The 144,179-nt window shown below is 41.8% G+C and overlaps 5 protein-coding genes and 1 long non-coding RNA gene across 29 annotated transcripts; 3 read left to right on the top strand and 3 right to left on the bottom strand.

The window, feature by feature from the left end:
• The first annotated feature begins 32,620 nt into the window (after positions 1-32,620).
• On the top strand, positions 32,621-81,480 carry LOC143371622 (uncharacterized). 9 transcript variants are annotated; one of them, XM_076817001.1, is made up of 11 exons: positions 32,621-34,794; positions 35,650-35,887; positions 57,731-57,821; positions 61,084-61,179; positions 61,518-61,655; positions 65,029-65,114; positions 65,215-65,345; positions 68,058-68,217; positions 70,404-70,473; positions 72,701-72,941; positions 75,489-75,628. In XM_076817001.1, exons 1-10 carry the CDS (start codon positions 32,695-32,697, stop codon positions 72,891-72,893), a joined length of 3,303 nt encoding a protein of 1,100 aa, XP_076673116.1. In that variant the 5' UTR covers positions 32,621-32,694; the 3' UTR covers positions 72,894-72,941; positions 75,489-75,628. The 9 variants fall into 9 exon arrangements, 6 of the variants coding, with proteins under 6 accessions (XP_076673116.1, XP_076673115.1, XP_076673114.1 ...); XM_076817000.1 differs by lacking the exon at positions 68,058-68,217 and adding an exon at positions 66,276-66,441; XR_013086076.1 differs by lacking the exons at positions 72,701-72,941; positions 75,489-75,628 and adding an exon at positions 66,276-66,441.
• A 435-nt stretch (positions 81,481-81,915) lies between these two features.
• LOC143371178 (uncharacterized) lies at positions 81,916-87,408 on the bottom strand. The gene has a single exon (XM_076816125.1). It carries the CDS (start codon positions 87,406-87,408, stop codon positions 82,009-82,011), a length of 5,400 nt encoding a protein of 1,799 aa, XP_076672240.1. The 3' UTR covers positions 81,916-82,008.
• Positions 87,409-90,055: 2,647 nt separating this feature from the next.
• Positions 90,056-136,546, bottom strand: LOC143371646 (phosphatidylcholine:ceramide cholinephosphotransferase 2). 14 transcript variants are annotated; one of them, XM_076817078.1, is made up of 7 exons: positions 133,342-134,006; positions 104,812-104,903; positions 103,057-103,433; positions 97,988-98,198; positions 95,895-96,169; positions 95,612-95,787; positions 90,056-95,044 (listed from the first exon to the last, which is right to left on the bottom strand). In XM_076817078.1, exons 2-7 carry the CDS (start codon positions 104,898-104,900, stop codon positions 94,889-94,891), a joined length of 1,284 nt encoding a protein of 427 aa, XP_076673193.1. In that variant the 5' UTR covers positions 104,901-104,903; positions 133,342-134,006; the 3' UTR covers positions 90,056-94,888. The 14 variants fall into 14 exon arrangements, with proteins under 14 accessions (XP_076673193.1, XP_076673194.1, XP_076673190.1 ...); XM_076817079.1 differs by having other exon boundaries at positions 133,601-134,006; XM_076817075.1 differs by lacking the exon at positions 133,342-134,006 and adding an exon at positions 129,321-129,344.
• LOC143371697 (uncharacterized) lies at positions 99,043-140,821 on the top strand. Of its 2 annotated transcripts, none has more exons than XR_013086095.1 (2): positions 99,043-99,588; positions 140,234-140,821. It is a non-coding gene; the product is annotated as an uncharacterized LOC143371697 (long non-coding RNA). The 2 variants fall into 2 exon arrangements; XR_013086096.1 differs by lacking the exon at positions 99,043-99,588 and adding an exon at positions 120,065-120,092.
• On the top strand, positions 137,308-138,507 carry Elob (transcription elongation factor elongin B). Of its 2 annotated transcripts, none has more exons than XM_076817160.1 (3): positions 137,308-137,592; positions 137,674-137,778; positions 137,941-138,507. In XM_076817160.1, exons 2-3 carry the CDS (start codon positions 137,697-137,699, stop codon positions 138,195-138,197), a joined length of 339 nt encoding a protein of 112 aa, XP_076673275.1. In that variant the 5' UTR covers positions 137,308-137,592; positions 137,674-137,696; the 3' UTR covers positions 138,198-138,507. The 2 variants fall into 2 exon arrangements, with proteins under 2 accessions (XP_076673275.1, XP_076673274.1); XM_076817159.1 differs by having other exon boundaries at positions 137,319-137,592; positions 137,685-137,778.
• Positions 140,822-141,743: 922 nt separating the features above from the next.
• On the bottom strand, positions 141,744-143,313 carry LOC143371678 (esterase AGAP003155). The gene is made up of 5 exons (XM_076817142.1): positions 142,800-143,313; positions 142,574-142,733; positions 142,247-142,441; positions 142,035-142,175; positions 141,744-141,966 (listed from the first exon to the last, which is right to left on the bottom strand). Exons 1-5 carry the CDS (start codon positions 142,824-142,826, stop codon positions 141,824-141,826), a joined length of 666 nt encoding a protein of 221 aa, XP_076673257.1. The 5' UTR covers positions 142,827-143,313; the 3' UTR covers positions 141,744-141,823.
• Between the last annotated feature and the right edge of the window lie 866 nt (positions 143,314-144,179).

The following is a 144,179-nucleotide window of genomic DNA, read 5'->3' as shown; positions in this document are numbered from 1 at the left end:
TTCGAATACATATCGTCAGTCACGGTGGACCGCGTAAACTGGACATCTGATTCGGGTCCTCGGTATCCTAGGATTAAATGCAAAGAAGTATCATTTCCTTCAAGTACTTGAATTTCCTTTATTGCACAGACTAAGGATAAACTTCAGTAACAATGAAAATCAGCGAAAGTCTTTGAAAATTTGAAGAATGAATGTTTTTGCAACAGTAAAATCCTCGCAAAATTTTGGAAAAATTGATTCGGTAGTATTTTGGCACACTTTTCACTGTTTTTCATGTGAGTAAAAAGGAAAATTATAGTATGATTATTTCAATTTTAGCAGTTGCACTTCAGGTACATTCAAATAAACAAGTTTATGATACAAGATCAAATCTTAATATATAAAGCAGAAAGCTTTTGTTTGTGTGTTTGTTTGTTGCCTAAAAACTATTGAACGATAAACTCTAGGATCACGAAATGAGCCTCAGCTCATTATGTCTTACTAATCCAGACAAATGGGATTATTTTCACAAAAAAAAAATTATTTTTATAAAATCAGAATCTAAATTTCGGGCGAAGCTGAGTAGTAAAGCTAGTATTCAATAAATTGACGAAGTAAAATAAACGGTAAGAGCGAATTCAACTGAATTTGCGATAGAAAAACACCATTGCCATTTCTGACTGATTTTCATTACAGGAAAAAGCCTTATTAATGTCTTGGAAGTTGATTAACTTTTGGCTAAGTTGTCACTGAAATTCATCCTTGCGTTATATTGAATTTTTGTTTCATCGTTTTTATTATCTAATTGCTATTTACTTATTGTTATGATACCGATATTTCGAAGCAGCTGCAATTTTCACGGTAGAATTATTCCTTCTTAAGGGGAGGTTCCGATCTAATAATCGATTTTTTTTATTTCATTTTTTTTCGAATGTTCAAACTTTTAGGAATACGTATTTAAAAGGATTTGTTGAAATTCGTAAAATTCCCGAAGTTATAGGCATTTGAGTAGGCCACCCGGTGCCCACGTAAAACTTTAAACGCGATTTTCTCGAAACAGAGTTCTCGAAACGGTGGGACCTGTATCTCCAAATGTTATTATCCGATTCGACTGAAACTTTTTTTAATTTGAAGAATATACTTCTGGCTAGGGAATACCAGAAAATATTACAAAAATTTGAAAATTTGTAATTTTCATAGGCGTTGAAAGGATGAAAACTATAGGGAAAAAGTGATTTCACACTTCAAGTGTCGTTGTTTTCTAAAATAATTGTCATTTTTGTAATTTTTCTGGTTCCCTCCTAGCCAGAAGAATAATCTTCAAAATAAAAAAGGTTTCAGTCGAATCGGATAATAACTTTTGGAGATACAGGTCCCACCGATTTGGATGAATTTTTTGACACCTTGACTTTAACGACTCCCCAGTGGCGTCTGAAATGATTAATTATTAAACAAAAAATATATGTCTATAACTTAAGACATCCTTAATACAATGCAAGAAGTCCCATTAAATTATACATAGTAGTTTTCCTTTAATTAATTCCTAAATATCACGTATTTTTTGGGGCTCTAGACCGGAACCTCCCCTTAACGCGCGCCGCGCCCCGAACGCGCGCCGAACCCCGAACCAGCAAAAAATCGGTGCGCGCCCGTTGCACATTCGGGGGGAATGCACAGGTGAATACACTGCTTTATCATCATCGTATAATTTCTCTTTCTTTCCTTGATTCTGTTCTTGGTTTTCATTTTCTCTGTTATCTTCTTCTCCACTTTGTTTATTCAACTCATTGTCAATACTCCTTGTTATTCCTCGCCCCCACATTTTTCCTCAAAAGTTTCTAATTCCCCCGAAAAATTTTCCTGTTTTCTTGGATGCCATACAACGTCTCTCTTTTACAAAAAGATTTCCCCCTGTTTTCATTTACTCTTCTTCTTATCAGCCGGATGCGTCGGAAAAAACGGAGTCCTTATCGCTGTGCTTTTTTATTTTGTTTGCTTTACGTGTGAGAACTTCCAACGAAGGATGAAAAAAAAACTCGGACATATACTTCTCTGAATTTCCATTTTTTTGTTCAACTCTTGCTCCCGTTTTTCGGAGGAAGATACAAAGATACGTTTTTGTCCACGAAGGATAGAAACAAGGTTGCAGGACTAGTTTTTGTTCACTGGCGTCAGGCAGACGATGAGGGAAGGAAAGGGCAGGGGGGTGGAGAAAATGGATGCGGCTCAGGGTGTGTGCGTGGTCTTTGATGCCAGTCTTCCTCATCTCCTTTATTCCTGCAAATAGGTTTTTCACATGTAATAAACTATTTGCACCCTCGAAGTTTGCCGACTTTTTCCCAAACGCTTACTAAAGTGGAACAAGTCACTGCAGCCAATAGCGAATTAAAAGATTACCTGGGTTTCAAACTGCACGATCCTCTTCTCTTATTTAAATTCCGACACTTTTTAAAATGCGCACGATGTAGAAGCTAAAACGATATTGATACATGGCATGTCATTAAAACTACTCAGCGAATTCGAAAACTACTAAATACCAATAATTAACGTTTTTAATGGTTTTCAGAGCAACTCCTTTTGCTTTTTCCGCGGAGCAAATTAGGGACAAGTAACGCCACGCGAAATTATTGGGTTCCATGAGTGACAGTTTTAATTACCATCCAGTTGGTGCGGAACCAAATATTTTTAACGAACCTAATTACGTACGTCCACCTGTGATCGTGTAAGCTCAATTTCCCCGTGCATTAAACCACTAAGCAACTACATGCGCTGAGAGTAGTATGCACTACGTGTATAAAATTGCTGAAAGTCGGGGTAGCGAAGGGTTGGCAAGAACGTAAAGCGAGGTGAAAGTGGAAAGTATTTCGCACACCGTAACTTCGCGGGGTGGTCGAGAAATATAATTTCAGGTACAGAAACTCCAATTGTCATTCGCGGTATGCTGTGCCGGACAGTCAGTTGAAGCATTACAGAATTCGGGCGAATTAAAGAATTAGGTGTAATTGTAAATTCATAAGTGGAATTCGCCACCCGGACTGGCGGTCTTTTAACGAAATTAAACTGAAGTTGAGAATTTCTGGCCAGTCTTGTTTATAAAAAACATTTGTGTTCCTTTACTTTCACTAGAATCGAAGTCCTTTCAAGCCACCGTGGTAGTCGGATGTCTCTCTTGAGTACGCGTCACTTTGCGTTTTATATAGAGATAATCGAATTACAGAATTCTCAGGTCAGTCTATATACAGTCTGTCCCACAAGAGCGTGTTCCTTGTAGCCACGGCCTTGTAGTTTAAGAAGGAGTGGGTCCTTGAGAATTCGGAGGAGAAAAGTGTCTTCTGCAGTATTTCCTCGTTACGGGCTCGGTTTGGTGTACACGATACGGACTTATCGCTATCCCCACCACTTCTGTCTCACTCTTGTCCGGCGAAGGCGAGAGCGAGATGGAACGAGAGCGAGCGAGAGGCACTGAAAGCGAGCGAAGACGGTAGGAGACAGACGACGCGTTGACGTTTTATCTCTCTCCGTCTTTCGGACACCTGACACTCTGCCCTTTGCGTGCGCGATGGTCGCAAGCGCTTACCGTGAGTTGGGCCAGCGTCAAGATTTCGCGAACCGGTTTTCGTGTTCACGGTAAGCGCTTGCGACCATCGCGCACGCTCGCCGCGCACGCAGTGTTCCATCTCGCTCCCCCCTTCGGCCAGAAAGAAGCGAGAAACGAACACTCGGAATTACGGCTCTGTTCACGATAAGGGCTCAACGCCGGTCCCGACCAGCGAGCCGTTAACGAGGAGATACTGTATTACGCTGATTAAAGGTGGAATCAGACCGCGCGTGAATCGGCGATCTTCGCCCGCGAATCGCCGATTCGCGGTGCCGTGAGATCGCTCATGGCTCGTCGACTCGCGCTCGCCAAGCCGAATCGCCGAACCTGGGCGAGCCGAGCAAGCTCGCCAATCTCGCACCGTGGAACTTCACCTTTAGGGCCTAAGGCACACTACTAGAGTTTTCTCTGTCCGTGACATGCCCGCCGCTTCATTGACTTCGAGCACCCCCTTCCACGCAGCACGTAGAAGACGCTATGGATGCTAGCGTCCTCGGACCGCCCACCTGGACTTCGCTGCTCTAGGCAGGGTGCTCCAGTACCTCCCATTTAAAGTGTTCAAGTGCTCATTGCGTTGAATGAAACTTGATACAGGTACACAATGTTATAATATTCTTTAAATTTGTGTACCTCGTCTTATGAACTTTAAGGGGTGATTTCACCCTCTAAATATGCAAACGGGCCAAAATAAAAATCAAGTAGGTATTTGTTATGTTTCGACGAAAACCAAAGCAATCGGAGGCGGACACCTGAATCATTTGAGAATATAGAAAATGTATTCATATAGTAGTTATTTTGGAGGGGGGAGGGGGCAATATAGTAAAAAGGTAAATATAGTGTCGATATGGGACTTTTTGTTGAATTATTACTTTGCATGGCAATGAAGTAGGTATTTATTGAACGAGATACTTTGCGGCACTGTAATAACAATAATAGGTACTAACTTCATTAAAGGCAGGAACATACTATTGAAACGCCACGCCACCCGACGCGTCCACACACGATGCGAACTGTGCACACATGTAACTTACACATGTAAGTGTAAGTTACACATGTAACTTAAACATGTAAGTGTAAGTTACACATGTAACTTAAACATGTAAGTGTAAGTTACACATGTATCTTAAACATGTAAGTGTAAGTTACACATGTAACTTAAACATGTAAGTGTAAGTTACACATGTAACTTAAACATGTAACTTACATATGTTCACAGTTCGCATCGTTTGTGGACGCGTCGGGTGGCATAGCGTCAATAGTATGTTCCCGCCTTAATAAAATTAAATATAATGAATACCACGAGAAAAGGAAAATGTAATATTATAGTTCTGCAAACTATATTCGTCGGCCGAATTTCTAGCCAACGATTTGGAGACGGAGCACGAAAGATTACGTTTCCCTTTGCATTTTCACGGAATACATAATTACGTAATACCAGTCTGAGATGATTTAGGGGAAGGAGCTCTTTCGTAAGGGGGTTGGTGGACACTCCCTCTTCGACGCACGCGCAGTAGCCGCGCATTATGCCTCTTCGTAACCCTAAAGATTACGTAATAACCTCTCACTGGCAGAAAAGTTAATTCTAAAATCCACCGAGTCTAAAAAAGTCTGATTGATGTCGAAAACTAACATGACACTTCCGTAACTATATATCGACCATAGGGAAACAATATTTCCTCGCTTCGGAACGTGCACCGCTTTGTTATTACTGTAATTTCTGTATTACTCGGTGTAAACAAACAGCGATCATTTTCCTAAATTGCACACAGCTATACAATTGTTCGCGTTACCTACTGTAGGGCCTGAAAGCAAGAGACTCCGGAGAAATCGAGATTCTCCTGTCCCCTCAATTGAGCACGTTTCAAACAGGCGGCCACAATTTAGAAGTACTTATCCCGCAGCCTCTCGGTGAATGACTTCTTTTGTAGTTCACGTTCGAAAAGTGGCCGCAAAGTACGAGAAGAAGAGCAGCCTGAAAAGCGGCAGCGAGAAGAAGCAACAGCTAGTTGCTGCCGGCGCATTTGGTTTTAAGTTTGTCACAGTTATACTCGCGGCCCCGTCTCGGAAGTGGGTTAAACGAAGTTCCATGATACTTTGCGATAGCACGGTTCGCCGAACAGCCACTGATGCAGCTGCTGCCGCGAGTAAGAGATCACAGGAGCCGCCCTCTCCGCAACTGCGGATAGAGGATCTTCGATTACCTAAAGATGGAATCGCGCCACCCATTTAGCCGCCGGCAGGCAAACATTCGCCGAGACATTCCTCGGAAGTATTACTATTACTATGCGACAACCCACTGAAGAATGTTTCAATGGACAATTCTCCCGCGCCAGTTAGAACGGATCCACTTTAAGCCGCAGTGCTTAGAAGGACCGGGGTTGGGAGACAGGGAGGCAGAAAGTAAAACAGTTTTACGGAAAAGGTAGAGAGAAGCGGAAACGAAAAGCGAACACCTTTGGCGGGCAAAGTTTAGGCTGAATCGGGTTGCGCGAAGCTTGAATAAATTTCAGAAGTATTCCTTCAGCCGGAAGGGGTGCTCTTCCCGGAGCACGTGGAAAAGAGGAGCTTGACGCTTCTAAGTGGCGTGCAAACACGGCGAAGATATGATAACTTTATTTGCGCAGCTTTATGCGGCGGGTGTCTCGAAAAATGACTTTTAAATTGAACGCTGTGTGCGTCGTTTCCCCGTGGCTTAATTCAGACGCCGCCTGGGTTTTCCAGGTAACACTCGCAATAAAAAGTGGGTTAAAGGAAGAAAAGGGAGGAGTTTCATGGACTCTCGACTACCCCTTTGGCGATGCGGGAACAAAGAGAAAGTGAGAGGGGTGTGGGTGGAGGGCGAGGGTGGGCGAGAAGAAGAGAGCCAGGAAAACAGAAGAAGAGGGGGATGGTTATAAAGAGACAAAGATAAATCGTATTAACGCCTATCTCCTGGAATACGCGCACACAGGCGCGCACACACAGCTGCGCACGTGCGCGGGGGATACAGGCAATTTCGTTTACATAGGGGACACATAAGTGGCTACCTATACAGATGTAAGTACACTCGGAGATCCGAGCACATACATCAATCCTCCCGTATGTATTGATATTTGCACATTCCATAAGTGCGCAAACACGCGAGCGCGCGCGCGCGCGCGCGGGTGATATATTTAAATACATAAAGGGGGCGCTTGCATGTTCGCCGCCGCCGCGCAGGGTTCTGTAGCACGTTTGTGTACGGAACGTCTGTATGCAAGCCGGTGGACGCAGGCGCCGGTAGCCATGGCGACGATTCCTTCGGATTGGCCGCAGCTTCCACTTGAATCCCCGGCGTCGACCCCCGCAGCCGGCCTCCGGCTCTGACGTACTATCCACCACCATCGATAACCCCTCTGGTTCGTAGCTCTCGTCCACCCCCGTTGCCAACCCCGTCTACGGTTCACCCTCTCGCCTTCTCTCCCCCGTTCCTCGGTGTCTCCCGCGCTCCCTCCTCGCCATCACCTTCTTCAGTTTCTCCATTTCTCTCGCCTCTCCTCCCTTCCCCCATCTATCCCCACAGAACGTACGCAACCTTTTTCTATTTTAATTTCCAGCATATACCTGGTCTTTCTTCCCTCGATTTTGCCGATCTGAAGACCTCCCCTTTTCCTCCAGCCCTCGCACACTTCACCCCTTTCAAAATGTTTTAAACCACCTTTAGACGTGATCGATGACACTGCGACAGCGATTACGCGCAACAGGCGGAACAGTTTTAACGCAAATTTTACGTTACAGTATAACTGCGTGCGGGGTGCAGTCGTGGCTGAGGCAGGGGGTTGAAAATGGAAGAGCGCTGCAAGACGCCACGTGGTTCCTCGCGTTAAATGGCAGGCTAATTGGTTCGAGCGGCGTTTTGCCTAGCCGCAAGCCCGCGCTTCCGAGTGCGTGGTGTGCACGCGCACGCAGAAGCGGTCAGGCTCTTCTATGGTCGCGTCGCGAGTACAACGCTGCATAATGCACTGGGGTTAATTAATCGCGGACATGGTACCTTGGCTTTTTATTTTTTACTTTGATCTTAAGAGCGATAATGATCTCCTTTATGTCGTCTTCGAGGGAGTCTACTTTGAGTTCGCTCAAGGTAATGCATGGTAGCTAAAATTATAGAAATAACATTCCTAAAGTGACGATTGTAGCTAGTTGTTCCATCAAATACACAGCTACTTTTGAGAACGGCGACCTTTCCTCGCCCTAGCGGAGAGCCGTTCGAGATCGACGTGGAGGGGCCAACCGTGGCCCGGGCAGCTAGTCCAGGGGGCTACCACTCTCGTTTGCGATTTTGGAACAGTGTTTCAACTGCCACCTAGGTAGTCCCAATTTTTCCGAACTAAAATTCAATATGGCCGTGGTCACGTGTTCGTGATTCATCTGTAAAGGCTGGAACAGACACATCAATCCTATCAACAATCCTATCGAAAAATAAGTTTTATAAAATCAGTTTGACAGTAACAGGTATGTATATAGTTGAATATATATTTTTGATGTAGTACGTGCCGTGACATAGCTTTATAAAAAAATAATTTAAAAGGATATTCTACATATACTACATTAAAAATATATATTCAACTATATACATACCTGTTACTGTCAAACTGATTTTATAAAACTTATTTTTCGGTAGGATTGTTTGGGTTTCGTACGGTACTAGCTCGCATCAATCGACAATTCACAAATGCTATGCAATGTATATTAATGGCGTACACAGTAAAGGCTGGAACAGACACGTCCACTAATTTAGTCGAGTAGCGAGTAATTTAGTAATTTACCATTGTTTTATTAAACTACTCACCTAAATTTTAGTGTCCATCCACGGTAAATTACTTGCTACTCGACTAAAACACTGGACGTGTCTGGACCAGCATGAACACGTGATCACGACCATATTGAATTTTAGTTCGAAAAAGTTGGAACTGCCTAGGTGGCAGTTGAAACACTGTTGCAAAATCGCAAATGAGAGTGGCAGCCCCCTGAGCTAATCTCACGACGATACCACAACGTTATTCCAAATAAATATATAGTTTTTACCACCAAGCACGCACCATTATTTCTACCGTACCGGTAACTCTATATTCGTGGTCAAGCATATTTCGCTAAAGATAATGGCTAGCCAATGAAATATATATTTTGAAGAATATCGGCCCTAAACGGTTTTGAATCAAGATTGTGCAAGGTCGAGGGATATTTGACTAGATTCTGAACGGCTGAATGCCCGCTGGGAAAAAATTTTCGAGAGCGGTGGGGAAAGAGCGTCGTAAGCGCTAAACCACGCCTTCATGAGCAACAGTGCCGTGGTGGGGAGTGTTCGCGAGGAGTCCGAGGCCCATTAAAGCTAGCAACCAGCTTTGCTCAGATGTATGATGTGTAGCGAGAAACTCGAAGTGTACAGAAATTTGTTTTGCTATTTCCTGAACGTTTTTTAACTTCCTCAATATATTTACAGAGCCACTGATACAGGTTTAAAAAATATTGACATACACCACGTATAGAATTATTATTTGGTAATATTTTTTTAAAGAAAGGACTACATAGGGGTAATAATTATGTATAATAAACATATATCATACTGGGAATTTCAGCAATAAGTTAAATGTTTTTCCTTTCATTACAGGCTAATTTAGTTGTACAGCTCACGAAAAATGTGAAAAGTTACGTCCGTATTGTAAACCCTAATCCATATTACATGTATACAAATGCGACAAAATGCTGTTGTTTCCTTGTAACGGTAGGACATCTAAAAATTACAATACTTTTCAAAAGAGAAAGCTGTCGACGTCTCAGTGACTCGTTGCATTTCACCCCATTTCTGTTCAGCTGAACGTCAGCAACCCACCTTACAGTTTACACCAGGGGTGTCGAACAAGCGGCTCACGAGCCGCAGTGGCTCCTTCTCCTCTTCGCCTGCTCCGTGGAGCCGTAGGAGAACGGCCCCCTCCACACCTACTTCACTCTGACGAATTTCTCCTCCATACGCCGCACTCTCTCCCTGCCGGGTCTCGTGCAGCTCCTGGAGAAAAATAAGTGGGGGAACCGGCTGACCGGGGGCCTGACTCGTGCGGCTCTCGGAGTGGGGAGGTTCGACACTCCTGGTTTGCACGCACACTGCGGCAGCTAGTGGCCATAGGGTGGGGGAACTGCTCACGGCGTCGCTCTTCGCTTTGCTCACGAGCAATCGAGAGCGCTCTTGCTCGCCACAGCCTAGCTGTGCAGGCCTGCTAGAACATACTGAATGAAAACAGTCATGAATCATTTAAATGGCTGCAGTATTTTGACTGTACAAAGGTAGCATAATAATTTGTCTTTTTATTGAAGGCTTGTATGAACGAGTTGTTGAAATATTTACTGTCTCTGATTTAAATTGTTAATTTAAATTCTAAGTAAAAATGCTTAGATTTTTGTATGGGACAAGAAGACCCTATAGAATTTTATAATCTATTTTTAATTAATATTTATATATAAATATAAATTATTTTGTTGGGAGGATGTTTAAATTTATGAAACTTTACAAATTTTAGGTCCACTCTCGCCTACTCCTCACATACACTTCAAAACTTGTTTGGCGTCTCAATTTGGAAATGTTACTGCTTTAATCTTTAATAAAATAATGCGAACGCGTTTGGAAATTCCGTACAAGATATCACACGGTGGCTGTAAAGTTAATGAGCTTTGCCTCGCGCAAATACCAGTGATATTACACGCGTGTGCATCGAAGGATCGCGCGCGCTGCGACAGCAGTTTGCATACTTGACGCCAGTGGCGGGATTAGCGCAAGAGAAAGGGGAGATAAGGAATAGTACATCGGGGAAGAACTTGGGTGCGTAAGACATTTGATAATAATTTTGTATCGTGAAGAAATATTTCTTCCTTCCCTGATTATGTCAGTTCAGATTGAACTGTGGAGCTTGAAAGACATTTGCTCGTGGAGTGTTCTTGTCTGCGACGTGCCGCGCTACTGCTATCAATATTAAATTAAATACTTTTATATTTTCGGATTTTGCAAATTGCTCGTCAAGAATGTCGATGTTTCAATCCACAGCGAAGCGACTGTTTCCGGTTACTCCGTGATTTCATGTTTACGACTGCTATTAACGCACCATTGCGTCAGGGATCTCAAAAGTTCTGTTCGAATGGCGTGACATTAATAGAATCACTCTGTTATGCTAATTTTAATAATCTCAATATGCAAATCCTTATATTCGTAAATCAGTGCTGCATGCGACGATTCCCTGCCACCAAGAATTTTTTTCTATTTCATTTTATCCACCTAAATACGATATTAATTTTAAAATACTAGAATCACCGTATCAATTAATTGATTTTAACACCGCTAAATATTTGCTTACCGGAGATACAATTTGTCGAGTGAATTATCGTTTAACAAAATGTATGTATTTAAATAGCTATCGGACGCGTGAAATGCGAATAGTAATACGAGAATTTATAAGAGAAAATTGAATGTGAAACGGAGATTATTCGCAGTGACTTATGGTATAACGGATAACTCGTCTCGTTGTTACGATGCTGGGAAATACTCGTGTCTTAACTAACAAGGGAAGTTCGGCAACTCGAGAATTCAAGAAACTCTGATACTTCGCAGAAATGTAGCTCAAGTAATGCTAATAACATTTATTCTTTGCTTCAGCAATAAAGCATTCCAAAAGTCAAAACACCCCCTCAAAGAAATCGTGAGTTTTCGTATTATCGTAAATATCTGCGAAGCCGTAAAAGATATCGAAGAAAAAATCCAATGGAAAGTTTTATGGCTTTCGATATCCTTCAATATGGTGATAAAGAATTGTCGAATAAAGGATGGTGAGGCTAAATTTGGGGAAAAAATAGTTTTCCGCCGCTCTGGAGGTCATAAAAACCATAGAACTTTGAATTTAACATCTTTTTGATATATTTTACGGTTTCATAATTATTCACGATAATCTGAAAACTTAACCACTTTTTTCGAGGGGGTGTTTTCAGCCCTAGTTATTAGCATCACTTGAACTACATTTCTTTGAATTTTCGAGTGGCCGAACTTCCCTTTTAAGTAACAAATTTTAATTTTCATTATGAGACACGCTGTAAAACACGTGTAAAAATAATTTGTGATGTAGTAACGCCGAAAGTCGGGATCTAAGTGTCCTGTAGGGTTTATCGGGGCCTTATATACAGTAGAGGTCAATAAAATTGCACCACTTCCTAAAAAACAGTTTGTCGAATATGTATCTACATTGCAGACGTGGTGGCCACACTAAATTCTTTTAGCGTGGTCTTTTAACAGTTTTACATAACCCGATACAGTAGGTAGAGTTGCATCAAAGTACCTACTAAAATACAAAGAACCAAAAGTACTAAATCAGCACAGAGTATAGAAAAATTAAAAGTAACATTTACCGCTCAAGTTTTTGTTCATTAACAATAGCTAACAATGTTTAAAGCCGGACACCTTTATTCCAGTGTATGTATCCGCGATCTAGATTAGTCCAAAGTGTGCACATTTATTTCGAGGTCTTTACTGTAAATCAAACGTTCAATGTCTAATAACACAGATGGTCACTGATGGTGCGAGAGTTAAACCAGAAACATTGATATTTTCAAGGTGCTGCAATTTCTACGGCCCCTACTGTATACGCCTGGATGTTGGCTCCGCGTGCACTAGGAACTTCTAAATGTAATGGATCCATGTGCACAGGAAGTTTCTAGAAATACATATTGCATCTGGCGCCTCCGGAAGTGCTTCTTCTTAATATTATTATAATTCTCCTACGTTGACCAGCAGATAAGTTTACTCGAGGAAGGAACACTTGGAGGTGTTCAACCCCTTTTGGGGGTAAGGCCAGTAGTCGTGGGATTCCTACATAACACTATCTGTGGCCATTTAAATCAACTTGTGATAGAAACAGCGGCGCAACTTAAGATTTAATCTTGGGGGGGGGGGAGTGGAACGCATAAAAATATTTTTAATGCAAATTCAATAAATTTCATCAGGTGATTATAACAATTTGTTTAAGGAATAAAATCCAGTTTTCTTTTCTTTATACAAAGCCACTTTTGGGGGGTTGCCAGGGTCCCTTGCTCCCTTGCGCTATTGGACTCGCCCAAGTATATCCGTATAAGGAGCTATCGAATGTACCTGCGCATCATTCATAATCGCTGTACGCAACAATGTTTTTTACCAGAGGTAAAAATGTGGTTAAATAGTCGCCCACTTCCGTGCTGACGTAATAATGCGAATGCTATTGTTAATTAAGTGTGTTGGAACTTCATTGGCAAAAATAAAATAAAAATCATGAAATTTTCGTTTTTCCTTCGTAGAACATATTCATCTTTGCGCGCAAGTTAGGTAGTACTTAGTAAATTGGTCGTTCACCCCATTGTAGCTCATACAATTGGGGGGGAGGATAGCGGGGACTTACGATTAAGATTTCGCGGGCAACCTAACAGCGAAGTGTTCCTACAGTAGTCGCTCGAAAAAGTTGTTTCGCTATCCCCTCCACTCCTTCCGTTGTTGCCGCGGCGAATGAGATAGACTGCGTATAACCGAAAAGCGCAGCTCTCGCAGTCTCTCTCGCTCTACGCGATAAGGCAATAAAGGCGAGTTTAAAAGACTCCCCGTCGCGAAGGAATGCGAGGTTCAGCCTGAACCGTCACCTTCTTTCGCGACAATTCTGTAAGTATTATCGTATTCGGGAACATATGCCGAACACCCGAGCGTGTCCCACTGTGCACTCAACCCATACACTGTTGTTCCTCAACTGGAGACAGGGGGAAACTAAAATGGAGGCGGAAAAGTAGATGGAGCAGAAGGCAGATTTCACCGGGTCAGCTAGGAAGCGACAGTTACCTGTTTGACAGCAGAGACACGGGAACCTAAATACTCGGCAGATACAGAACTCGGCTGCGCACTGTGTCTTTACTTGCATAGAGGTTGCGTGCACGCCGCATAAACAGATGAGAAATGCAGCGAGGTTAATTACTGTGTTCGCTTTCGAGCCGCATTCTCCGCAAGATCTCGACTAGATGATTTCGGCGTGCAGCTTATTTGCTTACGTTCACCTCGCCTGTTATGCCGAACTGCCGAAATTGTCTACGGTGTCTCCGTCGTGCGCGCGGACCCGGCAATTTGCGGCCGGCCGTGTTGCCCGATGAATCAGAACAAAGAAACGCGCAAAAGGGGCACGTCGGCGCGGTAAACGTTTCGATGGCGACCAACGCCGTCCGTTAATGAACACACGAGGCCGATAATTTAAAGGAGGGAAGCAAAATAGGTTGAAAGCGCGGGCTCTTCACCCTATGCCGAAAATCAAACCCCTGCTCCCCGCGACGAAGAAGAGAGCTGTTGAAACTGACAAAATTCAGTTACACAGATGAATTACAATTTCGCGAATTATTTACGACTCCTCTGCTACTTTAATTACTACTACAATTTACTTGTCAAGTAGGTAAACAAATATTTTCTGAAGTAGATAATTTTGACAGTTTGGGGAACATTTACAGAAAATTCTTTCTCATCCGAAAGAACAGTGTGCATTGTGCACTTTAATTTGTCTTGAAATTTTTTTGTAATCTGTACATTGTCTTATTTACCACCCAAGAATCAAAGACTCACCCCCGTACATACGCAAACCACAAACAGACACTCTCGCAGTTCTCTTTTAACCATTCCAAACAACAGAGCGACACTCGTGCTTGAAAAACTCACTCATATTATTTGTACGCATACTGTGCAGGTATATCTTGCTTTGGTTTTATACGTGAACACGTTGAGTGCCGCAGTGGAACTTACAGTCCACCGGTAGGACTTTGAAAACATAGCCCCCTTCAGTTATAGGAAGCCAGCGTTACTACTCGGCGGCGCCCGAAATTTAGATTCTGATTTTACAAAAGAAAGAATTTTTTTTCTGAAAATAGTCACATTAATCTGGATTAGCCAGGCATAATGAGCTGAGGTACGTTTCATGACCCCGGAGTTTAGGTATCGTTCGAAAGTTTTTAGGCGACAGACAAACACACAAACACTTTCTACTTTATAGTATAAGATTTAAAGTTTCGTTAAATTCTGCATAGACTCTATTTCCCCCCCCCCCCTCTGTTTTATTTCAATATCGAATGGAAAGATATGCTTGCCCGTTTGATAAAAGTTTCACCTACTTCCGAAATCGGGAGCAACTAGTAACCATCGTGACACGGAACGTTTTAAAGAGTATATACTAGCATGTTAATAATAATACACATAAATAACTGTCGCCTTTGTGTATAAATGATGCTATTATATTTTGACAATTGTTCCTGATGATGCTTAGCTATTTCTGACAACTGTGTAATAACTCTAAATGATCCTTAACACTGTCAATAGGAGTTCGAGCATCGATCAGATTAAAAAGTTTTTTTTTTCACGTCAGGTGTAATTTACAGTAATTCACACTTGACAGCAGACTTCGTTCCTCTTAAGTTTCTAAAACCAGTGTGTCAAGCCGATTGTCCGAAATGTAAGCAAAAGGAATTTGCGAAGCAGGGAACATTGGACTTAGAAAATAAATATATTCGATGGCCATGCTAGATTACTTGATCCAATGTCGACAAGGCAGGAGGAGAGATTGTTGTATACCAACGTCATTTAAATCTATATAAAGTATTAGTCAGCGCGTTAGTTTCTCCAGATAGCAATAGTAAGCATCCTGAAGTCCTTCTTTTATGACCTTATCCGTACCCTATTACTCATCCTTGAACCTCGATCTCTATGCCTCATCCCTTAACGACCGTTAAACTCAGGACAACCCCCACTTTTCAGCTTACCGAAAACCGTACATATATATATATATATATTACACGCAATTCTTCCAGTCAGAAGCACTTGAGCACTTCAGTCCGAATAGTCTGGACACGAGAATCTAGTTCTGAATCTATAATCTAGTATTTATCTGTAATCGTCTTAGTTTCCGTTATTTGTATAAAGTTATTTAATAAAATAAAAGTAATACGAAAAATACGGAATACAACAAGATAATGAAAGAAGAGGGAGATGAATCGCCAGATAGACGCGCGAATGCATACACATACACTAGGCGTCGAAAAACGGCTTCCCTTCGGAAATGTGGCAACGTTGCATGTCACTAGGCATGACTCAGCGGTTCTAGTGACATGCAACGTTGTCACTAGGCATAACTCAGCTGTTCTAGTGACATGCAACGTTGTCACTAGGCATAACTCAGCGGTTCTAGTGACATGCAACGTTGCCAAATTTCCGAAGGGAAGCCGAGTCTGGCGCCTACTATACAAGGAGAGATATACGTGGGTGGGTGTGCAAGTGGGCAGATGTAAATGGATGGCCTGCGTAGTCGAATACCTCGACAAATATGTGGGCCACAACTAGGAACCTGATAGTTCTGACTTTGAAAAGAAAAAGCACTAGTAGCAGTGTAAACTATGCAGATTAGATACGGTTATGTACATACGTTATTCTCCATTAAAATCTACCCACATGCTTCATTATTCTGAAGAATGAAGGTCATACCAACAGTGGTCAAAAACAGAAATATCAAAATTCTCAAAGCTGACGCAGAATTTTACAAAAAAATCGTCTGCTCTCCTTATCGCAAGCTTCCACAACAGTTATGCTGACTCAAGATTATGTAGACTATCTTATTCCTTCACCTTCCATGTTCCAACATGTTCTGGAGGCATTGTTTACATCTATGCTTTACGCTAAAAATATTAAAAAATACCACTTAACACAGCTAGAAAAAAAATTAGGGAAAATGTTAATTTTACCGCTTCAATATTCAATGTTACAATAAGTTCCGATTTACGGGCCAAGAAATACTGTCATATAACAGATATGGACCTAGGAAAACGATAAATACACAGCTGCTCCAATGAAATGCTCAACACCTACCATATTTAATTCTTTGCAGGTTTATGTCACAGAAATATATTTTCAGCTTGTTGGTTTTCAGACGTCAGTCTCCAGTAATCCTTGTTCCACCAAAAAACTTTGCTGTTAAAACAAGGGAATCTCTATAAAAAATAGAAGCAGATATAAACGATCTCGCGCTCCTCTTGCACTGTGAGTTTCTTGAAGGCACATAGGCGAGCTCGCGGTAAAAATTCAGGTGTTCCGCGCGCACATGTGCAATGGCAAATTAGCAGACAAATATAAATATGATATGGAAAATTAGAGTATAGCGAGGTCACAGGTAGACGTAGGGAATAATCCCTTTTGGGTAACCGGTTTCATGGCGAAACCAGGAATTACCTTTGTTCCCATAGTTCTTTGTTCCCGCTCTCTTTTTGGCGTTAGCCGAGTCGATATTGGAAGGGAAATCACTGCGGGAAGTGCGCGCTCGTTGTTGATTTTACAAAAGGGGAGGAGGCCTTTCGTTCCTAGAGGGTAGCAACGGGGAAAATAGGAGCGCACCGTTGAATTTTCGAAGCGTGTGCCGCTGCTAATGATTTATTTTCCTGTATTTAAAACCGACTGCATTTTCGCCGGAATTTATTAAAGGGTTGCGCCCGGAAACTGCGCCGCACTGCGCGGTTAATCGAAACGGCTACACGCGCGCCAGTGAATTCAGCGTCAAATAACAATTCTTGTGTTTCTCAACTCGGCTGCAAGTAGGTACGTAATTTCGGGGAACGCAGTTACCCTGAATATTTGTAAGAACGCGCCGCGAATTTATAGTCCCATCGTTACGACTTTGGATCCCGAAAGTTTGCGTGCGTGTTCCGCGCCGCTGAAAGTTGCGAACATCGCGTGGGGGGATGGTTAATCGAAAACACCAGAGAGACACAGACGTGCCACAGGTTCGGCGCCGGAGCGGGCAGCGGCCTAGTGCGCGGACGACAAGTAGGTGGCGCCCCAACAGTGGAATTAGCTTGGCGAAGAGTTACCGTCGGCTCTGAGTAGCGCAATGGTTATATATAGAGGTAGCCAGTCGCCCGTTGAGCGGGGGAGATCCACGTTTTAGTCCCGATCGAGGGAATCCGGTCAGTCGCGATCCTGTTTCTGATATTACAAGAACTGCAATTATTATTAGAACCAAGATCTATGCATCCGCCCGCTCCTAACAAGGAATTCATTAGAGCCTCCACGTTTGCCCGTGTTTTCGCAAGTAACAATGGAAATAAATACCTGAAGGGTACACAGCAGTGAAGAGACATACACGCGAATAATTGGGATGCAAACAAAGCGGTCAGTGCAGAGTATAGAGGCAGCAAGATCCGCTGGTCGTTCGCCGCGGACGGTCCCTCCGCATCTCCGACGATTCTTCTGCCCCCACTATCGACACATCCACCCCCGACCATGCTGCTCACCAGGAACCCTCTCCTCCGCAGCTCTCGTAGCATGGCCCTGGTCGACCGAACGAACGAGGGAACCCTTCCTCCCTGCCCCCAGAGCGCCTACGCCTCCCGCGTTGCCTCGGCAACCCCAGCTTGGGGTTGGCCTCCGCCTCCTCCGTGCACCGCGACTCCATTCACGGCATCCCCCTCCTTCTCGCCCTGCTTCTCTTCAGCGTCTCCTCGTTCTCCGGCCCCGCGGGTCGTTCCTCTTCTATCCCGTGACCGTCTCCCTGCGCCGCTGCCCTCCGCGGCCACCCTCGCGCGCGCGCGCGCGTTCTTCGCTCCTTCTGCTACCCCTGCTTCGACCTGGCTTCGACTCAATCTCTCGCGGAAGAAACGAGAGGAGGAGAGAGACGCGCGCGCGATACGACCGCCTGCCGCGATCGGCGGCGTACGTAAGGCGGGTTGAGAGGGAAATAGAAATGCCGCGGGAAGAGAGTTGCGAAAGGGGAGAAGGAGGAAGGTCGAGGGAGGATTTCGGTTGCTCTGGAAGCCAACCGGATTAATGTATCTCGAATAATTCATGCATACTCCGTGGGTTAGGTACGGTGTGAGCTGGAACGGAGCGTTCTATGCCCAGCCGAGTTTTCAACCCTGTCGCGCGGTGCTGATTCTATGGCGACAGGCCAGCGGCGAAGACACGCGCTGTCCGCTCAATATCGACATTATCGAGTCACCCGTGGCGGGGCATGTTCGCGCTGTATTGAGAAAATAATATCGACCCCCGTGGTAGTAGGTGAATACCAGCACCGGCGGGACGCCTGGGCGGGCAGGTGGGGAGCTAAGGGTTGGAATTCTCACATGGTTGCTGTTTCTCTCGCGTTGCTGCGACAATATGCGTCTTCAAGACGAACGCAGGTATGCTTCGGAGACTCGGATAACAATCGGACAACGTCGAAACGGCGAATTGTAATTGCTGTTGTGTTAGAAAAATTTCTCGTGTCGCAAGGTTGTGAAAAGGTACTCAAGGAATCGGGCCAAGTTGTGCAGAAAGCTACCGACCCCCAAGCATCTGAAATTCAGTAAAAGCTTGAAGATTTTAATTGTTCAAGGCAAGTAACTTTAATTCTATTGGGTATATTTTATTTCTTGCTATTGTTTTGCAATGTTTTTTATTGCGCTATTTAATAGTGTACTGTAATTAATATTATCTTCAATTTTCTATAGTTTTGTTTTCCAAGCTTAATATGGAACTGTGGCTTGGTGGTTTTAATAATTGTATAATGTAAGAATTGTTCTACGGGGTGGTAACTTTTTACAGAATACAGATCACAAAATTATGTGACACGTACTGTGTTTAACTATTTTTTTTTTGTCATTTTGAGGATTGCTAAGTTTCTGCTTAGCTTGGCCCAATTGTACACCTGTTTTGGTACCTGCTTGACATTTTGCAGGCAATAATTATTTCAACTTGACCGTTGAAGAAGTTCCCACAGAACTTCTACACTTTTTACAACGTGCTTCACTGATCAATCATTACATTTCGTATTTACAGAAATGATTGCGCTTTTATAATCTAGCTTCCATTAAAGGTGTTTCAAGAACGAATGTTGACGTAAAATTCCGTGTCGTTTTCTTCTTCGAAAAATACGCCTTCGTTCTAAATATACATCCACAGAGGTTATCGGCAATATTTATGACATAATACATGTAATACGTCTGAATTTTCCCTCGCTATATACGTGTAATAGTCCTTGATATACCTACTGTGGGTGCATCCAAGCGAATCGAATTTCCACGCACGTCAACTGCAGAAGAAAAGAGGGCGCGTTTCTCCCCCCATGTCAGCCATTACCCCGAAAAGCGACAACCCTCTCAACATCGCCGTGGAGTCTTACGATGTTATACGACTGCTCCGGCGCCAGTGGAAGGGTGGAAGCGAGATCCGCCGCTGCTTTTTCTATCCCGGAATAGGGTGAATCGAATTGACGCCACGTAAGAGGCTGAACGACGTTCAGATTCGATCTTCCGGATGGAGGAGGAGGAGTCGCGCGTAGTCGTTTGCGAGCGCGTCGCACGAAAGGGAAACATTGTCTCTGCCTTGAAGGGGGTTAAATCAATGGTGAACTCTCGCCCGTCCGCGGCAACAACGGCATGGAAGAAGAAGGGACCTCTGTTGCCCGTGCCTCAAAACTCTGAATTCGAGCCCACCTACTTCCACGCCGTAATTCGATAACACCCCACTGGTCGCTTTGCACACGCCGAGTTATAATCGATAATACCTGTATCCCCGGAATACTCTGACGGTGTCATTTCCTCCGCGCAGAAATTCCTGTCGTATTCTGTTTTTCAGACGTTGCCCGCCTGGATTCGTTGCCTTCTTATTCTGATTCTAGGAGAGTGAATTCTCGGCGTGTATGATATTTGAGAGTATAAATTGTCTTAGAAATTACATTCGTTAACGTCTCGGTTTTAGAATTTTAATATTCCTTACTGTAAATATTACAAAGTTTTATATCCTTCCTCTATCTAGTGTTTACAAAGTTTATTGCGATTGCACTTAAATATTTCTGGTGCATTGTGTAAATAATTTCTCCATGTCAGATAAGATTGAGTTTTTTTTTATTATTATGGTGTAATGCTATTTTCGTTCTGCACCAGTTGGGTGAAAAGCTTTCGTGTTTCATTTGTTTAACTAACAAGGAGAGGTTCCCAGGTGTCCGCCTCCGATTGCTTTGGTTTTTGGATATGTTTTAGAGGGCCGGAAAATAAGATATACGTGTTTTTTTATAGCGGCCAATTTTCATATTTACGGGGTGAAACTACCCCCCAAGTTTATAGATTTTCAGGTGCTCGTCTCCGATTGCTTCGGTTTTTGGATATGTTTTAGAGGACCAAAAAATAAGAAATACGTGTCTTTTTATTTTGGCCTGCTTAAATGTTTAAAGGGGTGCAACCACCCTCCAAAGTTCATAAGAATAGTTGGTGCCCGCCTCCTATTGCTTTGGTTTTTGGATATGTTTTAGAGGACCGAAAAATAAGAAACAGGTGTCTTTTTATTTTGGCCCATTTTCATATGTAGGGGGTTAAACCACCCCTCATAACCCATAAGCAGAGGTGGTGGTCACCTCCAATTGCTTTGGTTTCTGGGTATGTTTTAGAGGACTGAGAAATAAGAAACAGGTGTCTTTTTATTTTGGCCCATTTTCATATGTAGGGGGTTAAACCACCCCTCATAACCCATAAGCAGAGGTGGTGGCCACCTCCGATTGCTTTGGTTTCTGAGTATGTTTTAGAGGACTGAAAAATAAGAAACAGGTGTCTTTTTATTTTGGCTCATTTTTATATTTAGGGGGTTAAACCACCCCTGAAATCCCATAAGAATAGGTAGTGGTCGCCTCCAATTGCTTTGGTTTCTGGGTATGTTTTAGAGGACCGAAAAATAAGAAGCAACTGTCTTTTTATTTTGGCCCATTTTCATATTTAGGGGGTTAAACCACCCCTCATATCTCATAAGAATAGGTGGTGGTCGCCTCCGATTGCTTTGGTTTTTGGATATATTTTTTCATATGAAATGTTACTCAACACAATTGTGTACCCCTTATGAACTTTGAGGGATGATTTCACCCCCTAAAGATTCAAGCAGGCCCAAATGAAAAAGCCGCGTATTTCGTATTTTTTGGTCCTCTGAAACATATCCAAAAACCAAAGCAATCGAAGCCGAACACCTGAAAATCTTATAACTTTTGGGGGAGGGTAGTTTCACCCCCCAAATATGAAAATGGGCCGCTATAAAAAAACACGTATATCTTATTTTTCGGTCCTCTAAAACATATTCAAGAACCAAAGCACTCTGAGACGGTCACCTGGGAACCTCTCCTTATAAGTAACTCTGTATGCAACTCGCAGTGTTCACATATGTTTATAAAAGTATAATCCTAGAACATAGAAGACATCCTTCACTCATGGTAGACTAATTCTTAATCATCGTTCTACGCATTCTCTAAAACCCTCGCCACTTTGCAAAATTCATACACATTCCTGTGAGGACTGAAGATATTGTTTAGACCGCGTCGAAGAAAACCGTTGCAGCTCTCTTCATTTTCTACCCTAAGCATCGTCGACTACATTCTACGATACCGTTTCATTGCTACTAGCACAATGCGGTATCTCCATCGAAGAGTCTTGTTATTAATTTTCCTCTGTCGATACGCCGTTGTCACAATGGACAGAATGGAAAAAGGCCTCGATTGCGAGCGGGTGCGCGCAGTGTTACGCGATTACCGACTTTAAAACATTTTCATTCGGGTCACTGACAGTACACGGAAAAGCTCTATATCAAGGCTATAACCGCAGGTATTGACGGCATTCCGGGACAGATAACCCAATTAAAAGTTACACGGCCGCAAAACTGCATACACCTGGGCGGGGAAAGAAAACGTGGCTAACACGTCATTCGGACAGAACGTTTCCTGTTCAGTACTTTCCCCGACTGAATATCGTTAGTCAGAAACGAGTACGGCCAGTTTCCTTCTCAGGCTACGGCCACGAGCGGGGTACAGGGCCTTCCAACTATTTTTTCCTCCCCGCTGGTTTTTTCCTTTTAGCGGTGGTGCACTTTCCTTTTGGATGTGGCTAATCATGTGTGAAACGATAAAATTGTTATGTATCGTTTTGATAGACCAGCTATAATTAGCATACAGATATTCGCGTCGTTATAGGTGGTAGCCGTTGGCAGACGGTAAATAAATTTTGACTTCCGACCGGTTATTTGAAGTAGAAGTTGGTGAAAGTGTGAGTGCGAAAAATTCAAGTAAACTTATAACATCGGGACGCAATCTCTCTTATGCACGAGTAGAGAGATAAGCAGAAAGAAGGAATGCAATCTTCGTAAATCTGTATTCATGAAATGCTCTCAGCTCGTCAAGAATTATATTGTACGCCCCCTAAGTCGTTTTAGTTTACTTAGTATTAACACTTTGGGGCGCGGCTTTGACCTGTTGCCACAACGATATTTTATTTCTCATCGATAATTGAATTTTCATGAAAATGTTTTCAGGTTTTGATGAAAATCAATACAAACTCGACAGTATTCGCACTATTTTTCATCATACATAATATAATGTTCGTTGTTCAAATTCGAATTATGTGTAATTGGAAGTAGTTCGAGTGAGGTTGTATTTGACCCACTTGCATCTGAAAAATCTCACCTATCTGGTACATACTAGTACGTAGAAACTACTCCCATGAAAATCACTATAAACTAAATATTACGAATGAGAAAAACTAATGCAATATAGGGTAAACCAACCAGTGATTGACCGAATTGTTGAATCTATGGACCTTTGAGATTAATACTTGAATACATTTATGTATAACAACAAAACAGCAGTTGAAATTGCATTTAAATTTATTTTTCTTGAAATTTCCATAAAAATAATTACTTATTCTTATCGTAATATAAAAAAAAATTATAAAATGCAAAACGTGTAGAAGCCCAGTAAATGACTGCATACCTTTAAGAATTGTACTTATTAATGTTTGCTTAATTCGCGTAACTAAAAATATAGTATATTAAAAGTGCGACTACACTCCATTTATAAACATATAATAATGTTTAAATTTATAATTGACATTTATTTGGCTAATGGTCATTCACTGGTATGTTTACCCTCCCTGAAAACTATATTTTGTGATTTGATACGTTTAAATGAAAGCATGTATGATTTTTCAGTATCAAGATAGGATTTTATAATCGTTATTTCAACAAAGTATTTACAGAAATGTATTAAAGACATAGTGGCATAGAAACACATGATAAAGAGTAAACGTATGGAATATGAAACACCAGATTTCAAAAGCTTGCCAAAATTAGGGTAATGTGTTTTTTCAATAAAAACTAATAGCAACTAATGCATAATCATATTTATATAGTCAAACGCATAAAATTCAAATATTTCAAAACTATAATAAAAAAATTAAAAAGAGTGAAAATCAGCAGTTAAACAGTACCTATCTAATGTGGAACCCTTAGGAAATTTGCAAAGAAAACTGAAAAAGCTACATGGTGAAAAACTGAAGGTGTTACAAATATTTCTGAAATCGAACGAGGCATTAAACACTGATTTTCCAGCGATTGCTTGGTATCAAAGGCTGTGTTCCGTCTTACGCGAGAAAAGCGGGATCAGAGCGGAGCGAAAATTCATTTGCCGTTTACAGCCGGCTATTTGATATTCTTCGAAGCGAAATTCATTCGTTCGTTTACAACCAGGCAATTACTCGTTTCCGAAGCTTTGGTCCGGAAACATTTTTCCGCCAGAGGTCGAAGAGGGGTCGTGCTTCAGGGATTCCGACTTTCTTCGCGCCGAGTTAATCCGTGAACCTGCGGGACAATAAGGTCATAAACCGCCACCCTGGCGAGAGACAATGACTTAAATTATTCTTAAAACTTCACGTAACAAGAAAATGCAAAGAAAAAAAATCGTGTTTTCAAAACTTTCAGGGTGGCGTACCCCTTAAGCTATTTTACTTAAAATAACAAATAAATAAACTATAATATATAATCTATAGTATAGAGTATAGGTTGAATTACACATAATTCTTTTTGTGTACGACTTCACAAGTTTATTTGTTCGTTATTTTAAGTAAAACAGCTTAAGGTGACAGTAATTGGTTAGGTGTCAGTAATTGGGTCCTTTACCCTGGGTACGGAAAACCCAAGGCGACGCGAGCCTAGAAGTTGCGCCGAGCCTATCTGTAAGTTCCAGTACTTTGCTCAAGACTGTAGCAGCAACTGTGCGAACACCTGAACATTTTGAACAGTGGATTAAAAGTAACATAGCACTGGCTTACTGCACTATGAAACAGTATATTCCTGTTATTCTGTCTATAATGTGTTTTGCACGCATTTTTATGCAGGGTCAGTGTAGCTCTGTATCGTTGTAAGCATTAAAAATTGTAACCAGCATCTCCCAGACCATAGACATATATAGACAGCACAGAAGCTGGGACTATAGGCGAGGGGACCGTTGAGCTTGGAGGGGAAAAGGCAGAGGTCAGATACAGGCACGTCGGGTTAGCTTCGGAAGCATTCGGCACGCATAACCGCTGCGTTACCCGATTTGCCTGCACCCCTCCCCTTACCGCGAATCTTACACCCCCCTCTGCTTACGCTCCGTCTATATATGTCTATGTCCCAGACGCACTGAACACTAAACCATTAACCCCTCAGCGCGGTATGACGAGCAGAACTCGTCATAGGAACGAAGCGGAGGCGTAGCGAGGTAGGGCTTGGGCCCAAGGTCTATTGGACACCCGAATTAGAGACGTGCTGTGCTCTTCTCATATACATTCGCCTTGGGAAGGAGATATTGGCGTGAAGAGGGCCTCTTCAAGAGGGTGGCCGTTTAGGAGGGGTGCAAGTCCGATTGGTTAGATTAGGAGGTGTGCCAATACTTCTTCAGGTCTGCTATGCAGTAACGCCTTAACAGCAGGGGTTAACCCTTAACTGGTGTACTGTTTTTTCAAACGTAACTGTTATCTTGGGGTCGTGGCAGACCCCAAATAAAAAAGGACACAGATATTTGTAAATTCGACATTAGATCAACCCCTATGAATACCTATTTTGTTCGTAGGTAATGTATAAAATAATAGAAACCTCGAAACTTAAACTATTATGATCAAATTAATTAGAAATTCAGTTTACAAACTTAGACAACCAAATATTTTGCAGCGAACCTTGCGTGCTTGGGGTCATGACTGACCCCAGGATACCAGTTAAGGGTTAAGGTTTCGACCAATGCAATTCATCCCACAGCTAGCTACTGTTCTGGGCAGAAAGCCTCCACGCTGAAGGGTTAACAGTTTGCTTGGTTAAAGCAGCTGCTAGGCAAGGATTCGAATTCAAGTACCGGTCCAGCAATGTCAGCGAGCGGTTCGTTTCCTCCTCCATAAATTTAAAAATCGCTCGTGTAGACATTGGCTCTCTCGCCTGCGCGTGTCAGGCCCAGCAAAAGACCTGGCGTATGCACGGGCCTTTAGATCGAATGGCGGCGTGGCCCGCCGGCATGCGAGCCTAGAATTCCGGACGTGGAGGAGACAACGCGTACCGGAAAGTAATCACGCATATGGTACCGGCTACAGAGGCCGATCGATTAGCCTGTATCCGCGATACATACATGCCTGCTGCCGCGCACCGCAACTACGTGACAAATATTATCGCGATCGACCGACCAGCTGCGTTTGATGTGGACGCGTTTATGAAATGCCGACACGCCGATAATCATGCGCGACCAGCGCCCAAGGCTAAATCCGATTTGCAATATTAAGCGGCCCCCGCCACGCCGCCGTGTAAACTAGTCGACATTTTTCGCCTCTCTCTCCTAATTGCTTCGCGGGATTGATCCGTCTTGAAGGGTCGGGTATTATCGTTGGCCAAGCAACATATGGAAGTTCGAGGCTCGTTGTTCTGGTTGCCTTCGGTACCTGAAAGAATGTAAGATGGTTACTTGTTACTTCATGTGTTGGAGATCCGTTTGGTTCTTGTCAAAGAGCACGCTCTCTAACACTTCACCCTGTCTTTCTTCAATAACCATTAGAAAGCGTGAGGCTGACTTCGACCTTCGTTGCCCAAACCCAAGGCGAGTCGATGGGGGGCTCGAAGTGTCTTTTCGGTTTTTCCGCAAGGGCTACCTGCTTGTAGGACCCTTGAGGGCAGTTGGATTCATAGCTTCAGACAGTACACAGCGTCTTAGCAGTTACAAAGCTAAAATTATATTCTCCGTAAACTCCATGTACTGGAAGAGTTTTTACTTTTAAATAAAGTATCGTTTTAAGTTTTTGGGACGAGTGTTTAATCTCCTGGTACACAACACATGCTTCGGATAATTAAGCTGGGTTAAGCGTGAATGGGGTTAGGGGTGGTGAGAGTTCGGAGAGAAATGTTGTATTCCGTAAATTAACATTTCAATTTATTTTATGCTATAATATTTCAATACAATTGACGGAAACTTAGACCAATACAGATTACTTATAATAGACTCAGAACTAGATTATGGCGTCAAGACTGTTCGGACTAAAAGTGTTTATATGTATGTAGGTTAGTAAGGTAAGTTGTATATATGTATACAGTAGGGGGCAAAAAAGTTACAACTTTTTCGATCCACTGTACCTCTATTATTTTTTAACATCAACTCAAAACTGCAGCTTGTGCCCAATATACATACTCTGATAGATAATTGAAAACTGTATAAAACCCAGTTAAAGTTGAATTTATTTAACTAATAAATAAAATCCTTAGATAACATTAAACATGACAACACCCTTTTAAAGCTGTTAAAAAGTTACCACTTTTGGAAAGTAATATAAAAGCTGATGTTTCGTGAGGGCACCTTCTGATTTTAGGACGGCCTAAAAGAATATCAAAGGTCCCGTTCAAGGTCATAAATTTGTTTGTTAGTTACATAAATTCAGTTTTAAATGGGTGTTATACAGCTTTCAATTATCCATCAGAATATGTATGTTATACACATAGCACAGTTCCAAGTTGATGTTAAAAAATAACAAAAATAAAGCAAATCGAAAAAGTGGGAACTATTTTGTCCGCTACTGTAGGTGGTTATGGTAGTTCAGAGAGTGGGGGTTGAAAGGGATGAGGCATGGAGCTGTCAAGGTTCAAGGATGAGTAATAAGGAACGGATGAAATCACAGAAGGAGGAATTTAGGATATTTACTATTGCTATCTGTAGAAGTAAGCGAATGACTAAAACTAGAGAAAAAGAAATTTGAGTGGCGTTGTTTTGCAGGAAAAAATCGCGTAATTTTTGCAGGAAAAAATCAGGATTTCAACTTTAAATAGCTGCCATTTTGTTTTAACTTACTATTTCGGAAAATTCTCTCCGTCAACCTGAGGATACATTAATATACTAACGAAATCTTTTTTGTCTTTTGATTTTAGATAATCTGATTCCGAATAGCAATGCTCACCGCAAAACCAAATTTTTAAAAATGCTTCTTGGATGTCGCTTGTTATTTTATTATAAACTTAAATATTTTTCTACGAAAAAATTACCAAATGTTCTTTAAATGTTGCTCTTTGAAACGCAAAAAGTTTTGTAAAATTATACGCTTCCGCTTCTTCAAAAAAAAATCACAAATATTCGCCTCTTTTCGGCCGCCTGACTAGGTATAACCCCTTAAGGACGGCCCCTAAGGTATCTTGCTGATCAACCTAACCTCTCGAGTTCGGCCGCTCTCCCCCACTTTGTCTGCGTAATGTGCGCAGGAACATTAGTTGATATTGTGTTGCGTATGCGCGCTCGCGCAACACGCGACAGATAGTACAGTAGTGGCTTCCATGATGTATGTACTCAACGCAATGTACGGGAGTGTTAGATACATGTTTTCCACCCAGGGTCGGTTTCGTCTTATCTCGATCTTGGAATGAGCCTCAGAATGCGACGTACGTGCGAGCGAGATTTAAATGGCCCCAAGCCGTCGTATGTTCATAACCCCTTCGACACTCGGGGCAATAGAGAGATGATTTATTCAATAACAGGAATTTAAATTATTATATTTCTTGTAATTTTTTTTTTAAACACGTCTCACGTATTGGCGAAGTTTTTTCATAGAAAATGAAACCGAGCACAATTTACGTTTAATTGTCTTCAATTTCTGGACGTGACCTCTAGCGACTTCGACTCGAAATAATGCGAGTTAAGTCATGCTTGGTCTTATTTTCATCGAAAATAGTTCACCACTTCGTTATAGGCATTTCCATAAACAATTAATAAAAAGTGAAGGAATATAAACGTTAGTTGATCACTTTCCATTCTTTTTTTAAACTGCGCAGGTTGTACATAACCTCAAAAGATGTGTCGTGCAATTTTTCATTCGCGCCTATTTTCGGTTCATCAGCATGAAAACACACCTTAAAGGTTAATCTGTGATTTCCTACTTTCCTATATATCTTAAAAACCATAGTGGATATAAAAGAATTATTCCAATGAAAATTAACGGCCTTTTATGCTCTATGAAAATCGAATTGTTTAAAATTTGTAATCAGCAACGATTGTTTATTTATACTACAAATTTTAAACAATTCGATTGCATGGATGTATAAAGCATTAAAAGTCTTTAAGTTTTCATTGTAATAATTTTATATATCTATTATACTTTTCAAGATACACTGGAAAGTCGGATATCGCAATTCTCATTACTAAATGCTCCATCGGAGAGTCGACTGCTGCACGGCAATACTTTCGATGCATTCTACCTAAAACCGGCGTGAAAAATATGCCAAAACTGGGTGCAAATCCCTCGGCGCGAAAACACGTCGACGCCGCGCGATGTGTCAAAGAAAGATTCCGAACAGTTTTAACAATTGGTGGGGGTCAGTGGCGCACCAAGCGGCCCTGGCACCCCCAAAGAAAAAGGAGATTAATGTAACCACGACTGACGTAATTCAAGAGCTTTGCAAAAGAAAAGAAAGCCAGGTTTTATTCTTTAAATAAATTTTTATTATCACCTAATGAATCTTATTTAATTGGCATTAAAAATACTTCTATCCGTTCCGCTGAGGGCGCCACTGTTGGGGATACAAAGACACAATACGGGAATCCCAAAAGTCCCGCACTATGAGGGCCAGTACCGTAGTGGAAAACGTAACGAGCCCCATCCGTAAATAGCCCCGGTCTAAACGTTGATCCTTACTGTTTTTGTGGGCAGCCGTCCGTCAGCCGTCTGTCAACATGAAATCTTTGAAGTATTTTTCGAAAATCTCCAGTCGCTTTCTGTCATTGACGTGTTTTCACGTCGATATTTTCCGGAAAGCGTCGAAAGTGTTGCCTGAGAGTCCCCGAATGTTTGCTTTGAAAACAAAGCGAGCAGCTCGGAGATCGTTTTATACTTCGCCATCTCAAGGATCCTTCCTACAGTCGGCAGTCGCTCGGCAGTCGACCCCGGCACGAGTCATTTACTAGGGAGAATTTAAGTTTTTATATTCACTGTCAGATCTTCGTACGAATTTTAACAATGGATTGGCAAAGTTTTTCTCACAAAAATGACTCTAAACTCGACTATACTCGGACTAGGTTTAATAATAATTGGTCTACCGAATTCAGAAGTGATTACAATTACATTTAATTCCAAATAGTCCGGGAGAGGGTGAGATTGGATTTCTTTTTGCCAGCAAATCCTTGCCAATTTATTAGTTAATAGGTACTCTCAGAAAGATATAAATAATAGGGAATATGCAATTTTAAATTTTCATTAGTGACGGCATGACAAAGCTCCACCAGTAGAAGCAGCTGCTCGAAAAAGCTTGACCGATTTAGAACGGTGTATCGCCAAGCCTTGCATCAGTTAAAGTGTTAAAATGAGACATCCTGTGTACACTATAATAAAGATGAAACACACACAGTTACAAGGGAATATCTCGAAAACTATTGGAACTATCGGAAAATGTTATTTGTGTTGGAGAATAAATTGCTTATATTTTTTTACATGAATGAATGAAGAATCTTTCAAGGTCGCCAAGTCTTCTTTAAGCGGGACCATATATTTTTTCGTTTGTGATCATGATTAATCTAGATGAGTAAAATTATTGCTGTTAACAAAAATATTTAAATATTGCCCAATAATATTTTTTTACATCAATTTTTACATTAATTTTTGTATTTACTTCTGTACAAAATTTACGCATTACTAATATATCCGTTAATGAATTTATTTATAACGAAAATCTTTTCTTTGCATTTCGACGGTTTAGTAGAAATTAAAAACCACGCGATTTGCTAGTAACGCGAATAATAAATTATAACAATTTCTCTGTCATTTCTGTTAGGAGTATGGAAATATTTAAATGAGATGTAACGTGTATTTATACCATTTACATATATACCATTACTCCTGTTAGCTTCGCGTAATTGTTAGCCGAAGGTAAAACCCGAAAAGGTCACCATTTTGCGCATTAATTACAAATCACAACGTAGAGCCTGCCTCGTCGCGAGACAGCATCCAGCAGACGAATATCTTAGCACACACATTCTTGCATCATCAGCACCATTCGCCAGACGAATCACGTTGTTTCGATTTAGTCACGTGCGGGCTTCATTTATGCTCGGCTACTTTACCTTTTCTCCTTTACAACGATCGAGAAACCGGTGTTTCAAGAAACACCTGTACTCAGAGTATTCGAACTCTTATTCCGATTAGGAAGAAAGCCGCGCAAAACTATATACGTCCCTCTTATGTGCAAAGTAGCAGCGAAGAAAGAATGTGCCTTTCTCGATCAATCTCTTCCTGTTTCGGCAACAGTATTCAACGAAATAAAGCGCATTCCCCTTCATCCAGAGGACAAAGATCGTTAGCGTTTGAACAGCGTGACTAATACTTCGTTCAGCAACAGATAACGTTTACGACTTCGTTCTTGTTTAATTTTTTCCCTTATCTCTATCACCATATACGGGGTGTCCCGGGAAACTGGCTCTACGAAGCCGAAGTGTGGTGATTCTACGTGAAAAAATAAGTCGAAAATGTAGAATAAATTTTTTAAATATCGCGCTCCGTTTTCAAGAAAATCAACTTTGAATTTCAGTCGAGTGCGTCTGTACCGTAGCATGTACTGTACAGTTTTAGGCGCCTGAGAGGGGCACGCTGACGTAGCGGGACCCGCCTACGGAGCAGCACGACGCGTTTTATTTTTACGGGACACACTGCGTACCCGTAATGTTTGCTTGTGACTAATCGCCAACGCGAGTGGGTTAGGTCGATACGCTAGAAGCTCGATATCTCTTCCAGAAGAAGCCTGTTGGAGCTATGAAAATACACTTTGTAGTAAATGTTGTGGCGCTCTTCGTAATCTTCTTTGCAGACTTCGGTACTGTTCCCAAGGTCGCATTCACCCGGTGTTTACTTAGGCTTGGATCACAAACATAAACATGACCCAACTAATCAAACAACGTTCCCATGTTCGCGGTGTTATTGGTACGCTGAAGTGTCGTCGAAACAGGTCATCGATTACTCCGTACAGTGTACACCAGGCCACAACTTCAGAGATAAATATTCCTCCTCGAAGCGAAAGTCCGAAGATTCAGGTGTTCGCATCAGCGTGAATCGCCTAGCCGGGCTGGAACGAGGATCTACTCACGCAGCTCGCGTGAGAGACAAAAGCGCCGCATGTAGACGTTCTTGAACTCGAATGAGGTGACTGTATAGTTAGTGGAACAGCTACAGTAAAGGCCGAAGGCGGTGGCATACTTGCCGGGAGTCAGCATCGCCAGCCCAGGGACGCAGGCAGCATAGTTTTCGGAGACTGGTGGTTCCCAAAGCAGTGTGCACAGAAGGGACCGTAGGACTTTGGAGTCTAGGACCCGTAGCGAATAAGAAGAAACACGTTTGGCGGCTTATATCCTCGAAAGTTATCGCTTTATGCAGCACTTATGTGTGGCCCACATATGCCGCTACATGTATTCCACGCACTGTACATACGTACGATGCTAGATTGTGCCTCTGTAGTCTGTGTCCCGTGCGTTCACGAGTCCTCTCTTTTTCCCGCGTCTCTCTCCTCGTCCTCGGCCGTCTGTCTCTGGTCCCGTCTCTCTCGCACCCCGCAGTGCCGAGGCGCGCGTTCGCCCGTGTTCCCGTTCTCTCGCTCTATCCGCCCCCACCGCCGCCCCCGTGGCATGCCAACCAACGAGCCGGGGCCGCTTTCGCTTTGTGCGCGCCGGGGCGGCGGTACATCAAAGCCTTCTAGTTGCCGCTCCGGCCTTTGACGGCTGCGTCGTGGCCGCTCGCTCAGTCATCGCTCGGTAGGCGAAGCCGGCACGCCGTGGATGAGCGATCGCGCGCACGCGAAGGCTCGCCGAATCCGTGAGATTCGCTGGCTCGGGCTGACCGGGAGGTTGCTACGTGGCGGGATCCATTTCAGCCGATTTCCAAGGACAATGTCTCCTCGTGGCAGCAAGTGCACGCGTGTCAACAAAGTGGCTGCTAAGGAGAGACCTGTGCGCGGCCATCATCATCGACCGGGCTCGGATGAGGCCGCGAGCGCCGTGCAAGAACCGCCGGCCACCGCCACTAGTCCGTCCGGCAGGGCGGCAACGAGAACGATGACAACGGCAACAAAGATAGCGACGACCGCGACGGCTACGACGAGAACGAGTAAGTCTGCGGTGGCAGCGTGCGAGGGTCGATCGTCGTGGGCGTCGCGCATGCGCGAGCCCCTGGAGAGTGGCCTCGAGCCCCGTGAAAACGGTACCCTGGTGCAACGATGGCCGGCGAAACAACGGCGCCGCGATCGGATTAACGCGGCCAGCAGGGATCGGCCCGCCGATGTCAGCCAAGGAGACGGTACAGTATCCTCTTCGACGTCGTTATCTTCGCCAGCTCACTCCTCGGCGTCTTCCACTGACGTGTCCTTTCGAAGCTCGACCTCCCCTCCACCGACCGTCTCGTCGCCCGCATACTCGACCTCGTCCACTTCCACGTCCGCGATCTCGCAGGAAAAACTCGCGGAGGAGAATGTTCAGCCGGCTGGCGAGAAAAAGGACCCGTACTCGTGCCGGTACACCGGCGACCAGGACAGGATCAGGAAGCGGAAGCAGGAAAGACAGTGCTCCATCAGGGCGCGCGATGCCAAAGACCCAGTACCGGAGGCACTATCGATTGTGACAGCGGTAGCGGCATCGACAACCTGTGCGTCCACTTCTTCCACGTTATCCTCACCCTCGCCGTTCTCCTCTTCCGCGTCCACAACCTCGGAGAAGGTGAAGGAACAGCCGGCCCCTTCGAACGTTGCCAATTGCCCGACCGTGCCGCACACATCCGCTATCGAGAACTTGAGGAGCGCCCTGGAGAGCTACGATCGCAGCAGAATTTACCTCGCACATGTGTCTTTCTTGGATTGGCGGGACCTGCCAGGACGATGGCGCGCCACTACCGCTACTGCTGGCGACGCGGAGAAGGTCTGGGTGGTGGGGGCTGCTGATCACGAGGGCCACCATCGGACGCGGCTGCTGGTAACCGGTCGTCATTGGCGACCGCGCTGCTTGAGACGAGTCAATATGCTGAATCAACCGGTCATCTACGCTGGTGGCGGTAGGGGTTCCCTGACCGTGGAGCTTTTTCTGTGGTGGTTCCACCGGGAGTTCGCAATGACAGCGATGGCCATGCATCCGGACGGTGCCGTGCTGGTGGCGGAGAGCGCCGACTACCTGCCGGCCGAGGCTGACTGCGTTGCCGCGGACGGCCTGGTCAGACTGTTCGTGGTGCCCAAAGATTGCCTGGAAATGAGAATCGTCAGCAGGGAACTGAGAGTGCGACTCGCCACTGGAGTTCTCTCCAGGGCTTCGTACGGTGTCTATCGTCAGATTTCGAACACCGTCACGGAGACTGATTACCTGAACGAGTATCTGAGGAAGTTCACCCTGAAGGAGGCTTTCGCTGACCTCCATCGAGCCTGGCTGAGCGTCAGGTCGGAGACCTTCGCCAGGAGTTGGATATTGTCGCGGGACTGCGAAGAGGCGGCGATAGGATGTAGCGTTCCAACCCTGTCCTCGCGGCTCCACGCGTCATTCGATCAGGAGGAGGACAGAATGCTGCTGATCGAGCTCCAAAACCTGGCCAGGGAAGTAGGTTTAGAGGTCGGCGACGAAGAGCTGAGCAAGTGGATACTTGACGAGGAGAGCGATCTGGCGCGTTGCGTAAGGAAGCAGGAGCTCGAAGAGGATCATTGCCGCGTGAAGATCGAGGCGGAAGAGAAGTGGGCCGATTACGAAAGCGGCGAGGAGGAGCAGGAGGAGGAAGAAGACGAGCCCACCGCGGAGGAAACCGTTGGTCTGCTGTCGAGGGTGCTGACTTGGATGGAAAGAGAGCCTCTTGATCCAGGACTATTACTTGCTGTCAGATCGATGCGCGATACCGCCGCACTCATGGTAAGCACCGACTGATAAGAGACAACCACTCGAGCTATCGATCGCCGCCGTGCGTCGCGAATCCTGGAGAGAGAGAGAGGGGCCCCGACCTTGCAAGCTTTGCGGCCAGATTGAACTAATTCCATCGACTGTCACTCGATGGGAAGGAGAGAAGGGTCGAAGAGAGACGCGACGAGTTGCGCGAGAACGCTGGAGAGCCACTTGAATTCGGCGATACGTCGTCGAGCCGGCGGGCGAAAAAGCCGAACGGAAACCCCTCGAACGTTCGAAGAGCGCGGGCGCCGTCTTTGCAAATTAATGCTCGAGCTCGAGCTCGTCCTCGATAACCGCTCCCCTTCGAGGGTTTATTGAATTGTATATTATATTCCCTCCGAGGGCTTTTTACCTCGACGATCCCACTTTTTCTTGCCCTCTGTCGTCGTCCGAGACGGACGGATGGAAATGAGGCTAATGTTTATGTTAAATAGGGAGGGACAGCAGTGGTACTCGACGCGATCAAAGAATCGAAAGCTGATACTTTATTAGATCGTTAAACCCGTTATTTATGTATGCGCCAATGAACAGCGACGAGTACTTCCTACATTACATCTTGCATTTCGGAAACTCCATCGCTGAAACATGGGGAACATAATTAGAAGTAGACGGTCTATACAAACACACCATTAATAAATATTAATGCCGTTTAGAAGTTTGCTGTGATTCGGAGTACCTGTTAACTGATACGCTCCATCAACTACTAATTACTAATAACCCTGCACGCAAGGCTATACCGTTTCAATTCAGAGCTAGATGTCTATACACGTTGTGGCCTCAGCGCGGTGTATTGTTAACCATACGTTTGCGTTTGATTTACAGGCAAGCAAAATGGGCCTAGCGGGGACGCATCCAAGCGGCTTGCCCTTCTTCTGTCCCAACGGGGACCACCTGACCCAACCGCCACCTGCCCATATGGGAATACCACCGTATGGGACGCTGGATGCGGGTAAAGCGGCCGCGGCGGCCGGTGAGTACTGGTCATCCACCACCCCTGGACAACCACCACCCAACCACCCCGAACATTGGAAACGTCTTCTCACTGCAGCAGCCTCCACAGGTTAGCTCCTCTCCGTGCGTCCGCACTAGGTCCTTAATCCTGTGGTACCTTGTCCCTTGAAAGCTCCATTCTTCGTTGAGCCACGCGATTAAACCACGTAGTCTGAAATTCGCGAGATATATACCTGGATAAGTGACTTGTGCCCTTTAATAACGAGGACTAGTTTCCTCTGCTGTTGCGTGCTAGCAATTGACGATGATGTATATGTTTTTATATATGTATGCTGTGTTATAGCTTTTATTAGGAATACCGAGTTTCTGGCTCAACAAACGATGGCTCAACAAATGTACCTAGCTGAGGTGGAGGTTGCTCTCACGTTTTCTCTGTCGAGTTGCATTTGGTCAGTGTAATATCGCGAAGTAAATCTGCATAAAGTTATTATTGCGATATGCTGTTCGTACAAACGTATCTTATTCGGCTGGCCACAGATCTCTGCTCGAGTTATCACAGTATTTTTGAGACGGACAGAGTGTATTGCAATAATTACTTTTCAGTTGCTTCCATAAGTTTACCGTGCGATTTCAACCTTAAAGATATTACATCTATCACGAAGGAAGCCCGCAGGTACGACTCGTATTCTTAGTAAGGGTAGTAATTCGGGATAGGAGAACACCGAAGCAATTCAACCGCGCTAGACTAAACATTCGAGCAATCTGTTGCGGTTTCACTTTATTCGAAATTTAATGTTTCGTCAGGTGTTTAAGTGTATATGCTCCAACTTTCACCCGTTGATCACAACTGACGATCAGAAAAATACTTAAAAATCGACGTGCGGTAACTGCAATGCGGACAAGTGTTTTTTCCAAATTGATCTCGATTATTCCACTTAATTATCGAGGAATGTGGAAAAGAAAATTCGCAGAATAATACCTTTGTTAATTTAAAGGGAACATTAATCTGCATTCAACGTTTAATAGTACGCTTGCTTTTTGGTGCTTTCGGTATGATCAGAAAAATTAGTACTCTTACCGTTCAGGCAAGTGTTACAATAGACTGCACTCCGTGTATCGGTTGAATTAACGATTCTTTTGCGAAGTAAAACTTCAGCGGCGGCACAAATATTGGCAGACCTCTCCAATCGAAATTGATGGAATACTTCCAGTCTTTGTAACAGAGAAACACGGTCTGCTCGCGGTGTGTAATTCTTTGCGTACCATTTCACTGTATCGATCCTCATAACTGACAACATACCTGTGACGTGCAAGCAATATAAGTGCATTTTTTATACAGTTGGGCTTGCTTGAACGTCGAACAGCTTGGTTGCTAATTTTCGCATGAATCAAAAAATCGAAATTGCGTCATCGATCCAGGACATAATGCCATGAATATTGGTTTGCAGTTCGAATAAATATATTTGCTATATAAAGTTCGATATATATAAGAACATATACTTCCAAAAAGTCTCTCTCTCTCCAACTTGAAAATACTATTTTTGCATGTAGCTAGGTGCGTTATACCAGAGATCTTCCTAAATTTTTGGAGCTACTGTAGCACCTCGAATGGCGTCGGCGTGTTTTCGCGCCAAGGGATTTCCATTCTGCGCACGGTTTTGGCTTGTTTCCACGTGGATATTTTCTGGAAGGCATTCGAATTTCTATTTTAATTCTCTATTAGATCTTCGTGAAAGTGTTGTGAAGGGATTGGTGGAGATTCTTCTGATAAAAATCTGTCCAAAGTCAAACTTATTCAGAATATTTTTAATCATACATGATGCGCAATTAATTGGTCTAATTAGTATAATTAAAAGCAGCGAGAATAAAATTGTATTTGGACAAATTTTCATCGGAATAACCTTGCCTATCCATTGATATTACTTTCATAAAGATTTAAGGCAATATAAAAGTTTAAGTTTTCATTAGTGTCGACATGTACCCTTAAGGACCCAGTTCCTGATCACTTAACCCGGGAGGCGCACCCCATATTGCAACACAGGTTGTCGCTACCGGGTCAAAAATACCCAAAATTGAAACGTAAATAACCACGGTTTCAGAATATTGTTTTACTTTGTAATTTTTATGTTAAAGTACAGTGTTTTAAGAATCAAAGAAAATTTATGAAATATCTTAAAATCTTTATTAAAGTTGTTTAAAAAATTCTAACAAAAACTAGCGCCTCTGTGGTAAATTTTACCCAGTAGCGCCTCCCGCCGAGCTAAGAGTAACTACCGCGGGTTTTTAAACGTCTAAAGGGAAAACTTAACCAAATTTAAGAGATGTTTTGTTATTTCAGTAAATCTATGTTTTATCTTTAATTTGGTATTTAAAAAAGTGCACACATAATAATAATTATTTTATAATTCAACTTTGAAAGTGGAAAATGCAAAGGGAGCAGTTTCTGATCACCTTCGCACGTTTTACTATGAGCTATCAAATTTTGCGAATAAATTTCAAAATACTTCGTAATTGTTTAGTAATTTGTTAGAATAAATTTTTATCATAATAAGCTTATTATTTGCTTTATTTTCCTAAACTGATCAGGAATTGGGTCCTTGACGGTATTTAAAGTGCGGGGCGAAATGGACAAACCCTTCCTAGAATACCCCTGCATTTTGCTAAACATTACTCTACTAAAAGCGTTAAACGCATTTAAGTGAAGCTCTCGGTTAAAAGTTTAAAGCAAGGAATAGACGTCACAATAGGTGACGAGTCACCTGATATCACTCGGATACGTTTGCCTGTGCTTAAAATCATTTAGAATCTTACTTACAGGCCAGCATGTTCCAGTTACTGTATAGTTAGTGCTTTTCACTCAGCGTGACAAATTTGAAAACTGCCATCGCCCGCTGTCAGTTGCTGTGCATCATTTCAATGTTTATATATTAACAAAGAAAGGGCCCAAAACGTAACTCTTAGTTTTTAACGGGCTTTTACGCAGCGCTAGAAAGTGAAGCACCGAAGATAACTATGTGTGGTTTCAGAGGTAGACGGCTAATAGTTTAAGAGATACATATACATGTACCCAGTTTTGAAACCCGTTGTGACATTTTCCTAGATGCATACCTGAATAATTTATTTCATCGTTGTTATTTTTCTGCTGCGTGCACGTTTCTTTTGATCTACATTTTAAATTTAAACAATGAATTCGTTTGGAAGTAGGAATTACATTTAATTTCTACTTTTAGGTAATATTTACATAAATTTCGATAGTTTATATCACAGAATTTTTTGAAGCAATTTAGCAATGAAGATTTTTGTTTTTTAATCGACTTTAAAAAGGAGGAGGTTATAGATTCGACCGTATGTATTTTTTTTTTGTGTTCCCGCATAACTCCTCAGCATATGGACCGATTTTGATGATCTTTTTTTTTTATTCGAAAGAGGGCGATGCCTCGGTGGTCCCGTTCTGCACTGAATCAATATTGGCCCAACATTTTGCCAGTAATGGTTAATAATAAAGACTATTTTCACCTAATTAACCGTGTTCAAGTACGACCCATATGTATTTTTTTTTATGTTTGACCCCGCATAACTTCTCACCATGTTATATCACTATATATATAAAAAACGTAAAATTCGAATAAATATAAAACCATAAAATAGAAATTAAATAATAATAACTACTGGCGATAGAATATTATACAAATTTGGCAGCAATTTTATTTATTTTCGAAAAACATACGCCACTAAAAAGTAAAAAATAAATAAATTTAAAAAAAAATAAAACCGACTTCAAAAGAATGCACTAAAAAGTAAAAAAATAATTTTCACTTATTTAATCTACGACTCTCAAATTTTTTAAGTCAGCGCCCAATTTCGTTTAAAAAATTAAAAAAATAATTGGTTTAAACTTATAACTGCGACACAAAGAGAACTAAAAAGAACACAATTTCTCAATATTTGCAAGTAAGAAACACAAAATGATTGATCTAAACTAATAACTAAGACACAAAGAGAACTGAAGAGAAAACAATTTCTCGATTTCTCAATATTTGCATGTAATTTGCATTTGTATTTCCATGTAACATAAACGGTCTTAATCAACGATTTACATTTGCTGACTTCAAAAAATTGAGAGTCGTAGATTAAATAAGTGAAAATTATGTTTTTACTTTTTAGTGCATTTTTTTAAAATCGGTTTTAATTTTTTCAAATTTGTTTATTAACTACACTTTGATTTTCTTGTAAAAGTGAAAGTAACCAAAAATTTTACAATCAATTTCAAAAATATAATAGCGAATTATGAATGGGGTGAGAGTGTATGCCAGATGGTCGCCAAGCAGTACGAAATATATACAAACCTTACAAGAAACTTTAAAAGACAGTGCGTCAAAGTTGAATGTGCCTGAAATTTTTTACTTCTAATAAGACAACGATCCGAGGAAATCACGTGTACACCGTGGGCCTTAAATCGCGGTGCAATTGTAGCGAGAAAGATTCTATGGCCCAAAATGAGTCTAAACGATACAATAACTTTTTGTCCTACGAAGCTTCATTTTGCAAAAAAAAATGAATTTGAAAATGAACTGTGACTGTGCTCTGCACGATGCAATTTCACAGCTTGTTTACTATCAATACTTACCTACTTACTTATCAATTGGTTCTTAAGATATGCGAGCGAACACAATAAGCGTAATAAGTGACAGTAATCTGTGCATAAACTGACCACGTTTAGTTGAGATGTTGTTCAAAACGTTGACCGTCCCATTTACAGAATTTTTATTCTGCGAATTAAATTCTGATGGACTTGTAGCGTCTGTTGCATTTTTAGTTCTTCAAAATGCTACAACAATTCTTCGTTTTAAAATTGCTCAAGGCCTGTGACATCTTCGAAGTAAACTATTTCTCTCATGGGGCCCCACAGATAAAAATCGATGGGCCTTGAGTAGTGAGACCAGTTACGCCAAGGATTACTCAGGTACTCTATTGATTTGCGAATTCATTTTTCTGGAAAACGAAGCTTTTCCACTTATTTTCAGCCATAGATTCTCCCTCGCCCCAATTGTACCGCGATATACGGGCCACGGTGTATAGCTCCTACTGTATATCTTACCGAGTTAAGAATCTAAGCTGATCCTGCGGCTCGAACGGAGATGTGGAGAGGACGGAGCGTCCCCAGAGGGAAGACATAGGAATAGAGAGAAAAGAAGGGAAATTGAGAAAGAAAGAGAACGGAAGCAGTGGCGAGATAAGAGAGAGATGAGAGGCTCGCGAACTGGCGTCAAGTAGGAGAATAAGAGGAGGACTCACCATTAGGCTAATCAGCCAGGCATGCAGCCTCCCTCTGGCGCCGGGTTAAGGGGATTTCAACCCGCCTCTCTATTTCTACAGCTTCTCTCCTTCCTACTCTCGTAGCACCCGCCCTCAAGACCGCCTCCCTGTCGAGGGAAACCTTTAACCGTCAACTCTGCAGCCAATGTGAATTAGCAATCAGCGATCAATGTATATCCCGATATATTAATGATTTAAAACGTGCGCGTTATTGCAGACTCAAAAAATAGAGCTTTGTCATCTAAGAAAAATATTGAACCTGGTATTAATTGTTTCTACGAGGACAAGAGCTTTTGTTGGTTACAAATGTGGACCCTTGAAGGGCGGGTGGTTTAGCAGGGTCGCAGTCGCCAAGAAATGTGCCCATTTTGGAATAAGATTTCATATGAAATTTCGATTGTAGGTATTATTCGTTTGAAATGTTTTCTCATTAACGGCAAGCTACGCGGGGTATGAACCCTTTGCGGTCACGCGGGGTGTGTCGCACCCCAAGAGCAATTTTCGAGTCCAAATGTCGCACCTTTATGACTTCAGAAGGGCGGGATTTTTCGCCAAAAAAAACGCTTTTTTACACAACCGCAAATTTCGTCATATCAAAATTTACATTTCTAGAAAAAGACTATTAGAGGATGACTGTAGGAGTATTTCTGATGTAGAGGAGACAGGAGCAAAGTTACGCGAAAAAAGTTTGAAGAGGAATAAAATTTTTCCCTTTCAATAAAAATGTGTGGAAGTAGATTTATAATATTATTTGAATATTACTGTTGATAAATGACGAATAGCAATACTTAAAGTAAACTTAAAGTATATTAAAATTCTACTTGAAAAGAAAATGCCAAAACGACCACTTTACCCCATATATGGGGTACTCGTATTTTAGATGGGGGTAAACTGAGCTGCGAACAAGATGCGCGAGTGATGTGCGCAATAACCTAACCTGGCAGCTAGCTGGCAAACCACGCGGCGTGATGGAACAGAACCTAACCTCAAAGAAATGAAAAATCTGCCACAGTTTTTGGCAACCACGTTTAAAACAAAATAGAAACTGAAAAAATGGAAGCAGAAAATTTTTTGAACCGTGGTTGTCAAAAACTGTGGCAGATTTTCAATTTTTTTTAGGTTAGATTCTGTTCCATCGCGCCGCGTGGTTTCCCAGCTAGCAGACAGGTTAGGTTATTGCGCACATCACTCGCGCATCTTTCCTTTGCAGCTCAGTTTACCCCGGCTCACTTTGCCCCGAATGTGTACTCAGTGGAAAATTAATTATTTAATAACGTTATGATTAATGTTTTCTCAAACGCGTGTACATATATGTTTATAAGCTAGTTATAAACACGCAGAATAAATTTGTAGTTAAAATAACACATTTAAGACTGATTTATCCAAATAGCTAAATTGAAAAGAAAACCAATTGGAAGTCTCTAAAACTTCATTTTTAATTTTTTAAATGAATTTCCATTTTATCATTGTGGTATTACGCACATTTATTACGTCACTAAAATTTGTAAATATATTCTATTGTTAAAGAATAAATTAAGAAAGCTCATTTTACCCCGAAGTTCACTTTGCCCCGGTCTCCCCTACAATTATCACTGAAAAGTTAAAAGATTCAAGAGCACGAAAATGGTAACTCAAAAAATGGCGCTGGGGTGCAGTTGTGGACCCCATGTGACCAATTTGTGATTATAAGAAAATGTAACCACGGAGAGTTAAAAAGAGGTCAACACTTTGGGGACTTATAGTATTCACCGGGAGGAGTAAAAAATGCTGAATCGAAATGGGTCCTAAAACTACTGTGTACCTATTTGTCTAACACATTCCCTATTTGATGCCGTAAGTTCTCTACATTATTTATTGCTGACGTGAACACTAAATTGTGTAAGTAAGTATCCCTACAAAAAGAAATCTAGAAGATTCGAATCCAGTGATCGAGGAGGCCATTCTGTTAACCTCTTTACCCTATCCACCCTTCACCAAAGGTTCAATTTAAATGTGTCTCACAACTGAAAAATGTAGCAAAGTTCCATCATACTAGAAACGCACAATCTCTCCTTAATCATTCGTTAAAAAATTACAATCAATTGCACCTGCCATTCTGTTTGGTAGGAAACCTGGTCCTAGAAGTCAATTCTGCCAGATTCTTTCATTTATATTCATTGGGTTGCGAAGAGGCTCGGTTACAGAAAGGTTTGTTTTCAGACCCTTTGTTAATTAAGCGTTTTTTATTATACTTGGCAAGCACTATACACTCATAAAATCTCAGTCCTTTCTTTTAACCGAGATATCTTGTTTCTATATTAATTGTTTAAGCTCTCGCCTGTTTCTGATAATTTTGAAATTTCGAGCTAGGTTTTGTACTGTTACCAACGCAAATCAAACCCAGCGGATCAAAATGATCAAATTCGCTGGGTGAGGCGTAAAGGGAAAACCTTTGGGGTGCCTAAACCAAACCTAACCCAAACCTTCGGGGGTGCTACGAGTTACGTAACTGGAAGATTTTCAAACTTGGTGGAAAAACTTTTGAACGATTGCTTTCTTTGTATCGTTTCCCAGCGACAGGCTTCTCCCTGAGTGATGAAAACTATTGGAAAACAACTTTTCGAACTTAACTTGATCGAGAAGTGATACAAGAGCGAATAAGGAATACAGTGCCTACAAGCTTGACGATACCATCGATACCAAAAGCTTCTTTTTCGTTCAATTAACCATTCAGTTTATGCTACAATAATCATCGTTGACCCGTGTTGCCTTCTAAGAAAGATCTTACAGGAAAGTAAGTCGACTTTCCTGTTAAATAATAAAGTAAAGTAGGAGGAATTAAAGAAATATGTAGGATTTAATGCTTTAGAAATAATGTCTGATACAGCAGGGACTTTCTCTACTAGCTTCCTGACGCCAGGTGGAACATAACAAAAGTGGCTATTTTTTACAAATTCAGAAAAACATTGCGATTTATAGTTAGTGAAACAGATACACATACATACTTGGATCACATTAAAGGACTGAGTAAAGTGATATCATTGAGCATTCAAAGTAACAGATGTGTTTTGCATCACTTGTTATGGAGCCTTAAAGGGCTCCACTTTTCTAGCTTATTATTATATTAATAATAATATATGATTATGTATACATTAACTGAAACATACATGCCCAAGAAAAGGTACATACAATATTATTAAAAATCAAGTAAGAAGTAAATAAAATAGAAAACACAATTTGAATACACGAAATTTACATATAACTTTAGAAAGTTTATAACGAGGGCTAATTTATTGCGACACATTTTTTTGACGATAAAGTTCGTCGCTTTGAATAGATACTCGCTTACTAATTCTTAAATTTGAAACAATACGCCATCTTCTTCAAACTAATAATTCATAATTTAAATTGAAATACCGCTTTAGACCACTTCTGGTCCATAAGCTACAGCTTACCATATACAAATGCCTTACATCTATGGCAGCATACAAGAATACAAAAATAGTTGAGTACAAAGGGAGGGGGGGGGGGTGGGTGCACCTAGGGTTTGTAGGTTTTTAAAAACCGGGTTTGAAAACCGGTTTTCAAATTTAAAAAACCGGTTTTATATACTAGAATTAATATGCAGAAATTAATTAATTAAAAAGGTTAACATTCTTACTTGAAATCGCCTCGGACGCAAGCATATTGTAGTAGGTAATATTTTACTGTAAAACTAATCTTCATGGGTTCATATTTTCTGACGAAAAATACTAAATGGAATAAAGATTTATAATTCGGTACAACTGTCAAAGATTTATATTTTGCCCGAATTTTAGTTATTTTAGTTTTTTCTTCATTTGGTTTTGCATGCAGTCTATTTTATTGTGTTACATTTTTGTAGATCCATAAATACTAAATGCTTTACGTCATGAATTTCAACTTTTCGCGTGACCTATGGGCAAAAAATAGGGTCCAGTAGTATAGGTCGAATACGGCTGTCTGAACGACAATCGTATCGGGGTGGCCATGCCGTGCAATGCAGCCGCATCCGACGGTCGTGCGAAGCTTTCGTAAAATCTGTCGTACAATGTGCTTCACGGACGACAGATTGCATTATGTGTGCGTATTCGGCAACTAATTGGTAACGATCAGCTCTGACCGGACAATATTTGACGTGCGATCGGTTGTCTGTAATCTGTATACAGGGCAACCCCCGTATAATACGGTGGTTGGGTCCCTAAAAAGGGATTTACGAGATTTACCAAGAGAACATTTCCAACTCGAAAATTCTGATTTTAATGCAACCTCGTGTGAATGTAGAGCACAGTAGAGTACACAAGGAGCAATTTTAGTCTGCGGAAATTCACTCTGAACTCAGTCCTTAAAGTTATTACATTTTTTTCACTTTTTAATACAACTTTGCAACGGTGCGAGATAGAGTAAAAGTTTAAATACAAGAATTGTTCAGCTTTTTATGCTGTATCATAGTATCAAAAGAGAAATAAAGTTGCAATAAAATAGCGACAAAACGCGATAAATTTAAGGGCTGCTTTTCATCCCATCAGAGTGAATCTCTGAAGGAAGAAAGAAATTAACCCTTTTATACTTCAATATACTGTGCATTCACACGCAGTTTTAATAAAATCAGAATTTTCAGATGGGGGATGTTCCCTTGTAAGAACTAGTTCAGAAAACAGGGTTAGATGCCGCAAAACTAACAAAAATACATTTTTTTGCTTTTATAACTATCAGGAATATATTTATTAAATTTACCAATAATTGATCGAACGTATTATACATTAGTGTCAAATAATGCACGCCCATTTTTCCCTTCACCCCTGCTAAGAGCAATTACATAAACGAAAGCATTATCTTCGTTGCAAAATATCTTCACCTATCAACATCTTGATTTCTACGTTCTGCATTTCTAAGAAATTCTGTTATTCTCGTTTGCTTTTTAGATCTTTCTAAATTTGGTAATATGGAGCCAAACATTTTTGAAGTTCTCTTTTGAATTTTGGGCTTCTTGCAATGGAAGGAACTCTATCGAAAAAATAGAACTACAATTATTGCTCGGCTAAGTCTATGCCTCGTAGCGTAACATTTTGGACTTCAGAATTTTTTAAACATACCGAGCTACACGCTTGTTCCTCTAATTCCCTAACAGTGTTAGAGCCAAACTTAAATAGCGAAATTAAATAGCGAAGCTATTCTATCATCCGGGAACCGCCCGCAAAATTATTCTCGTCTCTTTCCAAATACGAAATACACGTTACAGGACAAGGTAAACAGACAAGTAAAATATATCGTCAATGATACACGTAAAAAGAATTCGGCGTTTCAAAAAGAAGACCTTCAACCGAAATTGCCGGGAAGACGCCAAGAAAACTCGCGATTCTGGCATCGAAAACTTTAATTACGCCCATTAAACCGACGGACGGCCTGCTCGCAATGAAATCCTCGAAAGAGGACGATTCTAATTCAGTTCGCGAGCCGTTTTCGTCGGGGCTACCTCACGGAACGCTCCAGGTATCGTTTCACCGTCGCGGAGTCACGACCGGGATACTTCGGACGTGTTTGCGCGCGCGCTATCTTTCTCTCCTCTCCTTCTGCCCCAGACCACCCTACTACTCCCCTCTCCTTCGACCCTCTCAGTCCTTGGAATATGTAGATGGGGTTGATAGCGTTTATGCACGACTACGAGTTCGTTCGGCGGCTCGGGTTCTTTGTCTTGCAAACGAGCGGAGCATTTTGTCCCCCTCTCCATCCCTCCGGCTTCCTTCCTCGCCCCCCCCCCCCTGGCTCGCGCTCACCCTCGCTCTCCCCCCTTTCAGAATGACAGTGCTCTCCCTCTTTTCCCCTCGCGTTCCCGTGCAGCCGTCACCCACTGCCTGTCCGTTCTCTCCTACTACGAACTACCCGGCCGAGGGTCCTGCCACCTCTGACTTCCCTTCCCCTCTCGCCCAACCTTCCCCTCACCGCCCTCTTCCACTCCCCCTCTCAGCCACCTATCTCTCTCTCTCTCTCTCTCTCGGTCTTACTGCACTCTATACCCCGGCCTCTTCCTCCATCTATTCCCGCGTCTCTCTCTCTCTGTCACTCCTTAAGAGTTTTCACGACCCGAACCTCCCCCCACCCCGTGTCTACGAAACTACCCTACTCGCGCAACCGAGCTCTCGCTTTCGCGAATATATTTCTAATTAGCTCCACTTTTCGATCCCAGTCGCGTGTTTATTTCAGGATTCCACGGGAGAGCTGGGCGGGAGTGGGAACGGGACGGGTATTAGGACGCGAAGAGTTGAACGGAGAGGAATGACGATCCCAGGCACTTCGCCGGGACTCCACCATTGATCCGCTTAATTTTTCTCTTCTCTCGCCGCTCTCGTCTCTCCCCCCCGCCTTCCCCCGCGAAACCCTCTCCCCGCTGATCTTCCTGCTTCCCTTGCCTTCTTACGCTTTTGCATTCCTTCCGTCGACTGACGCTCTTAATTTGTTTCGGGGTTTAGGGGCGTTTCTGTTTGCCGCGAAAACTGTAATCTGTTTCTAAATTCGAGATCTGTGGTGGGGGTGGTTTCGGGGAGATTTAACCCCTTAGCGAGGTATGACGAGCACGACTCGTCATTGGGAAACTGTCCGGAAATGCTGTATGACGAGCACCGCTGGTCAAGGGACGTGAAGCGAAGGCGTAGCGAGTAGGGCCTGGGACCAAGGTCTGTCTATTGGACACCCGAATTAGAGGCGTGCTGTGTCCTTCTCATATACATTCTGTAGGATCTGGGAAGGAGATATTGGCTTGAAGAAGGCCTCTTTAAGAGGGTGGCCGTTTGGGAGGGGTGAAAGTCCGATTGGTTAGATTAGGAGGTGTGACAATGTTTCTTCGGGTCTGCTATGCAGTAACGCCTTAACAGCAAGGGTTAAGGTTTCGGCCAATGCAATTCATCCCACAGTTAGGTACTGTCCTGGGCAGAAAGCCTCCACGCTGCAGGGTTAAGGGGGTGTACTCTTTGAACCCTCGGAAAATGTGTACATCTTGTGGATTTTTTTACAAGTCAACGGCTCGATGAAGATTTCCCGTTTTTTTACTATCTTTGCATAGTATTACGAACTACTCACAAAAAAAGTTTCAGTTAAAAAACTGTTGTTTTTCGGAAGTTATGCATACATATCCGAAAGTCTCTCGATTTTAGACGGCTAAACGGTGGGCCTGAAAACAGCTGTATGTCCTGTCTGAAATCAAAAACAATAAAATCTTCTTATAAAGTATGTCAGTAGCTATCGCCTAACGGGGCGGATTTTGAAAATTTCGAAAAATAAAGAAGTGGTGAGAGATCAAAGGTAAAGTTACATTTTTTCTGAGAGAAAAGACTACTTTTTTTCTTTATAAATAATAAACGGGGAATCGGAATAAAAAAAGCCCTCGTTGGACGATGTGGAATCTTATTACGATCCTGCATGCAAAATTGAAAGTGAATTGGTTGAACGTAGCGCGAGTTTTTAGGCCCACCGTTTTTAGCTGTCTAAAATCGAGAATTTCGGATATGTATGCATAACTTCCGAAAAACAATAGTTTTTTAACTGAAACTTTTTTTTTAAGTAGTTCATAATACTAAGTAAAGATAGTAAAAAAACGGGAAATCTTCATCAAGCCGTTGACTTGTAAAAAAAATCACAAAATCGAGCAGTTATTGTGGAAATTTTACCGAGTAACGGCAGTACACTAATGCTGCCCGGTTAAGAGCTTGCACGATTCGAACTGAAACCGAGCCTTTAACCGGGGTATGGTAACGAATCAGTCAACGCTTGGCTGGGTTTTATTGGCGCACCGTTTCACGAGGAACTTTCGAGGCGACAGCGATTTATACTGCATCCTCATGGAAGAGTAATGGATTCTTAAGATTTTCCTGATTAAAATGAGCCTGAAGACGAAGTCGTTCGGACTGTCTGTAATGATACAATATGCAAACTTGATTTGCAGTACGGACTGAGACAGCACTTCACTCGGGTACCTTTAAAAATAGGTGAAACGACGTGGTGCTTGCAGTGGCGGATTTGAAGAAAAAGGCTCAGGTGGCAAACGTTCTGTATACATAACAGAATTACAAATAAATTTACGCGCGCGTGGTATGAAAATCATAGGAAACAAAAATAATATAGTTTTTGGTTAAAAACACAATTTTTTTAAAGATGGGCCCCGGGGGGCCTTCTGGGGCCGGCCCACAGTGGTACATAATCACATTTCTTATTCAAATCACCCTACGGGTCGTAATTTTTCAGAAAACTTGACGATTTTTTTTTAAATTCTTCGCAATTAAATTCTCTATCGATCTGTCCGGCCGAAATTTTGAATTTCGTTGCTGATTTTATTATATTTAGCGAATTATACAGCACTTTTCGAAGATCAGTATCTGTGGGCTGTTTTGGCGGCCTGTTCCGAATTTAAAGTCAGATTTTCGAAATTGAAGGTGGTGAATCCGCTGCGTGTTTCATTTTCATCAAGAAAATTTCAGCAATTCATAGATATCATTTGTTCGTACGTGTATACTACTAATACCGTTACATTCACTACGCATATAGAAATTCAGGGAAAGGTTAACTGCCGGTCCTGGCCAGCATTATCAATTTATGGGGGTTGAAGTTGACTTCTGTCATAATTTATAATTCTGTTTATAAATTGTAAAATAGAGTGTTCAGTTCGTTTTGCGGTAACGGGAAACCCGACAATATTTGCGTTACAAAATCAATGAATAATTAGTAAATAGTTAGAAACTCGAAACTCACAGTTTACTTTATAGTTTTCATATTTTAATGGATAATGATACTATCCTATAATTTTAACGCACATGATATTTTTCATAGATAATGGCTTTGTTCCACTCTGTGCACATGCAAATCAAATTAGTGAAAGCTTGTGTTCTTTTCAAGTAGGCAAATACCTATTTACGTTGAAACGAAACAAAATTAATACTGATTATAGGTAAAATTCATTAAAAATTAATTATAGAAGTTAAATAAAAATGATAGTACAGCTATTTTATGAATTCACCGTGGGGGCCGTAGCTATTACTTTTTTGGCAACCTCCAAATTCGGAAACATACATAATTATATTAGTATCTGTAGTTTATATGTCAATACTCTTATTAAATATATAAAATTTTAGAAATTAAAATTGCAATGCATCTGCACTGCATTCAGTACCTACACAGAATATTAAACCCCCCTGTTATTCTGCTAATTCAGGACTGTTTTCTTTAGAAGTGCTTAAAAGTATCTTCTACAATTAATTAATAAAACCATTAATACTTCGTAGATACATATACAGTACATAAATCGCATATTCGTTTATGCACTACTAGCTTTCCTACTCGGCTTCGCCCGAAATTTAAATTCTAATATTATAAAAAATATAATTTATTTTTTTGTGAAGATGGTCACATTTATCTGAATTAGTCAGGCATAATGAGCTGAGGCACATTTCGTCATCCCCGAGTTTATCGTTCAAAAGTTTTTAGGCGACAGACAAACACACAAACATATAGAAGCTTTCTGCTTTATATATGTGCTGTGTGCATAAACATCCGCCGCGCAGACGTAACCAACAGTCCTCTCAGATCAGAAAATAAGCCTGTCGATTAATGAATATAATAGCAGGTCAAACAAAGGGAGATTACCGTCATCGTCATCTCTTAGCTGTGTATACATCGTTCGCAGTCCTCGTCCTGCAGAAACCACTAGCCACCAGCTGTGATCCTTCGAGCACGTAATCCTTCACAAGTAGGTTCTCTCCGGTCTTTCTCGTCTTTTTGAGCGGTCACTTTGATATCTCTGTCAAACTTTCTACGTATCGACGTTTATACGCTTTCCCTCTCGTGTCAAAATTCCACTCGAACGCAGCCTTCTTGTAAGGCATCCTCGAGTGCCCTCCGAGAGCACAGGTTGATCGTAAGTTCCCTGAGGTGGCTAGTCTGTTGGGGCTACACGGGGAGCAAACAGGAAAATCGGCGAAGTATACGTCCCTGTTCAGTTATACGAATTTAATATCAGCTAATGATGAGTTATATTCGCGGTTATCAATTTATCATCAGTAGAAAGCCGAACATTAACGGTTTTAAAACTTTTATGAGTCACAGATGTTGCTTCAGAGTTGTTAGTATAAATCCGACTGGGGTAATAAAGTTTATAAAAGAGTAATAAAAAGCTGGACATTTCGCTGAAAAGTACTTGCTCTATTAAGGAAATAGCATTTCGTAATTTTAATTTTTACATATTCAGATAGTTCCGCTATTGCAATCTTTATTTTTCTGTGTACTGATAGCTTGTTAATTGGTAACACCTTATCAACCAATTTGTTCGTTTTAAAACAAGTGCTATTATATATTTAGGTACACTAGGCGCCAGAATCGGCTTCCCTTTGGAAATTTGACAACGTTGCATGTCACTAGAACCGCTGAGTTATGCCTAGTGACAACATTGAATGTCACTAGAACCGCTGAGTTATGCCTAGTGACAACGTTGCATGTCACTAGAACCGCGAGTCATGCCTAGTGACAACGTTGCATGTCACTAGAACCGCTGAGTGATGCCTAGTGACAACGTTGCATGTCACTAGAACCGCTGAGTTATGTCTAGTGACAAAGTTGCATGTCACTAGAACCGCGAGTCATGCCTAGTGACAACGTTGCATGTCACTAGAACCGCTGAGTTATGTCTAGTGACAACGTTGCATGTCACTAGAACCGCTGAGTTATGCCTAGTGACAACGTTGCATGTCACTAGAACCGCGAGTCATGCCTAGTGACAACGTTGCATGTCACTAGAACCGCTGAGTGATGCCTAGTGACAACGTTGCATGTCACTAGAACCGCTGAGTTATGTCTAGTGACAAAGTTGCATGTCACTAGAACCGCGAGTCATGCCTAGTGACAACGTTGCATGTCACTAGAACCGCTGAGTTATGTCTAGTGACAACGTTGCATGTCACTAGAACCGCTGAGTCATGCCTAGTGACAACGTTGCATGTCACTAGAACCGCTGAGTTATGCCTAGTGACAACGTTGCATGTCACTAGAACCGCTGAGTTATGCCTAGTGACAACGTTGCATGTCACTAGAACCGCTGAGTTATGCCTAGTGACATGCAACGTTGCCAAATTTCCGAAGGGAAGCCGTTTTGACGCCCAGTGCACGTAGCTTAATCAGTCACCGGTTAACCGACTCGTGCGTCGCACGTTCCCAGCAATGAAACCTGATATTTGTTTAAAAAAAAATTTTTTTTTTGTATAAAAGCATACGCAGTATTTTTTTCCTTTTACCTAACTTTCCTTGAGAATGGTCAAATTCATTGACCGAAACGTTGGAATTTGGTAAAAATTTTGAAAACTGCAAAATAGCTTTTATTTAATTATTTAATACACCGAACCAATGTGCCGAAATCATTTTTCTAATTAGAAGAATTTTTACGGTCGAAATTGCAAATATATATTATTTACGTAGCTTAATGTAAAGTTAGGTATATTCACTTCCCCCTAATTGTGTAACATGCTTTGCCTCCTACCATACATCGTCTTTTTGACGAAGTCGTCCCCCCGGGACCGTGTTTTCTCCTCCATTGAGATATACGCGATCCTTCCCTTCCGATTGAAAGCACACCGTGTAAATGCTAACGGTGGCCTCCAATAGAGTGAAATACAGTCGTTAGAGATGGATTCACGGGGTTTCCTCGAAAAAAAGTCGGAAAGCGTCGAAGTTGTCGATAGGAGGGACGAAAAGGAATATAGACGGCAGTGCACGGAACGAGGGGAGGAAAGACACAGAATATCGCGGTATACGGTACACCGGGAGCTCGAGTTGTTCGAGAATAAAAGAGTAATTTTCCGGGTGGTGAGACCCTGATAATGGGGTTGCAGACTGCCGAGTCGACTGGAAAGTGATTAAGCACACATGACGGAACCCGCGGACTCGCCAGGATATTACGAGCCACCCCTTTCAACCCACCTCCGCCGCCGCGCCGTCCTTCTGCCTTGAACCCTTTTCCCTCTCTCGCTCCCTTATATCATTCACCATCTTCCGCTCTTCTCTGCAGCGGATCGTACTTCTAATTCTCGTCCTTTACCTTATTCGTACGCAGCATTGGAGAGATAACGACCCTTTCCTGCGTGTCTCCGAACCGGCTGCACCTCTCGACCCTTCGGAAAGGGTAACTGGTCTCGATATTCACCCCGCCTTTCCTCTCTTCCGGACTTCAGACTCTTCCGGTCGCAGACACTGCTGCACAAGTCACGCGAATGCCAACCCCTTTTGTGTAGAAGAAAAATTCATCTTTCTTACCGCTGGGAAAATTGATTAACGAGTGGATGGATTTTGCAAGAGTTAGAATTATTCTTTCAGACGTCCGGAAGGGGCAACTTGATTTTTTTTTAATGCTCGTGACATCCCTGCACAAATATTTCGTGGTGGCGTTGGTCACGAAGTTATTCCAAAATTTTACCACTTTTTGGAGGCAATTATTGCTTTTCTAAGGTAATGAAAATTTAGCGTTTAACCCTCGATTAAATGCATTTAAATAACTAATAACCGTCAATAATAAACAATATTTCGTTTTAATTTTACACGTAAATTTAAAACAAAAAAAGTTTATCGTAGAAATTTAATAAGTTCTATGTTCTCAAATTTTAAACCGTAATAACTAAATGAACTGAGGTTTATTTTGACATGCTCGGTTCTTGTAAATATGTGATACAAGGGTCAAGCCATAATACAGTAAATTACTTCAAAAAGAATTAAGAGGTGTGTGTCCTTTTCCAAAATCTAGTACAACGAACGGATGAACAATCAATGTACAAACCTTATTCTCTCGCAGCTGGTAATCGTCACCAATATCAGTATCAAAAGACCACTGCCGATGCGCCGCGATTATAAGCGGCGCAAGTAAGTCGGTTTGGTAATCGACCGCCCCGGGATCTCTTTAGTAATAGACGATCGTTATCCGCGGAGACTTGGAGTGGCTCTATCGTGGAAAACCACGCGTTGACCGATTTCGAGCGACAAACAGAGGACGAGAAGGGCGGCAGAGGAATACGCCTGTAGGACATATTGAGCCGCGATTCGCAGAAAGGAGTCCGAAGAGATAGAGGGACGGCGAGGGGCGGCGGGGGAAGGGGCGAAAGTGAAAAGAGAGTCCGTCCAGTTCGTCCATACGCTTCAATGAACGATATGGAAAGAGGAGCGACGGGGTTGGAGATGGGAGGGAGAAGTATTGGCCTCGTCAAGCGGTTTCAGGCTTACCGATATTCCGGGTGCTTCTCGTCGACCCTTATGAAGCCAATTACACTTCGCCTCGCCAAAGGCACCCCACTTATACCAGCAGCCGATGTTTCTGGGGCTCTTCGGCTGCAACTGGTTTCACGGCACGTACCGATTATATTAGATACAGGCTACTGTAAAAGCTGTATACCCCTTTTTTCGTAACTTAAGCCTTGATATTCCTATTTGCCGTGTAGGGGAGACCGGGGCAAAGTGAACCTCGGGGTAAAATGAGCTATCTTAATTTATTCTTTAACAATAGGATATATTTACAAATTATCGTGACGTAATAAATGTGTGTAATACCACAAAAATGGAAAAATGGAAATTCAGTTGAAAAATTAAAAATAATGTTTTAGAGACTTCCGATTGGTTTTCTTTTCAATTTAGCTTTTTGGATAAATGTGTTATTTTAACTCCAAATTTTTTCTGCGTGTTTATAACTAGCTTATAAACATACATGTACACGCGTTTGAGAAAACATTAATCATAACGTTATTAAATAATTAATTTTCCACTGAGTACACATTCGGGGCAAAGTGAGCCGGGGTAAACTGAGCTGCAAAGAAAAGATGCGCGAGTGATGTGCGCAGTAAAACCTAACCTGTCTGCTAGCTGGGAAACCACGCGGCGGGAGGGAACAGAATCTAACCTCAAAAAATGAAAAATCTGCCACAGTTTTTGACAACCACGGTTAAAAAAAAACAGAAACTGACGTGCTACACACGTCATCCCAGCGCGAGGGGTTAATAATTACCTATATCTTTAATTAAAATTCGTATTTTATTTCAGCTCACTTTACCCCAGATAGTAGCCCACTTTGCCCCATTATGGCTTTACCCCTAGTCATTTAGTCATTTAGTATCGACATACGGTACTTTACCCCTAACCCAGACCATATATGGGGTAAAATGGTCGTTTCGGCATTTTCTTTTCAAGTCGAATTTTAATATACTTTAAGTTTATTTTAAGTATTGCTATTCGTCATTTATCAACAGTAATATTCAAATTATATTATAAATCTACTTCCACACATTTTTATTGAAAGGGAAAAATTTTATTCGACTTCAAACTTCTTTCGCGTCACTTTGCCCCGGTCTCCCCTACTGGTAATTGGCGTTGGTGACAAAGTTTAAAATATTCATTGATGCGGAAGGGTGGCTGACTAGTTTTTGCAGAGCATTGGCTACTCTTGCTGATAGGATTCGTTCCCGCGCGTTTCTTGGTGCTGCATTGATTCGTTTTGAAAATTAATAAAGTTTTAAAATTTTTATGAACATTTCATAAGAGACAACTCTCATGGCTCGACGCGGATACACATTCATTTGGCAGAAGTTTCGCTGATTCAGAAATGATAGGAAATATGTAATTAAAAAAATTTTACGAAGGGGTAAGTCCTCGCCGATTTCGATCACCTGGAAATATGTTGTCAAGGTTAACATTCTGAAGAACTTATTCCTATATAGGTATGTTACCATCGCTCGGCTTTAGTTTCCAAAATATTAAAAAAAAACAGTAGTTAGTTGGGGTTAGATTGTTTTAGCGGCTAAATTTACACATCCTTTTATCTTAAATCTCTCAAAAGTTGGCGGCCGCAACCTTACCCCTACCAACTACCAATCACAGTTTTCTACGAATATCTCAAAAACTAAAGCCGAGCGACGTTAACATGTATAGGAAAAAGTTGCGCAGAATGATACCCCAGGCAACATATTTCAAGATCATCGAAATCGGTGAGGACTTAGCTTTTGTAAACAGTTACCCATATTTTTTATAATTCCAATAAAAGTCTACACAAATTCAAATAAAGGGAGGTTTGAACCTGGGTTTGACTGGACAAAGATTATTAATTACTGTAATCTCTTATACAGGGTGTATCGTAACTAATGGCACAAGCGGAAAGTTGGTGTTTCTACACGAACAAATAACTAGAATAAAAATGATCGTAGCTCGACACACCCTGCTACTGCATACCTACACAATTCTGTTCTAAAATTTGAATTATCATACTTTTTTACAATGCTTTTAATACTAACATTATTGATATTATCTGCAAACACAAGCAAGCTATATGCAATAACATATGCCGTACTAATTTTTAACCCAGCACACAGGTATTAAATGAATTTTTAAAGTTGTTTTTTCTAAAAACAAAAGTTTGCGTGCAAAAACTTTATCCTGCAGTTCTGACTTATTTCTTTATAGAACTTTCTCTGTTCCTGGTTTATTATCGATAACAAACTACCCTCTGTAGTGATATCTTTACCATATACATAGATGCAGCAGAATCAGAATCTCTTCGGGTGTTGAGGAACTAATGACGGATTAGGTAGGAATACTACATGATACTACCGAACTGGTGCCGTCGCATAAGATTTGATACGGCAATAAACTTGAGGGTGTGTGCTAGCATATCAAGGAACAAATATGAATAATCTCGTTTTATGCCTGAGATTACCAAGCGAAGATTACATTTCAGTTCAGTTGTTTGATACTGCTTATCTGTCAAAGCGGTGCAAAATAATGCAAATATTGTGGCGAAATAAACAAAGTAACCATATATTTGAAGTATTTATAGAGTTAATCATGTGTGTATATTCTCGACGAGATTTTGGGGGCGTATAGTATTATACATATCGGGGCAGAGACTGTAGTTACTTTGCAAATACTTTTTGCATAGGTACCTACACTCTATTTCTTCTTTAAAATGATCAAATCAGGCACGCTAATATTTCGGGCGAAGCCGAGACGGGGGATGCTAGTCTCTGTAGTAAATTTAATGCTCTTTGACAAAGTCCACCAAAAAAGCGATATCTTATTTGCGTTTTTTGCAGTTCATAAGCTCACTAATTAATTTTTTTTAAATAATTTGAGTAATTTCTTTTTTTTCTATAACTTCAAATGAAATTCCAACTAGGTAAATAAATACATTACACAAAATTTAAAGGCACTAGTGGTTAATTTCAAACCTGGAATTGTACCGTTTTTCCACTGGCCGTTTTTAAAATTGAGACATTGAAAAAATTAACACACCTTAATAATATAAAGGGCCTCATTTTAAAATCTAAATTTCGGTGTATTCGTTATTTTCTTTCCATCTCAGTTGGAGGGCCCATGCCCAATTCTTATTTCTAGCTTTTACAACCCTTTTTTTTAATTTTCCAATTTTTCGGGGGCCCCCTGAGCTTAGGCCTCTTTCCCCTCTAGGTAAAGGCGACACTGATGTACATACATCCCCTGAAGGGTTAAGATATGCTTACGACATGGGGAATGCTCGTAAAGTAACATTAGATCTTTCAGATGGATATATTTATTAAATAAGTAAATTTCAAAACCGTCTAAGAAATTCATGCGGCATCCTTGTACTTTTTTGCAGGTCTGACGAGAGCGCCGATGTATCCCTTCTCCACGGGTCAATATCCGTACCCCATGCTTAGCCCGGAAATGACGCAAGTCGCCGCTTCCTGGTAAGTGAATACATACTTTCGTCAATAGAAACCGTCACTGGCAAAAAGCTGGATGACGAATCTCGTCTTTGTCTTCCGAGGGGCTTTAACGCGGATCGATCCGCCGGGGTCCTTCACATCCCTCGGATAAAGGAGACAATTAACTCCTCGGTTAACGGAGATCGGTACATCCCGCGCGCGTGTGCCTGTGAGGGACAGGAATTACGGTTCCTCGAATGTTTGCCAAGGCCCATTACTCTCGTTACGCGGTATTATGCCATTCGTTGCGCAACCGAGGGAATTTTTATCCCGCGATTAACGAGATCATTTGCGATTTTTATATCGGGGGAAATGGACGAGCGGAACGAGGTCCTCGTAAAGGGTACGTACAAAGGCACAGAAGAGAAAACGTCGCGGACTGAATAGCTCGGGCATCAATACACTTTTTCCCGTGCCCGCTGTGTGTATTTCGCCGATGATTCGCGTTGAACGTGAAGTGGCCGAATTTACATGAGAAACGTCCGATTTACCGCGCTCAGGCAGTCGTTAATTCCGCCTTTCATGTACTAACGATTCCACTTCAGCCAGTATCGCGACACTTGACATAGGACAAGCCTGATTTTTATTTACTCCCGGCTCTGCACCCGGCTCGGTTCCTTTCAGCCGACTTTTCTCAGCTCCTTTCGAGCAAACAGCGCGCTTATACGCGCCACTGGGACCTGCCCGATGATGAAACACCGATGAGGAATAACGACCGCGAAACACGAGCCCGTTCAGTCCTTCGCCCCCCCTGCTTTTCGCGGGGAAATCACGGACCCGGCTCGGCATCCCTTATTTTGTCAACTGGTCATCCTCTCAGTTCCGGTCTATTAGATCGAGTGGGACCACCACCGCCGTCATCATCGTCGGGATCGGTGTCTGGCAGTCGCTATTACGTACCGACCGCACAGCCCATCGGGTGGACCCTCTTCTTGCGGCGGCTCCCTCAGCTCCCTCCTTCTTATTTGCTTTCTGCTCGAACCACCCCAAATTGAGATTTTCCACGGGTGATTAAGCCCGTTCTTCTCAATTAGGAGGGCGGCCCTGCGTTTTTCTGTCCACTCTCTTTCTTCGCCGCGCCGAGAAGATATCGGAACCTATATGTGAGGCTTGAGGGGGTCCTTCTCGGTTGAGGTATTGAAAGGGGAAGTAAAGCAAAGCGCGATAGATCGAGGGTATTTTGCATCGATGGAGACGGCTTACCGAGACGGTTGTCACACCTACTCTTCTGAACGTAGTTGTAAATTTTTATTCAGCTGCTTTTTAAAAACTGCCGGTTAAGTTGAGTCACAGAGGTTCTGAGGTAAAGTTTAATAATTGTAGGATACATGTTGTTACTATTTTCAATGATACCTCAAGGATATTTTACGGAAAAATTAAATTGTGGGTCACCTTGACCCAGGGTGATAACCGAGGGTTAAAAACAAGTGGGTCAGTTTGTAAGGAGACCCTAATTGCGACATGAAACTTTGAATACAATTTGGTTTAGTCGCAGAGTAATATAGGGTAGGGGAGCCAATTACTGGGGGGTACCCAATTACTGTGCCTCTAGTATATTCTTAAGCATAATTCATTTTATATTTATCGAATAAGAGATATTAATTTTTTTTATTGAAATTTAAATAATTATTTATTTGTTCAAATTAAACACGTAACGCACAGAAGTTCTTAAAATAGTAAAAAAAAAGTATTTCAACTTATTGATAATGAACTCGCGAAGTTTTCTGTAAAACTTATGAGAAAGCTTTAAAAAGTACTTAACGAATGAAGGTCAATATTCAGTAAAATAAACTGTTCTAGGTAAGATATCACAACGTTAATTGTATTAGTAAAACCTATTTAGATTAAGGAAAAACAAAACAGCTATTTGAATTTTTATTTTCATTTTCAATAAATTCAGTAACTGAGACCAATTTGGAAGTTCTGTCATTTACTGTGCACAATACCTGGACTGGTTTTCGCACGATGCGTTAGTTACTGTGCTGCTTACACTGTCACTTACCACGTGTTAAACATAACCTCAAGCGCATCTCCGTCATATGTTTAAAGAAAAGAACTATAAAAGATTTATTCGCATTTATTTATTTTAATTAAATTATTATCAATATTATCGCTATTAAAATTGATTAAACTATATATTAAATTTTTATTTTGCACAGTTATTGAGGCACAGTATTCAGAGAAAGAGCACAGTATTCAGAGAGGGAGCACCGAAACTGAGACATACAGTAACTGACTCCAGAACATTTTTTTTATGTTTAATTATAATCAAAGAAGATCTGATATTTGTTTCATGGGGAAATTTATATGGATAAAATAAGCTTGGAAATTTATCTTTATGTTCTTAAGGGGTTATGCCTAGTCAGGCGGTCGAAAAGAGGCGAATATTTGTGAATTTTTTTTGAAGAAGCGGAAGCGTATAATTTTACAAAACTTTTTGCGCTTAAAAGAGCAACATTTAAAGAACATTTGGTAATTTTTTCGTAGAAAAATATTTAAGTTTATAAGAAAATAAAAAGCGACATCCAAGAAGCATTTTTAAAAATTTGGTCTTGCGGTGAGCATTGCCATTCGGAACCAGATTATCTAAAATCAAAAAACAAGAAAGATTTCGTTAGTATATTAATGTATCCTTAGGTTGACGGAGAGAATTTTCCGAAATATTAATTTGAAATTAAAGAAATATTAATTAAAAAATTTTGCAGGAAAAAATCAGGATTTCAACTTTAAATAGCCGCCATTTTGTTTTAACTTAATATTTCGAAAAATTCTCTCCGTCAACCTGAGGATACATTAATATACTAACGAAATCTTTTTTGTTTTTTGATTTTAGATAATCTGGTTCCGAATGGCAATGCTCACCGCAAGACCAAATTTTTAAAAATGCTTCTTGGATGTCGCTTGTTATTTTATTATAAACTTAAATATTTTTCTACGAAAAAATTACCAAGTGTTCTTTGAATGTTGCTCTTTGAAACGCAAAAAGTTTTGTAAAAAAATACGCTTCCGCTTCTTCAAAAAAAATTCACAAATATTCGCCTCTTTTCGACCGCCTGACTAGGCATAACCCCTTAAGAAAGGTCAATTACATGACTCAACTTATTTTCATTAGCGAAAACTCCGGAAGTTCTGAAACAGGGCACAGTAATAATTGGTTCCTCTACCTTAATATCACGAACTTTTGGATGACAATTTCCTGCGTTTCAGCTAATAATCCCTTTGACACACTACAATTTTGTTTCAGGCATACACCAAGCATGTATCCCATCTCCCCGGCAAGCGCTGGTTTCCGAAGTCCGTATCCCACGAGTTTGCCCATCACAAGTTCTAGTTTACCAAGGTTAGTAGGTGATCGAAATCAGATTTACCGAGTTCACTTTGCTTAAAGCACTATAATTCCAGTTATATATATGCGCTTGTTTGAAATCGCTTTTCTATAGTTGAACGTTTCAACATTACCACGTCTTGGCTGTTCCTCTAACACTGACAGAGCATTTCAGTTCTTGAATCTTACAAAATACGAGTTCTGAGGGAGTTTTAGCATCTTCATTTCCAAGGTCTTTCAACGATAAAAGTTGCCATGGATGTTGAAACGTTCGACTTAACACCACGGGTTGATGCTGTTCAACAAGCACTCACCCAGGAGGCTTGCAATTACTATTGTGATAATTTTTCCAGTGATCTTTACCGGTTTTCGCCGACGGGTCTAATGCCCCCGCATCCTGGACTGAGTCCGCACGCACACGCGTTGACGTCTCACGCTCTAGTACCCTCGACGACGAAAACGGATCATTCCAGCTTGGATCACAATCATAGGTTTGTTTATTTCTGCCACCACGGCGACACCTGGGTGATTCGTAAGGAACGGAATACCTGCTGCTACCTTTTAACGATCCCCGCGCCCTTTTTCGTAGTCCCTCCTCTGGTAGAATCGACGTCAACCGGGTCGACGATTACCTTCAATCGACCAAACAGATTACAAGCAACCCTAAGGTCACGCTTTCAATTCTAACCGATAGAAAGTGAGAATCCATTCCACCGAAGCTTTTACCGGGCCACTGGTGGCAAACGTGGCGAGCTTCCGCTGAGTTTGTCAAGCAGGAAAAATAGAAACAGAGCTCTGTTGACCAGTGATAATGCTGTGTGGATATGACGTGCCCCATAATGAATCAAAGCCGGAGGGGTTGTGTACAATAACGCCGGTATCTGCAGCTCTAATTTCGCTTGTGTCGGAATAAATCGCTCACGTGCGCTTTGATGGCAGTCGCGGGAGGACTGGTAAATATTGCAGCCGAGGGGAGATGGCCAGATAGCGAATAAACTAGTCGATAGTTTGTTTACTGAACGTACAGGAAGCCCGGATGGATACACACTGGGTGAGATAGAACGAAGGTATTCGAGGGGATCAGCCGGGCGACGGGAAAGGAAATTCCTTTCGAACCATTCGTTGGAAAGTAGAAATCGATGAGCTCTCGCGTGACCAAAGGCGGTTGGATAGAAATGGAAAAGTGTAATTCGCACTCTTCCTGCCAGGGTCTAACTGGGAGGTTTCTTCGGGCGGAGGGTAACGCAACTATCCATCCATCGATAAAGGGAAAAGTTTTCGAGCGAGCCTGATATCTATTCGCCTCGTCGGTTGATAAAGAAGCGCAACGTAATCAGGGATCGATGGATAGTTTCGGGGACGGCCATAGGGGGTAGCACGTCCCGGGGTATTCAACCCCTCGTGCAGTAGTTTCCCCTTCGCCGACGAGGCACGTATAACACTTATTGTATGACTCTCTTCGCACAGCGTCTGCGCCTGCCGCCGTCGCCACCGTCACCGCCACCGCCACCGCCATAGCCGCCGCCGGTTATGTATTGATCATTACCCTCTTAAACAGATTTCTAATTTGCATTAGTACCCGGCCGATCGCCTGGCCCGACCAGTGTATACAAAACCGCATGGTTGCAGCCGCGTTTCCTGTATTCGTGGCACGCGTACCATGGACGATCAGCTGACCCGAGGGTTGTTCTCGTGGCGGGGAGTATCGTGTGTCACGACGACAATGACGCGCCGGGACGCCGACAGAGCTTTACGAGCGGCGTAAACGGGACACGGGCGGACGCGACGAATCGTTAGCACGAGACTCGGGCGTCCATTTTGACCTTCGATCCAACCACGTGCCTCGGAGGTGAGAACGTTTCCTTGCGGAGTGGGCTTGTCGCCGGACCATCGGGAGGTTCATATCGAAGGGGGCCGTAGACGGGTTCGCATTGCGCGTTGAGATTCGCCGGAATATCAGCCAGAACGCCATCAGAGCAATCCAGACGCACGCATTGAATTCGAAAGACTGGGGGTGCGCGAGAGATGCGAGGGAGTGAGACACCCTTTTAGAGCGGTTGGCGTCCATCGTTCGCAAGCAGCGTGGAGGAGATACATCGAGAATGATGAGAGGAGCGAGCGGCTGACCGGAGGACGTAGCTGACCGTGCGGATCGCGTCGCTGCGAGTGCTGTGCGACCTAGGCAGCGCGATACTACCGATGGTAGCGCCACGCAGCCCGCCAAAAAAAGGCATCACGCAGGGAAAGCAGAGAGAATGCAATCTTCACCCCCCACGCGCGAATTATACATCGGCGGATGGTAGGGTGTCGTTGCTGCGGAGCCATGAATCGCGATGATGGCCCCACGGTGCAGCCCTCCTCCCTGCCGCCCCTTCCGCACTCGCGGATAATCAATCGTCGTAACACCGCTCGGTGATTCCGCCGACGCCAGGAACGACGCGTTTTCGCTGGATGCGCGGGATACACAGGGTAATAAGAGGGATACACCGGGCCGGGAAGTTTCGCGAGACGCGTGTCGGGCAGCGAAACGACGGATCAGAGGAGATTACCGGGGTAAGGTTGCGAACGGAGGAACCGAAACGGCGAATTTTTTTATCGGCGAGTCCAGGAAAGTAAGAGAGGGATAGGGGAACGAGGAAAAGAAGGAGAGACCCTTCAGTGGATGACGAGACGATCCTCCCGGATGGTGTAACGTGCGAGATGCCGCCCTTGATCCGTCGTGATCGACGTGTATGAATGTTGAATGACACGTCCATCGGGATATGGAATCATTAAGATCGACGAGACGCGATATGCGGCCGAACGAAAGGCAGCGTGAACAGTGTTGTGGATGCTTCCGCGGATTCATAGCCACCGGTGCCTTGAGTACGTAGACGGGTGTGTAGATGTTGTGCGCGTATGTGTGCTGTTTACAATGGGGACTGTTTTATAAGGCCTGTGCGACGTGCACTATGGTAGGACACGAGGACCCGAGCGTAGAGTGCAAAGCGACACGCAGGAATGGGCACGGGGTTTTTGACTATCAAGATACTTGAACGATGATGGGAACACTGAATCGACTGGGACGGCGCAGCGTTGCTTGAATCGCGAGCTTCACAGCGTGCACGGGAGGCTTAGCACGCGAGAGATAGAACAGAGGCAGAGAGAAAGACTATGCTTAGGTCGATGGATCGGTTTGGATCGTTTCGGTGGGTATAAGCGGACCCACGAAGCGCAGCTCAGATCGCACCGGCGATGGAGCCCGAGTATCTGGAACCATTGAACCTGGTGATAAAGAAGGACGACACTGAGAGTAGGCCAATCGTGATCGGGAGCGCCGACGACGCATCGATCGGCAAGATCGACGAGGAGAAGATCGAGTCGAAGTTCGATGACAACATGACGATACTCCAGGACGCGGTAAAAGCCAGCGAGACGGGCTTACCCGCGGCCGATCACAAGATCCTCACGGCACTCTACATGAGCAGCCTGATGCAGATGTCGAACATGAACGTGCCGCGGAGCGTTACACCGCCTCCGTACGGTGCCCAGCACAACTTCATGCAGCTGTGTGCAATGGTCGAGGCGCGACACCGCATATGGCAACAGATGAACTGGTCTCTGCCGCAGAATTTTCACAGGAACCCGCTCACGCTGCCGCAGCCGTATTTCGACGGTTCGACGTCGAATCTCACCGAGCAGCTGTGCAATTCCCAGAACACCACGCCGTCCTATCCCCTATCCTGCGCGAAACCCGACCAGCCCTTGAGTCACGACGCGAAGCAGTCATTTTTCAAACGGTAACAGAGCCGGCCGCGCGGTTACACGCCCAATTTATGCGGCAGCTTATGACGATGTGCTCCGGTCTATTGTTTCTGTTCGCAGGTCTACGGTAGATCAGAAGAACTCCACGTCGTTGGTAGCGCCGGACAGCGGGAAGAACGTGGACTCCGCGCAGCAAAACAATCAAGGTAAGCCTCGTTTACTAAACCTGAGCTTCCGTGATCAGTTTATCATTGATTTTCACTGTAGAGGCCACCTCTCATACCATACTTCGATGACGTTTGACAGATAAAAAGAAACCCCACATAAAAAAGCCTTTGAACGCATTTATGCTATACATGAAGGAGATGAGGGCGAAGGTCGTGGCAGAGTGTACCTTAAAAGAAAGCGCTGCGATCAACCAAATATTGGGAAGACGAGTGAGTAGTTGACGCACATTTCTTACCGCAGCGAATTTTGCATTGGGAACCTATTACATCAGGGTTTGCACTAAAGGCTGTCCTAAGACAGTGTCGCAAACTGTCTAGCCATCCTTTGCTACTTTTCAGTTACTTCGTTAGTGTTTGTTCCTTGTACGTACATGACATTCGTTCATCTTCAGCCAGTCGCTTGAAATCGTGCCGCTTCGGACGAGATATTGGATAACGATGCCAGAGCCCTGATGTAAAAGTATCAAACATATGCCAAAGTCAAGATTTTCTTCTGTTTCCTTTCTCCTTCTTTCAATTCGTCGCCGTCAGTCGATCACCTCGATGCGACAAACTATGCAAAACCAAGGAAAATTCGGGCGAATGCCATTACGAAGGAGTGATCGATATTAAAATGCTTTCCATTAACTGTGGCTAAACGTGATCCTTTAAACCAGGATGCAATGAGTTTGTTTGAGCTCGTCACCGGAGCTCGGAAGCAAATGTTGACTTGGCTGACCAAGACTTCGTCATCCCCAGAGACCTCACAAGCGCAGGGCGTCTTCAAGGGCGATCATAAGTTGCATGCATTTTTAACTCTTTCCGTTAGTCGTTCGTGGATCAGGTCGAAACACTAACTGTACCTGTGTTAGCATCTTAGTAAGAATAAAGAGAGAGCATCGTAGGTGGGATCTAAGGAAATCTGGGCCATAGAACGGAAGGGTTTCGGGTCGGGCCGTCGATTGAGCAAAGGGGTGGGTGCTACGAGGAGTACACCTCTCTCTTAGTATTCGCTTCGATGTAAGGGTAAAAGAGTCGCTAAGAATACAGTAACGATAACGAGTTTAAAAAAAAAAAAAACGTGAAAAACGTGAAAGGGACACGGTGCACGGATAAATACTGTGAAACTGTGAATTTGAATTTTGGGGGTATGACACGCAGTGGCACTCGCTAAGCCGGGAGGAGCAGGCACGGTATTATGAGGCGGCCAGGCAGGAGCGCCATCTCCATCAGCAACGATACCCCGGCTGGAGTGCTAGGGATAACTACGGATACGGCAGCAAGAAGAAGAAGAGGAAGAAAGAGCGCTCCGCAGATCCCACCGGAGGTACCACTTTCCAGTGCTAGAACAGCAGGCCCTTAATAATTCATTATAATAATTCATAGATTACCTACTGGTTGATATTGAAACGATCAAAGTCTCTGTGCGTTTCATTTTTTTTTTTTTTTTTTTTTTTGTTTAATTGTCATTTATATAGTTTTTTTTTTAATTCTGGCATTCACTCTTTGACGTGCGGACTTGTGTTTATTAATAATACCAACAGCTCTTCGAACGTGTATGTATACGCGTGCACGTAATCTGTATAACGCGCGCGTATACATATATAGTATTTCCGTTTTTTCGATTCGATTACTGAATTATTGGATTGTCTGTTGGGGAAATCTTTGCGGATTGATGCAGCGCAGTAGAGGAAAAATCGGACTGTCGTGGCATGCGATGATAACGCAACTTTTTTTTTTTGTATTTGGCCAAACTCCCTAAAGCGGTATCCGTTCATGGAGAGACAAAAGAAACAGAGAAATGAAAAGAAATGTATCTTTGAACATATATTGACGATGATGATTCGAGCAAGAGCGAAGATATAATGAAAACCATAGGTACGGGATGTCTGGTAGAGCTAGGATACTATTTCTGTGCGCGATTTTCCTGATCCTTTCGGAGGGGGCCGCTGCTTATACTTGTTGCCTCCATGTCTCTGTAAAAGTATTGCGAAAACGGTGGTACCGTCTTGGCCCGGTCCAACGAGAACTCTATGCTGGCTAACTGCGCTCTGACACCCTCTAATCCGTCATGTTCTTCCTCCGTCCCTCCTCTAGCTTCCTCTTGACTGTTCAAGTTTACCGCATTCGTCATCGGTAAGTGACGCCTAAGTCGTAAGGTCCCTTCTGCAGTCCCATCAGAACAACGACCATTGAAAGACATGAATACACTGAAAAAAACCTACTTTCTTTTGGATATGTCGATTTTTTTTGTTCGCCCCTTTTTAAGAGAAGGCATGACTCGATTGTTTTCGTTTACGTTTCATGGCCGTTTCGCACATTCCGTGCGGCATTTCTATACAGTACGATGTTCGTTTATAGTGTATTTTTTCAGTGTATAGACCAGCTGAGAATCCTCGTTTCACTGGATACGTGCTCCGGAAAACAGTTCGCCGTTGTTCATCCAGCACTATCGTGCGACGACCTTCTATCAGACACCCTGTATGATCTAAGTTCTTTAATAACCCGACGGTACGGTGAATAGCGGTGCAACCGAGGGGGAGGGGTGAATCTAGGCTGTTCTTCTAGCACTTTAAACGGAAAGTAGGGACCCCAGTGTTACTGAAATGCTAAACAAGACAGCGATGCGTCAGAACGATAAAAGCATAAAGAAACATGAGAAACGATTTTTTAACAGAAACAGAAAAAAAATCAACAATATGTAACACGTATTGCCGGCATAGTAACCTGTATGAGGCAGCTATCTCTAGTTCTGAGTAAAAGCAACAAAAAAAAAAAAGAGAGAGAGAGAGAGAAAAAAAAACGAATCAGCTTTTAATAGAAAAGATCCAACTAGGGTGGCGGCAGTAGCATTAGTGAAACTCTTTTTTTTTCTTGATTAAAATGTTGTTTAGCCTACGGTTCATGCACAATTACAAATAGTGTTTGGTTCTCTCTCGGTAGTGGCACGCGCTAGGGCGAGAGGAACAGGCCAAGTATTATGAATTGGCGCGACGGGAGAGACAGTTGCACATGCAGCTGTACCCTGACTGGTCTTCCCGCGCAAATACCAACCGAACTAAGAAGAGGAAGCGCAAACAAGACACAAACAGTGATCCTGGAGGTACCCATATGCCTCACTCCACACATTCTTACAATCTCCCCTTGTCCCATGAACGACAGCAACAACAAAATTATGAAATTCCCTTCAGCAGCCCCCCACCCCCTCATTATTACATATACTATTATAATTATTATACATTCTTATTGCTACACTACATTATGTTGCATGTTTTCCCCCTGTCTTGGGGTTTTGGGTCGATATATATATTCTCTATATATATATATATATTATTATTATTATTATTATTATTATTATTATTACTACTATCATACATGCACACGCATAAATACGTGCATGTGTACATATATATATATATATATATACCTATATATGTATATGTATACGTATGACTATCTATTATATGTTCTTTCGTATTTTTTTTTTTTTTTTTTTTTTTATTTTGGAGAGAGAGAGTGTAAAAGCTAAGTGAAAGAAGTGTACAAATATACAACACACTCGCGTGAGCGGGCGTGCAGGCGTACGCATGCGCACGTGCGTGTTTATATTTATATATTGCAAATATATATATAAATATAGATCGGGAACAAATGGAAAACACGAGCGCATTCAGTACACGTACACGCACATAACACAGCATTATTAATTATTAATTACGTATACAACTTTGGGGACGCTGGCCATCTTGCATTTTTACAGGGACCTATTCCGCAATCAGACAATCCTAAGCGTTTTTAATTTTCACTCAGTCTCTGTTCTTTTCCTTTCTTTCACCTCTTTTGTCGTTCTATGCTCTCTTTTTCTTGCTCTGCCCGCCACTTTCACCCTTAACACTCTTTCTTCTTCCCAACCCCCCACCCACCCCCCGCCCCCTTTCTTTCTATGATACGTCGATTTCAGTTCACCCCTTTTTTTCCGTTCTCCACCTTTGATCGTTTCAACGTTGCCTGAACCACTTTTTTTTCTTTTTTTTTGTTGTCGTACAATTTTATTCAAAATTCTTTTCAAGCTGTTACATATTATTTGCCACTCTCCGATCTTGATTTTGTCTGGTTTTCTACGATCACCCTCTAGTCAATCACTCAATTATTCTCGACCCTTACATACCAGGCGTTTTCGTTCATGTTGCCTGAGTGCTCGGGCGTCCTTTTTTTTTATTTATTTTTTATTTTTTACATTTATCTTCAATATTTATATCTAGAGCTTGCGTTTGATACAGATTACGACATTAATGAGTAGATACGATCTTTGACCGTGTTTTTTAAGCCGTTTAACGTTTTATGCTGCATGCCGTTTTTACTCAGCTTGACAGAATATCTCTTTTTTGTCGATTCGCCGGTCCTTCCCTGAAGACTACCAATTCGCATAAACATTTTTTTGGCGCATTATTAATTGCAAACAGTATCTTCTATGATGTTCCTTACCAAACTTACATAATCGTTATAGAACGTTGACGTCTTCGGAGAAGGCACTGCCACCAATATATTGTCAGATTTCCAGACCGTTTGAGCTTGAAGTAGAGAAAGAATAACAGACATTTACTAAATAATTTAATACGTTCATCGAGGGGGCCGAATTCGAAATACTTAGTAAATGCTCGAGATGTATTGAGAATCAGTAATTTTGGTAATTGCGCTAAAACCATTCCAGAAAAAAACCCACTCGTTTCGTCGTAGTCGCGTTTCCAAAATGCAGCTTTACTTGTAACGGGTTATCAGTGATCGACAGCCGCGGGGAAAAGCAGTGTTCTCCATTGTTACATAGATCAAGCTCAATCAGTCGCGATGGTTCTGTTACACGCATGACTAGTTGACAAACGTTGAATTTATTTCGTATTCTCAGCATTGCTACAACAAATATATATATATTATTGATTATCAGCAAACGACTGTATTTTTTTTTCTTTTCAAAATGGGCTGTTTGGTTTGCTCTTTTAAAGACAGTACCGCACATGTAGCTTCGTTAATCGACATAATTACATGAAACTCTTGTGGAAAAGCTCCGATGAATTACATGAAACAGCACCTTAGCAATAGTACGCTTTTGTCCAATAAAAGGCACCGGTTTCGTGCTTGGCAGCTGGAACGTTAATGTCAATTAGTGTCATTCGTCTGACAGAATGCGAGAAATTTGATTATATACGTATGCGTGCGAAAGCCACTTCCCTGTTTTAAAGCGGACAGGAGCGTTTACAGCGTACTAATCGGTGCATATTTCGCATTTTCTAGGTAACAACATGAAGAAGTGTCGCGCCAGGTATGGATTAGACCAGCAAAGCCAGTGGTGTAAGCCATGCAGGTACGTGTGCATCGTATAGGGGGTTTGATTTACTCCCTCCTAAGAGGGACATACACATCGTCTTGTCGACAAGCTGAGCACGCTGTTTCGGTCGCGTGTACATACGTATTCAACCTTGAGAAGTGTTGAGGAGGACTAGAAGTCTCACATCAGTCATGTAGTTTCACTAGAAGGAGTTACATTATATGTGGTGAATGATGGTGACAATACGCAATGGGTTACGATGGTCGAGTATCTTCGAATTTCCTATTCACTTGCTCAGAAATTAATACTCGGGAATGCAAAATGATCAGTTGGAGAGGGGATGTGGGTGTAGAGATCCTAACGAAGTTCACCTGGGACAGCAGGAACTATAAAAGTCAACTATAATAGAATTCAAGTTCTAGACATTTTCTTTTTCTTAGTCATGTATTTTTTAGAAATTTTATTCTCTATGAAAATATCGTTACTATTGGAAGATACTTGAGCTTGCAGCCCAAAGCGAAACAACTGATTAGCGGCGGCGGATCGGGCCATAACGTTCAAAGTAAAAGACTTGCAACCCGGGCACGAAAATAGTACTCTCGATTATCACCACTTCTTATTGTTATCGTTTTCTACTCCGTTCCGTCATCCACATGTTATCGTGGAACTTGAAAAGATCCAATCATAAATTTCGTCGCAATGGTAGCGGTGCAACGTGGCATCGCGTCTATCCGCGTTCCTCGCGGTAACAACAATCTCTTCCGAAACACGCGTTGACGCAGAGTTAGGAGCGATGGGCCGCAGTGATGGACGGGGGAAGCACCTAGAGGAGCGGTGGTAACGTGTGCGCAAACTGACGCCAGCGCCAAGCCAGCCAAGTGGCGCCAGCGCGAAGCTAACCGCGGCCAACCAGCGTCGCTGGGAAATAGATTGTCGACGCTGGTTGCGCGTTGGGGCCACTCGGCTGGCGTGGCGCTGCCGTCAGTTCGCGTACACATTACCACAGCTCCTGAAGGTGTTTCCCCCTCCATCACTGCGACCCCATCGCTCCTAACTCTGCGTTGACGTCTTCACGGCGGATTTGGTTATTCGTTAAAGATTCACCGAACAAGGCGCGACCGTCAGAAAATGTGTCTTCCAAAAGAAAAACATGAAAGGGGAATAGCGGTATTAGAATAAAGCTAAGGGACCTTTCTCGCGCAATACAGGATTGGTCCAACGGCTGACGACACTGTACTTTGCTTGTAAATACTTCTATTAGAATCCACACTGTAGTTTACTGCGGCATTACAAGCCACCCGTCTTTTAGCGCCGCTAACTTTCAGTCACTGTACGTTGCCGCACAGTGCGCCCAAACGCCCCAACTCCCGGCTGGGTTTGTGAATCACATGGCCCTCATTAAAGGGGCGAAGACGAATCCTAACCACGGTACGCGCGCGGTACGCGAATCCTACCTCCTACTTCATAGTGAAGACAACGCTCACTCGCGGCGCTGGTGATGTTTAATTCAGAGAAACAGGCAGATAACGGTAACGCCAGAAGAAAACATACTTGAATTTCCGATAAAAGACACGTTCATATTCATTCACGCAGATAAATTAATAGAAATAATCGGTTGGAAGTGAACAGATCTGCGCATAATTTCGTCTATCATAAATTTAATAAAATCTTAAGAAAAACGCTGTCTAAACGTTTATGGGGGACTCCACCGATGGCTTAATATAGATCTCTAGAAATGGCTTTGAGACAGTGGCGTTTCTGAGGATGGCAGTACTGAATCTTATTAAGGCGGGAACTTGGGAGACATATTTTCTGATCAAACAGCAGAGTTGCTAACAATTTTGGTCAGATTGGCATTAGCCGAAGCGCGGTTTCTTTATATGAGATCGAGTTTGTGACAGCAGGATCGGCATCGCCCGCTGATACGAGGCACCAGAATGAATTCTAAATTGTTTGCGGTAACGCACGATTACGTCCCCGTCGTGAACACGTACAAATCCAAAAATAAAAAGATGAAAAAAAAGTAAATCTGGTGCCTCGATGGCGGCATTGGCCGAGCCTGTAACTGACACCCGTGAGAACGAAAAGTATAGTAATCGCAAGGAAAGAGGGCCGAATGCACGAGTCCGCTCGCGGCAATCCGGGGACTCGAGTCGATGCGTGTGGGTGACGACGATACGGTGTGGGGATTATGGTGGGATTAAAGTGATAACGCCGATGCGACGAGAGCGCCCCTTTAATGGCTGGTGGTTGGTTTTGGCAGCCCAGTGGAGCATGGAGCGGGGATGGGCATCCACGCGAGCATAATCCATCACGGTGTGGGAAGTAGCGCGGGGGCAGGGGTCGGGGCTGGAGGCGGTGGAGGGACGGTAGGGGCCGCGACTGCCCCACCAAACACCAACACTGCCTCCAATGCCTCCTCGCCTCAGCAGGAACCCACTTATGTTAATCTCTAGTCAAGCCTATCGCCTCCCTTCTACTGCAACACTTCTTCTTAAACAGTGGTCAGTCCCGACTTAAACCTACGGGCTCGCTGGCCATCGCTATACACGACGAAACTCTGCTCGTTGGACGCGAAATAGAAAGGAAACGTGGGATCGTTTTTGGGGGCTAGCGGATTGGAGGGCGGCGGGCGGGGGAGGGCATCCGCTTAAATGTCCGGTGACAGTTGAAGGCGTCCCTCAGCGTCCGTCAGCATATTCATTTCCTTCTCGCGGGCTTGCTTCCTGGGAATCAGTTGGATCGCGGGACTTCATTCCGGGGATTACCACGAGCGGGGTGGCATAGTGAACGGCTCAGCGACGCCTTAATGCTCGCATTGTTTCTCATTGTTGTGGCTCTTTGCAGCTTATTATTGTTATTTAATTTACCCTCGTTTAGTTGGACTTTACTCAGTGTTGCCCTTAGCATGGCTGGTCTGTGATACATATAATATATGTGTATATCATATTGTATACATATATTAATGTATACATGTTACGTATATATACTACGTGTAACCAGATTTTTTATACTTTCTTTTCGGTTCGGAACGTTTGGCATATAGAGAGGTATATCATATACTTGTGACTCTGGTTTATGGCATGGCAGTTCGTACGATTTACGACGATTATGTGTTGTAACGGATGTGTTGACCTTCTTTAGTACGTGAACATTGTTTCTACGTTTTTTTATTTTCTCTCTATTTTGTTTCTCTTTTTTTTTTTTTGTTGTAATGTCGTAATTGTTGCATAATCGCGCGCCGTGATTCGACTTGAGGCACTGCGAGGCATCTTGTTTCACGGAAGCCACGCAACCAGACTAAAACTTGGTTACGCCAGGTCTCGAACAAACTCGTAGTAACGCTCGAATTTGTGAAGTTCGATCTTTCAGCGTCAGCTCAACGCAGCTGCTGTGGCGTGACTTTTTACGCTTCGTAGAGGCTTGAAAAGGTCGAACGCATTTTAGCGTTGGTTCGCGCTGTTGTCACTGTCGCTGTCTGGGTCTGAGAATAAACAGAATCATGCCTATTGATATGTACATTGCAGTTCACGTTCGTAACGTTATGTAGCTTCTTGCAGCCAGTAACGCGAGAGTCAGTTCTGGGACGAGGATTACAATAAAATTTGAAGCTCGAGTCTTTTTCTCTTAAATGAAACACCCAAACACCTCTGTCAGACAGTTGATTCTGTAACCACGCTAACACAGTCTATTATTCCCAGTGCAATTGAATCGACCTGAAACGTTGGGTCCGCAAAGAATTGAAGTGGAGTTTAACTATCAATAAGACAGTATACGTCAGTCGTGTAGCACGCGCTTTCTAAAGTAATAGATTCTCTGATCCACCCGTGAGAAAAGACGGGCGACTCGGCAACAGCACGAATCAGCTATTATCGAAGTATGCAGAGATACATCTAACGCTTCAGTCCAGACGTGCCTGCGAACAGTTGATACATCCCGTCCAAGAAACCATAATACTTTCATTGAAACACAAGCAAATTGACTAACTCAACTGGCTAAGAAAGAGATGAATAATGAGAGCCAATGGCAGAGCGATAAATGTCTCGACTTCGATGCAGTTATCATGCGAGGTCGGTCGGGCTCACTTTTCGGAAACCTTGCAGTAGCAAACTTTGCCTCATTCCTTTTCGTGTTCCGCCTTTCGGGAATGCCAAGCATTTAAATATCTCTGATTAATTATCGTCTCTCTCTTTTTCACTTCTGTTCGCTCCTTATTTCTTGTTTCCCACCGAGGAAACGAAAAAGAGATACGCTTTCAGTCAGAGCCCTCCGCCACGAGTCGCGAGAGTTCCAAGTTCCACGTAACATCGACCCGTTTTTGCACGGTACTTTTGTCGCGTCCCGGCGATAAGCTCGATTGTCTTGGGAGCTTCTAGTCATTCAAGATCAATTTGTCGTGTGTCACAGTACTACTCGGAACACGTAGTCCTCGCCTGAGGAAGAGAGCCTTCCCCTTTCCACCTACCCCCCACCCCCACCCCCCCACCCCCCACCCCCCTCATACCCCAGCATTTTAATTGTTTTTGTTGAGACTTTCATTTTCCACGTATATGTTTATTACACAGTTATTTGCTTGTTACGTCTAAACATTTTTGAGCATGGCATTTGCAGCGAGTGATCCGTGTCGAACGATAAAAACCAACGCTGGTTGCACAGAGGTGTGTCCTAACGCTTTTTTCATTCTCAATCGAAAGATAGTTAACGCGCATTGTTTGCAAGAACAAAAGTTCCCGGCAAAGATTCTCGAGAGATTTCTTCTGCGTAGCCAGCCTTGCAACGACCACGAGTGATCGCATGTTCTCTTAGTTGGTAATAATTCTGGATGTAACCTTACTCGACGGATCCAACGTTGCTCCTCGTGTCCCCGGCGGCTATGATTGGGCGGCTTTGACGTGAATTCAGAGGCTTGAGCGAGTTAATCTCTCGGTTTTTCGATGGCTGGCGGAAGAGATCCCCAGGTACACGAGGGAGCGACGTTCGATCTTCTATAATGATCGACGGGAGATCCCCCGCGAATAATTCCCGACTAATCCTCCTCTGCTTGTTCGCAGACGTAAGAAGAAATGTATCAGATACATGGGGGAGGGAGGAGACGGGGACGGCGAAGCCGACGGTGAAGGGGAGGATGATCACTCGGAGGACAACCTGGGCAGCGTGGGGGAGGCAGGAACTCCCGAGGATGACGAGTCCCTGAGCAGTCCCGGGGGTTTGTCCGCATTGTCTAGTCTGGCTAGCCCGTCATTGGTGTTACCGTCGCCCTCGAGCCTGGCCAGCCCGTGCCCCTGCCCTCTGACGCCTCCGGTGCCGCCTCCGCCCCTGTCGAACGCGACGAGTCAGTCGGTGCATCCGCCGCTGCCGCACCGCAACCCGGTCGGCACCAATCCCCACGACATCAACAATCCCCTTAGCGTCAACCAGTTGACCGGACAGTGTATAAAGAGTGAAGCGGTGTCGGCGCCGTCGGGCACGTCCAACCCGGCGATTAGTGTTACGTAGCCCCGGCCGGACCCACGTGACAAAACTGTTGCAACACACCGTGTCATCCGCAGGGTCCGTGTACGTGTACAGATAGAATGCTGGACGATAGGAGCGATTACTGTCGTGACCTGAACAATCAGGATAACGGAGAATGCGGCGGAGAGCCAGGCTTCTCTTTGTTGGGATCGTTGCGGAAAGATTGAGAGCCGAGAAGAGGAGCAGTCGAGCAACCAGTCCTAGGCGAGGAGACGATAACGAGAAGAGAAGGAAACCCAGGTATCTCTACAAGTTGAGCGAGTACGCGAGAGCGTGGACACACCTGGTCCGAATGGACGCCCGAGGTGGCCAGGGTGCTGGAAATCGGTCCAATGGGAAGCTATTCCGGAAAGGCTGGACGCCTCGCAGGCCATGGTTCGAGGCGAAGTTTTCAAGGACGATGAGCGGATCATCCCCGGGCACTATGTAATTCAGAGGGTCCGTTGTTCGATGCTTTGGTACGAAATTTGGTGACCCCGGTCGTCGATTAAACGATTCTGAGCTTGGGTCGCTCGATTGGTATCCTCGACGAAAGCTGAGGAGATTAGCAAATACTCGGGTAATCGTCTCCGCCCTTTGCTGCATTCGTTTGTCGGGGGTAGGCCCAGTGTCCAAAGTTAACGGAGTGAGAGGTGCGGGTGGGGGTGGGGGGTGGGGAGGGAGGGGTAGGGGAGCTGGGATCGGACGTTAACGCGTATAACAAAATAGAAACGAACAAACAAATAAAACGAAAATGAAAATACGATGCAGAAATACTCAGGACCAAGAGTCTGGCTGTAGTCACCCACTCGAGAAAGGAAGATTGCCAGTTCGTATGCCAAACAGCACGAGAGGAGCAAGAGTGAAAGTCGTGGTTACGTGGATGCTTGTGTGAGAGGGCGAGAAAATAAGAGAGACTAAGGTCGAGGCGATGAAGATGCACGAGACACAGCTTGTAGTCCTTGTTACGTTGTGATGCCAATGACTGAGAGGTCATGTTCCTGTGCCAGGTACTATATTCTATGAAATAATTATACCGCAAACGTATAACTAAAGGTAAATCGAGTAAAAATGAGAGAGACAAAGGGAAAGAGAGAATGTGACTCCGAGCATCTGTGTGTGCGTGTATGTGTGTGTACGCGCGTGTGATGCCGTGCGAGCGTGTGTGTGTGTGTGTGTGAGAGAGAGAAGAGAGAATATGGAGGACAACAAAAGAAGAGAACAAGATGAGTCGAAGAACGAAAGCGAGGTTTTTTATTCTCATTCATTTATTCGACCTCATGGTGTCAAAATACCTATTGCCTGTATGTAATTTGTTATTTTTTTAAAAGTCTATACACTGTGCGATTAATTAGCGTGTAAGATCTCTTTTTTAGTGCGAAACCCGTGACGCTTAGGTCACCCATGAACGTTCCCAACACCTCTGTCCCACTTACCTTGACCTCCGCCGTTACACACCCCCGTATGGTACGCTCTTGTACAACCCCCCCTCTTCCGGATAGTCCAGCGAGTTTAGCGTAACGCGATTAGCAGGTAATGTAATCGTAGGATTTTTTTTTTTTCTCTCACGGGACCTCGGCGATTTGTGTCCCATCCGTGGATCTCCATTGCATAATATAGCGAGCTATTAAGGTGAAATCTCAGGAATCTGTTCAAACACGAGATCGAAACCGGCTCCTTCGTGAACGATCACCCTCCTATTAAGCACCAACCGACCCCCATCCTACCCCCCCAGTCTCTGTTTTCTTTCGTGGCGAGATCGGCTATCAAAGAACCGGAGAGGCGGACGGCGGCGATTAAAACGAACACACAACTCGCGCTTTCGAGTAATCGAAGACAATAACCACGGCGAAGAGACTGTTCTAGCATCGAAAGCGCGATCGAGAGCTTCCATTAGAAAATGTGACTGGGAATCGTACTCAGTCGACACCGCTCCCTTTACCCTCTTACCAATCTTTCACGGTTCAGGCCAAGCAAGAGACACGTTGCATTAATTGTCGAGCATCGTTTCGCGACCAACGGGTTGACTTCTCGCGCACTCACTTCTCCTAACTTTATTTCCTCGTCTCCTTTATTCGTTCCCTTTATTCGATCTTCCTACCGCGCTCCTTTCCGGCAACAGAAGAGCTGGGTGAACTTAACTATGTAATTCGCCGGAATTTTCTTTCTTCCTCGTAACGCCGAGAAAATTGTATTACCGACGAGAAATGTGTATACGTGCTTTGCGCGGAGATAATAGCGAGAAAAGTGCGAACCTTTGTGGTTTTGTGAATTTCAAAATTCCAAGCACCCCGCACAAGCGGTGGTTAAGCGTTGTAAGCTAGTTTTATGATCCGGCCGCGCAGCAAAAGGGATACATTTCCGGCCGATCGGCGAAGAGCAAGCGGCTACTCGTCGGCGGCCTTAGTGATCGTCTTAGATTTCTTCTAATTATTGAAACGTTTACTTGGAACGACGAATTTCAAGGCAACGGCGTTTTATTTTCTTTTTTAATCTCACTGAAATTGTATTTTATTTGAGTATCTATGTTCTCGACGTCGATTTTGCAAATTTTACGAACTGATGATAGCATTGTTGTTACTGTTGCGGGAATATTAAGAGATGAACGTCAGTCGTGCGTTTTATTACTCGTTCTTTTATTATGCTTTTATTTTCTCTCGGACTCTGTTATTACGGAATAAACATTGCGAGTAAACTGTAGCTTCCAGGGCTCTACGACGATTGTTTTTTTTTTTTTTGTAATTTTTATTGTTTTATTTGGTATAAAAAGTCGCATCGATAGGCAGTAACTGCGTCGCCCGAATCGATTTTTCTTTTATAGTTGCACGAAAGCAGGCAGATCGCGCTGTAATTTCACATGCGATTTTTCTGTTGATATGTGTTGTTAAATGCGATTTTCGCAGAGTTTTTTTATACATTAACTACATTGTTTCTTTTAATTCCTGGCACCGTTTAATGACAAGTTTCGTTCGAGCTCTTTCATCGACGTTTGTAATATATGTACTAAATTGTATTTGCATTTAATGTTCGAGTTGCGAATCACTTGGTGATAAATGAATCTTACCATCGAGAGCTGGCAAAGTTAGTGGTAGTTTATTTTGACCGAAAGCGAATCGTTGAGCACGTGATCTCGAAATTACGAAGCCTGCAAGTCGTCGGCTCGTCGCGCGCAATGTCAATTGTTAAACGCAAAGTCTTGCATGGCGTTCGTTGTAGAATAATTAATGTTCGTTCTGTTGCATGAATCCTCGGTGCAATCTGATCCCTCTTATTACAGTACCGACTAAAAGAAGAAAAGAAGAAAAAAAGTGAAATACGCAATAGATATCTAATCGAAAGAAATTGTTTTCGCACGTTTGCATTAAGGAGCAGCGTTTGTACATAAAAATAAATACGTTTTAAGGTGCATTTGTTGCGTCGAAAGGGAAAGTGCAATGGAGGACTTTTATGACGAAGAAGATACATAGGAAATGAAAATGTTATGCCTCGATGTAAAAGTCACGCGAGCGTGTTGACGAGAGAGATAAGGAAGAGATAGACAAAGAATGAAAGGTTAGACGAAGCATATGTACATGTATGCTTTGTGTGCGCGTGCGTCGTGCGCGTGGCCCGCGCGCGTGCGCACGCGCGTTCGGTATGGATGCGTGTGTGCAATAGGGAGCAGACACAAAGAAACATTAGAAAACTGTATTTTTTTTCCTTTTGTTTTCGTTTTTCTACGTTTATTCTCACCCCCCGACTGAAATAATCACGATGTTTGTATAGCGAGAACGTAAGATGTAACCTGTAAACGCGTCACTGAACAGTAAACTAAACGTGCCATAACAACATCATGCCAATATTATTAATAATACATATTTTTTACATTATGATCTGTTCAACTTCGTTCTGTCAGTGGACTGGACGCGCGATTATCGACGCTGGTCTATACGCCTTGGTTCTTTCGCCGCGTTTTCACTTCAGCCACGGCTCTTCTCTCCCCTTGTTTGCTAGGTCCTTCTCGATCAAAGGCTTTTACTCGTGATCTGTAGCACAGTGCAAGGCAGCTTCGATGATTTCTGAAAATCAAACAGTAACGTAGCTCGCGCTAGTTTTAACTATTACTGCGTAACCAGTTCTTCAGGATCTGTAACATTTGGCATTTAGCAATCCTAGAACGGTCGATGAGTTTGATACTACCGGATTTATTCAACTACCTTCGTAGTGTATCTTTGATTCCGCCTACCTTTCAGAAATGTCCCAACAGTGTTTACCATTTGTACGTTATTAACATTCTACCGAACCCTAATTTGGTAAATCCCAATTTCACCAGAGTTGCCCTATATTTCTAATATTATTCTATACAGTATTGCATTTCGGATAAAGATCTCCAGAAATTCCAATTTCAATCGAGAAGATCGAAATTAATTATGTCCGAAGGACCATGAAATGATAAGGATCTTGTTAATTGATCGTGAAGCCGAGGCATTTAGTCGAGCAAGTGCAGGCAAGGACGATCTGCGGTTCACGGAAAGAGCGCGAGAAGAAGGGAGAACAGTACTGACAGACGTTAGCCACAAAGAAAAGACTCATGAAGCCGCGTGATGTATTACCCCCAGTGTGTTACGTGTGCCTGTGCGCGTGTGCATGGAACGATGATTGCTGTACGAACCAGGTTGCGGTGGCAGAGATCGTGAGGATGATCGGTACACCCTAGACGCATTTAAATATATTTCTTTACTTGACATTGCATCGAGAGACCCCCTGTAACAAAGTATCCGCGACATCGTCTGAGAGATTTTGTACGTTTCTCTACTTACAAGCTGCTACGAGTAATACAAAGAAGACGGGGCAAGTCGCGAGCAAATAGGATTGTTTACGATGAACTAAATCGGCTGGAAATTTACGTTGAACGCAATGAAGTTCGGGTTTATATAATTGTATTTAGTAAAGGATTCTCGAGGGTGTCGAGTTCCGACGAGAATTTTTACTAACTTAGACTGAGGTATCCTTCACCTCGACTCTGCTCATGGAACCTGGCGTTAGTTCACTTTGCGAGGAACGAGACGACGTCACGAGGGTCCGTTGTGGTTCCCGCGAATGGTCAGGGATGAGGAAGCTATTCTCACGTTTCTTTGAAGGTTCGTTTTCTAGAAAGACGTGTACGGGAACGAATGTTGTCGAAGCGGTTCGACGTGGAACAGCTTCCGAACCCGCTAAATACGGCCTACAGACCGCACGAGGCGTCATCAAATCGTTCGAAAAATAAGCCCTCCCGCGGCTGATCAGGAAGTCCTGGAGGAATGAATTTTCGGCTCCGATGCGGTTCGGCTCGTCTCGCGTCAAGGAGTGCTTGTAACATATTGTAAAGTATCACCGACAGTTTTCAGCTGCGTTGTACAGTGTTTTCTAAGTATCTAGTTTATAGTGTGTAATTGAAGATACATTGTATTTACACTAATAAGTGATCTGTATCAAATTCATTCTCGTATAGCCTGTATCTCCTACTCATGTAGATGCTAAAAGTGATTTGTGTCATAAAGAAACCTATAAATAAAATTAGCAATTTGAGAATGTTGTCGACCACGTGGATTTATTGTCTGCTTCACCTTCGGTTATATGATTTAATGACACAGTAACTAGATCTCCTGCGACTGGAAAGAGTTTCAATTTATGGTCGAAAATAAAGCACGAATTTTCATTGGAAAACTGATCTCGCAATGATTACAGTATTCCCTGTTTGTGTGCCCAGGGCAGTGGTTAGTCCCTTATTATTTCACCCTTCCTTGATCTTCGCTCGAATCACTCGACAAGGAGAGTATGAGCAAAATTTAGCCGTGCCATGAATCACCAAGTGGATTGGTGAGATTTTCACACTGAAAATGAGTTCAAAGGCAACTGTTTTAAAGACTTTACACAATTTATTTTTGGCATTATCTTTATGGGTGTAAAAGTCTATAAACTTGAAGATAGAGAAATGAAGAATGTCATTGTGAACATCGTGGGTACTAGAACTTTATTAAACTCACTAGACTAAATTTTTTAGTACAAACCAAAGACAGCGGTATTACACAACGCACAAAAAAGGTGCCACCCACGTCATTGTTCGCACCTTGGCGGGCACCCAGTTTTGGCGTCCGAGAAGAAATACATGTTCAGCACGTTCACCGCGTTCAGCGTATAAACATTGGGCGTTTTGAGGTTACAATTTGTCACGAACACCTTCGCCATCTTCATGATGTTCTCGCATTTCATTATACAGGCCGCTCCGTCGAAGCTCGGCTTGCCCATCTCGTTTCTGGCGCAAGGGTCGAACAGGTAGAATTTCCCGTAATGCTGCATAACCGCGACCGCCATGTTAGTGGTGTGAAGAATCCCGGCGCAATTCGACCGGAAGAACATAGCCAGTGATTCTGAGAGGTCGAAGGTGTGTAGCAAACCGGCCGTGGTGTGATTGTGAATGTGTATCGAAGCCCGAAAGTCACCAACAATGAAAACTGTCAGGAGCTCGCTGGGTGACAAGTTCCTGAAGCCAGGTCGCGCAGCGCGCACGCTGTCAGAGTGCAACAGATCACCGTACTTTAATATCGCATCGATCAGGTCGGACGTCCAGGTTGAAGGGACATGGAGCAGCCCCACGACAATTGCAACAGCTGCGATAGCAGTGCTCTGGAAGCCTCGGCTGATCGTGTTCCAGGTGCGGTGGTGCATGTGTAAGCTTCCGCGTAGGACACTGAGCTCCTCATCCACGAAGTTATAGTCCGTGACCGTCTCTACATCCAACGTCGTGTTCTTCTTCATGATTGGCACCGGGATTGGAGGAGTCGTGCAGTCGAAGTACGGCCTGAAGCCCGCAGGACACGGTAATGGTTCGATCATGGCAGTCTTGATAATAACCCTGCAGATCTCGTAGCGACCGTACTTCTCCTGCTCGTCGATATTAGCGAATAACACCTCGTAAAGAGGCTCCAGGCAAGCGAACCACATCACGCACGAGGTACCGTAGAAATCGGGTAAACCCTGATCGCTGCGCGCTCGTGAATCGTACATGAAGTACACGCCCATGGCTTTCCAAATGGCCACCATTCCGCGATCGGTGGTCAGAATTCCAGCTCCATTGTTCTGAAAGAACAGTTGAATACCTTGTTCCAAGAGAATCGGTGGAGGTGGCGGAGCTCGTATTCTTGTGGGTCCCCTGGCTTTCTTTCCTCTTCCACCCCTGGCTCTTCTTTTCCCACCTCGTTTCTTCTTCCTTTTGTCTTCAGGAGCCGGCGGAGGAATCGCAACTATACCGAAGCTCGTTCCGGACTCTATGTCGGCGGTCAGAATATTCACCCCTACGTAGAACACTCTGATAATATCCTTGGGTTTGATGCGCACTATCGTCGGCTTGGCTTTCTGCGTTTCCCTGTGAACATTAGTCCCGATCGCTAGGATCTCGTCCATGGTCTTCTTCGTCCAAGTGATTGGATTCTTCACCACGGACATTCCGAGGGCTACAACGCAGTTAGCAGCCGTCTGCCTATTGCGAAACGATTCTGGAAAGATCTCGTCTCCCTGGTGATAGCTACCGCGAAGGATCGCCCGTGCTTCACCCTGGACTCTCCTGTAGGCGTTCAAAGGTGGTAGATTCGAAGGGCGGACAGCTGAGCTTGGATCGAATTTCCAAGGTGCCAGCTTATTCCAATTGACCACGTCAATCGCGATCATCTCGTAGTCTCCGTCGTTCCCGAGGAACTCTAGTAAGTAGCTTACCAAGATTTCACTGTTAGCGAAGCGCAAGACTTTAGGCGCGACTGTTGTCGTCTCTTCCTGGACCACCGCCCAGTCAGGTATCAGGGCATAATACTCACTACCTGACTTCCAAATGGGTATGTTCTTATTCCCGCCCACACACAGGGCACCTGATACGTACCGAGAAAAGAACTTATCGACCCCAGTCTGCAAATCCTGGACCTTCGGCGGTTTCGCGGTCAATCTGCCCGCCTCGACGCAGTCCTTGATCGTCAGATTAATGCGACGAGTCGATAAGAAGAATTCCGTTATAATATCATTGATCCTCGGTATAGAGGCCTCTCCGAGCCTCTCCACGCACTTTGAGTGCAGTTTGTCGCCTGTAGCGATGATCTCGTTGACTACTTCCTTCGTCCAATACCGTGGTTCGTAGACCTTGGAGAAGACGATGGACATGACCGCGATGGCCGCGGTCTGCTGATTGCGGTTGGCCTCTTCAAACTTCTCATCATCCATCTTCACTGTCCCATCGATACTCCAAACACCTTCGGTGATTTTGGGGAAGTTGTACCACGGGTCATCCCCCGAAGAAGGCTTCGGTGGACGCTCCTCTTCGGCCAGTCGAGTTTCGTAAGCATTACTCAGAGTGACACCGTCGACGACGAAGTCCTCTCCTATAGCCACTGCTTCGATTGCAGTAACCAATGAATCTGTATCGATGAACCACATCACTCCAGCTGTACCGTCTTTCTCTCGTGGTTCACCTCGAGTGTCCCTTCCCTTGGGATCCATCGTGAAGTATACGTCAGCTTCTTTCCACACGGGCATCATTACCTCGCCCTGCCTGAATATACCCATGCTGTTCGCTTCGAAGAAAGTCTCCAACTGTGTCTGTAGGTCTGTCATTTTACCCGAAGCAACCTCTTCTTCCAGTTCAAAGGAAATTCGATTCACGCCGACGGTGAAGTCCGCGTTGATTTCGCTGGGAAGAAGATACGCCCTCCCAGCTTCTTCTTCCGCCCCTTCGTCCTCAAGATTTTCCAGATTCTCCATGGCAATCCTGTCACCTAGCTTCAACACGTCATCCACTACTTCTCTGTACCAGAGATGGGGATTATACAGCTTCGTCATCGCCAAGGTAACCAGGGCGGTCGCCGCTTGCTGCTTATCCCTGGTGTGGCGTTTGAACATCACCTCGTTTGCCTGGTTAAAACTGCCCAATAGAATAGCCCCAGTGTCCATCACGCTGTAGTAATTGTACAGATCAGGCTTCACTGGGATCAGCTTGTCCGCCTCGATTTCTTCGTCAGTCATTTCGCTGCCAATGTTAATGCTCTTCATGGAGTGGATGTAGAATTCGTTGTCAAAATCTGGGTCCTGCCCTGCGTTCGTTTCGATCATCTTCGCGAGGACAGACAGATCCAAAGTTCGGATCACACAGGCTACTCCACCTTCTTCTTCCTCATTCGACCCGAAACCTAGGTTGTTTCGTGGATTAGGATCAAAGCAGTAGTAAACAGGCCGTTTAATTATATCATCTTTTTCTTTAACGTCCTCGTCGAACCTCCATATCGCCACGTCCAGATTCTTCAAATTAAGGATGCCAAATTGATGTTTCACGAAAAACTGCTCCAAGCCTTTCACCAGGTGTGGGATATCGCTGTCAGGAGCCGCTTCCAAGTCTCCGACGATTGTTCCTTCCTCTATGTCGATTATCACCTTCCTATTCTTGAAGTATAGCTGTTTCTTTAAATTAGGCACGAAGAAAAAGCGCTCCTCTTCTTCCTCAATCTCTGTGGGGGGGTTACACCAAAGGTAATAAGCGTCTCCCTCTCTAATCACCGTATCGATAGTCTCGTCAATCCACTTTGCTGGTGGCGTTTCCTTAGCACTGATCAAAGCTATGACTGGTATAGCCAGTCCTTGAATGCCGCGAGTCTCATCCTCAAACTCTTCGTCTTCGTTAGACGTGGTCCCTTGCAGAACCCACGTCTCCCCGGGCGTCCCCGGCTGGAAATCGTGCCAGAGCCTGGTCCCAGGCACGTCGTCCAGGATCGTGATGTGTCTGATAGTGAAACGGTCATTTTTCTTCGCATGGCCAACGTTCCTCAGGAACAAAGCAGCTAACGTGTCAGTGTTCGGGAACCTGATCACGCAGCTATTTCCTTTCACTTTGTCTCCCGCGTCCGCTTTCCCTTTCCCCTTCTCCTCGCGAACTCTAACACCAAGGGAGTCACACTGACGTGGATCAAACATATAGTAACAATCGTCCTGATTCCAAACCGCCACAGACATCGACGAAGACTCTATCACGCCCTCGGTATTAACCAAGAAGAATTCTTCCATCGCTTGTCTTAGGTTCAATACCGTCGGGATCTTAGAACTGATGGTGCCCGTGATTGTAATGAGGTCAACATCGATAACCAGGTTCCTGTCATCCACCTGAATTTTCGTATCGTATAAATCAGTCGCGGCCATATTCCTGATCATCGGTTTCTCTGCCTTTATGTTCTCGTACAACAGGTCCCCCAGCATCAGTATTTCATCCAGCTTCGGTCTCAGCCACGTCTTCACGGGATGAACCTTTTTCATGGCAACAGCCATCACGCAATTCGCCACGGTTTGGGCACCCTTGCCCCTGTACACATCGCTCCCTTCGTGAGTCAAACCATGGATGATCGCCATGTTCCCAGGCAGCTCCCTGAACGTCGATGGCACGTTCACGTGCATATTCTCGTAGGTATAGCCGGTGTCGAAGTTGTTTTGGTCCACTAAGGGATCGGTGGCGAAGCGCTTGTCGATGCTATAATTCGAAATGGTGATCGACAAAGGTTCCCTATGAATCTTGGCAGTTGTGGAGGCTTTAGTCTTCTCTCCTTTAGGCACCGGTTTAGTGCAGTCCATCTTATTCTCGTCGATGTCAACCGGATTAATGGAGCGGAGGACACTCTTGTCAACCGATAAACGATTGCTGCTTGGAATTCGATCGAGGTATCCGCGACCAACCTCGTTCACCCGCAAAACGGTCACTTTGTCCATGCAGTACCTGGAGTCATATCCTTTGTCCATGCTCTTGAGAAAGTGTTCGCTCAGATCGGCCAGGCATTTGAACCTCATGACGCAGGCTGTACCGTCCGCGTGACGAACGCCGTCTTCATTGCAGGGCGCAGGGTCAAAGTATAGGAAGCCCAACTCGGGCTGACGCCACATGGCCATCGATGTGCCCTGGGCTGTAATCACCCCGGAATCACTGCTCTGGAAGAACTTCCGTAGCCCATCCCCGAAATCTGAACAACCTATGGTTTCGCTGAACAGGTTCCCATAGATGCCCGTCTCCTCGATGCAAACTAAAACCTTATAGTTGGCGATGTAGAATTCTGGATGGACCAGCTTGGTTTTCATGTACTCGTCTTCTTTAACTCGGTTTCTCATTACGCTAGTGCGGAATACTTTGTCGGCGTATTCCAACGTCTGATCCACATAGTCGGCGATCCATTCTTTCGGCTCGAACAGTGTACCGTAGACGATTGCTACCACTGATGCAGGAGCAGCTTGGCGGCCTCGACTTCGGTACTTGAAGTGGGGGGAGTTTATCGCGTAGGAACCTCGGAGGATCGAGGAATTCGGTGACAGTATTCGGAACCGAAACCATCTTTTACCAACTCCAGATTGCGGCGCTTTCTTCGTCTGAGGAACATCGCCCTCCCCGGATGTTCCTGGCGCATCTTTGCTCTGCGGCTTATTCTCTGTGGCTGTGCCCGCCATGTTCTGGACCTATGTTATTTTATTATAAAACGTGTAAATAGGTCTGACGGTATTATATACCTGTGCAGATAGAAACAGTGTTAGTCTTTATTTACAGAACAAAGCAGTGGCGCACTCGGGATTTAATTTTGGGGGGAGCCGAGTTGAACAGATAGAAATATTTTTAAGAAAAATTTATTCAATGCCATTTCATTTAATGCAAATTCAATAAAATTCTCCATGTGATTATGAAAATGTATTTAAAGAATAAAATCCAGTTGTCTTTTCTTTTTACAAAGCCCCTTCTTTCTTTCCCGGTTGGGCCAGTGGAACAGAGTAGTCTCAGTTTTCTTTGAAATTTGTAGCATTATGATTTAAACTTAATTTCAGGATTTATAAAATTGGCCCTTCAATGACACTAAAAGCTAGTAATAAGTATCAGATGGAAGTATGATTATTTAATAAAAAGACAATCTGATTATGTCAAAAATAATTTAGTGCTTAATCTTCTTTAATAAGTTGAAAAATGAAATTCATACATTTACTTTTTAAACCAATATGTAATAAAAGATAACTGAAAAACTAGTGATAGAAAAATGCTGGTGAAATCATTGTTCAACTTTTACTTAACCAATTAAAAATTTAATGATAATATACAAATACCTACTTACCTGTTTAAATTTGAAGTAGTATGAAGTTTAACATGAATTTCGAAACATTTTTCTTGTTTTTAGGAATTCACGGTGAATTTATGAAAGTTAAAATTCTTTTACTTGAAAATTTTTCTTAGTTACATCCAAAATATAGCTTCATCGTTGTCGGGGTAAATGTAAATATGAAATGGAATGACAGTCGACATTAATATCGATTCACCGGTCATTCAAAATAACGCGAAATGATATTTTCATTCGATGGATAATAGAAAGAACCCTAATGCGTTTATTGTTTCACATTTTATTACAACTTTCAATTACTTGGCAATGGAAAATATTTCATTAAAAATAATAAATCCATGTAAGTAGTTTAAGTTACGTGGAAAAGAAGCGTCTAAAGTGTTAATTTACAATTTCAAGCTGCGCTTATAGGATGACGACACACAAACAACAAACGTTGATATTGATAACCTATTACATTTAGGGCGGTACTCATCGGTAAAATCATCTCAAGCATTCCGCATCCTTTACTAGTCTACTAGAGTAGTAGAGGATGCCGAATAAGTAGCGACTGTGAATACCGTCCTTAAACTCTCAATTTTTGTGATTTATTTGATAATAAACCAGCGGCCGTAGCCGTGCTGGAAAACACCGGTTGTCGTTAGATCACTGAAGTTAAGCATCACGGGGCGGTGTACTGGAGAAAGATGGGAGCCCACCTTTCTCCCGGTGGCGCTGCTGCTGCTGGGACCCGAAGGAGAGAGGAGGGGGAAAAATGGGACTATAGTTCGTTGGGGAATATAAGCAAAAATAAGCTTGAAACGCCATCCTGCTTAAAACACAGGAAAACAATAAAACATAACATATTTGATAATAAACTCTTTTTATTGGATAATAAACTCTTTTTCGTCCTCGACTTTTTCATGTACTTGGCGTAATTTTTTTACTTTTTCGAAGTTTTTTATGGGGATAAACTATTACATTTAAATTCTCAATCATTTTTAAGACATGGTCAAAATAAAATACATTATTTATATACCGTTAATAGTTTTTTTATTTTTCAAAATCATGACGATGCAGATGGTCCATGTTAGGTTGAAGAACCGGATACGTTTTTTAGAAGTAAATTTTTATTCTTTCAATCACCCAAACGGCAGTCTTATGTGCGACACAGGTGATCATTACTTTACATGTTGAACATAACAGTACGCTGTATAAATTCTGGCTTATTGCGCTTAAATTTTTTAATGTTCACTTCTGAAATAGTAGCCCTAGTGAACATTACAAAATGCTTTCTGAGATGTAACACGTTCAGCAATATATACCAAGCATATTTCAATAAATTAGAATAAATATCAGCTTGCAATTAATTATGAATAAGTGGCCGAATCAGTTAAACTTAAAAGGCGCGGAACGATTGCACAAATGCAATGATTCTGAAAATGTGCCACAGAATCTTTTACAGGTCTATACAAAATAAACATCACTGGGTGTTGGATGATTGTTACTGGAAGCAAAGCCGGTGCTTAACGCTAACATTCGGTGAATAACGAATAGCAGCTTCTAAACAGTAAGCTTCGGCAAACAGGCACATGTGTGTCGACATATGCTTGGTATTCGGCAAACAGCTTGACAAATAGTCTAGAAAGCGGTGAATATCAGACATTCGGCGAATATCGAATATGTGGAGCCGCCTTTAGCATAAGTTTATGTATCTGACTTACCTGGCAAACACCTCAAACTTCAGAGCAGGCACACATTACGCAGCGTACAATCTATTTAAGCGTATAATAGACGAGAACATGAGGACTCTCCAAAATCAATCTCATCGAAGATACCAACGAGGTATACCATCGCCGAAGAGACCTAAACTCGCCGATGGTCGTACCAAATAAAAAAAAAATAGGAACAGACATCAGACAACAGAGCTTGAACTGTACTCGCATTCCTTTATATACCACGGAAAGAAGGATCGACGCATTCATTGGTATCGCACATAACATATAAGACGTGAATAAATGCTCAATGTATATTTACCGTAAGATCTGAGATGCAAAAATGGCTGTAGCAATGTATCACCTAAATTTTATTACATCAACATATGAAAAAACGTAATAAATATTATAAATATAGAAGTATAAAGTAAAGTTCAGATACAACTCGTTCTCATCTTTATTGTAACGGTGTTTGATTCAATATCCACGTACCCCGTCGAGAAAATAATCATAAAGGCTCGTTACGTATAGGACGTACGAATTAAAAGAAGCCAAGTTGCATGCGTGTCAACCAGTCGTTGATGCAAACAATAAAATTGTACACAGGCATAGAAGAAAACCGCGCATCGCGAATCTTCGGGCAACCGAATAACTGTATATGTACATATATATATATGTCTCATTGAAACGGTAACGAAATACTCCTGTTTTTTTTATCTTCACTTTGGCGAACGTATTCGTGGACGACGAAAGGTTCTCTTCTTCAGCTATTCTTGTATTTAGTGTATGCATATACTTAGCTGGTCTAATAGGATTATTGTAACAAGTTACCAAAAAATATCTACACGTAAAAATATAGATATATATATATGTATATACATATAAACACACATACAGAATATGTCGCGCTCGTGCATGTGTCGCAGCCTTCATTCTTGTTGCTCTCGCTCCCTTCCCCTTTCCCCCACCGTTCTTCCTTTTAATATAATGATACAAATTTCTTCTCTACCTTTTTGCCTCTCGGTTTTTTGTAAATATTAACGAGACTCGTCCGTTAGCAAGAAGTATACCCTCCCCTTTTCGTGTGCGTGTAGGTAATGTTCCCCGCGGCGCGCGCACACACATGAACGCGGGCATCAATACGCTCGTACAGTACGGTACGCTTTGCTTCGAGCTCGACACTTTTATGAATATCTTTTTCTGGCAGATCGTGGCGGTTATTCCTACAATTAGCGCCGACATCATTCTCAACACAACCCGACAAGTTGGAGACGATCTCTTTTTATACGCGTAAGATGTCCAAAGCACACATCCGCTCGAAGGAACAATAATGATATTGCAAGTACACATAAACGTTCGGGTGTGTTGCCGGAACGCTCTTGTAATTTTTCTTCGAACAATAATAGTATCTGCTACATGGTCTCTATTACACGCCCGAATCGATTCAGTGGGCCTATATTATACGTACGCACACATTTAAAAATATACTTGAACGATCCCGTTTCACACGTCGAGTGCTCCACCGCTTAAGAATCGCTACGAGCCACATTTAATCTTATTAAAATATATTCGTTACACGCATCTATAAGTATTAACCCTCTATAGTCCAGCGTGTCTTCGACATGCACACTGTCACGCCATATTGGTTTAGGTCGCTATAACAATTTGAAGAAGTACCGGACTGCCCTTCCACGGTAGTTTCTCGAGAATTCACAATAAATTGAAGAAACATGAGAGAACTCAGATTTTACATACTCGTTTCAATTTAGACAATGAAAATAGTCCATAGAGGGTTAAAAAGAAATGTCAGTGGCCGTAATTGGGCACGTCGTATAAATCCTCTTACGATCGTTTGTCTCGTTTCATAGCTCGCCGACGAGCACCTTGCACAATGATTTCTTTCCGTACCATCGCGGAAGGAAGAAAATGGAAAGGATTTGCCTGCAGCAAGCGCCCACCAGAGTCCACTGCATTCGTCGCGCTCTCTGCCTTTCATTCGCTATCATAAAGGCTTCGTTTCGCTTCTCACCGCACGGCTGTCAAATACATTCAACCGAGCCGAAAAGACATCTAGAACGAAATGTGTAACCACTGACGTTCCTTTTGGCGATCTCAACTTTTATTTATGTAACTTGCATCGATAGGAATGCTAAACAGGACGTCTATCGAACGTGGATAACTCGCACAACGAATAACGAGAGTTCTGCACGAGTGTTAACAATAAATCGTGCGTGCAGAAGACAACAAATCGCTGTTAACGTTGCTTAAACTATGCACAGATTTTACAAGGTAATGGTTCAACTGCTTCAATCCCTTTCGTCGTTCTACACCTGTTACCTGCCTCCCGTCACGAGAAACTGAGATTCACTAAATGATCCTACGCGCGCCGACGTAGAGCCGCCGAACGCAAGGATTCCAAGCGTTTGTGCTAATATCTCAGAGAACGATGACAATGAAACTGAAAGGTGCTCTTATAATAGGGCTGGGCAAGAATCGCAAGGATTTATTATTGCGAGATGGCGAAATATTATACCGATGGAAGAAAAAATCGCGCGAAGAATCTACGATTGTAGAACACTTTTTATTGTGCAACCTTATATCAAGATGAGGTTTCGTTGGAGACATGTTACAAGGTTCTTCGCATGATTTGCAATTCCATCTGTGAGTATGCGTGACAACATTTGGTGTACGTAAAGTGTAAAGGCATCCTTATTCCGAGGAATCACGAATTCCATGATGCATCGCGTAAATGTCTTGCTTCTTACGGCGCAGGACGCTTAAAATTTGAACACCTAGCGTGTTGTTCTAGGTTAGAAATTTAGTGTGTGGGATCGAGGCCTCCATAGTACCCATGAGACAGATGTCGGAAAAGCGGAAGACGGAGGGTCGGCTTTGGCGCGGCCTGGCCAGCCGGAACTACGAAGATCCGCGAGTTTAAATTCCCGGCAATGAACGGTAATTGACCAATTTCAATATAAACGTTTCAATATAATTCATACGACGAGCTTTCATCGGAATAAGGCAGGCTGTCATGTAATAAGTATAAAGAACGGCATCGTCTTAATATTGGAAGTCGATTAACACATTGTATGCCGGTCACGCTGTACGACGAGTTTTCGCTATTACAGATTTGCCCCAAAGAAGCTGACGGCTTGGGACCGAACCGAGACAGAGAGTATTTTCAGCTTGCCTTTGTCGCCTTGTCGGGTAGAATTGGAGGGACTGCGAATGAGCGAGGACTTGAAGCGGCGGCAGCCTGTAAAGAACGCACGGCGTAGCTGAGACGTCTGGCGATGAAATATGATGGCACCCAGTCCCTCTCGCTCATTCGCAGTCCCTCGCATTCGCCGCTTCAACAACAGAAGCAGTGAAGGAGATAGTGATCACCTTATTTCGAGACATATATGCACTAAGTACGTTCAGATTTGTCGGTTCGGGATCGCACGTCACCTTCTTTGGAGAGAGGGAGTCTATTCTGCTTGCGTTTATTGCCTTATCGCGTAGAATGAGAGAGACTGCGAATGAGTGACGTAGACTGAGCGCCCATCCGTCTCGTTCATACGCAGTCTGTCTCATTCGCCGTGGCAACAACAGAAGTGGAAGGGATAGTGATCACCTTATTTCGAGACATGTCTGTACCACGTACACACTTGCTTCCTCCGTTTATAGACATTTCTTATCACTTTTCGCTTTCTTTTGGCATTAAAGTTTGCCCTCGTAGCAACCAAATACAATTTGTGTATAAAAAAAAAGAAAGAACAGGCTGAAAGATGATCAGCATCTTGGACTGCGCTTTGAAAGATACCATACATGCCAGAAATATTAGATACTGTTATGTTTGCTTTGTAATTTTTGTATGTACACCGAGTGAATCTGAATCCCTCGGACCGATCACATAACAGACGCAGTGAAAGGGCCGGTCCCTACTAGACGCCGCCTATTCTCCATTCCATATAAGAGTAGACTCACGCCACTACCGATTTGCGACCGATCTGCGCAGCTCCCACGGATCTGACACACGCGATAGGTCGTGACACTTTCGCGATTGGTCGCAGCAATCTCCCTGCCGGTTTCCTACCAAACAACAGTATATCCCTGCGCGGTACGAGTCTACTCTAAAGTGGAATGCAGTATGTATCAACCATGCGCATCGCGCCTAGAAGGGCCGGCTCCTTCTTTACTTGCGTAGTCGGTACAAGGGATTCAGTGCCACTCTCTGTGCAGCGAATATATGGCAAATGTTTAATAAAAATATAGTACATCTTGTTATGCGAAAATATTGAAAGTCGTTAATGCATTTTCTGTCAAATTTTCACTCCTCAGAAGAAGGTAATACTACCGCCGGCATTCGCGCGTTTCGAACAGTCGAAGTCTTGCCGGCGTACAAAGTGTTAAGGTTAGAACGCGTTTACAGGTTAGCCAGAAGATGGCGCGCGGCAAAGGAAATGATGTGTTCGTTACAGCGATGCTATTAATTTTCCAATCGTGTCGTTGTTCAGGCGAGAGTTATAAAGGAATTCGTTTCCTTTATCTAGTCTATGTTAACAAGAAAGTATCGTATTTCACGTTCCATCGAATAGCTGTATAGCGCAATTTACATCTAAGTATTTCACATTCGAAGTATCTGAAAATAGAGATATCTAACATTTGTTTTATACACTAATTTGTTGGTAACTCTCGGGTACCTCGCTTCAAATGAATTCTTTGTGAGGCTAATTTCGATCTATCATTACCTATCACTTACTATAATGTATAAGTCATATCAAAATCAAGGAAAAATAGGTTTCGCGATTGGACGATAATGATCATAATAGTACAAGCACTTTTTTCCACTTATCGCTCACGTTATAGTTTCAAAGAAGTGAACACTGCAAAAACTTTCGTCAAGTCTTGAAACAACGCTTGGCAAAACTTTACGCATATCTTTCATACCACTTTCTAGGAAAGCCTTAACTCCAAACTGTAAGCCTAGCACGTATACATATATGTTTATATACATATATATATATTTGTATATATATATACATACATACATACATACACACATATATATACATATATACATATATATACAAACACCAACAAATGTTACACCGTTGTTTGACAGCCTCTGTCATGAAATTAAGACAGACATTAACTGTCCCGATTAGGGTGTTTGGCGAGGAATCGTCGAGGCCAGGGTAAAGGCCAATTGTATTGTCGCGGCACCGTTCCGCCCACGTTTGTCTCGAAATATTTAAAAATAGGAAACCACCAGAGTCGAGTCAGAAAGTTGTTTGGTTCGTATTGCTGCAAATAATTTCAACATTTCCTTTAATATGACAATTTAACTCTGTTTCCAGGCCCGGCTCGTCCCTGCAGATAAAATCAGCCAGCTGCCTAAGGCGTAAAGTTGGCAAGGGGCGCAAAATGGTCCTTTCATTGTTGGCATTTTTTAAAATAAAGATTTAAATGAATCATTACAAGTGGTACTATAAATGTTCTAAGCTACGAATAAAAATTCAGAGTAAAGTCGTAAAACAACTCAACACAAATGTATTATAAATAAAGGGCGCGATTTGGAAAGCTCGCCTATGTTTCGAGCCGGGCCTATCTGTTTCTAAAAACTGACGATTTTTTTAAAATGAATTTTATGATACCGTCAACCAGAGATTGAAACTCTTCTAGAAACAACCGCTTCGAACTGTTATATAAAGTTATGTCGCAAAGCAGCTGTGAAGAATCGCAGTTTCGAATAAACGTTTGAAAAGAGCCGTGATGAATAATTCAAAAACTGAAGCCGATATTATAGTTGCTTTCAATCCCGGTTATTAACTCTTACACAGAGACATCAAATAAAGAAATAATGGGACTTACCTTAAGGTGCGAATTATTAGCTAACGTATGATAAATATACCATAAGCGTGTGGTTACATAGTACGCTATGAGGACATCTACAGTGTAGTGACCATGAGCCAACAGGACCATAATTACCCCAACGAGGACAGCAATGCCTGCCACCCAATGAATCGGCTGACATCTTCTTGGAGAATCTACATTTTGGGAATTCTTTTCTTTATCTTTCTATAGATTTCTCAGGCACAGATCGCGCGCTTAAATGTAAGGAGTATTGTAAATATCACGTGAAAGGAATACGTACACTCCTTAATAATCAGGTAACTAAGTACAAGCACGACCGTATGACCGCTGTAAATGTAGTCCCCGCAATAAGTGTGCTTGCCGTTTATAGACAAGCCGAAGCCCGAGATGAGCTGCAGAACCCTTTTCGTAATAAGAAGCGGACTCGTGTGGTTTGCTTTCGGGCTGCAGAAATATGTTTTACTGGCTACCGGTAGTACCGTCACATACATTGTAACGCTTCGCATCATATACAGTAGTCCCATCAGAAGAAACACTCTTCTAACAACAATAAATCTGAAAACAAACAGACGGTAATATAAAACAATAACAATTTTAATAACGACTTACAGTGGTACTCAAACGCTCAAAGACACCTAAGTTACCTGCAGTTCAAAGGGGGAAATTTAAACTGAACTTCAAGGGTGTTCAGAGTGGTTACGCCCTACAAGCTTATCCTTTTAAAATGGTTCCCGAAATGCTACTACGTTGCTCCAGTATCACGAACGATTATTACAGTTATGCGAAGATGCACCAAAACAGATTGCAAATCCAAGCTAAGTACAGTAGACCCTCGTGTAACGCGCGGGGTGCGTTACGTGTTATATGAATCATGGATTATGTAAAAGCACATATTGATAAAAGATGTAGGGATTTATTTTAAGAGATATAAAATCTTGAGATATGTATCTTTAAAGTTATAACAGTAGAATATATTTTATTCCATTTGAAAACCGAACAAAAATTGAAATTAAGGAAGTTCCTTCCTGGAATATTGTTGAAATGTATTCACTGTCGGAGCTATCCAAAAGTAAATTTCAACGGTATCGTCTTGTGAATATATTGTCCTTGAAGGAGCAATGTTCAAACACCTACGCTAGTCACAGTGTTAATCATTTTGTCGTTAGAAAACAAGCGATTGCATGGAAACCTGTTATCTTACAAATGGAGATTGGTTAGAATTCTAAATTTATTTGCCGTGTTATACGCAGCTGCTTCACCGCATTATACGAGCATTGCCGCAACTTTTCCGTTGCGCTATACGAGTCCGTGTAATACGAGAGCGCGTCAGACGGTGGTCTACTGTACACATCTAATCCATGCCAAGCCAGCACTTACTTTTCCCACTAAACATCCCACAACATCATCTCCCCCGAACTGTTAACTACATCACATTGGTTCAGGGAGGGATGACTAGTACCAATTTGCCTGCCAGTCCTAACAAGGTCTGGGTTAGGTGCACCGAAGTGTCTCCTATTAACATTCTTCTAATGTTTAATCTTAATATCATACTTAATACTTATTTAATAGTAATATTAATATCCTAATATCACTAGTGGAGACGATTTCTACGTCTAATCCTCTACTATCTATCTCCCAGTGGCGGATTTACCTGGGCCCCTGCCCAGAAGGCCCCACCCAAGGCCCTATTCTTAAAAAAAATTATTATTCTATCCAAACTGTATTTTTTCTGTAATATTACACTGAAACAGTTTTTAGTAAACTACCTCTTCATTTTCCCGAAAAATGGGCCCCTGCTCAGAAGGCCCCCTAGGGCCCTATCTTAAAAAAAAATTATGATTTTATTCAAGCACTATATTTTTTTCTATACTTTTTTTTATACATTTACCCCTTTTTAGTAAACTACCCCTTCATTTTCTCGAAAAATGGGCCCCTAAGAACGTTTGCCTCCTAGGCCTTTTTTCTTAAATCCGCCACTGCTATCTCCTCTAGTATTTCCTCCATTTACCCATTCCTACACGTAAGATATTGTACACATATAATACTAGTTTCTCCTTAGGTCTTTCTACCCCTTAGCTTCCGCGCTTTTCTATTACGCTTCCCTAGCCTGCACCTAAACCAGACCCAACTCAAAGCCTGCAGGATTTCGCTTGAATTTTATCGTTGAATTTTTCCACAAATGGGAATTAAACTAGCATGCGAAGGAAGAGCGATATTTTACGACCACAAGATATTTCCCCCTTCAAACTAAATTCGCATGCAACTGCATACCAGTGCTACGGTTATTTATGTTTCGTTTTCTTAGGTGTGTTACGGGAAATTTCCATTCTATTCAAACCAAACACTATTTGTGCGTTTGTGTGTGGCACGCACCTATGCTTATGGAAAATAATAAAAAACATCGCTGAGTTGGACATTATCATAATCAAAACTTCTGACACATTAAGAGCCCAATCCTGAGCGGCAACATTGTCCAACACCACGTCCGGGAGTGGTCCGTATGTATTTCGATCTGGGACCCGTTCGTGCACCATCGCGAGGGATGTTGTGGTCAGTATGAAGTTCACGACCATAAATAAAAATGCTGCAACATAAATTAGTGCTCTCAGACATGTTTCTGTCGCTGAACAAAGAATGCATATTTTATAAATTGTTAATTGTCTGCTTATTTGTGAATTGTTTTTTCAAAATATCGTCGTCGCGGCGAAACAATTGGCAACAGATGTTAACACCTTGAGTGGCGTCCGGTGCAGGATTTAGCGTGTCTTTACGTCGATATTTTCTGGAATGCACCGAAAATATTGTCTACGAGTCCTCGAACGTTCGCTTTGAAAACAACGCGAGCTCGGTGTTCGCTTTCTACTTCGCCACTGCAGCGATTCCTTCGCTCGCCCAGTTAGCTTGAGCCTGCGACGAATCATCTGTTAATGAAAATTTAAATTTGATGAAAATGAGTCCAAACTCCACCGTATTTGGACTACTTTCAATCGTACGCAATTGTCCAATTGATCCACGGAATCCGGAAACGATACGAATCACGTATAACTAAGAATAACCCGAATGAGGTCGTAGACTGCACTCATCTTCATCGAAAAAATTCTTGTTCACCTAGTGGCAGTGCTTTGAGAAGGTCTAATAGGAAATATAGAAATTTAAATTTTCATTAGTGTTCCAGGCAGAAGCAAGCGATCGCTCGGACACCGTCGCTGAGAACTGGTTTGCCAGTGCACACCCCCCTTAAGCTTCGAGAACAGCCACTGAGAACAAAATACTTCACCAGATATTTCATAATTTCATATTAGGAACGGACAATGTTACGGCAAGTCTACAAACGTTCCAGCGTTACAGTTTTCAAATAATGGACTTGTGTGAAAGAACGAGTGGTTCCATTTAAAAAAAGAAATGCATATATATTGCAACGTATTGATTTTCCCTAAATAATTTTTTTTTGTGTAAAAGAAAAGCTACAGCTTGTCTCACTTCTAGAATTACTCCACGTGTTCCTCGAACGCTGTAAAATAAACAATTGAACGCATTAAATTTTCTCACTATTTTTGAAATGTAACACCACTGCAAGGGAAGATCCCGAACTCGAAAATTAAAAAAAATTCTGAAACTTTGTGAATATGCAAGGGGATTTCCTCCTGACTACAACGCAACTTTTCTTTGCTGCCCAAATTCGCTCTAAGGGGGTGAAATTAACCCCTTCTGTTATAACTCGTGAACTGTAAGAGAAAGAAAAAAAGTTTCAAGACAAAAGTTACTTCGTTTAATTGGATCTATCATTTGGTAAAAAAATTATTTTACAGTTCACGAATTATAACAGAAAATCGGTAAATAACCGGATTTTCAGCGGTCAATTACACCCCCTTAGAGTGAATTTGGGCAGGAAACAAAAAGTGCGTTCTAATCAGGAGCAAATTCTCTACATATTCACAAAGTTTCAGAATTTTTTGAATTTCCGGATTCAGGATGTTCCCTTGTGAGTTTCCATTCTGATTAGTTGTCATTCACTAATCGAATGCCTATGTTAAAGAATACGCGTAAGATTTTTATTAATGGTCAAGTGTTCAGATATAGTACTTATACCTGTAAGGAATTTATTGTATGACGATGCGTTTTAACATCTTACACAAAGGTCATACACAATTTGAAATACCTTGCAAAGTATTTGTCTACCAAGTTATAGTATCTTCATACCCAGAATACCGTGATCCTGTGCGAATAGATACTATAGATAGTTGTCTTATTGAGGATTAGATGCGTCTGCCGTCCATGAACACGAAAAATATGAAATTCTATTTAGAAAAATACGTTTAATTTTAATATCAGCCTGACACTTCCACCAAGCAAAACAGTCATCCTCATCAACCAAGCAAGGTCTCCATTCAAATTCTTCACCTCTGTGTATATGAGAATTGTCTGCGTCTAACTTCAAACACGATCGTAAACCTGTCCACAGACGTTACGATTGTTCCTACAACCCGTCGCGCTGTGGGATAAAATTAAGGGGGTAGATCACCCTCGATGGCCCTAAAAAAGGCTTTTTTTCAAACGCAAATTGTAAAGTGATAAATAACAGTAGGGAGAACGTTCTTTTCTAGTCTTAATCGTTATTCTATGAGCTTTAACACCAAAAAAGAAAAGTCTAAATATCTCTATGTACATAAAAGTTGTGAGTAAAAACGTAAGGACGTGTACCCGGTGCACTGTTTGATGGTGAACATAAAATCTCGAAAAGCGCTCCAACAATTTGGATGAAAATTTAATGAGAGATAGAAAACCATCCCCTACGATGTATCGGGAGGAGATTTTCGAGATAAATTCTTTAAAAAAAAAGATAAATATTTTTCATACAAGAAATCGATAAAATCGCATTTTTCAACATAAAAATTGTATTATTTTTTTGTCGAAATTCTGCTCCCGGCTCATCGTAGGTAATGGTTTTCTGCATCTCTCATTAAATTTTCATCCAAATCATTGGAGCGGTTTTCGAGATTTTATGTTCACCATCAAACGGTGCATCGCGTACATGCCTTTACGTTTTTACTCACAACTTTTATGTACATAGAGATATTTAAACTTTTCTTTTTTGGTGTTAAAGCTCATAGAATAACGATTAAAACTAGAAAAAGATGTTCTCCCTACTGTTATTTATCCCTTTACAATTTGCGTTTGAAAAAAGGCCTGTTCTAGGGCTTTCGAGGGTAACCTACCCCCTTAAGGAGATAGCCATGGAAATTCGTCGTACGACTTACCGTACATCGATAGAATAATATCGCCCAACACAAATCGTCTCTAATCAGTCGCCGAACACGCGCAAACAATGCAATCTATAGGTGGAATCAGACGGCGCGTGGATCGCCGAACTTGCTCGGCTTGCCCTTGTTCAGCGATTCGGCTTGGCGAGCGCGAGACCGCAAGCTATGACCGATTTTCACCTTATTAAGGCTCCCCCAAACCAACGCGAATTTCGCGTCGCGGAGCGGATCCGCCGCGGATCAGATAACACTGCCCATAAGCCACCACGTATAAACAACCGCTGCCTTATGCGATCCGCGGCGTGGAGCGGATATTCGTGTTTGTTTGCGGGGATACCTTTATCTGTGAAGCCGATAGCCATATGCCAGATTTTACGAACAATCATAACGTCTGCGGAGCCTTTTAAAGTCACTTTACGAACATGTACTGTCTTCCCCGCATGTATGGATGCTGCGGTTCCCATACTCTGCTATGCTTGCGTCTCCACCACTCTCTTCCTTAAGGCGGGTTCACACACATCAGTTCCGTGACGGTTCAGTAAAGGTCTAAAGGTCTGCGCACACATATCCGTTCCGTGTCAGTTCCGTATCCGTCGTGCCAGTGGTAAGAAGAAGAGGGGCGTAGAGGGTCTCTTCTTACCACTGGCACGACGGATACGGAACTGACACGGAACGGATATATGTGCGCAGACCTTAAAGGTCTAGGTTAGTCCTGGGTTAGGTCTACCCTGAAGTACTACAGCAGACGTTCCAGGGTCAGGGGGCGCTGAGGAGCCCAACGAGAGAGGGGGTTTTTAGTGGGGAGACTCACATAACATCCAGTGAGAAGTCCCACATAACCCCGACACATCGGCCGGGGTATGCGTAACGCATTTTCCCCCTCTAAAAAAAAAAGGTGTGGGTTAGGTCTGGGACCCTAACCCAGACCTTAAAGTTCTGCGCCCACATATCAGTTCCATGTCAGTACCGTGTCGTGCCAGTGGTAAGAAGAGACCCTCTACGCCCCTCTACTGCCACGGAACTGATATGTGTGCGCAGACCTTTACTCAGCACGAGAGACCCTTCACCCACGAATAGCCGGACGTCGGTCAATGGTCTCTCGACCATTTTGCTCACTCTCGGTACATCTCATTCACTCCCCTTTTCGAGCGGTGCGAGCGAAGATCCAACCAGGTGTAAAATAATGGGGGTGCTATTTCCCAGGCTCGACCAGCGTGCATACAAGTGGAGAAGACCATAGTGCCCTATATGCGCCATATAATTCTAATTCTTCGAGTAATTCTATCGATGATCTCATCCGCCCGGTGGCGGGATAAATGTGGAATGACGTTTTAGGAAATTGCGCGAAATATCACATTCAGCACTTAACAATACATTCATATATGCGCATACATATATCGATGCGACGAAAATAAACCAGTGTGATTCAAGGAATCCGGGTCGCCGCAGAAAGTCAAATATCACGCGTATTGCGCCCCGACCACCAATCGTTCCAATCGAACGTAATAAATGCACGCTGGGGCAGGCATTTATCCTAATGGAACCGACCGCTGTGCGTTCGTTCAGGTGGCACGAATCATTGGCAGCCTCTGTACACGATGGGACGTAACAATAGGCACGAGGATTCACATTTACTCTTCTCTTTGCCGCAGCGCATAAAAACTGTGCTCTTTAGCCACGCTTCCTTCATCCCAGAAATTCTCGCCGACCGGTCTCTACGTAGGACCTCTAAAATATTCTTTTCTGCGACGCTGTGGTATACAATGCATTTCACCAGGTAGAACATGTATAGGTATACATACACAACCCTAGTAGCATTTATTGTTGGCATTTTGGTGGCCAACTAATTCCCAACTTGGGGATACTGTGGGCCAACCAGAAATGCTACTAGGGAATGTACGTTTATCAAAAGCTAGCGCAGCCTGGAACCACGGAGAATAGGTACATATTCGCAAGAAATAGCCCGGTGCCAAACTTTGCGCACATGCGTCCTGGTTTTCTACCAGCGAAAAAGGCCCTTTAAAAGTTCACCCTTAAAATCATGCCCATCTCCGAAAATAATCTTGAAATCGACCGAGCTTTAGCAACAAGACTCACAGGGTGACCCTTTCGAAACGGCCGATTACCTTGAATTTCGAGATACACGACGTTTAAGCAGCGGGAAGCCTTTCGTGGTCTTACCAAGAAACGTTTTCCATTTCTCTTTGGGAAAGCGAGGTTCCTCCCGAAGCGGCGCAGGTATGTCGAGCTTGACAACGCCGTTCCCGGAGCTATTCGGTATCCCAGGATGCCGGCCAAGACCGTCGATCTTCTCGTCCTCATCGTCCACGTAATAATCCGAACCAGATGCCACCCCGGCCCATTTGTCCTTGCCTTTGGTCGGTGCACCAGGTAATAACGGTTGCCGCTGGTAAATGTCGCTCGATTGTGCCATTCCGTTACTACTTCCATCAACCGCCGCCTCGACGTCCCTCTCGTGACCCTCTCCGGCGCCTAACGGTCGATCAAAGCTTCCGTAATCACTGTGCAGACTCGTGACTTTGGGGTCCAATACCATCCTGCAAACAGAAGATGCAGCTACAATGGCAATTGCTCGTCGTTCCACGCGGCGGACGGACGAGCGGACGAGTTTTCTCGCCAACTATTCTACGGCTTGAGAACAGCGAACACTGAAGCACATTCATTTTTTGTTGATGTTTAACGAGGAGTAACGAGGGCAAAGGTGTGGCATTGCTTTGTGAACATGTTGAAAACAGTTTTAGTCAGATTGCAGGAAAACAGAAACACTTTAATCGGCTCGCCAAGGAGCATTTTCAGATCGCTGTACAGCAGCAGTGTCGAACTCCCCCACTCCGAGAGCCGCACGAGTCGGGCCCCCGGGTCAGCCGGTTCCCCCACTTATTTCTCTCCAGGCGTTGCGCGAGACCCGGCAGGGAGAGAGTGCGGCACCCGGAGGAGAAAATCATCAGAGTGAAGTATAGTGCCTCTACGAGCTATAGTGACTTAGGTGCGAGGTCACTCAGTGGGGTCTTAACAGATACCCTGCTGGGTACGGGCCGCCAAACGTACCTCCTACTACCTCTTGCAGGCCTGTGTTTAGGGAAGACCAGGACAAAACTGGGGTCCTAAAGGGTAAAGTCTCCAACATTACTTCAAGACATGCAGTGATTTTAATTTAAAATAAGTTGTTAATATAAAATAATTTATATTACAACTGTTCTAATGCAGTACATATACCTTACTACAATGGATTTTTATTTAATATGTACTGACAACGGGACAAATTTTAATTGCCAGTAGCAAAGCTTAATTGATGTCTTTTAATATTGATAATCAATTTCTTCAATTTCTTTTTTATTTTATTAAAATCGAAATTATATTACTTAATCTTTAGGGCCCCGGTTTTGTCCTGGTCATCCCTAAGCACAGTCCTGCAAGAGGACTCACACCTAAGTCACTATAGCTCGTAGAGGCACTATAGATGTGGAGGGGGCCGTTCTCCTACGGCTCTACGGAGCAGGCGAAGAGGAGAGGGAGCCACTGCAGCTCGCGAGCCGCTAGTTCGACACCCCTGGTATACAGCGTAAGCAAGACTGAACTGTTTTATGAAAATTCAATGATTGCGTAGAAAACCTCTTTACGAAACTCAGAAGTTCTATTTTCCATAAATCTGCTAAAGAATGTATTGTTTCTTCATGTATGAAATTTGTTTTTTTTTTATCATTTTGTTGCTCAAGTGAAATAAAATGCACAGCTAACAAAATTTCACAGCGTCGTAAATCAATTATATAAGCACTTCATCACATGCAAGTCAATAGCGATTATTTAAAGGCAGATACAGTATTTTTAACAGATACATTTGAAAAATAAGTTCAAGAATCCCTGCCTGTATACGTGTTCAGGTACCCGCGTTTTATGCGCTCAGACCATCCCTACCACTGTTTCGGCGCCAGCGAGCCTTCGCCAATGAGATGCCGGCGCACCGACAGCAGAGAACAATAAAACCGGCATGCCAGATGAGTCATTACCTATAGAAAATTAAAATGTCTTTATTTCTCGTAGATCCTCGCGAGAATATTGCAGCTGGATTGACGAAGCCTTCCAGATGAAAATCGCTCCAAACGAGACGTAATTCGGTCTATATTTAAACCGCGGACGGCAGGCGGTTCGTGTCATCACAGGAAAGGCAGCGCCTGGGTCAGTTTGGACCCGTGTCAACTGCCCTACTATACGCATTTTGAACGACCTTCTTTTTCTTAAGGGGCCATTCCACTGTGACGGTTTGAAAAAAGGCGATTTTCTTTTTCCATTTTTCGAAAGCAAGTACATATATCTAAGAATGTGCTGGTAAAGTTGCGTGGTCGGATTCGGTTTAGTTTGGCTGCTATAGCCGAGAGTTGCAGAGAAAGCGGCGCGCTAAGCGGAACGCGCTGACAACTTTAAACGCGATTATCTCAAAACTGACAAAATGACAATTTTTCACGACGCACAGTGAAATGACCCCTTAACCCTTGTACGGAAATTGGGTACCAGCTACTTTTACCCAAAATCGAGTTGAAGACCATCAGTTTCTCCTTTACTAATGTATTACTTGGACTGAAACTCTTCTACATCTTTAAATAACTAACAACCGTCAATAATAAATAATATTTTTTTTAATTTTGTTATTGTAGAAATCTAATAAGTTCTTAAAATATTAAACCGTATTAATTAAACGAACTCAGTTTTATTTTTGTATGCTCGGTTCTTCAATTTGAACCAATTTTACTTATCCGTGTAACTTTACAATATCCGTACAAGGGTCAAAGCCGTAGCGACGTAATTTCTTCGTTTCCTGAAGTTTTCACCTGTTAACGTTATGCTTGGATCCAAAAAGACCCTGGCACCGTTGTCCGAGGGTTAATTATATTACACAGGGTATCCAGTTATTCATCCGGTAAAATAAAGAAAAAACTGTTTGTATATACATGGTGTCAAAAGCCGATACTTAATTAAATATAAATCTTCAAAGAAGTAACCATGTATGTCAACGTATAGCGTGATCTGAGCTGATAGATGCTCCAACGAAATGGGCAAAATGGCTCCAACAAAGTCATCATTAGATTCCTATTTCTCGAGAAGAATAAAGCAAACAGTTGATCCCCACGAGTTTGAAAATTGTGACAAACTCTGGAAAGCTATACTACAGTAGAGGTCACAAATATTGGCCGGTCTGAGCGGTTTCGCGGACAGCAATCGAAGGGAAATCGGCCCCCACCATCAGAGCCTTAAGGCGGAACGGAGGAGGAGCGAGAACGTTAAGAAAAATGCAGACAAGCGGCATGGTGGGAGTTACTCCTCTCACCCTCTCTGACCGGCCATATACTGGGTGTTCTCCGGCTACTAGTGGGAGAAAATTTGAAGAGTGATTCTAGACGCCAAAACAAGACGAAAATCAAGAATAAGGAAATTGCGTTTAAGCCTTCGTTTTTTAATTACAAGCGTTTAAAAATTGTGTGCACTCTGCCCAAAAGAAGGCAAACCGCCTGAAACCGGTGCACGCGGGTGAGGCTAGGAGAACGGTCGATCAGTGGTAACTAAAGCCACTGTCGCATGGAGTCACTTACCTCAGAGAAGCTGTGACGAAATTTACGACACTCGACTTGGCCACACTTAATCCAAAATTAAGGGGTACCGCTGAATTACAGTAAACCTGCCTACTCCCTGAAATCCATTGTTTCCATTATATCCACTATAACCTATTTTTCTATCGATAATCATACCCGCAGAACTCACACGAAACACAGAATCACACTACCCAAAAGGAACAAAAGATATCAGATCTCCTAAGCACTAAAACGTATAATTGTTTTTAAAAAAAAAAAATAAAAAAATCAGCTACACTGAAACACGTAGGGGAAAAACAGATTTACACAAACTCGTGTGGCTATGACCACCACTACTCGACCCTACCCCTAGCTTCACCCGCGTGCGCTGCTGTCTTTAAACGCTTATAATTAAAAAACGAAGCCTCAACTACAATTTCCTTATTCCTCATTTTGGTGTCTAGATTCACTCGTTAAATTTTCATCCACCAGCAGTCGAACACCCTGTATGTAACCTTCCCCATAGCTGCGAGTGACAATATCACGCTAAACACATTCCCACGAATTCGTGAATCATTGCTACGCCGCTTTGATCGTTGCATAGAAGAAAACGGTGGCTATTCTGAACGTCTATAACTTTGCGACGTATAAGTAGTGCTAATCTTTGAAAACGTACATCTCATTAAGTGTTCCTTTTTGACACCATGTTTATACAACATTTTTTCTTAATTTTACCTTCCTAATCACATCCTTAAGCCTAGTTTACATTAGCCAAGTAACTCGGCCTAGTGAACTGGGCCCAATGCTCGGCCCAGCTACTACGCTGTCCGCTCTACCAATCGACTCGGCTAACACTCGCCACTCTACTGTACCGTTTACTTGATTAATGTGAACTACTTAAGCTTTCAAGGTGAGTTTACACCTGACGAGTGAAAATCTGCCCCGCCGGATTACTCGGCCGAGTACTATAGAATAAGCGTTCAGACTGGGCGAATGCTGGGCCCAGTGGGCCCACTCGGCCGAGAACTCGTCATGTGTAAACTAAGCATTAAGGAGACCAGTGATTAACCGGACACCTTGCATATAGGTTGTACCTCACATATTGGAAAGTGCACTACAAGGCCCAAATTGGGTCGGTTTTGAACTTATTTTCATCGAGAAAATCTCACCAATCCATCGTTAGTATTCTCATGAAGGTTTAATGTGAAATGTGAAAAATTTACTTTTCATCAGTGGTTGACTCAGGCCGCATGCACGGTTTATTATACTGTTGGCTGCTGCGCATCGATCGAGGCTCTCTCGCTGTCGGTATATCCCATTCACTCTCATTGTCAAGCGATTCGAGGGAAAAACTAGCCAAACGTGAAATGATGAGGTATAATACTACCTGCAATTCCTTGTCTCGTTTAATGCAAACAGTGGCCCTCGACCAACACGCATACAAATGGGAATTAGTGTACTTATACAGTAATGTCTCGTTAGCGGCTCGCTGGTTGGGATCGGCGTTGAGCCCTTATCGTGAACGGAGCTCTAATTCCGAGTGTTCGTTTCTCGCTTCTTTCTGGCCGAAGGGGGGAGCGAGATGGAACACTGCGTGCGCGGCGAGCGTGCGCGATGGTCGCAAGCGATTACCGTGAGCCGGACCTGCGTCAAGGTTTTGCGAAGCGGTTTTCGTGTTCACGGTAAGCGCTCGCGACCATCGCGCACGCAAAGGAAAAAACATCAACACGTCGTCTGTCTCGTACTGTCCTCCCTCGCTTTCAGTGCCTCTCGCACACTCTCGTTCCATCTCGCTCTCGCCTTCGCCGGACAAGAGTGAGACAGAAGTAGTGGGGATAGCGAAAACTCCGTATCGTGTACACCAAACCGAGCCCTTAACGAGGAAATACTGTATGTATACTACGGTGGCTTTTATTTACTCTTAGTAAAAATTTGTTTGAAGATTTACTTCGGGGCACCCTCCAGAATACTTCCAAATAATTAAAAAAAAATCCGTGTAAAGTTTGAGCTCGATCGGTTAACGGGGAAGGGTGCCCCTGGGCCCTTAAACATTTAAATCATTATTTAACAGCTCGCGAAGTCGATTTTATATAATATCCTCCAAGTTATCGATTAAATAAAAAAATGAGTCAAACAAAAGTTGTAGATCCGGACAAGGAGCATATTTTATGTTCTATTACTTTTTCTCGTGCGACGAACGGTTTTCGAAAAAAGTCCGAAAAACTAAAAATAAAACTTTTCCTCAAAATTTGAAAGTTTAAATGCTTCTAGAACACTTTTTATTTATGAAGGCGAACAAAAAAATAGAATTTTTATTTTCCAGGACTATTTTTTAAACATTTAAGGGGGGAGGTATATACCGAAATATGCGAAAAAGATACTTTTTTTTTCTTATTGTCAGTGTTTGATATGTCATGAATGTTTACTGAAAATTGGGAACCGAAATTCGCAAAAGTATCGAAAATATAGAATCTATAGCTTCGATATTTTTGCGATATTATAACTCTTTTTTTTAATTATTTGGAACTATTCTGGAGGGTGCCCCGAAGAAAATCTTGAAGGGTGCCCCGAAGAAAATCCTAAAGGGTGCCCCGAAGAAAATTCAAAAGTCGAAAATAAGAGCCACCCTAATGTATACAGCTTACTTAAATCCACAAACAGGATTTTTAAATTTTCATTACAGACTCAGATAAGCAAGTTGAAAAAGCGACCCCTTCACTATTTTCTTCGCTATTCCCACCAATTGCAATTGTGTTCAAAACGACGAAACACGTCACCTAGTAAACTGCTCCTTCTAGCTTCTCAAAAAAAAAACTCAAGTCCTTCGGACAAATTTTAAAAAAGTTATTCTGTTTTAAAGGGTGTCCCAATCCTTTTTCCAGCACTGTATCTACGAATTTGTAATTTGTAAACATAAATCAGTGTAAAATCGTGCAAAGAATGAGGATCCAGAATGATTTTGCCTACATGGAAAGCAGTCTCCGGATACTCAATTATTAACACAGATTAAAATCAGATGTGTGTTGATGAAAGAGTAATTTTAAAGATAAGTGCATATATTTTGCGAGCCTGTAACGTAGCCTCTTAATTCCTTTCAGCCTTTGGCCTTTTACTAACTCTCAGACAATAGAAGCCGATCGTCTCTGACGCGCCAGTCACATGGTCAACTTCCTGCAGAAATTATAATGGATTTACATTGGTAGAAAGTATCGTGTGTTACTTCATAATTAAGGTATCTAGACAAAACCGGATCGGTCTGGATAACTCCAGGAGGCGACCAATAAGAATTGAAACAAAGAATTCCTCTTTTACAAACGATTCGAGTTATTCAAACGCCGACTTTTTTCAAAACACTTAAAATATTGCCCAAATACTTCTAACTAATTTCACTTGAATAAAATTCTAATTTCAAATACATGCTTCAGTATTTCATGAACTCCGCATCATAAAAGAAAGTACATAATTACTTATTGGCGAAAGAAAATGGTTTTGAAATGTTTATATTTAAATATTACACTACATAGTTCAAATATTGAATATCAACAAATTTGATTGGTTTTGTTGAATCTGTCTCGGGAATAGGCGGACATTTTTGGATGATAGGACACTGCATTTCAGTAAAAAAAAAAGGAGGACACCGCGTCCTCCATTTGGATACCATATAGTAAACCCACTCGAGAATGAAGCAACCCTTTTATGAGGACGCTTCCGCTTTTCGTTACGTTCAACTGTCTTTTTTCAATTGTTCAACAAATAGCAAAGCGCTCAGAAGAAGGCTTGAAGAATTGAAATCTGCCATTTTTTTTTTGCACAATCAAGCGCGTTTAGTTCAATGTTAAATCGCGATAAATATGATTTTAGAAACACTTTAGCGACAATTGAAATGTCCTTAAAGCACTCGTTAATCTATGCGACGTTAAAAGCTGCCTCAACGAGTTCAATCGAATTAATGGAATTGTATTTATCAGAGGCAGCTGAGGCGACGGAATCCCGATCCGTTTCGCTATCATGTTGCTAAAAGGACATTGCAAACGAAGAAATCCAACGTGGTTGCTTGACGACTTTTAAAAAATTCAATTTGTTATGCGTGTTTATTATTATGCAGGGTGATTCATCTAAATGTATCTCCTAAATTATTTGTAAACTCTTTGTTATATGAAAAAAATGATTGAAACAAAAGTTGTATGGCATCAAAGAGGGCATACAGTGTAATAATTAATTTTTTGCCATTTTGATTTTTTATCGAGATATGAAGGTCGCCTTGACTTTTTTAATTGTAATGGATAAAATTTAACCCTGCAATTGGAAGGAGTGTTGAACGCTGAATAAAAATCTATTAGAGTGTATTGGTCCAAAAGCCAATAATTGCTGTATTCTTTGAAAGATTTTTAATGCAATGCTCAAAAGGTTGCCACAAAGTCAAAAAATTGAATTTTTGTTTCATGGAGTTTTAGTCTGAGACTAAAATCTCTTTCTTTTCTATAAGGCCCAAAATATTCGGATTTTCGCTTTTAGAGTTAAGTAAGTCTAGTTGGAGATCAGATAAAATTTTAAAGTTGTGCCACTTGGAAGTCCTGTACGGTTGTATTAAGTAATAAAAATGTTGACTTTAAGATTCGACTAAAAACTGAGGTACGACGAGTGCAAATTCATAGCGAGATATTATTCGATAGAGATAAGATTTATTATTAATTTAATATCAATTATAACGTTGATTTAATATTAATTATTCGAGGGACGTAAGATATTTATTCTAGCCCAAAATCAAATACTATTTCATGTAAAAATCGTATAAATATGTTCTGAAATTCGACCCCGCGTCATTTCACAAATATCACGTTATAGCTAATATTTATAACGGAGAAGGTACTTTGAAATTATCTAAAAAAATAATTCTAAGTACATCTTTACGATTATATTACACCAAGACACTCACTCTCCCTGAACAACCACAAGTGGTTGCTTGCAAGTCATCCCTTTGTATTTGTACAAAGTGATTTCACAGCTGTTAATCAACCATCTGGCCTAATGACGATAGATACAGCAGTAAAATCTATTAGAATTTTATTGAGCCAAGTATTACTATTGTTCATACATACAGTAGTTTCGAAACATACCAATGAGCTACTTCGCACAGTTGTACATGCTGTATCTCAGTTTCCAATGGAATCTCAATCGTACTACACTGACACTATATCTCTGGTGGGCGGGCAAACGAGTACAAGTCAGAATTATTAGTTTTGCAGGAAGATACTTAGACTATTTAAAATGACAGGGAGCATAGATAAAATATTGGTCGATTTGAAATGTTGACAGGCAAGTACAAGGACTAAAAAGAACTAAATTTTTTAAAAATTGTCGATTAACCGCGTTGTGCAGCCAGAGGCGTATCTAGGGTGGGGCAAGTAGGGGGGGGGGAGGCAGAAAAAGCCGAAAGAAATAGTGTTTCTTGAATAAATTTATTTGGATGATTATTGTTAGTAGTTTACGCTTGTTATTTATGCGTTTCGCATGCCTCTTTCGAGAAGCTTTGAAAAAAACTTGTTGCACTTTTCGGCTTCATTTGCCCCCAACCTTTGTCTCTTCCGCCCTTCAGCTCCACTTTCTTTAAAAAGATTACCTAAATTCTAAATAAAATGTTTCGCGTGATGGACACTTTTAACGAAGAAGTAAAACAGAAAAAGTGGAATTGGAATGATATGCAGGGGGCGGGGGTGGAAACTCTACGCTTGCCCTAGGCACAGTTTACACTAAATACACCGCTGCGAGCAGATTCGCTTCGAACGACCACAAACGCAATCGCATGAATTCACAACACTGCCCGGAAAGCTTTGACCCTAATACCAACTGCGTGGTTGTTATCGTACAAAGGCTGTATAGAGAAGCCTTTCCTCGGCAGACAATAAATTGTTTGTCATCTAGCGCTCATTCAGCTTAATTATAACTTCGCGTCGCCGTGTTATTCTCCCGGGTTTAATCGCTGAATTATTGCTATGCTGGCGATCAATTTAATTGAAAAACGAGAAAGGGAAATCACGGTTACCATTCTACGGATAAACTATTGCGCACGAGTGTACAATACTTGAAGCCTCCGGGTGATACGATGTCAGTGACTCTAAGAGCTCTCGGCGAAGCTTTACTGTCCCGACGAAATGTCAGGGTATTCGTAAAAATGGACTGACTTATAGGGTGGATGTACCAGTAAATGAACACGTACCAGTGAATGGACATTTTTTATTAAAATGAGTAAAATAAGTTATTAAAAGAAGCAACTAATTAATTAGAGACTTCTTGTAATTTCTTGCTTCAGATCCAAACAATTTTTCCAGCACGTGGAGTCAATCGCGCTGCAAACATAATTTTATAATAGTGTTCATTCATTAGCCTTAAGTGTTCATTTATTGGTGCGTTTACCCTATGCACCCAAATGCCTGCAGCAGTAACGTGTTGGACCGTGAAAGCTCCAAATATGAATGCATGCGCGAATCTTCACCTCGCAAATGTATAAACAGTTTTAAACACAACACTCGTCGCAGATAAATACAGTCAGTGGCGGACTGGGCAGGGTGTCAGCTTGCCCGATGGCAAGTGCCCTTAAGGAGGTTCGATACCGGACGAAAAATCATGAGAAATCTGTGAAAAGTGTTTTGATCTAATGTTCAAAGTGTAGTCCGCATTGTGTGAAAATTTCAAGCCGATTGACCGCACGGTGTTTGAAAAAATTTAAATCAAAGTTGCACTTTTATATACAGGCTGTTATGGGAGAAGTGATAAAGTTTCTATAAAATGTTACACAGTGTCCTTAAAAATTGTGAGGAAGTCCTAAAAAATGTTGCGATGAAAAGCTTAAGTATTCCTGTGAAATTCTAAAAAAGAAAATCGGACATGAACCGTACGGTTTATTAGATAATTGAATAGACAGCAATGCGCTCGCATTTTTGGAACTGTTTGAAACGTGGCAACGCTGTACGCCGGGTAGTCATCTACACAATGCATACTTGTACAAAGGGTACAGTAGAAATTGGTAAAAACACTACCAAGCTGTAAACATGTATTTAGTAATTTGTTGCGAACCAGTACAAGCGCGCAAAGGGACGCCACAAGTGTGAGATGGAAAGAGAAAGAAAGATGGACGCAAAGCGACGTTGCCGCGTTTCGCTCGCATATTATACGCTACTTTTAATGAAAATATTGTGTTTCTAGCTGCATTAAACACACTTTTTCTTTAATCGAATTCCAAAGAAACAGTGTAGTAATAATTTTATTAGGAATAGACATGTAAATAACATTTTTGTCTACATAATTTTTTTTATCTAAGATTGGTATCACTGCAGAGCTCCCATGTATAAGGAGGTATCGAACCTCCTTAAGGGGGTATACCCGTTTGAACCCTCGGAAAATGTATACATTTTGTGGATTTTTTTACAAGTCAACGGTTTGATGCAGATTTCCCGTTTTTTAACTATGTTTACATAGTATTATGAACTACTTATAAAAAAAGTTTCAGTTAAAAAACTATTGTTTTTCGGAAGTTACGGATACATGTCCGAAAGTCTCTCGATTTTAGACGGCTAAACGGTGGCCCTAAAAACTCGCGCTACGTTCAACCAATTTACTTCAAATTTTGCATGCAGAATCATAATAAGATTCCACATCGTCCAACGAAGGCGATTTTGAAAATTTTGAAAAATAAAGAAATGGTGAGAGATCAAAGGTAAAGTTAAATTTTTCTAAGAGAAAAATCCACCTTTTTCCTTTATAAATAATAAACGGGGAATCGAAATAAAAAAAGCCTTCGTTGGACGATGCGGAATCTTATTATGATTCTGCATGCAAAATTGGAAGTGAATTGGTTGAACGTAGCGCGAGTTTTTAGGGCCACCGTTTAGCCGTCTAAAATCGAGAGACTTTCGGACATGTATCCGTAACTTCCGAAAAACAATAGTTTTTTAACTGAAACTTTTTTTATAAGTAGTTCATAATACTATGTAAACATAGTTAAAAAACGGGAAATCTGCATCAAACCGTTGACTTGTAAAAAAATCCACAAAATGTATACATTTTCCGAGGGTTCAAACGGGTATACCCCCTTAAACCTCGGACAGTATTACTAAATATTACTAAAAAAAAATATACATTTATTTCACAAAAGTTTTAATTGTACTTTTTTGCTGCTATATATATTTTTTAAATTTTATTTATTGCTCGTAAAAATTAAGTGACAGCCTTATAGTTGTGGGTGGGACCTTTGTCTCCTGGCAACCAATATTTTTAGACCCAGTCAGCCACTGCGCATAGTATGTATCCCTGAACGATAGTTTCTAGCTCTATAATATGCCAGATCATTGTAATCGTTTATGTACCACTTTAGAAAATGCTTACTGAACTGCGACGATTTAACAGCTCGTTACATTGTTACCTACGTTGATCGTTATAACGTGGGCACGATAATGTGATATGTAAAATGCTCGGTTATATCTTTCATAGTGGTGCACACGAGCGGCAGGGATCATTTTGTGGTAGTTGTACTTGTATAAAGAGATTCTCACGTGACGCAATTTTTTGTGACAGTACTGTCATGTTGACGCGAGTGCGAAATGACGCGTGCCGCTCGTGTGCATCACTCCTAACAATTTATGGCCACTCACGCGTATTACACATTATTCATGTAATCTAGTAAGGGACACGGAGAAGCGATGATTTCGCTAATTATAAGAGTACAAGGTTTATCAACAAAACTGCGAGTACAAACGTCGCACACGCAAACTCAAGAGTTTCTGACTCTTTTCGGGTTTTTTTGGGGGTGGGGGGTGGGGGCTCTTCTAGCGCGACTATTTCCAATAACTAACCCTTGTGTTAGGGGCCGTCCTTAAATTACGTAAGGGTAATTTTGGCGAATTCTTACCCCCTCCCACCCCCAGTATAAGAATTCGTAAGATTCGATATTCCAACCCCCTCTTTACGTAATATTTTTTACACTTAATTTTTTCAGTTATTAAAATTCTTATAAAGGTTTATATAATTCATTTAACTCGGTTTCGGGAAATTTAAACTAAAATTACTTTTCTGGAACATTAATGGTAGAATTTGTATTTATTGGAAATTAGGTTAAAAAATATTACGTGAGGCGCTACCTGACATCCCCCCCCCCCCCTGTAAGAATTTCCGTGAACAGATCAACTGAAACTTCTTGGAAGCCCAAACGAAACATTCACATTGAATCTACTTTTATAATCTACTATCTTTTCGATGAAGCATGGTTTCAAAATAATGCTTACTTTCTCGAGATAAGTCTTATTGTGAACGTAAGCCCAGAGGAATCAGCATTTTTTAAGACTGAATGTCTTCATCAAGCATCAAAATCGAGAAATCAACATACACTCGAGTTTTCTCTACCGGACATTATATGTATACATAATATGCATATACAATTCGAAAAATATTTGGCTGTGCACTTCCGAAAGGGTCCGGTGGCCGATCGAGATGAAACTTAGTGGATATTACGAGGGGTGTGGAAAGACCCCGAATATAAAATTTTAGCTACCGCAATTAATGCGTTCAAAATATACAGGGGTAAGTGTGCATAAAAGGGTACACCCTGCCGATTTTTTTTTAATCACTTTACCACGGTCCCCCCTCTTAACAATATTTCTGTTGACGTATACCGATACAACGCATTCCACTTTCCCAACTTATCTCGGGTATTAGTGTTGGTTGGGGCTAGATTGGTGCGGCGGACGCGTAAAGTATAGTAGCGAACTGATGTTAGTTTGGCGATGCTAAAAATGAGAGTGATTACAAAATTTCAAAAATAAAAAATGGCAGGACGGTAGCGGTCCCGGGTAGGGGGGCCCGCACCAACGTCCAAAACAAATTTTCCAAAAAAAATTAACAATAATTTTTTATTAATATTTCGGAAACTAATAATTACCCGAAGCTACAATTTTAGATAGGGTCCCCACCCCCCTCCTCCCCTCCCTCCCAAAACCTCATCTCGATCGGCCGCCGGTCCCTTTCGGAATAATATCCAAATATTTTAAAGGTTCATATTTTGTCAAGTATAAATATATATATATATATATAAAACTTAAGAGTTCATTTCATTTAAATCAACTGAATGAACACACGATGTCGTTAGTATCACTGTGCAACAGTGCCGTCTTATCGTTTTAGCGGGCCCTGAGACGAGCTCCATATGTGGCCCTCCAAATTATTCTAAATTAAATGAAATAAAAAAACCGCGCTAATACACGAAGTGAATAAGTATTAAAACAATTAAATAAATAAGATTAAACGTGGGGTCCATTCCACGAAAAAAGGGCCTCATTTTAACCCTCATCCGTCCCTCGTGTCAATTTGACACAGTTTTCCCGTAATAAGTTATTCTGTATTTTATTTATGCTTCTTATAAACAAGCAGTGTGCTCGACACATCGTTTTATTTTATACGAAAATTGTGAAAAATCTAAGATGTAAATGTTAACTAACCTCAGAAAAATAACTGTTTACCGTGTCATTTCATCGATCTTATACCACTTGTCAATTCAACACCGAGGGACAGATTCAGTTCATGTCCCATTTCCAATTTTTTTCTAGCTTTTACAACCCTTTTTTTTTAATTTTCCAATTTTTCGCAGGCCCCCTGAGCTCCGGGGCCCTGAGGAAATTAAGACGACACTGCTGTGCAACACTCATATCCACAGTATATATTTAAAAGTACTAACACCAGAGTTTTTTTTTTAGTAATAAATTATTCCCAGAGTGCAAAAGTGTATCACCAGCATTTGGTCTGTGGTTATCTTCCATTAGAATATGATGTTGCTTAAACCATGTAATATCAGTTACACCAGTCTGCATTTAACTTCTCAATTGCAACACATCATTTCCATGACGATAAGAACCACTCATGATCCAAATCACCTACTCACATGCCTACAATTTCTTTCACAGCCTATTTCTACATCAACGACCTATTGAGCGAAATAGTTGAAGATAATTTCCATTGCGGAAGTAAACTTTTTTCACGATTATACACTCACTTGTAAAGGGATACAGCGACAAAGAGTAACAATTAATTCACTACGAACTGATGAAAACAGTGCATAAGTACATGTTTCACGCGCGAAGTCCCCACTAGTTTTGTAACAGGTGAGTAACATTGTCGCAGTGGATGACTAAAAGACGTTCAAACAAGAATAATACACACACGGCACGATACCACTAACGGTATCACGTATGTAACAGGCTTATCTGTTTCAACAGAACAAACGTGCAACGATTTATCGTTGGCTTTAGCCAGTATTAACTGTCCTGTCACAGTAGGTATTACTTGAAATAATGGTTCAAGCATTCATCTTTTTTCTCTTTAAACAGATGAAGCATGTTTATGCGAACCAAACATGCGACTAGGGTGAGAAAGAAGATAATAAGGCGCCACAAGTGCAACTACTCGTTCGCTCTTGTGCGTCGTGAGACAACGATTCGTGAAAACATTAACAGGGAGAAGAAAGCAGCTACAGTAGGGCTCGTTTATTCTGTCCGCTTAGAGCAGGAGTAGAATTAGGAGCGATGGGGCCGCAGTGATGGAGGGGGAAACACCTACAGGAGCGGTGGTAATGTGTGCGTGACTGACGCAGGCGCAGTTCACGCACATATCCTGTAGGTGTTTCCCCCTCCATTCACTGCGGGCCCCATCGCTCTTAACTCTGAGCAGGAGTGTCGAACATCCCCACTCCGAGAGCCGCACGAGTCGGGCCTGTGATGCCAGACCGGGGACGGGTTCCCTCGAGAATTTCCCCCACCTCGCGCACACTACGCCGGAGCTGGGTGTCCGTGAGCTCGGCGCTTCGGAGTCCAACTCACGGACGCGCAGCTCCGGCGTAGTGTGCGCGAGGTGGGGGAAATTCTCGAGGGAACCCGTCCCCGATCTGGCATCACAGAGTCGGGCCCCCGGTCAGCCGGTTCCCCCACTTATTTTTCTCCAGGCGTTGCACGAGACCCGGCAGGGAGAGAGTGCGGCACCTGGAGGAGAAATTCATCGGAGTGAAGTAGGTGTGGAGGGGGCCGTTCTGCGCCACTGCGGCTCGCGAGCCGCTAGTTCGACACCCCTGAGTTAAGGGGGTATACCCGTTTGAACCCTCGGAAAATGTATACATTTTGTGGATTTTTTTACAAGTCAACGGTTTGATGCAGATTTCCCGTTTTTTAACTATGTTTACATAGTATTATGAACTACTTATAAAAAAAGTTTCAGTTAAAAAACTATTGTTTTTCGGAAGTTACGGATACATGTCCGAAAGTCTCTCGATTTTAGACGGCTAAACGGTGGCCCTAAAAACTCGCGCTACGTTCAACCAATTCACTTCAAATTTTGCATGCAGAATCATAATAAGATTCCGCATCGTCCAACGAAGGCTTTTTTTATTTCGATTCCCCGTTTATTATTTATAAAGGAAAAAGGTGGATTTTTCTCTTAGAAAAATTTAACTTTACCTTTGATCTCTCACCATTTCTTTATTTTTCAAAATTTTCAAAAAACGGGAAATCTGCATCAAACCGTTGACTTGTAAAAAAATCCACAAAATGTATACATTTTCCGAGGGTTCAAACGGGTATACCCCCTTAAGTGGTAGATGAAGCTTTTCCTTCAGGACAAGGTCAATGATGAAAATGAATTTCCAAAACTTCACTTCGTGGTGCACTTGGCAACAGGCAGATGCTCTTAGAAAATATGGCGAATAGAATCATAAGCAGTCTTTATTAATTAAGCCTGCATATGAAAATTTGACAACAGAATTAAACAGACATCGCATCGGTACTAGGGAATGCAATCCCGGTCATTATTTACGATCCCGGGGTTGGGGGATTTTCTAAAGTCTATCTCGGGATTCCGGGATTAATCCCGGGATTGGGTAATAGAAAATTTCAGTAATTAAAATGATTTATTATGTGTTAAAATTCCACATCTTTATTTAAAGTAAACAAACTTACTTTGTATTATTAGTCTGAAACGAATATCATTTTAAAAATATAGTTTAGTCATATGCGACTTAACAGTAATCATTATTATTATTATTATTGTCCTTATTATTATGAAATGACTAGGTTTATTTATTCTGTTTATTTTTATATTTTTTAGGCGTTCATAAAGTAATTCACATTTTTAAAAAATCCCGACGCGCTCGGGATTATTTATATCAAATCCCGGGATTTTTAGAATCCAAAAAACAGCCGGGATCGCGGGATCCCCGAATACCGTATCCCGGGATTGTATCCCCTAATGATTAGGGCCTAATCGGTACCGACAACCAAAATAGCAATAAGAGTCGTAACTCACAAGGGAACATCCCGAACCCAGAAGTTCAAAAAATTCTGAAACTTTGTGAATATGTGGGGGATTTCCTACTGATCACAACACATTTTTTCTTTGCTGCCCAAATTCACTCGAAGCGGGTAAAATTAACCCCTGAAAATTCGGCTATTTTCCGATTTTCTGTTATAACTCGCGAACTGTAAAAAATAAACAAAAAGTTTCAAGACAGAAGTTACTTCTTCCAATTACATCCATCATTCGGTAAAAAAATATTTTACAGTTCACGAGTTTCAGAATTTTTTGAATTTCCGGGTTCGGGATGTTCCCTTGTCAGTTGCATAGAAGATTGCACTTAAAACGCTGTCAAGTGGAATAAAAATCCTGGAAATAGCCGCAGCTCTGTCAAGTGCACTTTTAATGATGATAGTATGTCAGTGTTAAATTTTTTGTTTTATTTAACGACTTTATCACGCATATAGTAGAGGAGAGAAATAAAAAAAAGGACAGCATTTATAACGCGCAAGAGGCGAAGTACAGTCAGGCTGTTATTAAACGAATCCTTACGACGGCTGTAGGAATTAAAATTAGGGTGGAAGCTCTTAAATACCGGGATAACTAAGATGCCCATCCTTTGCGTTTTTTTCCGAAACTGTATTCCAGGACCGCGTTGACATCACTCGACACTACACTGACACAGGATCTTCAAACACTGACAGATTAGGTAAAACTATAATACTGCCCTCCTTAGCTGAAATGTCCTATGTACCAATTTTTCATTTTTCAGGGTGTTCCGTAATATTTAGAGCTCCACATGTATTTCACTTTGTGTCAATGTACTTTGAAAGCCACGAAACAGTCTAACTTATTTGTCCTAACTGCTGTACAGATGTTTACAGCGACAATGTAACATCTACTAAGCTAGATAGTCATCTGAACTAACACTTGAACTACAGATACGATATTTTATCTTAGCATGACATTCTAAGCTAGTTGATTTCTGATAAGAACAACGGCGATGATGAGATTATGTTTAAGTGGTTCTTTGCAAATTAATTATTTAATTGCAACTAAGTCCATAATAATTATTTAATCATTTTATTCGGATTTTCATGCTACATTTTATGCTTTTATTTCGTATCCTTTATTTTCAAATCATAATTATTTTATGCTGTAAATTATAAATTACTTCTTCATTCAATGTGTTATACAAAAAGAAATTTTAAGCACGATTTAGATCGTTTCCTATGTTAAATTATCCTATCTCGCTTCCTTTACAAAGTTGAAATGTCCTATCAGGGACATTTACTTAATTGCCTTGCTAATTCTACCTTTGTAGCCCGTGCATCTGTTAAAAAAAGTTATATAACCGGTCACGAGATAACGATTCAATTTTTTAAAGCCTACAATTAGTGAAAACAGGGACGACAGAACGAAAATTATAAAACCTCATTTTCCGCGAATGTTCAAAAGTATTAGTTAAGTGAATTAAGCTAAAGACGGCAGAATACATTGGGTACAGTACTTTTGTTAAGTTAGGTAGAATATTTGTTATGCCCAAAGGGACAGTTTATTTCTCAGTGAGAAATCGGAATTTTTTTTCCAATCGGCCTCAACAATCTAAATCACAATTTGTTTTAAATTCGCCCCGTTTTACAACAAGCACAAGCCTAAGTTTGAAAACACACTTGACTTTTATCTCAGATAAACCACGACGGGGGTATTCTATCAGCAAGACTGCCTTCTTTATTGGGAAGCTCTGATTTCAGCGACACATATTGCTTAATTGGAATAAGATTTTGCAACATTTTTTTTTATTAAAAATCACAGTGTCTGCCTTTTGTCTCGGCCTTCACAGTTAACCATGAATCCATCTATTATCCCTGTCATTTAAGAAAGAACCCGTTTCGCGCATGAAGAATGAGCTCATTGGCTCCGAAGAAGCGTTGGTGGGGGTACAGCCAATAGTGGCTTCTCCCGGCACCAATGAGCGTCAACCTGCGCAGAACCGGTGTAAACTCGTCGGTCGGCAGGTTCCTTCTTAAATGACAGGGAGAATAAATACAGTAGAGCAGCAATTGTTGCATTATCGCTGTCCCCACCGCTTCTTGGAAGTATATAATAGCTATGCATTTAATTGTACACATATATTTTGTGTAATATAACATTACACTTCAAAATGCAGAAGGATTTTAATTTTAATTCCTATAGTTGTAAACTGGGTAACAGGGCGGAGCGGAAAATTTAAATTTGAATTTTTTGTTGACCTGGGTGCGGGATAGTTGTTTTTTAATTAACCAAACACAACTGTAAAACTTTTTTGGAAAAATATTCATCTCTGCAGGTCCCTTTTTCTCCTGAAAATGATTATATGATTATGTGATTACTAGTTTTACTACTCGGCTTCACCCGAAATTTAGATTCTGATTTCATAAAAAAAAATTTTTTGTGAAAATAGTCACATTCATCTGGATTAGCTAGACACAATCAGCTTGAGTTTACCATTCGAAAGTTTTTAAGATATGATTATATGATCATATTTAAGAGAAAAAGGAATCTGCAGACATGAATAATTCCCAAAAAATTTGTACAGTTGTGTTTGGTTAATCAAAAGACAACTATCCCGCACCCAGGCCAACTGAAAATTCAAATTTAAATTTCCGCCTATATAGTATCGCTCCGCCCCACTGGGTAAATACAGTGTTGTCTCTCAAATTGCACGCGTTTTCAGATTCTCTATACGCGTGAAGCTATCCCCGCTACTTCTTCCGTAATCGCCGCACAGTCGAAATACCGAGAATCAATTAATTTTCTTCGACTGAGCGACAGAATTTGGGCATCACGTATCAAAGAAAAACCCGAAGAAGCCGAACGCCGAACGAAAAAACAACTGCGCGTCGCCCCATACCACTCGAGTGCTCGAGGAGGAATCAAAGCAAGCCGAGTAGGCTACTCGTCTCCCAAATTGCGTGCGCCCGGCCCCGACGCTCGCGTATATAGCGAGACAGAACTGTACATGCATGCTTCGTTCTCCGAACAATTCGATTTTCCGAACCACTTCAGTCCCAAATAGGTCGTATATGTTAGGAAATCCGACACTATTCGACGAACGATGGCAGCCGAATGCGACTGTTTATCCAAAAGGCGAGCACGGCGACGCCGAGTCAGGGCAACGTGATGCCAGGCCCGTCATAAATTAGATAGGGCCTTAAGGAGATGTCAATGGCGTCAACGCAAGGATCTCCCGCTCAAGAACAGCCAGTCTTGTACAGACCACGACTCGAGACACGTTCTATCCAACCCACACCGAACTCGTCAAAATATATGTTTTTCAACTTATTCTGTTTTCCACATTGATTACGAATTCTTACATATAATTGACGGTCTACTGTGCATGAGAATATTCTTGGTATATCCTTGGCTATTTTATAAGAAGCAACCCATACATATGTATATATTTCTACTCCACTGTTTACGACCGCCAACTTTACCTTATCTGCTACCTATATGAACAGATTAGTAATCTTTGGTATGTACCAAGAAACTAAAATTAATATTCGACGACAGAACGGGTAATTGCACGTGAGTATTGATTCAAAGTATATAAACAGAGATTTGAAGAATTAAGTAGCACACATAAAAGAAATCGATTAACCCAGGAAGGAAATACGATTAGATAAGGTGGGAAACGTACAACACCGCATCCAATTTCCATTCCTGGGAGAACGAGTAAAACATCAAGGCGAATCGCGGAAACTCGTTTTCCGATATGCGACACGTTTGCGTCACGACGAAACTGTTGCAGTCCATGAATCATTCCCTATTCCCTCGTGTAACTGATTCACAACTCCATTTATAGTGGTTGGCGTACTAGACAAATCTTCGATCGGCAGACTGTCAAGACCAGTCCGATGAATCGTTTGATCAGTATCAGTAGTCGAATCCCGTACGAAGAGCTTCGCGTCTCGAATCCGTATCTCTTTGGCAGCTAGTCTGCCGAAAGACAATTGGCAAGTCTATCGAGTCTTCCCACATTACTGACACAAATAGAAATGTAAATTTTTATATCTTTCGTTAGGTCTTCATGTGGGCATTAGAGGAAGTGCAGTATATTTGGAATACCAGTTTGTTTAAGACGAATAAAAAATTACAGTAGATCATGGGAGGAAATAAAACTGCATAACATCATAGGAAAACTAGTAAACTTTTATATTTTAAACTCTCAGTAATAGTAAAAAATAAAAAGTAACTGAAGCTTTGATCTAAATGAAAAATGACAGGAAGTACCGATTTCGTTAAGGGGCAGGTAATTTGGAATACCGCTATTCCAATTTACCTTCACTTTATAAACTTAAAAAAAGCATGTAGATAAGAAAATTATTTTTTAAGATGATCTAATCAGGCTGAAAAATCACAATATAGGAACAATCTTAGGTAAATAAAATACATAAGAAGTAATATTTCAGTTAAACGATTTTATTTAAAATTCAGTAAAAACTAAAAAAATGACTGCCACTCTCCTCTAAAAAAATTAAATTTTTGTGAAAAAAATCAGGGGTCAATTTCGAAGTCTCTAGAATGTATTCCAATAGATTTTTTATTGAAATTTGATTACCGTTTTTGTAAAAAAAAATCTAGATCACCACATGTCGAGAAAAAACGAAGAAAATCTTTTAAAAATTGTAACTTTTACAGATTTCGATATTAGAAGCTAAAAATCTACACAGTTGTTGTTCAGATATAATACTTTGAGAGAAAAAATATTGTGTAAGTCGGCTTAGGGAAAAAACTATTTATTTTGCATATAGAATGTACAGAGCGTCAATATCAGCTTGTGGGTGGCTCACACCCAGAGTGTCAACGAAGGGTTAAATAAAATCGTTTAACTTAAACTTTTTTTCATATATTTTTTATTATTTACTGTTTACTGTCTAAGTTTTATTTGTGGTTACAGGCTGATTTCAAGTCATTTTTCAAGTTATTTTTCATAATTTTGAATTGTCATCTAAACTATGTACGCCTGCAAAGTTTCAAGTCCATTAGATAGTTGGAAGCGGGTTAAAATAGAGTTTCCAGATTTGAACCAAACAAACATACATACACACAAACAAGCAGAGGATCGAAGCTGAATAAAATCGTTTAATGAATGGCCAGCGCTGGCCCAAACTGGCGCGGCGGTAGCCGTTACTCGTGAAACAAAAGCATCGCTAAGCTTTGGAATATTCCAAATTACCTTCACCTTCGGTATTTTCCGAATTAGCAACACTAAAATTTTATGTCGCACTCTGTATTCTCGAAATTATCGCAAAACTGACAAGCAACCATAAAATGAGCATGCAAATGAGTATATTAAGTGTTTAACTCTAAAGCTTTCACATCTTTTAACCATGATTGGAACTTGCTGAAAAAATTTTGCAGATTCACGTTTTCTTATTCTGCAGATTATGTCGAAAATGCTGTCGCGAGACTCTTGTCAAAAACCTGGCAACACTGTGCAGGAACAGTACGTTTTAGAAACATATTTTTTTATTTGAAGTCGGGGATCCACTAGAAAGCTGAGCGCGGCTATGCTATGCTAAGTTTAACAAGCGTTTGTTTCCACCAAAAGCTAAGCTAAGCTGTGCCATGTTTTTTCGGAAGTCAAGTTAGCTCAACGCAGCAAAATTCCCACGCGAGCGATTTTCTGGAAACACAGCAAGGCACTGCTTTCCCTCTCCATAACCCTAATCCTCCATGCATCCACCACTTGACCGCAACTCCTCTGTTTCTGGTTGCCAGCTTTATCTTGTTCCAACTAGTAACGTATGCATGACTCCAGAATCAACTGAATCTGATCTCTTGGGATCCTGAAATGCGTCCTAAATTCATTGCCCGTAAACTCTGGATGTAACTGGAACTCTCCTTTCTTTTCTCTTTGCTCTATATGAGCCAGTGCCCAGAACCGATGTCCTCTTTTTCATTTACCGGACAGCAAAAGAGTTGTTGCTTCTGCCAGCACTTCAAAGCCCGAATCCTCCTCCTCCAAACTCACGACAGATGGAGCAGAGCTCGCACACGTTCTCTACCCCACACGTGCTCTAAAACTCACGGCGGATGCAGTGGGGAGGTCCCAAAATTTTGTAGCACTGTTTCGCTTTGGTGGACACTGTATACCATAGCTTAGGTTTCTAGTGAATCCCCGGCAGTCCCCTGGCAGTCCCATCGAGGGGCTTCCAGGATTCAAGGCTCTCAAGAAGCTATCCATATCTAATTGATATTAAATTCACGCAAATGAAATAATACGTAGCCCAACATCAAATTAAAAATATCAAACGTTTCTTCATGAATATTTCGACAACTAAAGCCAACGATTCTATGCGTTGGGGAAAAATTGCTCAGAATCATGATGCTGACAATGTATTAAGAAATCATTGAAATTAGTGCGGTGGGCCTCATCTGCATAATTACGCTAATCTATTCTGAAATATCTGAAAGTCAGTAATCGTGACCACGTGATTGAAGGCCTACGACCATAAAGCCTGATGTCTTTAATCACGGCACTGGTGGTTACGACTTTGACTTAACGTTTATCGTGATTCGATGATTCTTAAATTGCAGATGGATAAGCTTGCCCGCGCGATGAGCACCACCATTTACACGGACTGTGTTCAAGATTACTGGACTTATATCAAGATTGGTTGAATGTCCGTCATACTTGTTTACAAGCGTGTATGTACCCCTGTAATTTGAATAGTGAATCACAGAGCTGGCCTGAGTTGTGTGGAATGTGTGGGGCTCCACACATACTTTCCACACTTGAGATTTTGCAGTGCGTGGAATTCCACATTCGAGAATTTGGAGGGCATTTCACCATTTATTTTTTGTCCGCGTACTACTGTTTGTTAGCCTATCGAAATTTGATCTTTTAATTTATACACACACACCCCCCTCCCGAACTCCAACCGCGTGAAAAATTTTCTCCGCCGAACCTGGTCAACTATGTTGCACGTTGCAGAGGATGTAAGAAGTCGCGTGAACTCGCGTATCAGGAAAGCATCCCTTCCATTACCTCGTTCGTTCTTGCATTAATAATAAGCCTAACTTTCCTCAATTTCCCGTACATTGTAGGGAATATTGATTCGTTCCGCACTATGCACATATACCAGTTGCAAGCGAGCAGCATTGTTCGAGAATCTACATACTTTCTGACAAATTCTACAGCAGAAGGAAACGGTGTCGTCGAGGGACAAACAAATCGAAATTAATAGTCTCCAGAATTGCACGAAATTGTATTAAACGATGTAACAAATATGGAGGGTTGTGTTCCCGTTACGTCGCGCAAAGAACAAAATAAATTAGGCGACCGTTAATTCATCGCCCGAACATTACTTTACTCCGCCTTTAATGGTTTAACAGGTTCTGAGATGCTAACGGGAAAAAGGTTAGGCTACTTAAGCATCATCGAATAATACAGAACGTTCGAGACATTTTTATTAGATAAACCTTATTTCGTGAAGTTAAAGAGTGGACCCAGAAATGAGGCCTATTTTAGCCTCTTTTTGGTCCCACGATTTTGGAACGGAATTTGGTGCCAAATGATACCTTGTGATGAGACATCAATCACAACAAATTAGATTTTCAAAATTCACGAAAAAAAAGAATAAAAATCCTGTGTAGTGGGTGTTTTTTTTTTTAATATATTGTCTACCATGTTGAATCGGCCATTGTGAATTTTGCTGACTGCTAACAATGAATTTGAACTTAGGTTTTCAAAATTCACAATGGCCGATTCAACGTGGTGGACGATATGTTAAAAGAAGCACCCACTACACATACATACCTCGACCAGAAGTAGATTCGGACAGAAGTAGTAAAAACTAGTACCTGGATCGGTCTAGGGAGGCCCAAGCTAAGGCGGCAACCGAGAGAGAGGTTTTTTTTAGTGGGTATTATTGCACCACGAGTCCCACATAACCCCGGCACCACCGCCGGGGTATGCGTAGAAGCATTTCTCCCCCTCTATAAAAAAAAATCGGCCATTGTGAGTTTTGCTGACTGCTAACAGCGAATTTGAACATAGATTTTCAAAATTCACAAAAAAAAATAAATATCAAGAAATATAAATGTGTGTGTAGTGGCTACTTTTTTCTAAATATATCGTCCACCATGTTGAATCGCCCATTGTGAGTTTTGCTGACTGCTAACAACGAATTTGAACTTAGATTTTCAAAATTCACGAAAAAAGGAATATAAATGTCTGTGTAGTGGGTGTTTTTTTTAAATATATCGTCCACCATGTTGAATCAGCCATTGTGAATTTTGAAAATCTAAGTTCAAATTCATTGTTAGCAGTCAGCAAAACTCACAATGGCCGATTCAATATGGTGGACGATATTAAAAAAAGCACCCACTTCACAGACATTTATATTTCTTGATTTTTTTTCGTGAATTTTGAAAATATAAGTGCAAATTCGTTGTTAGCAGTCAGCAAAACCCCTGCAAATAATTGTTTAAATTATCGGACTGACATAGAAGTTCGTACGTCGAAGCGTATGGGCTGACGCGTTAACGATTTTCACTTATTCCACCTCCCATATCTCAGAAACTAATTGTCATCTCAACTTGAAAATTTCGTGTGACTGATGTCTCATCATAAGGTATCGTTTCACATAAAATTCAGTTCCAAAATCGTGGGACCAAAAAGAGGCTATTTTTGGGGGTCACTCTTTTGTATCGTCAAGAAAGTATCTTACAAGGGAAGATCCCGAACCCGAAAATTCAAAAAAATCTGAAACTTTGTGAATATGTAGAGAATTTTCTCCTGATTACAACGCAATTTTTGTTTGCTGCCCAAATTCACTCTAACGGGGTGTAATTGACCCCTGAAAATCTGGTTATTTCCCGATTTTGTGCTATAACTCGGGAACTGCAAAATAAATTTTTTACCAAATGATAGATCTAACTAAAAGAAGTAACTTTTGTCTTGAAACTTTTTTTATCTCTTACAGTTCCCGAGTTATAACAGAAAATTGGAAAATAGCTGATTTTTCAGAGGTTAATATCGCCCCCTTCGAGTGAATTTAGGCAGCAAACAAAATTTACGTTATAACCAGAAAGAAATTCCCTACATATTCAGAAAGTTTCAGAATTTTTCGAATTTCCCGGTTCGGGATCTTCCCTAGTTAGACACTGAAACGACCAATTCTAACCTGACCTTCGTACTTTCCGCTCTTCGCGTTTCTGTTTTTCAGGCTGACTCAACACTACACTTCACTGTATGTTTACAATTTTATTTCGAGCCGAACGCGATACACGCAGGCTCTGTTGAGATGATTTCCGATCAAAAACAATAGAAATGACCTGGTTAAAGTGTATTCTAAATTTAAACAGGAAAAAAAGAAGCGTTTCGTCGCTCGCAATGGCAATAAAAAAAAATGACTGTCCCGAACGTCGAAGTACTAAATAAAACAGCACTGTATTACAATATACCTGCTTCGTTTGCCCGCACTATTGAAAACCTCGAAAAAGCACGTACATGTTCAACCGTAAACAGCAAAATAATTGCTCGCTTACGTAAGCCATCACTGAGTAAACGTTCTTTGCTGCAGCGCGAAAGCGTCTACAAAAGTGAAGCGTTACGTTCAACACGCTGTTGTTTATTACATTGCGGAAAAACTTAACAAGCAACATGGCCAATGATTAAGTGAACACATGCCAACAACGATCCAGAGAAAGGAAAGAAAAATCAACCCCACCACCAATACTGTCCACCAACACGTCCAGTAAGGTAACAGTTTACACCGGCTTGATATTCGCGTGCAGCGTAAATATTATGAACTGCATAGCTCGGCAAGTAGGCAAGGGAAAACGGAGAAGACAAACAGGCACGAAGTGAAGAAGAGAGGGAGGAAGAAAGACTGCGCTATGGAACGAGTCTGATAAAGACCAACGTGACCATATTACTAATAAAAAACAGTACTCTATAGTCAACCTACATGCACCATCGCGTAAACGCGAATGACTCGCCCAATAAGACAAAAGGCTTGGGCACCGAGGGATATATATATTCCCAGGCGAGATCCGAGACCCATTAAAGCGTAAATAACGAAAGAATGTTAGCAGGCTGGCGTTCAGTGAAGAGGGCATAAAGAATGAAGGTGAACCATTTTAAAACGCGCAATTGGGACCACATTATTCGACTGTGTTTGAGGATTGTGATTTAGGCTTATCCTGCAACGACACTTGACGTACTTGATGTTTCGAAGACTGTACCGATGACCTTTAAATCCACATTGTTAAACGAACTTGGTTCATCACTGGCACAGTTACGGGCGAAGCCGTGCTGGACGTAGTCGGTATCGCAGTGACGAATATCCAGCAGCACAACTTTTAAGTCAAGAAGTCAGAATGGACTGCACAAGGTCTCGTGAAAGGTGCGACGCGTTAAACTGCCCGAATCGCGTAACTACCTGCGTTACTCGGTCACATCCGAAGGTTCCTGTACGGTTTACGTTACCGACGGCACTCGAAACTGTATCGACGAAATTGTAGCGCAGCTGTGTCACTGAATTCACACAATTAGGGATCCCAGCACCTCCGCTGGATTGGCTGTAAGCGAGCCGATGTTTAGACGATCGAGGTTCCAATAATAAACGCTTAAACGGCACGATTTTGGTTTAAACTGATCGAGCGCGAGGTGCGACGCCAAAAATACATTGCGAAACCGTAACACACAGGCGAGCAGTTGAGTCGAATAACCCGCGTTGTTCTCAGCACGAAACGCTCGGTGCACGTGTACCTACGAACTACGACACGAGGGTGCGCACGCACTCGACGGATACAGGTGGTTTCAGGGGGATCCCGCTTGTACTTTGTCGCCCTTCGACGGACGACCGTAAATGATCGATCACTGGCTCCGAAGAACACCCAACCTCCGACATGCCGGCGCGGAAAAAATTTCCATTGCGTCTTTACGACCGCAGCTCGACAATTCTCAGTACTTAAGTGTACACTTTTTACATATTTGCGAACATACAAGAATAATCGATTAAATTGTATTTTTTCTCCTTTAACAAGCGATTCTGTAGTCGTCAGGATATTATTTGACTGTCGTTGCATTAAAAAAATGTATGCACCTGTTAACTTAAATCTTAAGCTTCATGTTTTCACATTGTAACTTGTACCTTTGATCTGTCACGTTTTTCACCAAATAAATGGGGCACTTTTCTTCTGAGCACTTCATATGTTCTATCATAGTGATGATTAATTTTTGTTATCGCTGTGGGGACTCGTAAATATTCACACTGAGTCTCCAACTCATACGACACTAATTACAGATCGGTGATCTGCTTTCGTAAAACGAAAGACAGCGCCGCGTCCGAGCCGTGTGCCGGCAAAGCGACTGCGAAACGGCTCCGAGAGGTTCGTTGTTGTATCGCGTGTCGCAAGAAACGAGGAACTGGATGGGAGGATAGTCACATAGAAATGGGAAGGGCCCTGCAGCTTGCATTATGTTTGATGACTGCCAAGGTCAACTGCTTTCCATAAGAATGGCGGAGTGAACGTCTGAACAACTGTGGCTCAATTAATAGAGAACAAGCGTTGGCTGAGGGAACATCGCGACGATGGCGAAATTATCGCCTCGTCACGCCTCCTCCAGTACGTTCTCAAATTTGTTGCCGACGCCAACGCAGCAGATACGCTCGGCGTGTTCGTGTCTCGGCTTTGTCCGTTCGTAATAATACGCATCGAAGGCGTCACGTAACGATTCACGTCAATTAAGTCTCATTTTGGTAGTCCTATCCCTACATATCGATTACACGCATTCATCGCGGGCAGGAATTTTATTTCGACCATTACTTTTATCGCTTCTTGCCACGAGTAAGAACATAAAATTAGCTCCTAAATCATAATCGATGCTCCCCGGGCACTGGCGTTTGTAATAATACGCGATACTACGCCATTACTCATGATAAATGCTTATAGGAATGCGTGTTTTTTGCGAACTTGGTATTTCTTAAATCGGCTTTATGTGTGAAACAATCCTACATTTAAACGTGATATTGAAGTCAATGTACACGAAATTATTTAACCCCGGGATGTTGTGACGGGGGACACGAGCGGACTATATCGCTGAAATTTACAAGATTCTCGTGTTACGGTACCAGAAAAATGAAACGGGTAAAATGCGTTCAGGTATATCTAATTTTTATGATTTTCATATTTTCATATATGATATTCTGTAAGCGTTAATTTCGTGCCTACTGTTAACATATGCGACTGACAGCGCAAAGCCTGAAAAATCTGTCGTATATTGTATAATAATATTGAAGTGACCAGACCTTCCGAATCATGCGGTACTGTCCCGAATTTGAGAACTAACCTATTTAACATTTTCACGTTGAAAACAATATTACAAGTTAAGTGGAACTTTTCCAATTTGTGTGAGGAATTTTATAAGAATGTTTCGAGTAACGAAGATTTATTTAAAAAAATTCACTCGGCGGAAGAATATGCATAAATAACGTAATTATTTATTTAATATCATTCTTTATACTGATGGTTATATTTATATAGTTATTTTTGATATTTATGAACGCAATCATTTTTTGTATCGAGTCTATGTATTTCCTATACAGTTCATTTTTTGTTATAAAAATAAATGTTTTTAATTTTTTTTTTATTAATTAATCAGAAGTATGCTTTTTGTAGTTTTTATATTCGTAAACGCATAAAAATATAGATCCAAGGCATTTTAATGACGCAATTAAATGAACTAAGGAGATGGTGTCCTCACGAACGTGTTAAGCGGTTTTTTTATTTTTATTTGAACACGTCCCCGCCTTCCCGACATAAAACATCTGGTCACTTTATATATAATGTTTCGAAATATAAAGAAATAGTTTAATCAACTTAGACGATATCGTGGGCGAATTCCACTTACGCCCAAATCGCCCGTGAATTTTATTAGGGTAGGTTTCCATATACGCGACTGGACGCATCGTCAAGAATTTCAAAGTCGATTTTCTCGAAAATGAAGCGCAATATCAAAAAATTGTATTCCTTTTTGTCGACTTATTTACTTGTTATAAGTCGAAAAGAAAGAGTAACTTATTTTCATATCGCGCTTCATTTTCGAGAAAATCGACTTTGAAATTCTTGACGATGCGTCCAGTCGCGTATAAAGAAACCTACCCTAATGAAATTCACGGGCGATTTGGGCGTAAGTGGAATTCGCCCCGTATTGATACTTAAATTTCACAACAACAAAAAATGTCGAATTCCAGATTGTCACAACTATGCAACCGCATTGCTATATTCACATTAAAGAATACAAATATCGTAACTATTTTAGCATTCTGCAGAACACACAAATAGAACGTGCTGCGTATTCGGAAGAAAATTGTGTTACACCATCACAACATAACCAAGAAACAACTAATTTCGATCTGCCGATGATCGTAATACACTTGTTTACAACCTGGAATTAAGTGAATTAACAGCAAGCGCTAATGTAAAGATTGTTACGGTAAAATGAAGAAAACGAAGAACTGAGAAAGAGTGTTCGATACCTGTAGATCAAATATCACCATACCTTGTTAAAGCACTGGGCAATTCGACCTTGACAGGTAATCTTAACTTGTGCATTTTATTTCTACGTACACGCACTACTATATCTTTCCAGTTTCTCACTACTCGGTACGGGCTAGAGAAGCGTGCGATTTACGGCAGACAGTTTGAGTAGAAACATAACCAACAAATGTAGACCCGACTTTCCATTTGGACAATGCGTTCCGCGGGTGTGCAACAGGAAGGCGGCCAAAACACATTTATCAAACAACACATAAACTAACCAACAATACTTCAAAGGGGAAGAGTTCTAGCGAATGACTTTTACATGGACACTTGGACGGCTAACGACTCCTTTCTGGTCCGTAATCTTTCAGCGATGGTTGGAGACTAGATCTACGACGCAAACTCATATCGCGATCACTTTATCATTTCGATTTGGACGACTGGCCGTTCGATGTCGTTCATTGCACTCACTGTCCGCACTCATAACGTTTCCCTGAGCTCCACTGTATCGTACAGTTCCAGAAAATTGACACTTAAACAAAAAGAAAATTGAAGATGGCGTCAGCCAGGGGGCCGCGAATGGAAAGAACGATAGGGACAAGACAAGTCGAGAAACGCGAACGTTCTGAATCATCGCCACACTTTCCTCTCGTGCGAGCCATCCGATTCTTTAAAGCGACACGCGCATAGCGTAGCGACGGCTGTATGCAGTCGCTTGAAGTTCGCTATCGGCAGTTGCTAATCGTTCGCTTTATCGATCTGCTTATTGGCGGTAAATTCAAATATTCCAATAACATCTCCATCAAAGCATTTCGTTTCTGATTGGAATCGATTACAAAACTGCATATTTCTTCAAACCGAACCGTTACCATAATGATTATTATCATTGCTTATAAATACCAAGAACATAAAGTAACTAATATACATAAATATATTTTAATAACCCAAAAAACCTCAAACATGTGAACGTTTCCTCTGGAAATCCTTTTTTTTCACCGAAAATTTATATGGATCGATAGCACGTATCAAATAACGTGCAAAAATAATAATGTTGAGTTTAGGAATCTATTCGTTGAAAAGTTATGGGGCGAAAAAGTTGCAAAATTTTGACATATTTTCTAACCTTTATTGTGACAGTTACAGTGGTTGTCGCATATGATTCGTTGCTGGAGGTAGGAGGGGTAGGAGTTTGTAGTTTCTTTGTTTTTCGAAACGGTTACATTGAGGGATTTCGACACAGGGCCGGCGGAACCCATTATGCAAATTATGCGCCGCATAAGGGCGCCAGCCGAAGTGGCGCTTAAATAACTACTTATATCGCACGGTTAGTAATAAAAGAATCCAACTCCTGCATAAATAAAATGTAAATGTAATTCTTTTTTATATTGTACTCCGTAAAGGAAAAACATATTAAATAGAAAACCGGTGCAAAAATTTGGGGGCATCAAAAATTTTCTGGCATAAGGGCGCCAACCATCCTCGCGCCCTGTTTCGACAGCATAAAATACTTAGGGTGTTTCGAAAATACTTTAAAATACTTTTTTTACATTTCGAACAAAATTGTCTTCTTATGTTATATATATATATATAAATACTGCACTCCCTTCCCTCTGTGCAGTATTTCCGTTGACTTATTCCGAAACAATGCATTCCACTTTCTAATTAGTCTAGGGTATTAGTATCGGTTGAGGCCAGACTAGTGCGGGGGGCGCGCGCTCGGTTGCGGGCGCGTAAAGCGTGGTAGCGACGCGATGTGAGTTTGGGCATAACCTAAAATAATTTTTTCCCCAGGAAAAGTAGGAAGATGGTGCGTTTTTAGTATCCGAGGGTCTGTGACTATACTCACCAATGCGACCGTGCCAGGCCCGTGGCCTACGTTGTATAGTATTGGTTAGAAAAAAGTATCCATTCAAATTGAAGCAGTTGGTCACATTAGGGGTTAGAATATACGTCAAAATTTCACAGTCCCTTTTACTTAATAACTTTTCACTGAATAGATTCCTAACCTCAAAATTGTTATTTTTGCATGTCGCTTGATACGTGCTTTCGATGCATATAAACTTTCGGTGCAAAAGGTTTCCATAGAGGAAAAGTTAACCTCCTCGAACTACTTTTTAATCATATTAGCTAGAAAAAAAAGGTTATGATTCGATCATTGTCACCAGGTCAGCTTAATTTACAGACTCTCAGGTTGCGGAATAAAAGTGACATTTTCATTGACGATTAAACAAGGCAGTGAGTTGAATGGGTTTCTCTGCAGTTCGCGAGATATGTGTCGCGGAATAGTGATATAAGAACATGGTCCGATCGCCTTACGATTGATCCAATGCCGGTGAAAGGGATTACCATATAAACGGGATATGTGTTGCTAGACAAGCTGAACATTAAGTACTGACAAGCGCTAAAGGCATAAGCAGCTTGGAGAGAATTCGCGGTCGTCTACTTACCTAAGCAACGCTTTCCTCCAGCAGTAATCCGTTTCGATTACGAGCAGCTGTAATTTCATCATATACGTCGACGTTGCTCAAAGCATACAAGACCGTGGAAACACGCCGGCTGGTGCTCGTTTCAACACCAATTATGAATATTTTCACCTCTGCGATTCCTACGCGTATGTTGCCACTGTCCGGGGCGCGACTTCTGGCCGACCTAATTCCCCGTTTATCGATCAATAAGAATAAAAAAAAATACCGTGCTTTGTACACGCGGAAGTAGACCCAGCGATAAACGACAGCGTAATCCACGGCGCAAATGTTCCGGGCTCTCCTTTCCTTCCCCTCTGTCCCTTTCCCTTAGAAACCGTTGTACATTATTCGAAATCTCGATTACGATACATTCACCGCACACCAGAATGTATCGCGACGGAGCTGCTGGCCTGGCGCTGCCACTGCTCGTTAAATGTTCCTGCGATTTCTTGACCGTGTAACTTTCCTGAAGAGATGTCCCATGGATGGATGCCACGGTCGCATCTCGTCCCGTCACAGTGCAACTCGAGCTATGGTCGAAAGGACAGCGACGCTTTCGTCTAGTCTCCACTGGAAAGCTCAAGAGCGCCGCACAGGTCTTCATGAAAGGCGCAAGCGCCCCTTCATAGATCGCGCTTTTCTCACGGATAAACTGGACGGGCTACCAGTGACGTCATTGCGGAAGGAACATTCATTCACGAATGTTCGACGCCCCCGCATCACTAAGGCCGAAGACCTTCCCTTGAAAACCACCACCTACATAGAATCCCCTGGTAGAATCAACATTCTGCTTCCAAACGATATGTATACGCAGCCCCGATGACTGTGTCCTATAGTTTTAGTTTTGCGCAGTACCGTGGCGTGTGCTTTCGCGTATCGGAGAATTTACTAACAATTCTAATTGGTTAATAAAAAAGATTAGGCTGTGCAATTCTTGTTTAAATACATGTACCCTATTCAACGCTTCAATTAATTTGCCACCATGAGTTGTGAGAAACGTTCGGGACAGGTGATGCACAAAATTAATATGAGTCTGAAATTTTATGTATAATATTTACAGTAAAACTGCTGTTTCCGTATATTTTGATGATAAAAGGAAGCAGAAAACGCAAGTAGCTTTAGCAACAGAGTTTTGAGTTTATTACCTTAATTTAAGGGACCAGACGTCCCGCATTGTGCGGGACAGTCCCGCATTGAAAAGTGTCCCGCAAAGTGTCCCGGATTGGACATGTAACCTTTTACATTTTCGCAGTGGCATAAAGTTACTGTTTCCTCTACTATTTTTGTTGTGAAAAAAGAAATATTTTTAATCTCGTTTCAATGCATCACTTTATAATCACAAGTACGTGTTTTTAAATATAATGTAAATGCTTTAATAAACTACGGAAAAGATCTCCTCAGGGATCTGTTAACCCCCCTCCTTTTTTTTTGCTTGCTTGCTTGCTTGTCCCGCATTGGAACAGAAAATATCTGGTCACTTTACCTTAATTATACTTATATACTTATGTGCTTTATTCAAATAATGTCATCTCTAACTTAAGAATTTTGTGTTTATCTGTAAAACATGAATCCAGCCTGCGATTGGTTAAAGAAACAGGTAACGCGCCAAACATAGTTCACGTTTAAAAAGAAGAACCAATCAAGCGACGTTTTACATGACTATAATGTCCGTGCATGTTTACTTAATCTTCTACGCCTCTAACCTGAGAACTTGCAAGTAAACAACAATCGAAGGAAGATTGTAAAATAAGCTGCGTACTGGTTATTTTTGTCAGTTTTAGATATATAGCTAAATATACGTAATGGTAAGTTTTTCCCCGTATCTCCTTACCTCCTGTAAGGCGTTCGAATTACTTCGGAGTGAGATAACCTCAAATACAATCAAGATTTTCCGCAGGATGTGTTTCTAATGATCCGACGAAAGAACATGACGATATTTACCGATGCAAAGGATAACACTGTCGTTCTCGAACTTAAGAAAGTTATAGAAGGTGAGGGATACGTAATTCATATGTTCGTTAGTTTACTAAACATGAATGACATTTCGAATGAGAATTGAACATCTCTTTCCATTTCATTCTACTAGTTTCCACAGAATATTATCGATCCTTGTGAAATGTAAATCGAGAATTTAAAAGGTAGTTATTTCGCAGGTATATTGAAAATACCACCTGCGAATCAGCAGCTGTTTAATAAGGACAATGTTCTAATGTCAGATACTAAATTTCTATCTGATTATGGACTAACATCTGTAACTGCTAGACCACAGTCGCCCGCATTAATAGGATTAGCCGTACGTCAAAGAGATGGTCAATTTGAACCGTTAGAGATGACTCCATTCTCAGTACCGCCCGATTTGCCGGAGATCATGAAATCTCAGCTAACCAATGGCCAAGATCAGTCGCCTTAAAATGATATTAATTTCTGCCAACTAGCTGATGATAAGGTGTTGAATTCGATATAATTTTGTGATTAACGATCGAGTACCGTTTGTACTCGGACCCCCCTGACTGAAGAGGATAATAAAAAATAAAGTTCACAATCTAACACATCCTTTAAATTTATTACAGTCATCTGTAGCTACAACAATATCGCGACACTTTGTTGTTAATGCTGAGACAGATGAAATACCTCAGTCACATGTAATTTATAATTATAGTTTATATCTTTTGTCCTACAATGCTTTGTAATACTTTCAATATATTTATCTCTCATTTCAATGTACCTTATTTAATTATAAATTTCCATCAATTGCCTTAAATTTTCTGTGGTATGTGTAACAGTGTCGCCTATTACTCGTTCTGCAAAATTCAGAACTATTCAATTGCGAAAGTATTCACTATTAATTTATACAGTTACGAAATAGAAATTTTAAAATGTGATAAAATATAAATATGTGGTGTACTATATAATTTTAATATATTTATTGCATTTGGTCAGTATAATACATTCGGCTAACTATCACTTTGAATAGAAGGTATAATACTTTTATTGACCAGATTTCGTTAAGTACTTTGTACTTTATTTACATATTCTTCCAACTGTTTCTGTAAAAAATGTTACATACAGTGGTTCACAGCCATAATCGTACACTCTTTAAAATCGCATAACATTTTTAAACTTGGTCCAAACGACTTGAGTTTTTTTTAGAAGCTAGAAGGATTAGTTTGCTAAGTGACGTAATTCGTCGTTTTGAAAAAAATTGCACTTGGTCGGAATAGCAAAAAAAAAGTAGAAACGGTCGTTTTTTCAACTTTTTTTTGGTGAGCCTGTAACGAAAATTCAAAAAAACCTGTTTGTAGATTTAAGTATGTTATATACGTGCTTAAAATTTCATGAAAATCGGTTAACGTTGCTCTGAGCTATAAACGCTTAAATATCGCAGAATAAGGTTGAGAATCACGGGGAATTCCCAAAATCAGCGATTCAGTTTTAAGCGTTTATAGCTCAGAGCAACGTTAACCGATTTTCATGAATTTTTAGGCACGTATATAACTTACTTAAATCTACAAACAGATTTTTTGAATTTTCGTTACAGGCTCATAAAAAAAAGTTTAAAAACCGACCCTTTCTATTTTTTTTTTTTGCTATTCCGGCCAATTGCATTTTTTTCAAAGCGACGAATCACGTCACTTAGCAAACTAATCCTCCTAGCTTTTAAAAAAAAACTCGAGTCGTTTGGATTAATTTTAAAAAAGTTATGCGATTTTAAAGAGTGTACGATTATGGTTGTGAGCCACTGTATATACATTGCATCGAATTATGCCTACAAAAGTTCTATGCAATTTATGAATATATCAACTGCATTCGTGCAATATTTAGTACACAAAATCTTGATATATTTATTAAGTCGCTTGAGATTATTACAGTTTGAATATGGAACAACAGTCACAGCTATACAGCCACTGATTTCAAGCAAAGATTTTGCGACGTGTCTGTAATGAAACTAAATAGATGCATAATGAAATGTTTATGCTAATGTGCGATACTTATACAGATATTTAACATTACTGCCCCAATGAACCAAAGGTGAAACATACTACACTGCATTTCATATTAGAGCATACCGACGCCCCTACCGATTTCCGACCGATCTGCGCAGCTCCCACTATTACCCACGGTTTGAACCGCACGCGATTGGTCGTGGTGGTTTCCAAGGAATAACTGGTACATCCCAAACGCGGGCCTGGCCGTTGTCAACGTAAACAACGTCCCCCACGAAAAGTGAACAGAGAGAAGCCGTGCGACGGAGAAAAACATAGGCGGTTAAGTGGGTAGTCGGGCGCAGCAACGCCTCCCGAGGGTCGTGCCTACGCGAAACAGGTATGCTCTAATATGGAATGCAGTGTATATTCATTGTAAGTGCCACTTTACTCAACACATATTTATTTCCTTGAAATTAAAAACCTTCTTTCTTAAAACAAGAAAAGTTACTCTTTTCTTCAGAATATTTGTTCAGTCAAATTGAGACTGTGAATCATTTTTAACTAAAAACTTAAATACCTGACAAGTATTTTCTTAAATTCTAGTGTCAAATATCTCTGTGAATAATGCACTGAACATGTATCTGTGTATTTTTACTCTAGATTAATTGTAAACAGTTAAAGTAAATCTGTTTCTATAGTCTCTATAGTTGTGACTTCTGTTTGTAAAAATTCGATTATGTGTCTCCAAAAACAGTATCTTTGAATTACTTAAATGTCAATATCGTGGACCTTTCTAAGGGAATTTGGGAAACATAATGTCATTTACAAATACGCGATACGTTAAATAATATATTTGTATTAGCTGCAATGTATGAAAATTAAGTCTGAGAAGGGTACTGAAGTATGTATGTAACTTAATTATGGGTCATGTTTGACCCATCCGCCGTGCGCTCCATCCGTTATCCGAGGGTTAAGCGTTTAACCATTTGCTTGGGTTGGCCATGTTTCCACCCCCGAATTCTAATTGTTATCTGGCATTGGCGTGTTTTTACGCTGACAATTTGCCGGAAGGAAGTAAACTGCGAATAAACTAAGGCACTATTTAGTATACACACTTGTAGTCTGCACTGACTTTTAGTTTACAGACTTAAACCTTCGTACAAAGTTGACATGATCGAACGGGTTTCATTACAGTTTGTTACTTTGTAGAAGAAATATTCTGTGCCATTTAAAAAAAAAAAATGTGATCGTAAAATAACAACGCTAACTTTTCTTTTACACATTCAGATGTCCCCGTTAAACTCCTTTAAAGACTGTACTTCCGAAAGGGACCGGTGGCCAAATATAAAATTTTAGCTTCGGCAATTAATGCGTTCAAAAGATACAGGGGTAATTGTGCATAAAAGGGTAAACCTTACCGATTTTTTGTAATCACATTTTTTGTTACCACTGTCCCCCGTCTTAACAATATTTCCGTTGACTTATACCGACACAACGCATTCCACTTTCCAACTTGTCCCGGGTATTATGGCGGTATTCTCAGTCGCAACTTATTCTTAAGCAAATGCTTAAGTATGCCGCATCCTCTACTAACCTAGTAGCTAGTAAAGGATACTGAATGCTTAAGCATTTGCTTAAGAATAAGTAGTGACTGAGAATACCACCCTTAGCATTGCTTGGGGCTAGATTAGTGCGGGGGGCGCGTAAAGCATGGTAGCGAATCGATGTGAGTCTGGCGATGCTAAAAATGAGACTGTGGTTACAAAATTTCAAAAATAAAAAATGGCAGGGCGGAAGGATTCCCGAGCAGGGGGGCCTGCACCAACGTCTAAAAAACTTAAAAAAAAAATTAATTTTTTATTAATATTTCGGAAACTAATAAATACCTGAAGCTACAATTTTAGATTTAGGGTCCACACCCCCTCCCCATCTCTCCCCCTAAACCTCATCTCGATCGGCCACCGGTCCCTTTCGGAATAATATCCCCTTTAAATGCCTCCAAAGTAGTCCTTTTTTTAATTTAACGTATGTAGTTTCTGGAATATATATCTGTAGAGTAGCAGGGGATAGCGATATGTCGCACTATTCTTTGGATATCCTAGTACAAATGTTAATTATTATTTTTCTCTTTATTCAAGCACATTTCCATAATGAATTCTTTATAAAACTCTTTTTTACTGGGTACATAGTGACCACCCTCGTGTTTCAATATTGTCTTGTTTATAAACAATTCGCTAACTTCTTCGGCCATTTCTGCAAACAAGAGTAACAGTAATAATGGTTCCCTCTTTCTTTGAATAACGCATTAAAAACTATCTGACCTGTTGGGATTACTTGATCAGTCTCTCCATAAATGTGTAAAGAAGGTATAGTTATTTTTTCGTCATAATACATTGCGTGAGGCATACATAAAGACTTAAATCCTGATATGATAATCGCAAAATCAAATTTGAATTGCAATACTGTGGAATAATATACATTTAGTCTAAACACTTTTATATAGTTCATACAGCAACGTTCATAATACACTTACATTTTTTTTGCTGCATAGAACAAAGTATAGTAACAAAAGCTGCACCTTGTGAAAAGCCTAATACACCATCGAACGGACCGAATTCGTTGAATGTCCTTTCGACTAAACTTATACTATCTTTAAACCCTACAGATAAATTGCTCGGTGTAACTGCTTTGAATATGCAATCTTCGGTATTAAACCACCATCCATATCCTAAGATTCATGCTGTATGTTACTACTCGATATTAAATGATATTAGGATTTTAGCATTGCTTAACAACACTAAGTCGTTTCTAGATTTTCTAATTATTTATTTAACGGAGCATAAACTTTATACGCTGATACCTTCTTCTGTTTCATCCGCACCAAAATTACTCTTCATTGGAACCCGATGGGGTGCTTTTATAAATATAAACTCCACATCCTTTTTAAAACCTTTTCTTAATGATCCCAATTTTGTCTTAAAACTAATATCTGATTGAGCATATCCATGAATTGCAAGTACCTAAAATAAACGTAATGCAATATATATTGTTTTGATTTATTTATAAATATAATAATTCTTGCTTACGCGTAATTTAGCAGAAGCTGTAGTCATGTTTCCTAAATAAACTATTTTATACAATAAATTACAACTACTAAGCACATAAATATTCTATTTTTATATTAAATGCAGAATTTCGGAAATATTAATAGTATATGTATATATGTAAATTTTTTTAATGTTAGTTCAAACAAAACAGGAACAATTTTAATTAGTGTATATGTAATTGTAAAAACTCAACGTCAAACAGTTTTCTAATTGTATTTATTCGTGTAACATGAGATATAAAGACTAATGGCAATAGGTTAGTTTTATACAGAATTATTGTAAGAAGATGTAGGAAATGTCATGCGTGAGAGTGTGTGTACTGTGTCCGGATGGAAAGAAGTCGGTCGAGAAATTCTATGGTCTGAATAGTATATCCCTATTGGTCGGCGCGACATCGGCAACGAATATAAAGTAAGCAAACGGGACACGGGCGGCGGGAGCCAATGCGAGCGAAGAACCCTCTTGCCCCTGTGACATTTCAACCGACTTCTTTCTACCCGGGCACAGTTTGGGAACCCAAGTGGAGGCGTGGCTTAGATTTCAACGCTGTGGTGGTAAGTTGGCAAACTATTGAAAGTATGCTCGGATCCCACCAAACATTCCGAATAAGTAAAAATTTAGTGCTCAAAAAAATTTAAAAACACTCTTTTTTCACAACATGTCTATATAAACACTGATAATCGTATGGACTTCGACGGATTTCGGCCTACTCTCAGTAGTTCCATTTTCTGTACTAATTGGCGTATCGAAATTCTTGGTTTCCCAATGTATGTAGTACAACTATTTATGAGAATGAAGAGAACCAATCACCAATGCTGCACCAGAGTACCACGTGACCGTGTTTCCCGCTCCCCAAAGCTGCTTCACTCCCCTCTCCTAAAATCGCAACTATTAGTCCGTCCCTACATTCCTATGTCCATGAATTACATAGGTTAAAACAGGACTCTCCAGCGTAGGGGCCCCCAGGGGGGCCAAGCTTCCCTCTTACGAAAGTTGAAGCTGTTGCGAGTTGCGACTCTCGCTCTAGCGGCGTTCGACACAAACTTAAGAAGCGCGAAGTTCAAAACGGATCATACGAGTGTAATAGGAAAGGGAAACAAAGCGAAGTTCGCACAAGCCCGAGGGGTTTGAAAATAGTTAGAGATTCTTTAATGAGAAAACTTCAAGATTATAAATTAATCAATACCCGCTTGGAAACGGGTGTTTGAATAAATGAACTGCACTTTGATCCCTTCTCCTAGATGTAATTCCAGAGCAATGTTGTTAAACGCTTGATTCTAAAAATCAATAACTGTGAAGGAAATAGATTCACCAATGAGAATTTAGTTAGTAAATATATTATTGGCTCTTAGATTTTAA

Source organism: Andrena cerasifolii, chromosome 7, assembly GCF_050908995.1.
Source record: "Andrena cerasifolii isolate SP2316 chromosome 7, iyAndCera1_principal, whole genome shotgun sequence".
NCBI lineage: Eukaryota > Metazoa > Arthropoda > Insecta > Hymenoptera > Andrenidae > Andrena > Andrena cerasifolii.
The sequence above is the reverse complement of the archived record's forward strand: the minus strand, read 5'-3'. Positions and strand labels throughout refer to the sequence as shown.

Coding starts and splice junctions, on each gene's coding strand:
- Elob (XM_076817159.1), top strand. Junction 137,779..137,940: donor ACTTAAGAAAGTTATAGAAG/GTGAGGGATACG, acceptor GTTATTTCGCAG/GTATATTGAAAATACCACCT.
- LOC143371646 (XM_076817074.1), bottom strand. CDS start 117,618: ATGTTACTCACCTGTTACAAAACTAGTGGGGACTTCGCGCGTGAAACA. Junction 103,434..104,811: donor TCGCTGGCGCCGAAACAGTG/GTAGGGATGGTC, acceptor TTCTGTTTGCAG/GATGGTATTGGACCCCAAAG. Junction 95,788..95,894: donor TTACCTGATTATTAAGGAGT/GTACGTATTCCT, acceptor CCCAAAATGTAG/ATTCTCCAAGAAGATGTCAG.
- LOC143371678 (XM_076817142.1), bottom strand. CDS start 142,826: ATGACTACAGCTTCTGCTAAATTACGC. Junction 142,442..142,573: donor TGCGGATGAAACAGAAGAAG/GTATCAGCGTAT, acceptor CATGAATCTTAG/GATATGGATGGTGGTTTAAT. Junction 141,967..142,034: donor TGATCAAGTAATCCCAACAG/GTCAGATAGTTT, acceptor TCTTGTTTGCAG/AAATGGCCGAAGAAGTTAGC.
- LOC143371178 (XM_076816125.1), bottom strand. CDS start 87,408: ATGGCGGGCACAGCCACAGAGAATAAGCCGCAGAGCAAAGATGCGCCA.
- LOC143371622 (XM_076816997.1), top strand. CDS start 32,695: ATGAGCGATCGCGCGCACGCGAAGGCTCGCCGAATCCGTGAGATTCGC. Junction 65,115..65,214: donor CGCGCAGCAAAACAATCAAG/GTAAGCCTCGTT, acceptor GACGTTTGACAG/ATAAAAAGAAACCCCACATA. Junction 65,346..66,275: donor ACCAAATATTGGGAAGACGA/GTGAGTAGTTGA, acceptor TATGACACGCAG/TGGCACTCGCTAAGCCGGGA.